Source organism: Hoplias malabaricus, chromosome 6 (assembly GCF_029633855.1).
Source record: "Hoplias malabaricus isolate fHopMal1 chromosome 6, fHopMal1.hap1, whole genome shotgun sequence".
Taxonomy (NCBI): Eukaryota; Metazoa; Chordata; class Actinopteri; order Characiformes; family Erythrinidae; genus Hoplias; species Hoplias malabaricus.
This window is the reverse complement of record NC_089805.1, coordinates 45,885,235-46,022,777: the sequence shown is the minus strand read 5'-3', so window position 1 is coordinate 46,022,777 and position 137,543 is coordinate 45,885,235. Positions and strand designations below refer to the sequence as shown.

The following is a 137,543-nucleotide window of genomic DNA, read 5'->3' as shown; positions in this document are numbered from 1 at the left end:
AACACACCACTGAGAAAAGACACAGTTACAGTTGCATCATTTTTGTTTTGACTATTTTTTAACATGTATTTTCCCTTGTATAATCCCGGTGTATTAGTGGGTGGTACATGGAGAGGAGAGGGGAGGGGCACACTTTATAGACTTTTGTATTCAGCTAAAATGTATTTATCATAATTAATAATACACCCCACACTAACACCATCCCACTCCTCACTGTAGTAATGATATAGTATAATAACCCTACAGTAACTGTATTAACACCAATCTAACACTACTGTAACAAGGTACTGATGTCGTAACAACATTACCACCACACTGCCTCTACACTAACACTATACACATTACAGTAACACAGTGTTAACAGCTGACTGAGACTATGTGTGTGTGTGTGTGTGTGTGTGTGTGTGTGTGTGTGTGTGTGTTAAACTCACTGAAGGCCATGGCAGGTTGCCAGTGCTGCCCAGGAACCAGGAGTTCCCCTCAATGCACCATGATAGTAACAGTGCTCTCCACCCTACACACACACACACACACACACACACACACAGATGCTGCCATCAGGGTAGTCCATGGTTATTTCAGTAGGACAGTGTCTTGTATCATGGCCTTGAGTGCCTGACCAGACGGCCTTTAGCACTTAGTCTCCTCAGTTCCCAAACATCTAAAGAGTACATTTAAAAGGAAATGTAATGGAACACATTGGTAAACTCGCCATTGTCCAACCTTTTGAAGTGTGTCAAATATAATCGTTTATATTTACAAAATAAAATCAAGCTGTTCATTGACAGATATTTATTACACAACACACACACACACACACACACAAAATCACACACACACACACACACACTCACACACACACACACACACACACACACAGCTCATTTATTAAATACTTTCATCTATTCCATCATTCATGTTTTCATTTATAATCATTTATTGATCTTAGTTAATTATTAGACTGTAAACAGGGTTATAAACCTGCAGCTCTGTTGCCATGGATACATGGTGTGTTCACAAAAGAACAAAAGTGTACAACAAACAAACACATATACATAAACACACACACACACACACACACACACATTACCGCTGTTTGTGATGGTTGTCCATCTTCATTAAAATGACGTTCCACATATTCAGAAGACAACAGCTCACTAAAAATAAACACAAAGAAACGGTCACTTTAATAATTAACATTTGTGTGTGGGCTTTTTAACAGTGTTATAAAAACACACACTGATCACAATTACTCAGGGTAAAGACCCTCTGAATTATAGACCCCATACTAGATGAAAAGACAGACTCAGAAATACAGAAAAAACTTTTCTGACATATGATAAACCTCCAGAATACGCATCCCCATATTACAGCCCTCCAATTCATTCATTCATTGAATCACCCGGAATCACGGCGCAATGCGGGAACACACCCTGGAGGGGGCGCCAATACTTCACAGGGCGACGCACACTCACACATTCACTCACACCTACAGACAATTTTGAGTCATCAATCCACCTACCAACGTGTGTTTTTGGGGCGTGGGAGGAAAGAAACCCTCACCACAGACTTCCACAGGCTCCTCAAGGGAACACCATCCCCTCTGTGGCATTGGAAATAAGCACTGTAACAGTTTAACTGTTTACTCACTGGTTTAACTGGAGATCTAAAATAAAAGTTTTCCCAAAAGCTTCAACTTGGAAACTGCTCTGGGCCAAATGCACTGACTGCAGCAAAGAAACAAAAAGAACAGATTCAGAGAAGAGAAATACAAGCAGAAAATTAAAGAACACAGAGAAAGAAGAAAAGAGAAACTGAACGATGAGGAATATCTCTAATCTATTAGGAGTACACATAAGCTTCAAGGTGTTGTGTGTAACGTATGATTGTAATTAAAAATTTAAACATTCTCCTTCTTTTGTCATTTAATGTTAATTCTTGTGTTACATTAAAAATTAGAAAGGATTGAATTAACTGATTGTCCTCTTTAATGATACACAGCTGTCACCAGAATTATGAATTACAATTATAGTTTACACAAAAAATAAACACATTACAATTTATTTGTAAAAGTAATGTCTCCTTCTCTCTCTCTCTCTCTCTCTCTCTCTCTCTAGTTCACACTTCCTGTGTTCACTCACTGTCTCTCGTCCACTGTCTTTCACTCTGGTGTCCAGTTTGCTGTGGAGAGTTTCCTCTGTGGTGTGTTTCTGCTGCAGAAGGCGTTTGGGGTTTGTGATGTGTTCAGACGTCCCCACATTGCTGCTGCCTAACAAACACAAACATACACACACACACACACACACACACACACACACACACACACACACATACATGCTATATCATTATCAGTACTGTACCTACTGTATCAGTTCAGTACGGTGTGTGCTGTATCAGTTCAGTACTGTGTATGCTGTATCAATTCAGTACTGTGTATGCTGTATTAGTTCAGTACTGTGTGTGCTGTATCAGTTCAGTACTGTGTGTGCTGTATCAGTCCAGTACTGTGTATACTGTATCAGTTCAGTACTGTGTATGCTGTAATAGTTCAGTACTGTGTGTGTTGTATCATTTCAGTACTGTGTGCTGTATCAGTTCAGTACTGTGTATGCTGTATCAGTTCAGTACTGTGTGTGCTGTATCCGTTCAGTACTGTGTATGCTGTATCAGTTCAGTACTGTGTGTGCTGTATCAGTTCAGTACTGTGTGTGCTGTATCAATTCAGTACTGTGTATGCTGTATCAGTTCAGTACTGTGTGCTGTATCAGTTCAGTACTGTGTGTGCTGTATCAGTTCAGTACTGTGTGTGCTGTATCAGTCCAGTACTGTGTATACTGTATCAGTTCAGTACTGTGCATGCTGTAATAGTTCAGTACTGTGTGTGTTGTATCATTTCAGTACTGTGTGTGCTGTATCAGTTCAGTACTGTGTATGCTGTATCAGTTGAGTACTGTGTGTGCTGTATCAGTTCAGTACTGTGTATGCTGTATCAGTTCAGTACTGTGTGTGCTGTATCAGTTCAGTACTGTGTGCTGTATCAGTTCAGTACTGTGTGTGCTGTGTCAGTTCAGTACTGTGTGTGCTGTATCAGTTCAGTACTGTGTGTGCTGTATCAGTTCAGTACTGTGTATGCTGTATCAGTTCAGTACTGTGTGTGCTGTATCAGTCCAGTACTGTGTATGCTGTAATAGTTCAGTACTGTGTGTGTTGTATCATTTCAGTACTGTGTGTGCTGTATCAGTTCAGTACTGTGTATACTGTATCAGTTCAGTACTGTGTGTGCTGTATCAGTTCAGTACTGTGTGTGTTGTATCAGTTCAGTACTGTGTATGCTGTATGAGTTCAGTATGTGTATGCTGTATCGGTTCAATACTGTGTGTGCTGTATCAGTTCAGTACTGTGTATGATTTATCGGTTCAATACTGTGTGTGCTGTATCAGTTCAGTAATGTGTGCTGTATCAGCTCAGTACTGTGTGTTGTATCAGTTCAGTACTGTGTGCTGTATCAGTTCAGTACTGTGTGTTGTATCAGTTCAGTACTGTGTGTTGTATCAGTTCAGTACTGTGTATACTGTATCACTTCAGTACTGTGTGTGCTGTATCAGTTCAGTACTGTGTGTGCTGTATCAGTTCAGTACTGTGTGTGCTGTATCAGTTCAGTACTGTGTATGCTGTATCAGTTCAGTTCTTTGTGTGCTGTATTAGTTCAGTACTGTGTATGTTGTATCAGTTCAGTACGGTGTGTGCTGTATCCGTTCAGTACTGTGTATGCTGTATCAGTTCAGTACTGTGTATGCTCTATCAGTTCAGTACTGTGTGCTGTATCAGTTCAGTACTGTGTGTGTTGTATCATTTCAGTACTGTGTGTGCTGTATCAGTTCAGTACTGTGTGCTGTATCAGTTCAGTACTGTGTGTGCTGTATCAGTTCAGTACTGTGTATGCTTTATCAGTTCAATACGGTGTGTGCTGTATCAGTTCAGTACTGTGTGCTGTATCAGCTCATTACTGTGTGCTGTATCAGTTCAGTACTGTGTGATGTATCAGTTCAGTACTGTGTGTTGTATCAGTTCAGTACTGTGTATGCTGTATCAATTCAGTACTGTGTATGCTTTATCAGTTCAATACGGCATGTGCTGTATCAGTTCAGTACTGTGTGCTGTATCAGCTCAGTACTGTGTGCTGTATCACTTCAGTACTGTGTGATGTATCAGTTCAGTACTTTGTGCTGTATCAGTTCAGTACTGTGTGTGCTGTATCAGTTCAGTACTGTATGCTGTATCACGTCAGTACTGTGTGTGTTGTATCAGTTCAGTACTGTATGTGCTCTATCTGTTCAGTACTGTGTATGCTGTATCAGTTCAGTACTGTGTATGCTGTATCAGTTCAGTACTGTGTATGCTGTATCAGTTCAGTACTGTGTGCTGTATTAGTTCAGTACTGTGTGTGTTGTATCATTTCAGTACTGTGTGTGCTGTATCAGTTCAGTACTGTGTGTGCTGTATCAGTTTAGTACTGTGTATGCTGTATCAATTCAATACTGTGTGCTGTATCAGTTCAGTACTGTGTGTGCTGTATCAGTTCAGTACTGTGTGCTGTATCAGTTCAGTACTGTGTATGCTGTATCAGTTCAGTACTGTGTATGCTTTATCAGTTCAATACAGTGTGTTCTGTATCAGTTCAGTACTGTGTGCTGTATCAGCTCAGTACTGTGTGCTGTATCAGTTCAGTACTGTGTTTACCGTATCAGTTCAGTACTCTGTGTGTTGTATCAGTTCAGTACTGTATATGCTTTATCAGTTCAGTACTGTGTGTGCTGTATCCATTCAGTACTGTGTATGCTGTATCAGTTCAGTACTGTGTGTGCTGTATCAGTTCAATACTGTGTATGATTTATCAGTTCAATACGGTGTGTGCTGTATCAGTTCAGTATTGTGTGCTGTATCAGTTCAGTACTGTGTGTTGTATCAATTCAGTACTGTGTGTGCTGTATCAGTTCACTACTGTGTATGCTGTATCACTACAGTACTGTGTGTGTTGTATCAGTTCAGTACTGTGTGTTGTATCAGTTCAGTACTGTGTATGCTGTATTAGTTCAGTACTGTGTATGCTGTATCAGTTCAGTACTCTGTGAGTTGTATTAGTTCAGTACTGTGTGTGCTGTATTAGTTTAGTACTGTGTATGCTTTATCAGTTCAGTACTGTGTGTGCTGTATCAGTTCAGTACTGTATGAGTTGTATTAGTTCAGTATTTTGTAAGTTGTATTAGTTCAGTACTGCATGCGCTGTATTAGTTCAGTACTGTGTATGCTGTATCAGTTCAGTACTGTATGAGATGTGTTAGTTCAGTACTGTGTGAGTTGTATTAGTTCAGTACTGTGTATGCTTTATCAGTTCAGTACTCTGTATGCTGTATCAGTTCAGTACTGTGTTAGTTGTATTAGTTCAGTACTGTGTATGCTGTATCAGTTCAGTACTGTGTATGCTGTATCAGTTCATTACTGTGTATGCTGAATCAGTACTGTAGGTATCCCAGCATTACCTGCCACTACAGCGAACAGCAGGCACTGCAGAGAGAGCATCCTCACGCTCATTCACTGCAGCTGTATCCAGGCTCTCCACTCCGTCACTGATCAGCAACATCCAGCTCCATCATCACAGTCTCTGTACCGCAGCGTTCAGCTCGACACTGCAGTCACTGCACAGTGCTGTTCATCTCCCCGACTGGAGTCAATGTTCACTTCAGTACTGTACTCACTGTTCAGTTTAGTACTGTGGGTGCTGTATCAGTTCCAGCAGTGCCCAGCTCCGTCAATGCACTGACTCTAGAACAGAATCCAGTCCCTTCGGCTGCAGTCAGAGTGCAGTGTAGTTACTGTATGGCCGGGTACAGCTCCATCACCGCGGCTCAGCTCCATCATTGCGGTCTCTGTACAGCGCGGCTCAGCTCCATCACTGCGGTGGCTGTTTAATAGCATCCAATTCAGTGACTGGATTCACTGTACAACAGGGTTCAGCTCCGTCACTGCAGCTCCATTATCTCCACCGCAGCCACACACACCAAAGAACACACACATACACTGAGGCACGCATGCAACCGATAAATATTCCACATTACAGTGTAGACACAGCAACAGAGGACACACACCCTGCTTTCTCAGAGAGTGCGGTTCAACGCACTGTGTGTGTGTGTGTGTGTGAGAGAGAGAGAGAGAGAGAGAGAGAGAGAAAGAGAGAGAGGATTTGAGTCTGTGTGTGTGTATGTGTGTGATGGGGGGGCTCTGCGGCAGAGCACGTGGGCTCCTCCCTGTTTCTGTGGAGTGTGAGGAGAGGAGAGGAGCTGCAGTGTGGACTGTGTCCTGCAGAGGCTGAGAACAGAGAACAAGAACAGCTCCGTGTTTAAATTCAGAAGGTGTTTCCTCATCATTCATCGTTCCATCTCATGTGTTTATGAAGCCTCAGTGTCTGTAAATGAATAAAAAAAACAAATCTGCTCAACCCAGTATGCTAGGCTCTCTCTCTCTCTCTCTCTCTCTCTCTCTCTCTCTCTCTCTCTCTCTCTCTCTCTCTCTCTTTCTCTCTCTCTCGAGGTGAGGATGTTACTCTTTTCCTGTTCCATAGGTGGTTAATGTTATTGCCTTATATTTGCTGTTTCAGATCACTTAAGGTGGATCACTTAAACCGAAAGTGCTACAAAAACTAAACAGTTCCAGTTTTAAATGAGTTTCTGTGGTAATTCACTGAAGACACAGAGAGAACACACCACACTCCTCACAGACAGTCACCCGGAGGAAACCCACACAGACACAGAGAGAACACACCACACTCCTCACAGACAGTCACCCGGAGGAAACCCACACAGACATAGGGAGAACACACCACACTCCTCACAGACAGTCACCCTGGAGGAAACCCTCACAGACATAGGGAGAACACAACACACTCCTCACAGACAGTCACCCGGAGGAACCCCACGCAGACACAGAGAGAACACACCACACTCCTCACAGACAGTCACCCGGAGGAAACCCACATAGACACAGGGAGAACACACCAGACTCCTCACAGACAGTCACCCGGAGGAAACCCACGCAGACACAGGGAGAACACAACACACTCCTCACAGACAAGTCACCCGGAGGAACCCCACGCAGACACAGAGAGAACACACCACACTCTTCACAGACAGTCACCCGGAGGAAACCCACACAGACACAGGGAGAACACAACACACTCCTCACAGACAATCACCCAGAGGAAACCCACGCAGACACAGGGAGAACACACCACACTCCTCACAGACAATCACCCAGAGGAAACCCACGCAGACACAGGGAGAACACAACACACTCCTCACAGACAATCACCCAGATGAAACCCATGCAGACACAGGGAGAACACACCACACTCCTCACAGACAGTCACCCTGGAGGAAACCCTCACAGACATAGGGAGAACACAACACACTCCTCACAGACAGTCACCCGGAGGAACCCCACGCAGACACAGAGAGAACACACCACACTCCTCACAGACAGTCACCCGGAGGAAACCCACATAGACACAGGGAGAACACACCAGACTCCTCACAGACAGTCACCCGGAGGAAACCCACGCAGACACAGGGAGAACACAACACACTCCTCACAGACAGTCACCCTGGAGGAAACCCTCACAGACATAGGGAGAACACAACACACTCCTCACAGACAGTCACCCGGAGGAACCCCACGCAGACACAGAGAGAACACACCACACTCCTCACAGACAGTCACCCGGAGGAAACCCACATAGACACAGGGAGAACACACCAGACTCCTCACAGACAGTCACCCGGAGGAAACCCACGCAGACACAGGGAGAACACAACACACTCCTCACAGACAGTCACCTGGAGGAAACCCACGCAGACACAGAGAGAACACACCACACTCCTCACAGACAGTCACCCGGAGGAAACCCACGCAGACACAGGGAGAACACACCACACTCCTCACAGACAATCACCCGGAGGAAACCCACGCAGACACAGGGAGAACACACCACACTCCTCACACACTTGGAGTTTCTGAATAAGTGAAAGTGAAACAACATGTGAACACAAACAGGTTAAAAGAGCAGCACTGCCACTGAAACTTTGATATTGTGTCGGGGGCTGCTCAACCCAGTATGCTAGGCTCTCTCTCTCTCTCTCTCTCTCTCTCTCTCTTTCTCTCTCTCTCGAGGTGAGGATGTTACTCTTTTCCTGTTCCATAGGTGGTTAATGTTATTGCCTTATATTTGCTGTTTCAGATCACTTAAGGTGGATCACTTAAACCGAAAGTGCTACAAAAACTAAACAGTTCCAGTTTCAAATGAGTTTCTGTGGTAATTCACTGAAGACACAGAGAGAACACACCACACTCCTCACAGACAGTCACCCGGAGGAAACCCACACAGACATAGGGAGAACACACCACACTCCTCACAGACAGTCACCCTGGAGGAAACCCTCACAGACATAGGGAGAACACAACACACTCCTCACAGACAGTCACCCGGAGGAACCCCACGCAGACACAGAGAGAACACACCACACTCCTCACAGACAGTCACCCGGAGGAACCCCACGCAGACACAGAGAGAACACACCACACTCCTCACAGACAGTCACCCGGAGGAACCCCACGCAGACACAGAGAGAACACACCACACTCCTCACAGACAGTCACCCGGAGGAAACCCACATAGACACAGGGAGAACACAACACACTCCTCACAGACAAGTCACCCTGGAGGAAACCCTCACAGACATAGGGAGAACACAACACACTCCTCACAGACAGTCACCCGGAGGAACCCCACGCAGACACAGAGAGAACACACCAGACTCCTCACAGACAGTCACCCGGAGGAAACCCACGCAGACACAGGGAGAACACAACACACTCCTCACAGACAAGTCACCCGGAGGAACCCCACGCAGACACAGAGAGAACACACCACACTCTTCACAGACAGTCACCCGGAGGAAACCCACACAGACACAGGGAAAACACAACACACTCCTCACAGACAATCACCCAGAGGAAACCCATGCAGACACAGGGAGAACACACCACACTCCTCACAGACAATCACCCAGAGGAAACCCATGCAGACACAGGGAGAACACAACACACTCCTCACAGACAATCACCCAGATGAAACCCATGCAGACACAGGGAGAACACACCACACTCCTCACAGACAGTCACCCTGGAGGAAACCCTCACAGACATAGGGAGAACACAACACACTCCTCACAGACAGTCACCCGGAGGAACCCCACGCAGACACAGAGAGAACACACCACACTCCTCACAGACAAGTCACCCGGAGGAAACCCACATAGACACAGGGAGAACACACCAGACTCCTCACAGACAGTCACCCGGAGGAAACCCACGCAGACACAGGGAGAACACAACACACTCCTCACAGACAAGTCACCCGGAGGAAACCCACGCAGACACAGAGAGAACACACCACACTCCTCACAGACAGTCACCCGGAGGAAACCCACGCAGACACAGAGAGAACACACCACACTCCTCACAGACAGTCACCCGGAGGAAACCCACGCAGACACAGGGAGAACACACCACACTCCTCACAGACAATCACCCGGAGGAAACCCACGCAGACACAGGGAGAACACACCACACTCCTCACACACTTGGAGTTTCTGAATAAGTGAAAGTGAAACAACATGTGAACACAAACAGGTTAAAAGAGCAGCACTGCCACTGAAACTTTGATATTGTGTCGGGGGCCCGTGAGTTTCTGTAGTGGGGGTCTGGCACAGATCTAGAGAATGATAACTTGTGTCATGAGGTGTTTGTTGTAATCTGGCGCTCCTGCAGATGAAGCTGATTCTGGATCGGTTTCAACATGAGTAAAAAAAAAAAAATGTTCAGGGTTGCCAAATCCATGTAATCCCCTCTAAAATGGAAATTTTGAAACTGTTGAAAATGTTTGCTGGGGAGTTTTGTGTCACCTCCTTGCAGCTGGGAAAGGAATCTGATTCCAGGCAGTAGAAAATTAAAAACAATCATTTGTGGGCCCTACCTCAGAGTGGATTTCAATCCCTAATTGGCAGCAAGGAGTAGGAAGGAGCATCCAGTGGCTGCTACTAATTGATCAGTAGATATTTGCTGATAACTGATTGGTGAGTTAGTATTATATACTAGTTAATGGCAGCCACAGGCGTCCACAGGTGTGAGTGTGTGTGACTGGGTGAGTGACTGAGTGACTGGGTGAGTGACTGAGTGTGTGAAACTGTCCACAGGTGTGTGTGTGTGTGATTGGGTGAGTGTGTGAAACTGTCCACAGGTGTGTGTATGAGTGACTGGGTGAGTGTGTGAAACTGTCCACAGGTGTGAGTGTGTGTGTGACTGGGTGAGTGTGTGAAACTGTCCACAGGTGTGAGTGTATGAGTGACTGGGTGAGTGTGTGAAACTGTCCACAGGTGTGTGTATGAGTGACTGGGTGAATGTGTGAGTGACTGGGTGAGTGTGTGAAACTGTCCACAGGTGTGAGTGTGTGAGTGACTGGTTGAGTGTGTGAAACTGTCCACAGGTGTGAGCGTGTGAGTGACTGGGTGAGTGTGTGAAACTGTTCACTGGTGTGAGTGACTGGGTGAGTGTGTGAGTGACTGGGTGAGTGTGTGAAACTGTCCACAGGTGTGAGTGTGTGAGTGACTGGGTGAGTGTGTGAGTGACTGGGTGAGTGTGTGAAACTGTCCACAGGTGTGAGTGTGTGAGTGACTGGGTGAGTGTGTGAGTGACTGGGTGAGTGTGTGCTGCTTTGTCCGGGTGTGTTCCTGCATTATGCCCTGTGATTTTGGGTGGATGGCTCCGGACTCACCACAGCCCTGAAGGCAAGGCAAGTTTCTTTATAGAGACTGCTTTATACACAAAGACAATTCAAACACTTTTACAGAATCAAAGGAAACAGTGAAAAGCAGTTTATTAAATTGCTGCACCAGCAGCAATTTAAGAAAACTTCAACTAGTTCAAAATGAAAATTGAAACATAAAAATTTGAACATATCAGCCCAGTTTTATCATCACTTCATTGGCTGCCTGTTAAATTCCGCATTGACTACAAAATTTTGTTATTAACATATAAAGCTCTACACGGGCTTGCTCCTGAATACCTTCAAGATACAGTTTCCTATTATGAGCCTCCACGTTCACTCAGATCACAGAATACTGGATTTTTAATTGTTCCCAGAATTCAGAAGGCCTCAGCTGGGGGAAGAGCCTTTTCTTATAAAGCCCCCAGACTCTGGAATGATCTTCCAGAAAATGTTCGAGACACAGTCGCAATCTTCAGATCTAGACTAAAAACTCATTTGTTTAGTTTATCATTTGGTAGCTAATGCTCCCCCATAGATAAAGGCGGCAGATCCGGGGGGTCCATGGACACAGGGAATTATAGTATAATGAGACGCTGGTGCTGTCGTCCCGCCGCTTCTCGCGATCACTCAGGTTTGTTGACGGTGGAGCGGAGGGATGCCAGTGTTTCAGGATGCTCCCGTGTCTGTGTGTCCTCCTGGTTCTCTCCTTTTAGTTAAAGCTGTCATAGTCAGATCTGCCGGAGTCATTAGCCACACTCTGGAAATTTTCATATTTTCTACTTTACAAACACAAAACAGTTCAAAACTAATTCCATCCCTTTACATCTTTCCGAGTAAACGACTGCCCACCTGTCTGTCTGGACACTGATGGATGACTGTCGAGATCCTCCTCCACGCTTCAGACCAGCTGCCCACGCTCCTGCAACCACCAAGTGCCTTGAAGCTGCCTCTACACTGAAGTTCTCACAGACTCCTAACTATCACCAGTAGATTGACCAGAGGAGGATGGGTCACCCCTTGTAAGCCTTGGTTCCTCCCAAGGTTTCTTCCTCAGCTGGGGGAGTTTTTCCTTGCCACTGTCGCCCCTGGCCTCGCTCACTTGAGGGTTTTACATTTGTTTTTACATTTCATGTCAAATCTTGTCTTACTGGAATTCTGTGAAGCTGCTTTGTGACAACATCAGTTGTGAAAAGCGCTATATAAATAAATTTTGATTTGATTTGATTTGATTCATAACGAGAATGAAATCATAAAAGGGATTTAGATTACATAGATCTGGCAATAAAAAATACATGGTCAAAAATTCAAACAGTTAAATTATGAAATAAAAAACGGAAAATAAACTAATTCATTCATTCATTCATTCATTCATTCATTCATTCATTGTCTGTAACTGCTTTTCCAGTTCAGGGTGGACAGCAAATTGCAAATTAAAATATTGAAGCTGAACTAGAAGAAGCTCGTATAAAAGAAAGATTGGGCGAATGAATGAGCGAATATATAATAAATAAATTAATATGTTAATTAATCGATCAATGAACGAACGAACGAATGAATGAATCTCTTATGCTTCAGGGAGGGTTTTTGTCTATTGTTCACAGTGGGTCTGGCAACCCTGCACTTGTTCCGCCCCCAACTCCCGCGAGATTGTGAGTCGGCGGTGACGGAGCTGAGTGAAAGAGTCGGACTGAGTTGTTGTTGTCAGTGAAAGAACAACACACTTCTTTATCTTCTCTGTTCGGGGTTATTATTATTATTTTGTGTTTTATTTTCTGGTTAAACCTCTGCGTGGACTTCCTCTCGGGGACATGGAGCCGCGCGGTGTTTAGAAGCTGAAAGCGGAAGCGGGTCTCACAATGATTTAGCTCAGTTGAGGTGAGTACAAATTAAACGTGTTGTACCTGTTCTAGAGGGAGATTTCGGGCGTTTATGAATGGAGCGGGAACTGCAGATATTGCACATGTGAACACAGCTGGTGCTTCATAAACAGAACGGTGTGCTTCAGCTTGTTTTGGTCGAGCTTTTAACGCAGAAACGCTGCTCTGTAAATCACGGCGTCAGCTGTGGTGACGTACATGAGGCATGAGGATGATTTGTAGATCAGCGAAAATCGAACGACTGCGTTTTCTAGAGCAACCTGTTCGTGTTGTTTTTCTCAGATATTCAGGAGATGATTCACTGGGTTGATGTTATTTTTTTTTATCTTAAATGACACATATAATGTTATAAAAATAAGTTTATTTCCTGTGAGAGGTTCAGTATCTGTTTAGAGGATATTGTGTTTTATTTTATTTTATAAGAGCGCTGTTATAGGTTATTAAAATAATTTATTTTGTATGAAGAACAAATAGTTCTACAATTGCACAAGTAGTCCATCTGTTGCTCTGCATACTTTAACCCCACTTTCCCCCCCGTTCACTGATGCTCAGGACCCCCACAGAGCAGGTGTGACGTGGTGGTGGATCATTCTCAGCGCTGCAGTGACACTGACGTGGTGGTGGTGTGTTAGTGTGTGTTGTGCTGGTACAGAGTGGATCAGACACAGCAGTGCTGCTGGAGTTTTTAAACCCCTCAGTGTCTGGACTGAGAACAGTCCACCGACCAAAAACATCCAGCCGACAGCGTCCTGTGTCACTGATGAAGGACTAGAGGACGAGCGACACACACTGTGCAGCGACAGATGAGCTACTGTCTCTGACCTTACTTCTACATGTCCATGAAAATGTGTGTATGGTGGAGGAGCGAGGAGCAGAAGCTCTGGTTTTTAGCTGTTCTCTTTCTTCTCCGTTCTCAGTGCTCTTATTTCTCTGCACTCGTTGTGTCTGTTTTGCTGCGTTTAACTTCGTCTTTGTGCTCTCACATAAACACTGTCCAGCCCTGTGATTGGACAGACTCAGATGAGAGGGCGGGGCTAAAGTCTCTGCACTTGACGTCAGAACCAGAGCACAATCAGAGCAACTCACTTTACAGATTCGGGCAGATCACAGAAAACAGACTGGGTGGGTCCTGTTTCTGGGTGATACCGCAGGTTTCAGGATTGTTCCTCGAGTTGTTGCTGATTCACTCCTTCTGAGAGAAAGGGAAGTAACACACACTCACAGTTCCACAATCACATGTGTGACCGGCAGTGTCTCCTTGTCCCAGTTCAGCTTAGGGACTGGCCTTTTTCACCCGTTCAGCAGCATGTTGGGTGTTTTTGTTTGTTGGGGATTTCCAGATGTGTTACGAGCAGTCACCAGACAAACAGCAGTGTGTCCAGAGATGACCCAGAATCACTTTTTATGAGGCAGACACACCTGTGGACACAACACCAGCTCGTCACACCACACTCCTCACAGACAGTCACCTGGAGGAAATCCACGCAGACACAGGGAGAACACACCACACTCCTCACAGACAGTCACCTGGAGGAAATCCACGCAGACACAGAGAGAACACACCACACTCCTCACAGACAGTCACCTGGAGGAAATCCACGCAGACACAGGGAGAACACACAACACTCCTCACAGACAGTCACCCGGTGGAAACCCATGCAGACACAGAGAGAACACACCACACTCCTCACAGACAGTCACCTGGAGGAAATCCACGCAGACACAGGGAGAACACACAACACTCCTCACAGACAGTCACCCGGAGGAAACCCACGCAGACACAGAGAGAACACACCACACTCCTCACAGACAGTCACCCGGAGGAAACCCATGCAGACACAGAGAGAACACACCACACTCCTCACAGACAGTCACCCGGAGGAAACCCACGCAGACACAGAGAGAACACACCACACTCCTCACAGACAGTCACCCGGAAGAAACCCACGCAGACACAATGAAACCTGGAGGAAATCCACACAGACACAGAGAGAACACACCACACTCCTCACAGACAGTCACCTGGAGGAAACCCACGCAGACACAGAGAGAACACACCACACTCCTCACAGAAAGTCACCCGGAGGAAACCCACACAGACACAGGGAGAACACACCACACTCCTCACAGACAGTCACCCGGAGGAAACCCACGCAGACACAGGGAGAACACACCACACTCCTCACAGACAGTCACCCGGAGGAAACCCACACAGACACAGGGAGAACACACCACACTCCTCACAGACAGTCACCCGGAGCGGGAATAGAACCCTCAAGATGCTAGGCCTGTCACAGTAGCCATTTTTGTGATCGATGTACTGTGGCAGGAATAATTGTGATAAGTAATATTATTGTCATTTTAAGACCATTTCATGCCACTGATAAAATGATGATATAAGATCACAATAATGTAGTTACACACTTTTTAAAGAAAATGAACTTTTAAGAAAAAAAGTATTTTCTTGTAATATTCAGACATTGGGTTTCTAACAAATCCACATCACGGGTCCAGAACCTGAGAGAGCAGAGAAAACCAGAGAACAGAGCAGAGCGAGCAGATAAAATGCTGGAGGTGTTTATTCTTCTGTAAACACACAGTAAACACAGCAGACAACACTAAGGTAATGTCCATACACTGAAGGGTAAGTCGTTATTGAAATTATTGTGACAGAGCTAATACATGCAGTAAATATTACTGTAAGAAAAAACAATGATGATACTACTACTACTACTAACTAATTTTAACTTTGGGGATTGAACCAAATCAAGTGAACAGACCCAGTATTTCTGGTCAGGATTGTTTAGATTTTTGTTGGAAACTGAGACTGATTTTCTTTATCCGGGTGGATACATCTGAGCTCAGTGTCCCAGGGATTCTCTGACTGAGAGTAACCTGTTTAGAGACAAAATTCTGGACGGTAACTTTTCTGAAACCTGTCAGTTTCTGTCTGCACAAAGTCGTGTTATCAGCTGACCTTCGAGACGGAAGCTGGTGAAACAACACACACACACACACACACACACAGGTCAGTTGTGTATTGACTGGATTGTAAATAAGGTGGAAGTGAATGGGAGGAAAGGCTGGGGTTTCCCTGAATGCTCTGGAACTGTAGAGAGTCACAGGACCTGTAAAGTGTGTTTAGTGTAAACTCGTTGCATAAAGAGTGAACTGCTGCTTATTTGTGGTCCATTTGCCATATTTTATTCTTTAATTTTTTTCTTGTATTCTATATTTAATATCACAGTTTTTCATGTTTTAATATGTGCAAACATTCCAGTATGTATTTTAATTCCAAAATTCAGGAGAATATTTTAAATGTGCGAGAGCCCTGTTCAAGAAGCCCTCAGTGTTTCATTGCTCTCCTGTAACATGAATATGTCCTGCCTCAGTTTAACACTCCTGTGACCGACAGCGAAGTGGTAAATGTGAGCGAGAGTGGCGCTTTAAATGTGAGCGAGAGAAGCAGCGTGGTAAAAGTGAGCGAGAGCGGCGTGGTAAAAGTGAGCGAGAGAGGCATGGTAAAAGTGAGCGAGAGAGGCATGGTAAAAGTGAGCGAGAGAGGCGTGGTAAAAGTGAGCGAGAGAGGCGTGGTAAAAGTGAGCGAGAGAGGCGTGGTAAAAGTGAGCGAGAGAGGCGTGGTAAAAGTGAGCGAGAGAGGCATGGTAAAAGTGAGCGAGAGCAGCGGGGCTGTAAAAGTAAGTGAGAGCGGCGCGGTAAAAGTGAGCGAGAGCGGCGCGGTGAAAGTGAGCGAGAGCGGCGTGGTAAAAGTGAGCGAGAGCGGCGTGGTAAAAGTGAGCGAGAGCGGCGTGGTAAAAGTGAGTGAGAGCGGCGCGGTAAAAGTGAGTGAGAGCGGCGCGGTAAAAGTGAGCGAGAGAGGCATGGTAAAAGTGAGCGAGAGCAGCGGGGCTGTAAAAATGAGTGAGAGCGGCGCGGTAAAAGTGAGCGAGAGAGGCGTGGTAAAAGTGAGTGAGAGCGGCGTGGTAAAAGTGAGTGAGAGCGGCGCGGTAAAAGTGAGCGAGAGAGGCATGGTAAAAGTGAGCGAGAGCAGCGGGGCTGTAAAAATGAGCGAGAGCGGCGTGGTAAAAGTGAGTGAGAGCGGCGTGGTAAAAGTGAGTGAGAGCGGCGCGGTAAAAGTGAGCGAGAGAGGCATGGTAAAAGTGAGCGAGAGCAGCGGGGCTGTAAAAATGAGTGAGAGCGGCGCGGTAAAAGTGAGCGAGAGAGGTGTGGTAAAAGTGAGCGAGAGCAGCGGGGCTGTAAAAGTGAGTGAGAGCGGCGCGGTAAAAGTGAGCGAGAGAGGCGTGGTAAAAGTGAGCGAGAGCAGCAGGGCTGTAAAAGTGAGTGAGAGCGGCGCGGTAAACTTGAGCGAGAGCGGCACTAACTGTGAGCAAGAGCGGCGCGGTAAACTTGAGCGAGAGCGGCACTAACTGTGAGCAAGAGTGGCGCGGTAAAAGTGAGCGAGAGAGGCGTGGTAAAAGTGAGCGAGAGCGGCGTGGTAAAAGTGAGCGAGAGAGGCGTGGTAAAAGTGAGCGAGAGAGGCATGGTAAAAGTGAGTGAGAGCGGCGTGGTAAAAGTGAGCGAGAGAGGCGTGGTAAAAGTGAGTGAGAGCGGCGTGGTAAAAGTGAGTGAGAGCGGCGCGGTAAAAGTGAGCGAGAGAGGCATGGTAAAAGTGAGTGAGAGCGGCGCGGTAAAAGTGAGCAAGAGAGGTGTGGTAAAAGTGAGCGAGAGCAGCGGGGCTGTAAAAGTGAGTGAGAGCGGCGCGGTAAAAGTGAGCGAGAGAGGCGTGGTAATAGTGAGCGAGAGCAGCAGGGCTGTAAAAGTGAGTGAGAGCGGCGCGGTAAACTTGAGCGAGAGCGGCACTAACTGTGAGCAAGAGCGGCGCGGTAAACTTGAGCGAGAGCGGCACTAACTGTGAGCAAGAGCGGCGCGGTAAACTTGAGCGAGAGCGGCACTAACTATGAGCAAGAGCTGCGCGGTAAACTTGAGCGAGAGCGGCACTAACTGTGAGCAAGAGCGGCGCGGTAAACTTGAGCAAGAGCGGCACTAACTGTGAGCAAGAGTGGCGCGGTAAACTTGAGCGAGAGCGGCACTAACTGTGAGCAAGAGCGGCGCGGTAAACTTGAGCGAGAGCGGCACTAACTATGAGCAAGAGCTGCGCGGTAAACTTGAGCAAGAGCGGCACTAACTGTGAGCAAGAGTGGCGCGGTAAACTTGAGCGAGTGCGGCACTAACTGTGAGCAAGAGCGGCGCGGTAAACTTGAGCAAGAGCGGCACTAACTGTGAGCAAGAGTGGCGCGGTAAACTTGAGCGAGAGCGGCACTAACTGTGAGCAAGAGCGGCGCGGTAAACTTGAGCGAGTGCGGCACTGTAACTGTGAGCGAGAGCGGCGCGGTAAAAGTGAGCGAGAGCAGCTAAATCCAGTCTAGAGCGGCTCAAGTCCAAGTGAGAGCAGTTTTCACATATAACTGTTTTAGTGTGTGATTTAATGTCAGTAAAAAGTCTTTGTAAACTATAAAGTTCTGCAGCTCTTTCCCGTCGTGTTTTGGCCAGTCGTCGCGGCCTGGAGTCAGTCCAGAGTCTGGGGCCGGGAGCCTCTGCCTGACGCCGCTCTCCATTTAAGAGCCGTTTAAAGACATTTGGACCTGGAGTGCGTGGGGATCAGCTGATGCTCTGTGAGCGTTTTGATTGGCTGGATCATGACACCTGTTTGGGGAGAGCTGAGTTTCATGCGACTGCAGAAGTGTGAGAGTTTCAGAGTGAACCCAGCTGTGTCTCTGAGCTGTGAAAACTTACTCCACTGAACTGAGTCGGAGAATCTTTATCTGTTTCCCACGCTCTTCCTCTGAGCCGCACTTCAGTCGTTTCACTTCTGCTTCTGAGGGGAGCGAGATTTACACTCCCTCTGTCTCTCTCTCTCTCTCTCTCTCTCTGGGCAGTGCTCTGTTGACTGTGATGCAGAGCTCGTCTCGGACCGTTAACCTGTGTGTTATTCCACTGTTTACTGACGTTATCTGGAGGTTATTTTCTCTGTGAGATGTTTCTGGACGTCAGTGTTGTTCTGTTTGTGTTAGTAACATCGGCCGAAATGACCAGAGGTGGGTGGAAATTATTTACATATTTTTAATTAAATTTTTGTAATATTTTAGTGCATCTACACAAGTGAGTACAGGAGGACTCTCTTTTCCCCTCAGCTCCTTCTCCTCCGTTCTCGTCAGTCTCTGATCCTCTCTCGTGTGTGTGTGTGTGTGTGTTGCTGTGTAATTGGGTCGCACCACGGACTCTGGAGCTTTAGTTTTCTTATTTCAGACCAGAATGATCCAGAAAGGGAAGAACAGAGTGCTCCACTTCATTAAAAGGGAGATATAATGAAGAAATCCCTCGTTTAGTGCATGTACACATAAGTGTGTGAATCTGGAGTCCACCAACCCACACACTGTGAGACAAGACCCACCCCCAGTCATTTTACTGTGTGCTGCCTGTGTGTTACTGTGTGAGTCTGAAAACACCGGATAAAACGAGTCGTTCTGATTCTGCTCCACTTCTGACGTCAAATGCAGAAACTTTATAATGGCCCCGCCTCCTCGATGGAATCTGTCCAATCACAGCGCTGGACCCGTGTTTATGTGAGAGCTCAAAGACGAGGTTAAACTCAGCAAAACAGACACAACGAGCGCGGAGAAATAAGTAAAAATGGAGAAGAAAGAGAACAGAGTGAAAACGGCTAAAAACCAGAGCTTCTGCTCCTCGCTCCTCACTGCTGTGCGCTCGGGGTCGGGGTGAACAGAGAGCGGCTCATTATCATTTAAAGGAACAGGTGCTGAAAGCGGGCGTTCTGAACAGGGCTGTTTACACAGGGGGAGAACCCTGCTGTGGGGTTTGGACCAAAGCAGGTCACAGACGATGCCAGGCTGACATTGTAAATAAGAAGTTGTTCTTAATGACTGCCTGGTGAAATAAAGGTTAAATAAAAATGATTCATTCAGAAACAGAACTGTGTTTCACTGTGGGGAAGAGGGGGAATTAAGTTCCTTTAAAATATGTAACTGCCAGAATTGAGCAATTACTCTGTGTTTCAAACTTTTACTGGAGTATGGGGTTCTGTATGTGACGTGCAGTTCTGTGGGGCTCCTTTGGGGGTCCTAACCATTAAAGAACAGGGTGAAAGGAGGCTAACAAAGTATGCAGAGCAACCGGCAGACTATGGTCTGTAACCGTAGAAAAACAAAGTGCTCCGGTGTGGTCAGTGGAGCTGACAGAGTGGACAGTGGGTGGAGGGTTTCCGCTCTTTCAGATGTTAATAAAGAACCCACCCCGTGTTTCTTTGTGCTCAGACAATGTCAGATTCGTGAGATTGTAGAAGTGTGTGGTGAATGTGTGATATTTTTAGAGATGTAGACGTTGCTCTGTTTCTCCTTTTCCACAGGTGGGGAACAGACACACATTTATTGCCGTTTCAGATGCAGTTAAGGTGGAACTGACTCAGAATTCAGGAGACTGTAGCTAATTCTGCATGAACATTTGTGCAACAAACATTTCGAATCTGACACCTGCCACACTCCCTGAAAGCTCCTGGAGCTGATTTGTGGAGTGGCTCACCCCTCTGTCCGTGTTATAAACTTATAGATGACACTAGTGCTGGCACACGCTGCTTGGTTTTATGATGTTAATGGGTTTGTTCTTTTGTTGAGTTGCGTCAGACTTCATTGCTGCTGGGAACAAAGATCATGCTTCATCTGAGAGGGAACAGAACAGAGAAGTGGACATGTGATCTCAGACTGGCCTCGACTCAGAGAGGCTTTTACAAACACAGTCACATCCAGAGACGTGGGAGTGGACGAGCCAGCGGTTTAACAAGGTCCCAAGGGCTCGGGATGGAAGTGAAAACAGAAAAAGTGACTTGTAAAAATAATTAATTCACCTTTTTTATAAACAAGATTAATACAAAATGATGTTCCTGTGTAGTGCAGGGGGTCTTCGGTTAGAGTTCACTGAGGCCCAGCGGCTGAATCCCCAGGGTCTGTGCTGTGTCTCGTAGCGGAGCTTCACGTTGCTGTTCTTGATAAACACCCAGCTTTAGGACCCTGTAAGACCCTCGGGCGACAGGAGGAATGACCACAGCCAGACCACGCCGTCCCTCTCGCTCTCTCTAGTGAACTGGTCTCACAGAGTCAACTCTGATTTGTCAAAGGGTCGAAGAGGTATTACCGTATTTACTGGATTAGTCTGTCGTCTGTCACTGCAACTGTCTAAATGAGTAAATGATGCTTTATTACTGTTGTTATGTATTTCTATTAGTTTATTACAAACTGGCCACAAATCAGGACAGAACCATCACTCTGTCCAGGTCCGGACAGAGGTCCCTCGTGTGCCGTACAGATACAGGACATGACATCAAGGTTTAGACACTCTGGACAAAGCTGTGTGTAAAGATCCAAGAGCAAAATACAAAATTGATTTGTTTGTTTGTGTCCTCAGCTCCTCTGACTGTTGTTTATTTGTTTGTTTGTGGGTCCTCGACCCCTCCCTCTGTTGTTTATTTATTTGTTTGTGTGTCCTCAGAGCCTCCCTCTGACTGTTGTTTGTTTGTGTGTCCTCAGCTCCTCCCTCTGACTGTTGTTTGTTTGTGTGTCCTCAGCGCCTTCCTCTGGTTGTGTGAGAGCTGCCCGGCCGAGCGATGCCCAGCGGAGTTGAGTACGGCGAGCTGGGGGAGAGTCTTCCTGCCATTTCCTCCTTAAACGCCTCGTATTCGCAGACGTCCATGTCCTCCTCCCGTCCTCAGTACGTGCCTCTGCCTCGCTCTGAGCGCAGGACCATCTCAGACGTGCGCCGGACCTTCTGCCTCTTCGTCACCTTTGACCTCCTCTTCATCTCACTGCTCTGGATCATCGAGCTCAACGTGAGTCTTACGATCACTCTGATTTACACAGGACTCAGCTGGGAGTCTTCAGGGTTTTAAAGGAGCAGTCTGTCATAATTCTCTCTCTCTGACGTCTCTGAGGTGGAGCTTAAAGGATCAGTAATCCCATGTACCCCCTAAAGTGCTGTAATTATGAACGTGATTAGTGTTTTTACAAAGTTACACACACATACAACTGCTTTGTAGCCCCACTTTCCACTGATTTTCCACTGTATGGTCCCTACCCTACTCGACTCCACTCTTTTTTTTTTCCTGATTCTGGAAGTGGGTTCTTGTTTAGTGTCTGTTCTCTCGTGGTTCAGAGCGAGTCGAGTAGGGACTAAATCGTGGCGTGTGAACCTTGCAGAGCGCTGATTGTCCAGAGAGAGTCGTCAGAATAGAATCTCTCAGACCTCCAGGCCACTAGGTGTCAGTAAAAGCACAGTAAAATCATCACTGGAGGAAATAAATGTGGTGCATCAGTCACTCCTCTTGTGTCATCCACTTTACTCCGCCCCTTCTCCCTCTAGCCACACCCCCTTCTCACGTTCCAACACCAGCGGTGTGTACTGAAAGATGGACTCTGAGCACAGCCTCTCTCTCTGTAGGGAGCGCTTCCCCTCCCTCTCCTCTCATCACAATCACAGTGTGGGCATCTGTTACACAGCGTACCTGATGTGGACAAGCAGTGTTCTCCTCCAAGCGTGTTGAGCTGTGTGTGTGTTTCTCACAGATAAACAAGAGCATATGGCTGAACCTGGAGAAGGAGGTGGTCCGGTATGATTTCAGGTCGTCGTTCTTCGACATCTTTGTGAGTGAATCAGACCCTGAGCTCTGCACTGTTCTTGAAGTCTGTTTGGTTTTTATTTAGTTTTGTTTTGATTGATTATGTACAATAGAAGTTTCATTTAGACATGAGGAAATAACCATTACAATTTCTCTATCTTTATGCTTCTCTTTCCTTGTTTATCTGTCTCTCTCTCTCTCTGTGTCTCTCTGTCTCTCTCTCTCCCCTGTCTCTCTGTCTGTCTCTCTGTGTCTCTCTCTCTTTCTCTCTCATCTCTCTGTGCTCCCCTCACAGCTGTTAGCTCTCTTTAGGTTCCTGTGTTTGCAGATTTCTTACGCTGCTTTCAAACTGAGGCACTGGTGGGTTATTGCGGTAAGACACACACACCCACACTCTCATATCACACACACACACACTCTCACATATCACACACAGCTCACAAACAGATCACACATCCAAACATGCCCCACATATTTGCTTTTATATCTAGTAGATTGTTGTTGTGTTTAATTGTGAAATCCCCTTCCTCTACCTTCTCTCTCTCTCTCTCTCTCTCTCTCTCTCTCTCTCTCTCTCTCTCTCTCTCTCCCTCTACCCCCCCCCCCCTTTCTCCTGTGTAGATTACTACCCTGGTGACCAGTGCCTTCCTTATTGCCAAAGTCATCATTTCTGATGTGAGTGTTACTGAAGTCTTTGAGATAAAGCTGTCTCTCCACAGTGGGGTGCTGCTGGATTTCTCTGTCACAGAAATGAATGGTGTTCATGAGGATCTCTGCTGTCGTGTTCTGGGCCGTAGCAGATCAGTTTACCACTGTTTGCTGTTTTAGAAAATCCAGGTCTGTCACAGAGGAATCCAGCGTAGAAGCCGAGCTCCTCGTGTCCTCGGTGGTGAACACTTCTGTGGACACTTGGCCAGACTCATGAAGTCTGCTGTAGCCTGGGCTTAACCCGAACCCGGGGCTGTTGGATTTATTTGTGGATGTTATTTGGTCGAATCCTGGCAGTGATGGAGTGTCTCTTGATTTTCTGCAGTTATTCACTGAGAATGCCTTCGGTTACGTGCTTCCCATCACCTCCTTCGTTGTGGCGTGGCTGGAGACGTGGTTCCTCGACTTTAAAGTCCTCACTCAGGAGGCCCAGGACGAACGAGGTGAGAGAGTGTGTGTGAGAGAGAGAGGGACGAGTGTGTTTTCCTCCTGTGTTTCAGTGCTGTTGTTAACATGCCCTCTGCCTGTGGGTGTGTGTTCAGTTTAAACCCCCCTTGCCCTCGGCTGGGATTTTAACATGTTTTCTTTGCCTTCTGTCTTTAAACTCTGATTTAAACCTGAGATGTGATGCATTGTTGTAGCCTTTAGCTTGCTAACAGGACAGCTAATGGAGCACAGAAACAAAGGAGACATCAATAGGCGAAAGGAAATGGCGTCTTAAATTTATATAGAAGTTGATCCGATCCCTCGCTCCTCCCTCAAACAAAACATGAGCACACACCTGCTGCAGTCTGGAATTCTCTGAGATGAAAGATTGTCTGCTTTCCTTCACCACAGAGGGTTAACTGGTAAACACAGTGGTTTTAAAATACACTTTAGGGTTTAACACACAGTAGGATTTCTCAGTTAGCCAGCTATATTAAGCCCAGGGTTGAGGGCTGTCCAGTAGGAGTCTGGGCTTTGTGGAATATACCCCTCTGGTTTGGGAATGTGTTGTTTACCACAGTCCTAGAGAATTCCAGATTAGACCCAGAGCTCCTTCCATGGGCTTGACAACTGTTGCCTAGCGGTGTGTGCACTAATGGATAGCAGTTTGGCGAGGGCATTTAATGCCAGTATTGAAACAGAGGCTCCGTCTAAACTCATTTTTGTCTAAACTATTTAAGCCATAAACTCCTCCCCGTCCCGTTCCTGCTTCCACGCGACTAAATCCCGGACTAACCCCTGTGTGCCGTGGCGCTTCTGAAGGTGTAATGGTGCAGTAATCCCACCGTGTGTTGGTTTTGTAAGGGATAGAGACGATATCTCAGGGAAGCTCGCGCTCCGGCAGAGACCAGAAGACCCCGAAGATGGACGGCCAGCTCAAGAGCTTTAATCCCAGGTCCGGCAGAAGCACTCGGACGACGGACGACGTCCTGGTCTGATCTAACCGTAACCAAGGCTTAAAGGCCTGCTGTAACGGTGGGCTCCACTAACATTGATGGACTGCACTCAGACTAACAGCACCTTGTCCCTGACCCCAGAGAAGACCCTCTCTGTGTAACACACCTCCTCCAGCCACGCTCACCACAGGAGATCAAACTCTGACCTGCGACAGAGCTGCAGTGACCCTCTGGATCTGCCGAGAGAGGAACCGAAGCTCCGGAGAGACCACAGGGATGCCACAGAAGAACCACGTTCCCCTTTCAGAGTGGAACCCACTTCCTCCCATGCACATTTTTCCCATGACATTGTCGGGACCCAGCATCGTACCAGGAGGCCAGGCGCTGAAAGATGACTTGTGTTTATATCTAAATGGCAGTTTTTAAACCTGTCTCAGGTGCGTCCAGACCTGTCACAGCTGGATAAATTAACACAAACCCTGGTGCGACTGCTCTGTTAGTGTGTTTTCACACCCAGGACCGATTCTGGACTCGGTCCGAACCGTGGATCGATCGCACAGTTCCATACGTCAGTGTGTAGTTTCTGTTTGCAGTTTCCCAGAACTGTGGGAAGCTTCTTTCCTTTGCTGCTGTTCATTATTTTCGTAGATACAAGCTCTCAGGCGGCGAGGTTGACGCAGGAGCCCCCTGCAAACACAGGGTCACAGAGGCCAGCGGGAGACGTGCTCTCAGTCCACGCTCCCACTCCTTAGAGCCGAGCTTATTACAGTCTCAGAGGAGATTGACAAACCCAAGCTATGAATGAATAAATAAATAAATGAACGGAGGAGAGGAGGAGGGAAACTTGTCCTGACAGTGAGGTTATTTATTACGGGTGAACAGCCCCTGAAATTAATTTATTAATTAAGGCTCTGGTTAAATAATGGACTTAAATAATAATAAATTTTTAATCAGCAATAAATACACTTTTATTTCTGTGTCTTACAGCCACACGTTTATTTGTGAAGTGTCACTTTAACTGAGTTTATAACTAAATAACAAACAGGGTCTGTGTTAAAGCTACGGTCGTTTACACACAGCCTCCTCTTTTGTATTATATTATAAATGTATAAAGTCTGTGAAATAAAGTCGTGTATTTGTTTTTGCAGTGAGTCTCTCTCTGGTTTTTTTTTTCTGGAACGTTGTAAACCACAAAGTCACCAGGAGCTCAGATGACACCAATGCTGTGGGAGTGTGTTTTCTGAGTAACTCTGTGGATATAGAAAGTGTTAAACATCTGGCAGATTACAGGGAACTAGTACATCAGATCAGTCAGACTTACACTGATCAGCCACATGATTAAAACCACCGCCCCCTGAGAGGAGTAAAGATCATGACCAGGTCGCAGCGCCCCCTGGCGAGGGTTGGGGGTGTATCAGGCAGTGAGTGAAGGGTCAGTTCTTGAAGTTGATGCGTGAAGCTGGAGACAAGGTCAGCTGTGATTGTAATGTTTTAAGCTCCGTGTCTCTGGTCACCTATCTTCTTTTAGTGACATTTATGATACTGACTACTGCACACCGGGAACTCCCCCGCAATTGATTGGCCACGGTGCTCAGAGGAATTAGTTCACATTGTGAGCACAGTTCCCTCACCACCAGACCACGGCTGCCCCCAAGACACTCCCCAAGAGTTTTAGAGACACTCCAAACGAAACATTATAACCATCACCAATGTGGCCTTCAGATCCTTACACTGACCATTTCCCCTGCCTCAGCATCATCTTCAAGAGCTTCCTGTCTGATCCAAACCCCTGCTTCCATTCCTAATTGGTGTGAAATGCCTGATTTAAAGCTCGGTTTGTTCTGGGTTAGTGTCACCACAGGAGGATTGTGTAACTGCCTCAGATTTAGCTCAGAGAGCCCAGAGCTCAGTGTTCAGGTTGTAAATAAACGACTCTAAACAAAGAACAAGCCTCCAGCTTAAAACACACTGATCATCAGGACATAAATCTCCCCGCCGGGGGCTGACCCTGAGGAGAAGTGGAACTTTGACAATCTCCGTGTCATCATTTAGCTCTGGGTTTGTGCGGATTAGACCCTAACGAAACACAAAGAACACATTTCCAACGTTGTCTGTGAACAGTTATCTCAAATCATCCCATTAGTCCGGGACTTTTATTGTGTAGTATTCACTGGCTGCAAAATAAACTGAAATAAACAGCAGCATGTGACGATAAGAGCTTCTCCTGTTTTCTGCTCATTCAAACAGAACACAGACCCCTGCCCCGGGGCTCTCTCTTCATCCAGGGGTCCATCAGCACTAGACATTAATGTTGACTTTTATTGTGAAAATAATTAAACAAGAATTTAAGAATTAGTGAAAGGTAATGAAAAGTCAGTGAGAAAATAGAAGCTGTTTTATTAGAGAGTGATTTTAATAAATTTGCCTAGCGCCGCCTTGCAGAGCCCCTTCTGTCCAGTTGGGGCCAAATACACACACACACACACACACACGAGAGTAGAAAACTCTATCTGTGTCAGTAGAACTGATGAGACTGGATCTGTGTTCGCTGATCGCTCAATAACATGAGCTCGAACTCAAGGCTGTGGCTCTGGAGGAGAGTCGGGGGCTCTTCTGTCTTAGGGAGTGTTGTGTGAATGATCCCCCTGAAGGAACGCTGTTTACAGCTCAGCTCCGGAGACGAGGAGTGATACTGCAGTCAGTGATGTAAGGTTTTAATGTGGGCTCGAGTCGAGAGGCTGGAGTCAAGACTCTGAGACAGAGGCAGCATTGAGGGTCTCTCCGGCAGCTGGACGCATATTTAAACAGAGGCAGGGCCCTGTGGGTGGCTCATGACCTTTGTGCTATTGTCTGAAACTGGAGCCCGTATTGAACGCACAGGTCTGTGAAGAGCTGAGACGAGAACACATAAAGGTAGGGGTCCCTCTGAGGGTTATTGTGTGTTACCTCCACTTTAATTAAGCAGAGAGCACGAACCGAGGCCTCCTACTCATCTCTTCTTCACCATTGTAGTCTTCACCATGGCTTTACCACCTCTGTGTTCTCTTTTACGAACTGCAGACTTCACCACACCTTTAAATCTGGGCTTAACAAGAATGTGGAGGAGTGTAATACAACTTTACAGAGATCCTTGTGGACTTCCATGGAGTTAGCCCACTTTAATAAAACCTTCCCCACACCGGAACACCGTTCTGTGACCTGCTTTGGTCCAAACCCCACAGCAGTGTTCTCCCCCTGTGTAAACAGCCCCTGTTCAGAACGCCCGCTTTCAGCACCTGTTCCTTTAAATGATAATGAGCCGCTCTCTGTTCACCCCGACCCCGAGCGCACAGCAGTGAGGAGCAAGGAGCAGAAGCTCTGGTTTTTAGCTGTTTTCACTCTGTTCTCTTTCTTCTCAGTTCTTGTTTTCTCAGTTTTTACTCTGTTCTCTTTTGTGTCTGTTTTGCTGAATTTAACATAAACACGGGGCCAGCGCTGTGATTGGACAGGCTCAGACGAGGTGGAGGAGCAGTGGAGCTCTGTTCTCTGGAGTGATGGAGCTCCAGTCAGGACTTTAGGGATGAGCTGAAGTGGGTGTTGTGATCCAGATCCTCCCTAGGTTCTGATGTGCCTGTGGTTTTGTTTCAGAATACTTGGCCGCTGTGAACGCAACGTGGGAAAGCGCTCAGGTCAATTACCCCAGAGCTGTATCAGACGGTCAGTTCTACTCTCCCCCAGAGTCCCTCGCAGGTAACACACACACACACACACACACACACTCAGACCTGTAAACCTTAACTTGTGCAGAGTTGTATGTTTGATGTTAAAGTGCGGTGGTTAAAGGCAGGTTAGTGATGAAACAAGAATAGCGCCAATCTGAGCTGTAAATTAAAGATGTAAATAAATATATTTATGGTGAAGACGTGTTTTGGGGGTGTTTGGAGGTAGCTATTGTTAGGGTATTGTTACACTTCTATATGTTTAATCAGGAGTTGTTGATGTTGCCCAGGGCTCCGCTGAAACAAAAAGGGGTTGTGCATTTGCAGTCTATGCTCCAAAGTCATGGAGCAGCCTGCCATCCTTTAAAACAAGTCTTAAACCATATCTCTGTGATTTTGCTTTCGATTGGTGAGCAGCTGTAGTATTAACAAATACGTCTGTCTTTTTTATTTTAATATCTTTTCTTGCAAATTTGAGATGTGTGAGGTTTAATGTACAGCACTTTGGTCAGTGTGAGTTACTTATTCACGTCACTAATTACTTACTGGAGTTAGTGTTTGGAAAAGTGTTAGGTTTATAGCAGCACTCTGTAAGATTTTGTGTTTTTGCTCCTGGGCTCCCCCTACGGTCTCAGCGTGTAATTGACTTTTAAAGTACGGTCATGAAATCAAGAGTGGGGTCTACTATCCATAGTTACATAGTGCAATTTCTGCAGTGCTGAGCTGTTCTCTCTCTCTCTGTTCTCTCTATTAAAGCTCAGTGGAGCATCACAGTAATTCTAAGGTCACAACATTTCCTAGTGTGACTTTAGGGGTTAGGGCAGGGATTAGTGTCAGTGTTAGGTTTAGGGAAGGTCTCTGCTAAATGAATGTCAAGGAATTGTTTATACTATTTATGGAAGAGGTGTGTGTGTGTGTGTTTTCAGGTTCAGAAGAAGACCTTGATGAAGAAGGTCTCGGGAGGAGAGCAGTAACGGCACAGGTGCTGATTTTCAGATTTATCTCCGTTACATTTCATTATTATCCAGTTCATAGCACGGATGTAGCTACCCCATGAGCGGTCTGTGGAGGATATCAGCCAATCAGAAATGATCAAACAGCCATAGGCTGTGACATCACAACCACTGCCCAAAATATGCAGGGTTTTATCCTGAGATCGTCCGGCCCCCGGTGTAACCCAGGAGAATGGAGCAGCTCTGTGTTGTCTGAATAACACTGAACAGTGTGTGTGTGTGTGTGTGTGTGTGTAGGAGAAGGAGTTTGTGCGGCAGGGCCGGGAGGCGATGGCTGTGGTGGAACAGATTCTCTCTCAGGAGGAAAACTGGAAGTTCGAGAAGAATAATGTAAGTTGTGTGTGTGTGAGAGAGTGAGAAAGAGGTGGAGGTTTCTATTAGAATTCCTCCTCACAGGGGTGGACAGACCATAATAGTGTCCATAACAGCACAAAAACAAAACGGCAAAACAAAAGTCCTCATTCAGAGCAGTGTTAAAGTGAGTCAGGGCCGTCTGAGTTAAAGCCCTGCTGAGAGCGGACGCGTGTCTCAGGGGGACGGTCAGTGATGACACTTTGTCCCTCTTGTATTTGGACGCCATTAAAATCACTGCAGGACGAGCCAGTCTCCAGTGGTTTGTCGTTAATTTACCAAACTGTATAATATCACACGGTCATGTGCTAATACTTGGTGCATGTTTTTGTGGTGCGATTTCTGTGGGACCTTTGTGCTGGGAGACTGCAAACGGCTAGTAGGAGTGGTCAGTGAGAGGTGCTGTGATCATTTTATCACCTCATGCTGACCACTCCTACAAGCCGTATGCAGTTCTCTAGCACAAAGCTCCCCCAGAGGCCCCTGTGTTCAGCCTGTTTTTCTCAGAGGAGGAGGGAGAGAAACACTGATACTACGGATCCAGACAGAATCCCTTCTCTTGTTTCGAGTATCCTGTCACTCCTTGGAGCTGAGATACAGGGTGCAGTGGCACTCTGCTCTCAGTCTGCAGTGATATCAGAGCTTCTGGACTATTAACAGTTAAATTTAGAGCGTCTTTCGCCTTCAAAAGCATTCCACAGGCTGAAGTCAGCAGCTTATTCTGTGGGTTTTTTTTCCCCAAATCATCCAGTTCCACCTTAAATACTGCAGTAGCCACAGGTGCTAGAATGTAAACATAGATTTCAGTGGATGAAACACTGATATCTGTGGCTTTCTTTGGTCACATGTGCCGCCATATTCCCTGTGATTCACAAAATATTCACAGCCCTTCATTTGAAGTGTGCTTTCCACAGCCCAGTTCTTGGGTCTTTTTACCCTTCCAGTAGACTGTTGGCATTGAGCGTGGTGAATGAGTGAATGTTCATGTTCAGCTGCTCCAGAGCAGTACATTTACATGCTCAGTGCTTTTCTGATTATACAGAGGGAGCCCATTAAAGGAGCTGAACTCGGTCATTAGGAGAGATGTCTGGATACGTTTGGACATAGGATGTGTGTGTGTGTGTGTTTGTGAGTGTGTGTTTAGCTGCAGGAGACGCTCTGTTGAACAGGTGCTGTGCAGTGATGGAGCTGAGGACTTTTATTATACGTTAAATATTGATGTATTTCAGTGTTATAAATATTTATCTCTATGTTACTAAAGGTGGTGTGTGTGTGTGTGTGTGTGTGTGTGTGTGTGTGTGTGTGTGTAGGAAATAGGAGACTTTGTGTACACCCTGGAGATTCCTTTTCATGGAAAAACATTCATCCTAAAGGTATGCACCTTTATTTTTTGTATCTGAGAATTTCAGCTTGATACCATCGTGTCATATCACTGTGTAAAAGATGCAGGATGATTTCCTCATTGTTGGGATGAATGGTATTATTGTTTGAAGCTGTTTTTCTTGTTTGTTTGCTGTCTTTGTGACTCTGTGCACTCATTAATGGTGCAGTTCAGATCAGAAATTAGTACTAATAATGAATTACTTCAATGTGTGTGCATGTGTGTGTGTGTGTGTGTGTGTAGGCTTTACTGCAGTGTGCGGCTGAGCTGGTGTATCAGGAGGTGATTCTACAGCCAGAGAAAATGGTGCAGTGGAACAGAACAGTGTCAGTATGTCAGGTACAAACACACACACACACACACACACACACACACGTTGGAACTGATTTGGATCATGATTTCACAGTGTTTTTCACAGTAAATAAGATTTTGTATTTATAAAAATGTTTAATGGAGGTCACAGGAAACATCCTCACAGTACAACAACGTTTGAGATATTCCTCGCCTTGTGAGGGTTATCAGATCCTCACAAATATATAAAAACATGCTCTCTCTCACACACACGTCATCTGTATTAATTCTGTATTCATTAATGTTTCAGAAGCGAAATTAAAGCTAGGGTTAATGAATATCAGGGAACTGATAGAGAGAGCTGTGTTGATCTCAGTAGTTCAGGGTTATAACAGAGAGAGTGTCTACCCTTACTCTGGTTTTTGTCACATGATGTGTTTTGGAGAGATTATTGGTGAGTTTGTTGCTAAGCGATGGAGCAGGTCCTGTGTTTATAAAGAAATAAGATACTGTGTGACTCATGTAGACTCTGGCTTTCCCATTATCACATTAATATGGTGCCGTAAAGATGTGGAATGTTGACAAAATCAGATAATCTCTCTCTCTCTCTCTCTCTCTCTCTCTCTCTCTCTCTCTCTATCTATCTATCTATCTTTCTATCTCTAGATTTTACAGAGAGTGGATGATAACACACTGGTGTCATATGATGTCTCTGCTGGAGCAGCAGGGGGAGTCGTTTCTCCCAGGTATACACAGACTACACACACGCATTATTACGACATTATTAAAGAGTTGATACTGATTCATCAGTACTGGTGAATTCAGGTGATATTTCTAGTCCTTCCTCAGTGTGAGTCGTTTACACTGGATAGAATGTTGTTCTCACTCTTCTCTCCCGTATAGGACTGGGTGAGGGTGGGAGTGACTGGGTGAGGGTGTATGTGACTGGGTGAGGGTGTGAGGGCGTATAGGACTGAGTGTGAGTGACTGGGTGAGGGTGTGAGTGACTGGGTGAGTGTGTGAAAATTATAAGTTTCATAAATATGTCATTTTTAAAAAGAGAAAATATTACTAAACACGTTAGATCATTCTCTTGGTGGGTTGTAATATTTGGGGGGTGAAGGATTTGGGATTTGCTCCAACATTTGATTAGTTTCTAAAGTAATTTGCATCAACAAAATGCACTGGAAGCAAAGGTTGTATTTTGTTTAGTCAGAGAGTTAGTTGCACAAGCAGGAATAAATATGCAGGAAGTGCAGCCCTCAAAACAGTGAAGGAAAAAATTAGCATGATATTAAACTCACAAGGCTGGTAAAACCTCTTCATGAACAAAAATGGCGACAGAATAATTGAGGGACATCTGTGTCTGTAGCAGAAGAGAGGGGTGTGTACGGTGTGTGGAATATGGATTTTGCAGCATTAGATTCAGACTTGTTTTTGTTTTGCGAGGGGAGGCTGTGACCCCAGCTGCCAGGGAGTGAATTCATTTAAACCTGATGAAGCAGTTTCTCTTGTGGCCAGTAGGGGGTGCAGTTAAAGACAAGTCATATGAGGTTTTAAAACAGAAAAATTGCAGAAAACAACCTTACACTCAACAGAGAGATGGACATGAATTATAGCAACAGCAGAGGAGAAGTAATCTGCCCCTGAGATCATCACCAACCCCAGGGGGCGATGGGCAGCTATTTATAGAAAATAAACAAGATGCAAACCTTCATCTGCTGGTTTTATGAGGAAAACAAGATGTTCTCAAATGGATCTCCCTCTCTCTCTCTCTCTCTCTCTCTCTCTCTCTCTCTCTCTCTCAGGGACTTTGTGAATGTTCGTCGAGTGGAGAGAAAAAGAGATCGGTATATTTCTGCAGGAATGTCGACCAATCACAGCTCAAAGCCTGCGCACGCTCGCTACGTCCGGTACGTCCCTCAATGTGTCCGCACCGTATTAAAATCACTCTGGAATTATTACTGATGATCCATATGGACTCATTGTTCCGTGATTATATAACAGACTGGTGCATCATTTCTAATCGGTTATAATTCCTTTGTGTGTCCTGCAGTGGTGAGAATGGTCCTGGTGGGTTTGTGGTCATTAAATCCAGCAGTAACCCTTCAGTCTGCACCTTCATCTGGATCCTCAACACTGACCTCAAGGTAAAACCTCTTATCTCCCACCTATCAGCCTTTATTTATTTATTTATACTTTACAATGTTTTATTGATGTCCTGAAAACATTCAGCAAACTGTACCCTCTAAGAGTCTGTCTGTAGATGCTGCAGTCACCCACACACACACACACACACACACACACACACACACACACACAAACTACATCACAATGCATTAGTTTACCAGTACATACTGAATAATGCACTGTAGATACTGAGTAATGTCTGAATAATTTATAGTACATACTGGATAATTAATAGTAGGTACTGGATACTTCATAGAACATACTGGATAATTCGTAGTACGTACTGGATAATTCATAGTACGTACTTGATAATTCATAGTACGTACTGGATAATTTATAGTAGGTACTGGGTACTTCATAGTATGTACTGGATACTTCGTAGTAGATACTGGATAATTTATAGTACGTACTGGATACTTCATAGTAGATACTGGATAATTTATAGTAGGTACTGGATTCTTCATAGTACGTACTGGATAATTCATAGTACGTACTGGATACTTCATAGTAGATACTGGATAATTTATAGTAGGTACTGGATAATTCATAGTACGTACTGGATACTTCATAGTAGATACTGGATAATTTATAGTAGGTACTGGATAATTCATAGTAGGTACTGGATAATTCATAGTACGTACTGGATACTTCAAAGTAGATACTGGATAATTTATAGTAGGTACTGGATAATTCATAGTACGTACTGGATACTTCATAGTAGATACTGGATAATTTATAGTAGGTACTGGATAATTTATAGTAGGTACTGGGTACTTCATAGTACGTACTGGATACTTCATAGTACGTACTGGATACGTCATAGTAGATACTGGATAATTTATAGTAGATACTGGATACTTCATAGTACATACTGGATAATTAAGTACGTACTACGTAAGTTATAGATACTCAACTGATAGTAGGTACTGAGTGATTGTGTGTCTCTCTCTCTCTCTCTCTCAGGGTCGTCTTCCTCGTTATTTGATCCATCAGTCTTTAGCAGCGACTATGTTTGAGTTCATGGCGCACCTCCGTCATCGTATCTTGGAGGTTAGAGCATCGCTACGGTAACAGAGGTGGTCCATGTGTCGCTGCGGTAACCTAGGAACATCTACACGTTGCGACAGTAATCAAGGTGGTCCACATGTCTCTCCTGTAACTGGAAAAGTCCCCAGGTCGCTATGGTAACAGACGAGCTCCACAGGTCACTATGGTAATGGAAGAGATCTGCACGTTGCTATAGTAACCCGGAAGATCTGTGCATCGCGTCACATATGTTTACTCTTAACACAGGGTCGTAGTTAAGCCACAGGTTACTGTGTTTTGATCTTTTAATTCTTTTTAAATAGCAGTATTTTTAATAGTTGCCAGGTGGAGATTCACTGCCCCCTCTGGTCTGAAGGGGGAACTGCACTGACATTTTAAAAAACGGCTGAAACTCATCTGAGCTGGACTTCTGAAGGAATTACTGATAAAACCCTGTGAATGCTGCTGATGGTGGACATTAGATCTCAACAGTTTTCTTCTTTCTTTTTATTTTATTAATGTATCCTCATTGTTCCTAATCTTTATTATAGAGCTCATTTCCATAGTTTAAAACTGAGACATGAAATGATTGTTTGCTTGATGTATAACTGAGGTTATAAATCTCTCTTTCTTATGGACTGGGGGTTCCTGGGGCTTTATTTCCTGGTCCTGGGTTAGGGCTATTTTGTTGTGAGCAGATGTATGGGACAAATGAATTTCCACATGTTATTTGGCACTACCTCTCCCATGTTGCACAGATCACGGGTGGTAGGGATCATTGGTGTCTGTCATTGCCTTTTCTACACTATGCCCATCATTTTGTAGGCGGCTCTTGTAATTAGTGAAGTTTGTTACTTGCTTGACATCCATCACTGGGCTGTGGGGCAGTGGAACTGTGTTCTCTGGAGCGATGGAACTCCATCTCAAGTCTCTGGGATGATTCGGTTGCGTTTGTGATTCACAGCTTGTCCTCCAACATCCGACATCAGGTCTTCAGAACTGTGTTAATAACAGGTGTAAAGTCTTCACAGACGAGGAGAGGCTGTTCCTGCAGCGAAGAGGGAAACACTCCTCATTAATGCCCTTCAGTTCAGAAGAAATGTGGGATGAGTAGGTGTCCCCAGACTTCTGACCAGTCCGTGTATAGTGACACTGTCCCCTTCTGATGTCATGTCTTATGGTGGGGAGTAAGGGTGGGCAACAAGGGTGACATTGTTATTGTTACGAATCAAGCCACAGGCGGTGCATCATCAGAAGGGGTTTCCCTCCTCCTCCGAGTGCCCCCTTTACACCTCAGCTCTGTACCCAAAGGGCAAGTTCATCTTTTTTCACATTTAAGTCTTTCTACACCCGTATAGGGCAGGGTGAGGGCGTGAAATCAGTTTCATAAACGCATCATTTTTCAAAAATTTCATTTTGTTTGTTTAGAGACTTGTTCGCAAAGAGAGGAATACATCTGCAGAAAGCGCTGATGCAAAAATGAGTTTTAGCTTTAGCCTCCGCAAATGCCTCTTCATGAACAGTAATGGCTGCAAAGTAATGACGAGGAGCATGTGTCTGCAGCAGCTGAGAGGGGCGTGTCCTGTACAGTGTGTGGAGTATGGATTTTGCAGCAGAATTGGGGGGTTGTGTTAGTTTTTTTTTTTTTCAAAAATGTAAACAATTTATATAAAAACGGTGAGGTGGCTATAAATCATCTTTTACAGGTGTAGAAAGACTCCTGTGAAAAAGGTGAATAGTGAATCGCACTCATTCTGATTCTCTGTGGAAGACTCAGTCACTTCGCCCCAAGCTCTGAATGTTGTGGTTTACACAGTTTCAGGGTTGTTTTTGTTTCTGCTTCAGATTCTGTATTTATTCCTTTTTTTCCTCTTTAGATCAAACTCATCTTTTTTCCTGATCAGATTTGGAGTTGTTTTTACTTTCTTTCTCTGTGAAGAACAGTTTTGTGGAGTCAGTTCTAATTATAACGATGTTCCTCCCAGTGATTCTGTAGCGTATGATGTTTATTTGCCCAAACTCTTACCCTCACAGAAAAGAGTGCTATTATTATAATACAACAGGAAGTGAATATATCACCTTTGTGGCCTAATGGAGTGAGTGAGAGGCTGATGGTTGGTGATGGACTGAGTGTGATTATGAGAACGAGGGATATATTGTAGTGAGAACGGGACCGGGGCCGGGATCTTAACTCACTCACGCACTCGCTCATGTTTCACAATGTCCTCCAATAGGGGGCTGTCATTCAGAGCTTTAAACATTAAACATCAGAACATTAAAATGTGATGGTATTTCATGTAAAGTCTGGAGAGTGAGATCCTCGCTGTCTGATTAAACCTCACACCTCTACAGTGGGAGAAGGCAGGACGTACTGATTGTAAAGTAACTGTGGATCATTTCCATCGGTCCATTCACATGACACGAAAAAATATTAGATACAGAGTTTAGTCCCAACAGCAGCGGTGTATTTGTTTTGAACAGTGAAGGCCCCTTTTCTCTGTCAGGGAGATGAAGATGAGCTGATCTCAACATGCACAGGAGTGTTCAGCCCTGTGCTCCCACCTCTGTGTCTTATCTGACCCGTGTAACCTCTGGAAAAGAGGCTGAGTCCTTGTTTTTAACGTGAAGATGTGTAGTGTGTGTGTGTGTGTAGGAGGAGTGTGTGAGGGACTGTTAGCAGCAGCTGATTCAGAGTAAAACAAAGAGTCTTTATATAAATCTGGACACAGTGAGCACATGACGCGGTCCAGGGCCTCGCTCGTTCTGAGACACTCACAGAAACTTCATAAACACGATCATCATAAAGCCATAAACCAGCATTAATCATAATAAAATTAAAGGTGCGGTCAGTGGAAACACAGACTGATTTGTGGAAGTGAACGGACCTTATGTGGGGAAAATTAAAAATAAACATCATGTTATTTTGAGAAGTTAAGTCATATTTATGTCCTGTTTTTCTTACAAGCCGTCTAGTCAGGACTTGTGTGATATAAACATCTGATGGTAACAATCATCTTTTAGGACTCCCAGTGCTCAACAACAGTCCCCTTGTGATGCTGCAGCCACAACAACACTGGGAGTCCAAGGCAGAACAACTGTCCTCACACTCTGGGTGGGTAAAAAGGCCCTGCCTCTCCCACTCCTCTGTGGATGTGACAGATCTGGGCAGTTTACATTCCCCTCTGAAGTTGTTCGTAGGCTGTTTGAAAAGAAGCAGGAGGTCTGCCTCACGTGTCGCAGCAGGTGCTTGTGCTCCTGAGGTTGGGGTCAATGTCAGAGATATGGGGAGACTCACTGATGTAACTATATAATAATTACGAGAAAGCATCTAGTTATTACGGGAAATGATGTCATAAAAATGAGATTTGTTCTATTTGTTTCATAATAATGAGAGAGAGAGTGTTTTTGACGGGTATTTTCTCAGAACTGAGACCTGTTCCTGTGTCTCTTAGTTATTTAAAAAAAATCCCTGACACTAAAATACAACAAAGCGTTAAATATATGTTTTTATCACATTCACAGGACCTGGACTTCGCACAAAGCTCATATCTCCCACAGAGCCCTCTGTGCTCTTTTTCCTGATGATATTTTTGTTGTTGTTCACTGTGTGCCTTCAGCACTGAGATTAGCGGCTTCAGAAACGCAGACCTAGTTTGGTTTGTTTGTTGTTTTCTTTTGTAGTTTTTTACTGTTGTAGTCCTCCAGCCTTCTGACTGTTTTTAAGTGTATTTTATTGATAACTGTGACCCGTTTGATGATGTTTGAGCTGTGGGTGAACAGAGCTGATGCTGACAGAAGTGTAGTGTTGAAGACAGTCTGATTATTTTGTATTTTAACAGACAAAGGTCCTACTGCATCATATCAACAATAAAGTTGAAACTAATACAGAACCAGACTGACGCTCCGGCTCCAGTTCTCCTCATTTTCTCTTTCTTTAGTCTCACACTTTTACGTGAGAACGTTTAATAACTGGATAAATGCTGTAAATAGGAGGAAAATTACTCAGTGGCTCTAAAACAAATGCTATAAACAAAAATAAAGGCAATAAATTAAAGTAACAACTAACAGATTATTGAAATGCTCCTAAAATGAGCAGCAAATAAAGAAATCACAGTAAAGTTAATGTGGTAGTTACTAAAGTCTGATGAAAATCACTGTAATAAAGTAACACTCAGTGGATTACAGAGCTGTGGTTTGGAGGCCTTCTGCAGCTGAAACAATGTGGTGTGTAAATGTCGAATGTTTTTTCATGGTTTTATTTCTCTGGTGTAAAAAATATCTGCTCATTTTTATAGTCACTGCTCAACTCCAGCTCCTCCTCGACACTCATGAACCTTTCTTTGCTCACGCTCAAATTTTCAGTCACTCACACACTCACCCAGTCACTCACACACTCACACCTGTGGACAGTGTTACACACTCACCCAGTCACTCACACACTCACACCTGTGGACAGTTTCACACACTCACCCAGTCACTCACACACACACACTTGTGGACAATGTCACACACTCACCCAGTCACTCACACACACTTGTGGACAGTTTCACACACTCACCCAGTCACACACACTCACACCTGTGGACAGTTTCACACACTCACCCAGTCACTCACACACACCTGTGGACAGTGTCACACACTCACACCTGTGGACAGTTTCACACACTCACCCAGTCACACACACTCACACCTGTGGACAGTTTCACACACTCACCCAGTCACTCACACACTCACACCTGTGGACAGTTTCACACACTCATCCAGTCACACACACACACACACCTGTGGACAGTTTCACACACTCACCCAGTCACTCACACACACTCACCCAGTCACTCACACTTGTGGACAGTTTCACACACTCACCCAGTCACTCACACACTCACCCAGTCACTCACACACTCACATCTGTGGACAATGTCACACACTCACCCAGTCACTCACACCTGTGGACAGTGTCACACACTCACCCAGTCACTCACACCTGTGGACAGTGTCACACACTCACCCAGTCACTCACACACTCACACCTGTGGACAGTTTCACACACTCACCCAGTCACACACACTCACCCAGTCACACACACTCACACCTGTGGACAGTTTCATACACTCACCCAGTCACTCACACACTCACACCTGTGGACAGTTTCACACACTCACCCAGTCACTCTCACTCTCTCTCTCTCTCACACACTTACACCTGTTTGGCATGTCTTGTTTACTCACTACTATGTGAATGAGGTTGTGGGAGAAACCTGGACTGGAAATGCAAAACTGTTCGTAGGAGTGAGTGACTGGGTGAGTGTGTGAGTGACTGGATGAGTGTGTGAGTGACTGGATGAGTGTGTGAATGACTAGGTGAGTGTGAGAAAATATACATTTCTGAGAAGGGCTTGGTGATGGGCCTACCTCAGGTGTTTTAGGACCACCACAGAGAGCTTTGAGACCCCCGCGTTGGCCCCTCTTTAAACCCCCTGACCTCAGTGATCCTCTCCAGAGTAGAGAGTGGTGTGTAAGGAGTGTGACTGGTGTGATTGTGTGTGGTTGTGTCCTCAGGGGTTTGGGGGGGATCTCAGCCTCCACATGACTGGGCTGTGACTGTGTCCTGGGCTCGGCGCTGGGGCAGCGTTTGTTTGTTCTCTTCATTTGGCCCCGGAGATGTGGGAAGATGCCGCTGTTCTGAAGAGATACAGGACCGGCTTCTGGAGGAACGTCCAACTCCCAACACCGCTGAGGGAGTAGAAGAGAGGACCAGGCCCGGTCAGATGCCCCACACTGAACCGCTGATGCCCGCAGCCCTCTCTGCTCTCCATCTGCTCTCCATTCCTCCCTCGCTTTTCTGAAAGGATGGGTGCAGCCTTCAGGACGTTCTGCAGCTGCTGCTGCTGCTGCTACGGCGATGAGGACGATGAAGACGAGAAGACGCCTCTGCTCGGGTATTTATTACTTCATAAATCAGCACACCATACATTTGTGTATTTACGGTAACGGCCATTAAAAAGGAAACAGTGTCATTTACTAAATCTAAAAATAAAGGGTACATTAAAGGGTTAAATTGTTGGGTTTTCTGTGAAGTTCTGGAGACACCTCAGCCCTGATCAACGTGGACAGTGGTCGTCCTCTAAATAGTCCACACTGAATATTATTACAGTAAATGTTTATGAACAAACTGTGGATTTTCTTCATCATCATTGTTCCATATGAAGCTCCTGACTGTTGCTGATGGTGGAGACAGAATAAAATGGATCTATGTTGCAGGCACATCTTTGGTAATCCCTTTTAAGTCTTAAGGAGCCGCTCACTGGTCACCCCGACCCCGAGCGCACAGCAGTGTTCTCCCCCTGTGTAAACAGCCCCTGTTCAGAACGCCCGCTTTCAGCACCTGTTCCTTTAAATGATAATGAGCCGCTCTCTGTTCACCCCGACCCCGAGCGCACAGCAGTGAGGAGCGAGGAGCAGAAGCTCTGGTTTTTAGCCGTTTTCACTTGATCCACTCACTTCTCAATCCTTTTCACATCACTCTGTGCTACACAACCTGAGCCCAGCAGAGGGCACTAATAAAGACGATATATTAATTATTTAATTTTCTGTAAACTCCTCAGTTGGCTCAGGGTTGCCGTGGGTCCAGTGCCTAACTGGAGTCCATTCAGCAGCAGTCCATCACAGGACATCTCTCTCTCACACACACACACACCTGTGGACACATTCACACCCTCACCCTGTCACTCAGTTTGTATATTCTTCATTAGCACAGTTCTTCGTGGGTGGGACGTTTCTGATACAGTGGCCAGTGAATGGAGGCAGAAGGGGGAGGAGTCAGAGTAGGTTTTGGAGGGGATGTGGCCAGTGAGTGGAAGTGCTGTTAATATGTGTGTGTGTGTGTTACAGTAACGAGACGTTAGAGTATTTTGATCGTGAGGCTAAAAAGAGGCGGGATCAAGAGACTAATCTGTGGAGTGAACCCGGAGACCCCTCCCACTCGGAGAGAGATGACGACCGAATCCTGTATAACCTCCTGCAGACCAGAGCTCAGACACGCATGGGCTCTCATGTACAGTACACACACACACACACACACACACAGTTCATTTAGCGCTTAAAGGGGTAATAATTCACATTCTCCACTTACTTTTCTTCACACAATGAAACAGCTGTTATACTGACCCCTAGTGGCCTGTGTTAACATGGTGGAGCCCATGTGAGGGACTCACTCTATGGAGCATAAACTTGTTCATTCAGGGAAAACAACATAATCTGATTTCTTATGTCATGAACTGGGTTTAATACTAAACACTCACATAGCCACTGTGTACTGTCTGTTGGTGCTGAAGTGACTGACCCCACCTTTAAATATTTCTGAACCTGCTGGTTGGACCCTGCAGGGCTACAGGAGACTGAGTGTGGACATTGAGGCCATGAGGGAGGTCAGGAGAGAGGTGCGGGACAAATGGAAAATTATCCTTGAGAATCTGGGTGAGTGTGTGTGTGTGTGTTTGTGAGAGAGAGAGAAAGACCTCGGGTCCAGTCATTCATAAACAAGTGAAAACATCTCCTCTCTATCTGGTCTTTCTCTCTCTGGTCTCTCATTCTCTCTGGATGCTCTGGTCTCGATCTCTCTCTGGTCTTTCTCTCTCTCTCTCTGGTCGCTCTCTCTCTCTTTGGTCTCTCTCTCTGGTCACTCTGGTCCCGGTCTCTCTCTCTCTGGACTTTCTCTCTCTCTCTCTCTCTTTGGTCGCTCTGGTCCCGGTCTCTCTCTCTCTCTCTCTCTCTCTCTCTCTCTCTCTCTTTGGTCTCTCTCTCTCTCTCTCTCTCTCTTTGGTCTCTCTGGTCCCGGTCTCTCTCTCTCTCTCTCTCTCTCTCTCTCTCTCTCTCTCTCTCTGGTCTCTCTCTCTCTCTCTCTCTCTCTCTCTCTCTCTCTCTCTCTCTCTCTCTCTCTCTCTGGTCTCTCTCTCTCTCTCTCTCTGGTCTCTCTCTCTCTCTCTCTCTCTCTCTCTCTCTCTCTCTCTCTCTCTCTCTCTCTCTCTCTCTCTCCCTCTCTGGTCTCTCTCTCGCTCCAGTCTCTCTGGTCTCTCTCTCTCTGGTCTCTCTCTCGCTCCAGTCTCTCTGGTCTCTCTCTCTCTCTCTCTCTCTCTCTCTCTCTCTCTCTCTCTCTGGTCTCTCTCTCGCTCCAGGCTCTCTGGTCTCTCTCTCTGGTCTCTCTCTCTCTGGTCTCTCTCTCGCTCCAGTCTCTCTGGTCTCTCTCTCTCTCTCTCTGGTCTCTCTCTCTCTCTCTCTCTCTGGTCTCTCTCTCTCTCTCTCTCTCTCTGGTCTCTCTCTCTCTCTCTCTCTCTCTCTGTCTCTGGTATCACTCTCTTTGTTTATTCTCTTGTGTTTGTATTTTAAAGAGTGAGTGAAGGTAGCGGGTGACATCACGTGTCCCATGATGCCCTGGTGTGGTGTGTTGCTGTCTCTGCAGGTTTCATGGCTGAAGCTGAGTCGTTGCTGAATGTCTCTGCGAGTGCTTCGTACGATCGGATGAAGAACGCAGCGGTGGCTCGGAGCCTCCTCCATACTCTGCACTCGGAGACGTCCATCTTCAACAGCAATGAGCCTCCGCCCGAGAGATACCTCTTCATCCTGGTGAGAGACGAGGGACACGTTTATCTGGTTTGCTCTTTTATAAAAGTGATGCAGCAAACTTAACACTCCCAGTCAGAATAAAAAACTGAAAGAAGACAGAGCTCACAACAGACAGTGGTCTTCCTGCAGTTTGAAATGAAGCCGATGTTAAGCTGCTTTCTCTGATTTTCTGCTCCATCTTAAATGGTGCAGCATCTCCATTCTGGCGCTAGTCCACCTTCCATGGTGCAGCAGCTGTAGAAGTGTGAGCAGGACATTCTTCTTGCTTCTCTTTAATTGTGGCATTTTCATGGAGCAAGATGTGAGGTTGTTAAGGTGGACAGTTTAAGGTGGTATTAAAGCTGTGGTACTAAATATCTTGGTCACTGTTTCTGTTGGTTCTACACACGTTCAGAGATCATGGCCAAATAAATTCCTTATGTTCACACACAGTGCTACAGGAGCTAATCCATACAAAACAGTCTTTATAATCAGTCACTCATTCATTCATTCATTCATTCATTCTTCTGTAACCACTTCTAACTTTTCGGGGCTTGCCTACAAGCATTGGGTGTATAGCAGGAACACACTCACACCTGTGGACAATTTCACACAGTCACTCACACACTCACCCTGTCACTCACAGATTCACACCTGTGGACAATTTCACACAGTCACTCACACACTCACCCTGTCACTCACAGACTCACACCTGTGGACAATTTCACACAGTCACTCACACACTCACCCTGTCACTCACAGACTCACACCTGTGGAAAATTTCACACAGTCACTCACACACTCACCCTGTCACTCACAGACTCACACCTGTGGACAATTTCACCCATTCACACAGTCACTCACACACTCACACTGTCACTCACAAACTCACACCTGTGGACAATTTCACACAGTCACTCACACACTCACCCTGTCACTCACAGACTCAAACTTGTGGACAATTTCACCCATTCACACAGTCACTCACACACTCACATTGTCACTCACACACTCATGCTGTCACTCACAAACTCACACCTGTGCACAATTTCACAAAGTCACTCACACACTCATCCAGTCATTCACAGACTCACACCTGTGCACAATTTCACACAGTCACACACTCATCCAGTCACTCACAGACTCACACCTATGCACAATTTCACAGTCACTCACACACTCACCCTGTCACTCACAAACTCACACCTGTGGACAATTTCACACAGTCACTCACACACTCACCCTGTCACTCACAGACTCACACCTGTGCACAATTTCACACAGTCACACACTCATCCAGTCACTCACAGACTCACACCTATGCACAATTTCACAGTCACTCACACACTCACAAACTCACACCTGTGGACAATTTCACACAGTCACTCACACACTCACCCTGTCACTCACAGACTCACAACTGGGACAATTTCACCCATTCACACAGTCACTCACACACTCACACTGTCACTCACACACTCATGCTGTCACTCACAAACTCACACCTGTGCACAATTTCACAAAGTCACTCACACACTCATCCAGTCACTCACAAACTCACACCTGTGGACAATTTCACACAGTCACTCACACACTCACCCTGTCACTCACAGACTCACAACTGGGACAATTTCACCCATTCACACAGTCACTCACACACTCACACTGTCACTCACACACTCATGCTGTCACTCACAAACTCACACCTGTGCACAATTTCACAAAGTCACTCACACACTCATCCAGTCACTCACAGACTCACACCTGTGCACAATTTCACACAGTCACACACTCATCCAGTCACTCACAGACTCACACCTGTGCACAATTTCACACAGTCACTCACACACTCATCCAGTCACTCACAGACTCACACCTATGCACAATTTCACAGTCACTCACACACTCACACTGTCACTTACAAACTCACACCTGTGGACAATTTCACACAGTCACTCACACACTCACCCTGTCACTCACAGACTCACAACTGGGACAATTTCACCCATTCACACAGTCACTCACACACTCACACTGTCACTCACACACTCATGCTGTCACTCACAAACTCACACCTGTTCACAATTTCACAAAGTCACTCACACACTCATCCAGTCATTCACAGACTCACACCTATGCACAATTTCACAGTCACTCACACACTCATGCTGTCACTCACTGACTCACACCTGTGGACAATTTCACCCATTCACACATTCACTCACACACTCACCTGTCACTCACAGACTGACACCTGTGGACAATTTCACACAGTCACTCACACACTCACCCTGTCACTCACAGACTCACACCTGTGGACAATTTCACCCATTCACACAGTCACTCACACACTCACACTGTCACTCTCACACACTCATGCTGTCACTCACAAACTCACACCTGTGCACAATTTCACAAAGTCACTCACACACTCATACAGTCATTCACAGACTCACACCTGTGCACAATTTCACACAGTCACACACTCATCCAGTCACTCACAGACTCACACCTATGCACAATTTCACAGTCACTCACACACTCATGCTGTCACTCACTGACTCACACCTGTGGACAATTTCACCCATTCACACAGTCACTCACACACTCACCTGTCACTCACAGACTCACACCTGTGCACAATTTCACACAGTCACTCACACACTCACCCTATCACTCACAGACTCACACCTGTGGACAATTTCACACATTCACCCTGTCACAGACTGTGGAAGATTTCATACACTTACCCAGTCACTCACACATTCACACGTGGACAGTTTCATACATTCACCCACCCATCTCTCCTCCAGGACCGTCTGATTTATCTGGACGCTGCAGAGGACTTTGTAGCAAAGGCTCGTCGGTTCTACCCCCCTAAAGACGACGACGACGACGAGGAAGAAGCGAGTCCCATGATCAACCTCCCGCTTCTGCTCGCCCGGATGAACCAGAACATCTCTGGACCAGAGGAGGATGATGATGAAGAAGATGATGGAGAAACCAGTGGACAGGACTAATCCCTTCACTGAGCTCATCTGTAGTCACTCAGCACTGAACATATGCCAGAACACTAGGGTTGTGTCCAAAACTGCATATTACCTTCTAAATACTGCACAGTGCCCAGTACACCACTGTTAGAGGTCTATTCATTATGCACTGTTTATACAGCACTATACTATTCATAACTACACTAACTAATGGACTTCTAATGATGATGTAGCATTCCCAGTGTGCATTTACATTTACAGCATTGAGCAGAGGCTCTTATCCCAGGCGACTTACAGCAGTGTGCCTCTATACTACATCAACAAAGAGAAGTCATATCACTAGTGTGTATAGTACAGATGTATGCAGATTGGGACACAGCCTTGGCTAATAGAGTCAGGATTTATGTCAATGTTTGAAAGGAAGGGTAAGTTTTAGGTTTAATGCTAAAGCTAGTTTTTAAAAACTAGCGTTTAGTGTTAATCTAGGTTTAAAGCAAAGGCTAGTTTTTATGAGTTATTTAAAATAACACTAGGTTGTATTTTACCTTAAAATGATAGCGTCAGAATCATTGTGATGCTCCACTGAGCTGTAACAGGTAGAACAGGACCTCTGTCATTACTCTTGGCACTTCAGAAACTGCACTATGTAACAGCAAAAGTCCCAAACCTAACCTAGTGTTTCTTTAAAGTGATGAGCTAAGATTTAATAATCCTAATTCTTGTTAATCCTAGTTCTAATGTTTTAAATCTAGTTTTAATAAACAAGAAGAATTAAAAATTAAAGCTAGTTCATTTTTGGTTTGTTTGTAAGGCTAGTTCAGTATTTGGTTGCTTTTAAAACTAGAGTTAAATATTAAGCTAAGGATTGTGGCTAAGTTTTAAAAACTACTTTTAAATATTAAGCTAAGGTTTACAGCTAAGGTCAGTTTTTAAAACTAGTTTTACGTGTTAAGCTAATGCTAGTTTTTGACTAGCTTGTTGTCAGGATAAACTTTCGGGTCAAATGTAAAAGTGGTAACTAAGTTTTAAAGCCTAAGGCAGAGGCTAAATTAAGTGTTAAAGTGGTTTTAATGTTTAGGCTGAGGCTATAGTTGTCAAAGGCTAGTCTTAAAATTAATGTGTAGTATGTAATTCATTAATTTATTACTTTTGAAGACTGTGCCAGAACGAACCTGAATAAATATGAAATAAAAGCTGATTTAAAGGTGTTTGAGTGAATAAAGTTAAGGAGTTGTATCTTCCCTCTCTAGTGTTGCTGTGTCTCTTGTGTTCTTAATAGTGTCCAAAATATTAGGTACAAATGAACTGTTTTAATATAGTTCCATTTATCAGAAACAACTACCACAGATGTAGCCTTTACCAGTTGGTTCTTCAAAATTAAATTAATTTTATGATTTTAATCATATGTTTAAAATAAACACCACCACGGCTCCTTCAACAAACCTGTGGAACTGCACAGCAGGTAATGTCATTGTCACACAGCTCCCGGGTCTCGGGTCACTGTCTGTGAGGAGTGTGCAGTGTTCTCTCTGTGTCTGTGTGGGTTTCCTCCAGGTGATCTGCTTTCCTCCCACAGTACACACACACACATGTTGGCTGTGTGACATTGTTCACAGGTGTGAGTGTGTGACACTGTCCACAGGTGTGTGTGAGTGACTGGGTGAGTGTGTGACAATGTCCACAGGTGTGTGTGAGTGACTGGGTGAGTGTGTGACATTGTTCACAGGTGTGAGTGTGTGAGTGACTGGGTGAGTGTGTGACATTGTTCACAGGTGTGTGTGAGTGACTGGGTGAGTGTGTGACAATGTCCACAGGTGTGTGTGAGTGACTGGGTGAGTGTGTGACACTGTCCACAGGTGTGTGAGAGTGACTGGGTGAGTGTGTGACAATGTCCACAGGTGTGTGTGAGTGACTGGGTGAGTGTGTGACATTGTTCACAGGTGTGTGTGAGTGACTGGGTGAGTGTGTGACAATGTCCACAGGTCTGTGTGAGTGACTGGGTGAGTGTGTGACATTGTTTACAGGTGTGTGTGAGTGACTGGGTGAGTGTGTGACAATGTCCACAGGTGTGTGTGAGTGACTGGGTGAGTGTGTGACATTGTTCACAGGTGTGTGTGAGTGACTGGGTGAGTGTGTGACAATGTCCACAGGTCTGTGTGAGTGACTGGGTGAGTGTGTGACATTGTTTACAGGTGAGTGTGTGAGTGACTGGGTGAGTGTGTGTGTGAGTGAATGGGTGAGTGTGTGAAACTGTCCACAGGTGTGAGTGTGTGAGTGACTGGGTGAGTGTGTGTGTGAGTGAATGGGTGAGTGTGTGAAACTGTCCACAGGTGTGAGTGTGTGCGTGACTGGGTGAGTGTGTGACATTGTCCACAGGTGTGAGTGTGTGAGTGAATGGGTGAGTGTGTGAGTGACTGGGTGAGTGTGTGAAACTGTCCACAGGTGTGAGTGTGTGAGTGACTGGGTGAGTGTGTGTGAGTGACTGGGTGAGTGTCTGACATTATCCACAGGTGTGAGTGTGTGACATTGTCCACAGGTGTGAGTGTGTGAGTGACTGGGTAAGTGTGTGAAACTGTCCACAGGTGTGAGTGACTGGGTGAGTGTGTGAGTGACTGGGTGAGTGTGTGTGAGTGACTGGGTGAGTGTGTGAAACTGTCCACAGGTGTGAGTGTGTGTGAGTGACTGGGTGAGTGTGTGTGAGTGACTGGGTGAGTGTGTGAAACTGTCCACAGGTGTGAGTGTGTGTGAGTGACTGGGTGAGTGTGTGTGAGTGACTGGGTGAGTGTCTGACATTATCCACAGGTGTGAGTGTGTGACATTGTCCACAGGTGTGAGTGACTGGGTGAGTGTGTGACATTGTCCACAAGTGTGTAGGTGTGTGAGAAAGAAATTGTGCATGAAATTGTCCACAGGTGTGTGGTGGGTGTGTGATGGCTCCCTGTTAAGGGTGGGATCCTGCTTTATACCCAATAACTCCAGACAGGCACCAGACCCACTGTGACACAGTTACAGAAGCTGTAGGAACGACTAAATGAATGAGTTGATGAATAAAGCGTGGCTGTTTTACACTAAAGCATCATTACATTGTTAGAGTAAGGCCTGCCCCAGAAAAACCTCATGAGGCTGAAATCATGAAGCGTAAAGCCATGAGTGAGCTGCGGGTATAAGGGTACCATTATTAGGCACTGGACAGAGGAACAGAGCTGGAACTGTGCTTATGATCCAGAACTAATCACCCCACACAAGCATCTTAATAAAGTTTGTGTTGTTAAAAGTCAGTAAATCCTCACAGCAATGTTCTACTATATAAAGTGTATAAATCATGTCAGAAGAGTAGAGGCTGTTACTGCACTGAAGAGGAACACACTCCAGATTAACGCCCTTCAGTTCTGGGGAAATGTCCACAAACATTTGTCCATGTACTCCGGAGCAGGGCTTTTATTTTGAAAATGGTGGCCGTGGCGGTGGAGCAGAAGTAGAGTCGCAGGGTTCTGTTGACAGTGGGTGTAAGTGTAGTTTTGCTGTTGTGAGTTGTTAGGTTTGAGTGCTTTGTGTTGGTTTGTGTTTGCAGTTTGAGTCCGGAGAAAGTAAACACCCAAGAACTAACCTAAAGTTAAAGAGATTCACACATGAACCTGGGATTTTTGGGATGTTTATAAGGTGGAATTTCCCGTTCCACCTTAAATTGTGCAGCAGAGATTTTAAAAGCAGTCATTAACTTACTGTAGAAGCCTGGTATCAAACATTTATGTTGTAATTGACCATTTTTTTACTTTATCTCTCTAATTTTCTCAGTATCTCTGTATATTGCTCTGTATTTCTCTCTTTATATCTGTTTTATACTCATGTTTCTCTTTTTACCTGTCTGTATATCTCTATAAATACAGAAACACCTCTGTATTTCTGCCTGTGTCTCTCTGTTTATCTTGTATTTCTGTATTTCTCTCTGATATATGGCAGTGTAACTGAAGTTAATGTGGAACAAACTCCAGATTAATGTCCTGCTTCTAAACAAACAGAGCACAGCAGGCTTTTCTGTGTTTCTTTGTATAAAACTGTAAAGAGACATGATTAAAAGTGCAGTTATCAATGTGCTGACAGATGAAACAAGTTTGTGCTCATTGCATTTAACAACATTTTAATCCTGAAGCTATTGGCAGTTTGAAGAGAACATTAACAGGTGTCAGCATCAAAATCCAGTCCGATTAGACGATTAGAAAGTGTGTGTGACATTTTAAAGGAGCACAGTACAGCTCCAGGGTCTGTGTTGTCCCTGTGTCTGCATGGGTTTCCTCCAAGTGCTTCATAATAAGGAGATGAATCAGTGAAGGAAGTGACTGACAGCTGCTTTAAATCCTCTGTTTCTGCTGTTGTTTCAGGAGCCGCGAGGAGGTGAATGTTGGGGTTGAGAGCTCTGTTTGGTCTCGGACTCCTCGTCACGTCTCGAGGAGTGTGTGTTCTCGCTCACAGAAGAGTGTACGCACCTGTGTGTGAACACTCATACACACTGTCCTCTGCCAGAAAAACCTGCACCATGGCAAACTCCATCAAATATTTGGGGTACGTAGAAATAAACAGGACCAGTGTTGAACATACAGCTTTAAGAGTGTAGTTCAGTTTCACATCACATTTCTACATGTACCTCTTAACTCACGCAGGGCAGATCAGCAAGATACAGACGTGATTCTGTTCCTGACTCTGTATGATGTACACACACGTTACTCTGGATCTGAGCCGTTTCTAGGTGTTGGTTTTGATATAGATTTTTCCCTGGTGGTACTTTACCATCAAAGGGTTTATTTTCACCCCCAGCCCTGCTCTGTGCTGGCGGAGTCTCTGAGTGATTTCAGAAAGGTCCAGATACGTGTGCTTAATAATTCATAGTTCCATCACTGCGTCATCCATCACACTCTTTACTGCAAAGTCATCGCTTCTGCTCTTCATTTTCTTCTTTTTAATCTCAGCTAAAAGCCTACAGCTTCTCTCAGTTCTTCTGCACTCCTCCGCTGTCCTTTCTCTTTTCCCTCCTGTGTAAAGCAAACATGAGCATTGGAAATGCACTATACACATGCAACTTAGTCTAATTATTATTATTATTATTATTATTATTCGTAATATGACACACTGCAGCATCATGCCAAGAAAACAGGTGCTGTTTCACACTCTGGGACTTAGGTTTTTAAGTTTCTGATCTACACAGCCATGCCATAGACTTTAACTGAAACGTCTCAGTCTTACTCAGCTCTCATTTCCCCAGCCTCTCTTCCTTTCAGCTGAATAAACACACGCAGCACCCACTCAGTAACAATCCGTGTAAAACTGATTCCCGGTGAAACACAGAGAACACACAACAACCCCAAACGAATCCATGAATCCCGAGTCACAGCAGCACAAGGCTCTGAATTCAAGTGAAGTTTGGTTAAGAGAAGAATATATCACTGGAAAAGACATCAAAACTGATTACATTCAGATGGGAATCCATTATGTTGCTGTTCAGAAAATAGATCTCTTTTTCAGAATGATTGGAACCTCAGCTTCGTGTGGAACTTGGACGAGTGGAAATTATTCCAAACTGCTGCTTGGAATAAATGTTTTTTGCTTAAAAGAATAGTTTTACTTTCTATGACGTTGTTATTGTGGACGTAAAGAGCTGTGGACGTTGACATTAAATGAGGTTTGGGATGATTTTAGTTAGGAGTTTATTACCATGAGAAGTGGGGAGGTACCGGGCAGCTGTCCCAGAACACTTGAATGTGTGTGTGTGTGTTTCTAGGCAGGAAGAAGCCCAGCGTATCGATGAGGAGCTGTTCTCTGAGTACAGTTTCAGTGTGGATCAGTTGATGGAGCTCGCTGGACTCAGCTGTGCCACAGCAGTCACAAAGGTAAACACACCTCCAGCGTTTTCAGCAAAAGAGTTAAACCCAGAGTTGTTACGGCAGAGAAAAGAGTGTGATTAAACAGTGTGTGGAGACAGATGCTCACACACTGCACTGATATAGATCAGGTTTCATTATTATCATTACTATACGCTCTGATCTGTCCAAACTCTTTCCTCCACCTGGGGGCAGTGTAGAGCCTGCATCTAAAGATTGAGTCAGAGGTTTGTGCAGTAGCCTGATGATACTTCCACACATTTATTTTTCCCTTTTTAGTGTTTGTATTAATACATTTCTGGATTAGTGTGCACCTCTGAAAGGGGCATATAATTTACCAAGAGCCCTGTAAACATGAGCAGAACCTCTCTGTGCAGCGGAGCGCAGCAGTGTTTACACATTCTCTTTGCCTCTGTCTCTCAGGGCTACCCCCTGTCGTCTCTGGTTAAGAGACCCCCCAGGGTTTTGGTGATCTGTGGTCCGGGTAATAACGGAGGAGATGGACTGGTGTGCGCTCGACATCTCAAACTCTTTGTGAGTTGTAATTCTCCTTCTGCTGGTGTGTGTATTTTATATTTCCTTTAAAGTAACAATGATGGAAAAAAAGTGTATATATATTTTCTAGCCTCTGTTTGTTTTATAGAATATTTTTGCCCCCTGTAAGTAATCTACAATGGTTTGGATTGTTAAAGTAAGTGTATGTGTGTGTGTGTGTGTGTGTGTGTGTGTAAAAACCCGCAGGGATATGAGCCGGCTGTTCTGTACCCGAAGCGTCCAAACAAACAGCTGTTCCAGAATCTGACCACTCAGTGTGAGAAGATGGAGATTAACTTTCTGTCCGAGATGCCAGAGGTACTTTAATATGTTTTAGGTTTATATAAATGGTGTGTGTGTGTGTGTATGTACACAAAGCAGCTGGCTGGGGTAATGTAGAGCTGTTGTATAAAACAGTATTACAATCAGGAATTCAGGTTTGCTGTGTTTAAAAAAAAAAAAAAAACCACACATATAATCATACAGAAGGTGTAAAATATCCTGTGCCAATCCATTAGAGCTTCACATAGGGCCCACCCCACTCTCTTCCCACCTGCAGCCACTAAATTCCTGTGGAATCTTACACTTCAACACCCCTCGTCTGTGTTTCGCTGAATTAAGCCCACAACACCTCCAGAATGCTCCACAGTGAAGTCTGGCGTCCCAGACCCACCCCCCTCCAATCTAGATTTAGTCATTCCTTACCCTTTACCATCAACAACCTTAAATCCCAACTGGCCTATGACTAAAGCTGTACCTAGCCCCACTGGCACCGTTAATGCACGCCCAGTGCCACCAGATCTTCACGTGCTACATCACCAACCACCACAACAGCACCTCTACAGAGCATTTCCCCAAGTAATCTGTGCTCTCCTGATCCACAACCACTGACTAGACCTTTCTGATAATTCCCTCACAGCTGACCTTGGTTTCCGGCCCCTGATGCTGAACTGCACAAGCAGGGATGTGGCTGACCTGGCTACACTGTGCCTCCTCCTCCTCCTCCTGCGCCCTAATAAAACTAGTCATCATTTGCCTTCTCTCTGGGGATGTGGCCTCACTAACAGCTTTCCATGAATCACCTAACCCAAGACTTGCTTGTTCTTGGCCAATCACGTCCCTTAATTCTAATGAGCTCCTGGCCACCTGCACGGCCACTTTCTGATTGTACCTCCTTCCTGTTTTAATAATCACCGGAGGTTGCACTGTTGCCTAATATAAGCACAGCTGCACTGACTCTCAGTAACAGCGCCACCTCCAGTGTGATTATTGCTAATGGTTTCTCAAGGTTTGTTTCAATACTGAACTCCAGACGCAGTTTCTTACTTATTCCTAAGTTATTTATTTAGGAAACGAGTAAATATTTGATGCCCTGCTGTTGTGTGACCTCAGCAAAACTTAGTTTCCTAAAAGGTACCTACAGAACATGAGGAACTCGCATCTTAACTTCTCATTCGTCCTCCAGGCTGAAGAGATCGATGAAGTTTATAACGTGGTGATCGACGCAGTCTTCGGCTTCAGCTTTAAAGGTGCGGTACGGGAACCTTTCGGTGATGTGTTGTCCACGCTGAAGAAGGTCACCGTCCCCATCGCTAGTGTGGACATCCCCTCGGGTCAGTCCTGTGATAACACTCAGTAAAAACCCTTTTAATATTTAAAAACTGAAGTTTGTAGAGTGTCCAGACCCCATCCTCCAGCAAAAGAGTTTATATTTGAGCTAAAGTTTAAAGTACAGTCACAGACGAGTTTCCCTGATGTAACGCTCTGAATCTGTGTTTAATTGTGCTCTCCACGGTTGTGTTTGAACTCTGTTTGTCTGTGAAGGTTGGGATGTGGAGCAGGGTTCTCCAGACGGGATTCAGCCGGACATGCTGATCTCCCTCACCGCCCCGAAGAGGGCTGCGCAGCACTTTAAGGGACGGTATCATTTCCTGGGAGGGAGGTTTGTTCCTCCAGCGCTGGAGAAGAAGTACGACCTGAAACTGCCGCAGTATCCCGGCACCGAGTGTGTGTTCCAGCTCCACTGAGGGTGAAGACGAGGCACTAATGAGCACTTCAACTTTGAGTGTGTTTACATCCCCACTGTAATCTGGTCAGAGTTCACAGCGCTGTGTTACTGTGATGATGAGGAAGTCACTGATAAACTCCCATAGCGCATCACAAAAACAGTCAGGCTTCCTTATTAACACAGAGCACCTTCTCTGGAAATCTTTATTCAGGAGTTAATACGACTCTGGGACCACTGCTCTCCACGTGACGGTGGCTGTGTTCTAATAAGTGTTTAGGGTTTTGAACTTTGGAAACACATCTTTATCTGCCTCTGTGTTCACGGTTGCAGACATCAGGGGGAAGGTAGATATACACCCCATTAATACCCCACAGTCCTCTCTTATCTGATAAGTGCTGAAGTCTGGTGATGATCAGAGTACTGGTGTGGACGTAAATGCACTCATTAACATAATCTGTGTGATTGGACGTCCTCCGCACCTTTTCAATAGAAATATGTGGGACACAATCAAACTGCTGGATGTTAAATTTGCTTCAGAATAAATTTTGTCATTAAATATCTGAACAGTAACTGTTTGTTTGTGTGTTTGATTTTATATGTGTTCCATGTTTATCATTTTATCTCAGTACTCTCTCCAATCATCACCAGTTCCCCACTTCTCCCAAAGAAATATTGATTGAGAACATTGAGAAGCCATGATTGGGTCCAGTACATCAAGCACCTCGGGCCAGTTCCTTACTCAAGTTCAGGGCGATGATGGGTCCGGGGCCTACCTGGAATCACTGGGCACAAGGCAGGAACACACCCTGGAGGGGGCACCAGTCGTTCACAGTGGGACACACATTCACTCACTCACACATATCTATGGACGCACTGACACAGGGAGAACACACCACACTCTTCACAGACAGTCACCCGGAGGAAACCCACACAGACACAGAGAGAACACACCACACTCCTCACAGACAGTCACCCGGAGGAAACCCACACAGACACAGGGAGAACACACCACACTCCTCACAGACAGTCACCTGGAGGAACCCCACGCAGACACAGAGAGAACACACCACACTCCTCACAGACAGTCACCCGGAGGAAACCCACGCAGACACAGAGAGAATACACCACACTCCTCACAGACAGTCACCTGGAGGAAACCCACACAGACACAGAGAGAACACTCCACACTCCTCACAGACAGTCACCCGGAAGAAACCCACGCAGACACAGAGAGAACACACCACACTCCTCACAGACAGTCACCTGGAGGACACCCACACAGACACAGAGAGAACACACCACACTCCTCACAGACAGTCACCCGGAGGAAACCCACACAGTCACAGGGAGAACACACCACACTCGTCACAGACAGTCACCCGGAGGAAACCCACGCAGACACAGGGAGAACACACCACACTCCTCACAGACAGTCACCCGGAGGAAACCCATGCAGACACAGAGAGAACACACCACACTTCTCACAGACAGTCACCCGGAGGAAACCCACGCAGACACAGGGAGAACACACCACACTCCTCACAGACAGTCACCCGGAGGAAACCCACACAGACACAGGGAGAACACACCACACTCCTCACAGACAGTCACCCGGAGGAAACCCATGCAGACGCAGGGAGAACACACCACACTCCTCACAGACAGTCACCCGGAGGAAACCCACACAGACACAGAGAGAACACACCACACTCCTCACAGACAGTCACCCGGAGGAAACCCACACAGACACAGGGAGAACACACCACACTCCTCACAGACACACACCCGGAGGAAACCCACACAGACACAGGGAGAACACACCACACTCCTCACAGACAGTCACCCGGAGGAAACCCACACAGACACAGGGAGAACACACCACACTCCTCACAGACAGACACCCGGAGGAAACCCACACAGACACAGGGAGAACACACCACACTCCTCACAGACAGACACCCGGAGGAAACCCACACAGACACAGGGAGAACACACCACACTCCTCACAGACAGTCACCCGGAGTGGGACTCGAACCCACAACCTCCAGGTCCCTGGAGCTGTGTGACTGACACTAAGTTAAGCGGTGTTTACTCATGGTGTATTGACATGTTGTTGTTGTTGTTGTTTGGGACTGAACACAGCTCCGTCATCAGTTCAGACAGATCAGTAGAGTTTGTTCCTTCCTTGTTGCAGCGTCCAGCTCTCGCTGGATTCTTTCGTCGGCCACCTATCCAAGGAGCGTTTGAACCTCTTCAAAAGACCACGGCGTAATTTTACGAGCTGACGTCGTGAGTCGGATAAAAACAAACGTGATCTCTGCTGCAGCTGGAGATTTTACAGATGGAGAGTTGGTGCTGGTCGTCTGCGTTGCGTGGCGTAGAGTGACGACTCTCTCTGGACGATCAGCGCTCTGCAAGGTATACACGCCACGGTTTAGTCCCTACTCGACTCGCTCTGAACCACGAGAGAACAGCCACTAAACAAGAACCCGCTTCCAGAACCAGGACCTGATTTAATAGGAAAGCAAAGGAGCAGAGTCGAGCAGAGACAGAGGAAAGGTCACTGGACTCTTACCTCTGATACCACCACTGCTTCTGTTACAACAACAACTACTGCTGCCACTAATATTACTGTCACTGCTATAACTACAGGTGCAGCTAATAATAATAATGACAAGAAAGTATCATTAGAGAAGCATTAGTGAAGTCCTCAGCAGAAGCCAAATGAATTGTGGTGATAATGAATAAAGGAAAAGACCTGCTGCTGGTTAATGGTCACAGACTTATGAAAAAAACACTGAATAAAAACATTTTTTTTATTTTTAGAAAACTTGGTGTCTTTGTTGTTTCTATTTTAAAAATCCTCTTGTTTAATTCATTGTGAAACCAAATATAAAAAAACAAATTTGCTTTTAACATTTCTACTGACCTCAGTTTACTGTATCGTCTCAAATATACATTTTTATATAAACACTACAAATTCAAGCATAAAATCTGGAATAAGTTGAAAGTGGGGCTGAGGCTCAGTAAAATGCTTTAAACCTACGGCAAATAAATGCATTTTTAAAATAGTGTCACAGTCAAATGCAAAAGTCCCAGCACCCCTGTTCAAAAAAGACTTTGTCGTTTCCGAGTGAAAATAAGTACATTCTCCACATTTATAAGACACCTGCACATTTCCTATTGCTCAAGGTGATGGAATCTATAACTAAAATTAATAAAGAGAAAATGTAAAATTAAAAATGTGTTTAGAAATGCTGTATCTCTCAACACACACATTAAGCAGCACCCTCTGGCCTCTGTGCAGGTACAGCTGGTTGTTTGGTGACCTGACTTGTGTTAAAAAGCAAACAGCCTTTAGGCACAGAGCTGATGTTTTTTAAAAAATAAATGACAGCAACAAGGGCGGCACGGTGGTGCAGCAGGTAGTGTCGCAGTCACACAGCTCCAGGGACCTGGAGGTTGTGGGTGACTGTCTGTGAGGAGTTGGTGTGTTCTCCCCGTGTCTGCGTGGGTTTCCTCCGGGTGCTCCGGTTTCCTCCCACAGTCCAAAAACACACGTTGGTAGGTGGACTGGCGACTCGAAAGTGTCCGTAGGTGTGTCTGTGTTGCCCTGTGAAGGACTGGTGCCCCCTCCAGGGTGTATTCCCGCCTTGCGCCCAATGATTCCAGGTAGGCTCTGGACCCAACGCGACCCTAAATTGGATAATCGGTTACAGATAATGAATGGATGGATGACAGCAACAAACAAAAGAGAACATTCAACAGAGAAAGAAAGAAAATACATCCCACCGTCAGACGTTTCATTTTCCCCACAGCCCCACCCTTACGTCTCAGCTCTGTGTCAGTGTCCACATGGCACTGGTCAGTGCTTTAAGTGTGTTCATGTCATTAAAGAGCCAGTGCAGTGGGAGCCAGTGCCATCATAGAGTTACACACATTATAGAATTAGAACTGGAATCACTTTATTGGCCACTGCACTTGTACACAATGGGAAGAAATTAGTTCACTGCATTTAACCCAGTCTGTGAAGTGAAACACACATTCACACACACCAGTGAACACTAGGGGGCAGTGGGCCATGGAAAGGGCCCTGGGAGCAGTTGGGGGTTAGATGCCTTGCTCAAGGGCACTTCAGTCATGACCTGTCGGCTCTGGGGATCGAACCAGCAACCTTCCGGTTACAGCCCAGTTCCCTCAGCGCCAGGACACGGCTGCCCCCTGTACTCAAACATCAATAGAAAATGTGCATCAAAAATAGCGTATTCATGTATGAACATATTTTCACTCATAAAATCAATAAAGCGTGTGACTTAACCAGGGGTGTTCTCACTTCTGCACAGGACTGCAGTCGTAAACAAGTCATAACACTCCACAGTCATGGTGCCTCCGCTCTCAGAAACACCGTCACTGTTACACTCTTAATGCTGCTGGTGGTGTTTGTGGCTGAGTTGGGAGTTTGCTGGCTCTGTGTCACTGGCTTTTACAGCAGGGTTTTCGGGTCGCCTCTGGCTCGCTGATTGGAATTGACTGAGTCAGGGTCACAGCGCTGATGGAGCCCCGGGTCACTTCTCTACTCGCCACCTTCTTATGGATCGCTGAGAAAAACCAAAGCAACAGAAAAAGAATCTCGTCACACGTTAAAGACAAACGGGATCTAAATGGATCAGGATATGACTCCACTGAGTAACCAGATGAACCAGCATCGGACCTGCATTAACCCCTCTGTATTTCATGCTGGTGTCAGCTGATATTTTGTTGCCTGTGGTCAAACAGAATTAGCTAAATCCATCTGAGAGTGTGCACACAAACATGGTGACGGGTGACTGTCTGTGAGGAGTGTGGTGTGTTCTCCCTGTGTCTGCGTGGGTTTCCTCCAGGTGACTGTCTGTGAGGAGTGTGGTGTGTTCTTTCTGTGTCTGTGTGGGTTTCCTCCAGGTGCCTGTCTGTGAGGAGTGTGTTATGTTCTTTCTGTGTCTGTGTGGGTTTCCTCCGGGTGACTGTCTGTGAGGAGTGTGGTGTGTTCTCTCTGTGTCTGCGTGGGTTTCCTCCGGGTGCCTGTCTGTGAGGAGTGTGGTGTGTTCTCCCTGTGTCTGCGTGGGTTTCCTCCGGGTGACTGTCTGTGAGGAGTGTGGTGTGTTCTCCCTGTGACTGTGTGGGTTTCCTCCGGGTGACTGTCTGTGAGGAGTGTGGTGTGTTCTCTCTGCACTCTAAAAAGAACCAACTTAATTGAATTGCTTCAATTGGTAACAAGTAATGCAATTAAGCTTATCCAACTTAATTTTTTAAGTTTTTGAAGGTTGAACTTAAAAAATTAAGTTGGATAAACTTAATTGAATTACTTGTTACCAATTGAAGCAATTCAATTAAGTTGGATCAACTCTTCTCTTTTTAGAGTGTGTGTCTGCGTGGGTTTCCTCTGGGTGCCTGTCTGTGAGGAGTGTGGTGTGTTCTCCCTGTGTCTGCGTGGGTTTCCTCTGGGTGACTGTCTGTGAGGAGTGTGGTGTGTTCTCTCTGTGTCTGCGTGGGTTTCCTCCGGGTGACTGTCTGTGAGGAGTGTGTTATGTTCTTTCTGTGTCTGTGTGGGTTTCCTCCGGGTGACTGTCTGTGAGGAGTGTGGTGTGTTCTCTCTGTGTCTGCGTGGGTTTCCTCCGGGTGCCTGTCTGTGAGGAGTGTGGTGTGTTCTCTCTGTGTCTGCGTGGGTTTCCTCCGGGTGCCTGTCTGTGAGGAGTGTGGTGTGTTCTCCCTGTGTCTGCGTGGGTTTCCTCCGGGTGCCTGTCTGTGAGGAGTGTGGTGTGTTCTCTCTGTGTCTGCGTGGGTTTCCTCCGGGTGCCTGTCTGTGAGGAGCGTGGTGTGTTCTCCCTGTGTCTGCGTGGGTTTCCTCCGAGTGACTGTCTGTGAGGAGTGTGGTGTGTTCTCTCTGTGTCTGCATGGGTTTCCTCCAGGTGACTGTCTGAGGAGTGTCGTGTGTTCTCCCTGTGTCTGTGTGGGTTTCCTCCAGGTGCCTGTCTGTGAGTTGGTGTGTTCTCCCTGTGTTCGCGTGGGTTTCCTCCGGGTGCTCCGGTTTCCTCCCACAGTCCAAAAACACGGTGGTAGGTTGATTGGTGACTCAAAAGTGTCCGTAGGTGTGAGTGAATGTGTGTGTGTGTGTGTCTGTGTTGCCCTGTGAAGGACTGGCGCCCCCTCCAGGGTGTGTTCCCGCCTTGCGCCCAATGATTCCAGGTAGGTTCTGGACCCACTGCGACCCTGAACTGGATAAGGGTTACAGACAATAGATGAACATTTCTCAACTAAAAGTAATGAAAATTTTGGCTGAGACGTCACCAGTGATTAAGGTCGTTATCTCCCTATGACAGGACCAATGCTTACACCACTGGACCATTCAGAAGCCCTGGTTTTGTTCAATGTAAAAAACAACTGCAGACAGTGTAAAGTTTAAAAAATAAAGTATTCATTCATTATCTGTAACCCTTATCCAATTCAGGGGCACGGTGGGTCCAGAGCCTACCTGGAATCATTGGGCGCAAGGCAGGAATACACCCTGGAGGGGGTGCCAGTCCTTCACAGGGCAACACAGACACACACACATTCACTCACACACTCACACCTACGGACACTTTTGAGTCGCCAATCCACCTATCAACGTGTGTTTTTGGACTGTGGGAGGAAACCAGAGCACCCGGAGGAAACCCACGCAGACACAGGGAGAACACACCAACTCCTCACAGACAGTCACCCGTAGGAAACCCACGCAGACACAGGGAGAACACACCACACTCCTCACAGACAGTCACCCAGAGCGGGAATCGAACCCACAACCTCCAGATCCCTGGAGCTGTGTGACTGCGACACTACCTTCCTCCACTCTACACTAATGATTACACTCACCGGTAAGAACCTGGAGGAAGGCACTTTCCACATTAGTCGAGTCCAGAGCCGACGTCTCCATGAAGAGCAGATCTTTACTCTCTGTATGAAGAGAAATGACCGCAGTTAATCAAAGGTATCAAACATAGTCTTGACTCGGATAACAATCCTCAGCCTTTAAACCAGCACAGAAGATGAGTTTTATCCACATACAAATATGTTCACTCAGTTTCTGATCCAAATTTTCATTTATTTATTCCCCAGTTTGTCAGTGATAACTCATCACTTAAATCAGCTCAACACACTCAGAGGAGATCACTACCTGCTGATAGTGATACAGCAGTTCAGTACATTTAGAGGAGAATGTGGCTGACCTGCATAGCTTTGGGCCTCCTGTGTTGGGACGGTGCGCTGAGCTGTGAGGTCACTCTTGTTGCCCACAAGCATCACGACCATATGAGGATCTGCATGGTCATACAGCTCCTTCAGCCACCTCTCCACATTCTCATAGGTCAGATGTCTGGTGATGTCATACACCAGGAGAGCACCTACCGCCCCTCTGTAATAACTACACAAACCAGAGCATTCACAGTCAATCAGTGCGACTAGCATCTGTTCCAATAATGAGGATCTAGTGTAAGATTACTGAGGATCTAGTGTATGATTACTAAGGATGTATCGGTAGATTATTGAGGAACTGACGTATGATTAGTAAGGGTCTTGTGTATGATTACTAAGGATGTAGTGTATGATTACTACGGATCTAACTGTAGATAACTGAGGATTTAGCATATGATTACTGAGGATCCAGTGTATGATTACTATGGATCTAACAGTAGATAACTGAGGAGCTACAATAAGAATACTGAGGAACTGGCATATGATTAGTAAGTGTCTTGTGTAAGATTACTAAGGATCTAGTGTATGATTACTGAGGATCTAGTGTACGATTACTGAGGATCTAGTGTATGATTACTGAGAATTTACTGTATGATTACTACGGATCTAGTGTATGATTACTGAGGATCTAGTATATAATTACTGAGAATTTAGTGTATGATTACTGAGGATTAATTGTATGATTACTACAGATCTAACGGTAGATAACTGAGGATTTAGTGTATGATTACTGAGGATTTAGTGTATGATTACTACGGCTCTAACGGTAGATAACTGAGGAGCTACAATAAGAATACTGAGAAACTGGCATATGATTAGTAAGTGTCTTGTGTAAGATTACTAAGGATCTAGTGTATGATTACTGAGGATCTAGTGTACGATTACTGAGGATCTAGTGTATGATTACTGAGAATTTACTGTATGATTACTACGGATCTAGTGTATGATTACTGAGGATCTAGTGTATGATTACTGAGGATCTAGTGTACGATTACTGAGGATCTAGTGTATGATTACTGAGAATTTACTGTATGATTACTACGGATCTAGTGTATGATTACTGAGGATCTAGTATATAATTACTGAGAATTTAGTGTATGATTACTGAGGATTAATTGTATGATTACTACAGATCTAACGGTAGATAACTGAGGATTTAGTGTATGATTACTGAGGATTTAGTGTATGATTACTACGGCTCTAACGGTAGATAACTGAGGAGCTACAATAAGAATACTGAGAAACTGGCATATGATTAGTAAGTGTCTTGTGTAAGATTACTAAGGATCTAGTGTATGATTACTGAGGATCTAGTGTACGATTACTGAGGATCTAGTGTATGATTACTGAGAATTTAGTGTATGATTACTACGGATCTAACAGTAGATAACTGAGGATTTAGTGTATGATTACTGAGGATCTAGTGTATGATTACTGAGGATTTAGGGTATGATTACTACGGATCTAACGGTAGATAACTGAGGAGCTAGAATAAGATTACTGAGGAACTGGCATATGATTAGTAATTGTCTTGTGTAAGATTACTAAGGATCTAGTGTATGATTACTGAGGATCTAGTGTAAGATTTTTGAGGATTTAGTGTACGATTACTGAGGATCTAGTGTATGATTACTGAGGATCTAGTGTATGATTACTACGGATCTAACGGTAGATAACTGAGGATTTAGTGTATGATTACTCAGGATTTAGTGTATAATTACTACAGATCTAACAGTAGATAACTGAGGAGCTACAATAAGAATACTGAGGAACTGGCATATGATTAGTAAGTGTCTTCTGTAAGATTACTAAGGATCTAGTGTATGATTACTGAGGATCTAGTGTATGATTATTGCGGATGTAGTGTAAGATTACTAAGATTACTATCTAACCTTAGATAACTGAGGAACTAACATGGTAGTAAGATTAGCGAGGATACAATTATTTGCTCTCTCATAGGTTTCTTTGTTCAGTCATAATTATTTAGACTTTCTCCTGACTCTTCACTATGTTCTGTGCCGGAGAGTTATAATTTTAACTGGTCTCTGGCCTGGTTCTGGTCAGTGTGTAGACTCACGCTGAGGTGATGGCCCGGTACCGCTCCAGTCCGGCTGTGTCCCAGATCTGAGCTTTGATAGTCACTGTGTCCAGCTGAATGCTCCTGGTGCTGAACTCCACTCCAATAGTGGTTCGACTGTCGTGATTAAACTCATTCTTTGTAAATCTGGACAAAAGATTACTCTTCCCTACACCAGACTCTCCGATTAACACCACTGCAGAGAGAGAGAGAGAGAGAGAGAGAGAGAGAGAGAGAGAGACGGGGGGAAAGGAAACAGGAAGAAGAGATATCAGCTCCTGTGACTGAAAGATGCTGGATTTTCTGGGAAGCTCCACTGACCAAATATTCTCCACATTCTCTCACTCACTCAGTACAGAAGGAGCTTAAAGAGCTCAGACCTTCTGAACTGAAACTCAGGCTACTTTTAATTTCACTGCAGTCAGCATTTTCCTCAGCAGAGTAATAGGACTAATTTCAGTCTCAGTTTAGGACTGACTTCACACCTCTGATTAAAGGTCATTAAAAACCTGACAAATGAACAAAGTACACATGCGCTCTTTAAAGCAAACAAATAACGAAATTAAATAACAAAACAGGACAATCCCATTAACCACTGAAGAAATGCAGTGTAGATTTGAGCTGGAAATATCAGATCCACCTCAGAAATAGCTGCCTTACCTTTAAAAACAAAGTTGTAGCTTAAATCTGTCGACATATTCTCCTTTTACTGTAGAAACCAGATGCTGACAGGGTCTCTACCAGCTGTGTCCGTGTCCTGATCTAGGACTAAAGATGTGGAGGAAGCTCTTACGGAGTGACAGCCCAGTTTTTTTGGTCAGAGTCTAGATTCCATGCTGCAGACGGAGGGCCTGTGGAGCCTGAGGAACAGGTTTAACCACCGCGCACAATGTGAGGGAGGGACATGTTCACATCAATTCAATCTCAGTCAGACTCCCTTTAACAAGCGTGTCTCTAGTCCACATCATCACAGACTGAACACTTGATTCATTACCACACAAACACAGCTTTGTGAACATCCACAGTTGTGGATAGACACCCAAGGAAAAGGAATGAAATCTACTTCTTTTGAGGGTGCTGCTGGAGCTCAACACGCTTGGAGGAGAACACAAACTGCCCTGTGTATATTAGCTAAGAGACATACAGTTTGGCCAGAGCATCATGTTTTGTGACGGAACAGGAACGGTCATCCCACACACTGACCAACCAAACATCATAGTGACACCCACAGAGGTCGAACAAACACGCTCACACACACTCACACACACACACACACACACACACACACACACACACACACACATAACACACACACTCAGAGCAGGAGCAACTGGGAGTTAGAAGCCTTCCTTAAGGGCAACTCAGCGATGTGAACTGAGGAAAGAGACTATGCTGTTTCTGTATCAGATAAATGTAGACAGACCGGTAACTCTTCACAAGAAAAAGTTTAGATGTTAATTTGTGTAATTCCACTGAATTTAAGATCATAAAAAAGATGTAGTAATAGTGCATTAATATAAAATTAATAGTTAATTTCATCTCATTGATCTCATATGTCAGCAGCAAAGCATTTAATGGAACAATATATTTTTACCTTGCGATTTTAGCTTCAAAATCATTGAAATCTTAAAACACCAAACTTACACCGTGTTTCTTTAAGTTAAAGCTGGAATAGGTGTTTTTGTAGAAACCAGTTTTTTTTATCTTAAATATTCAATCAAAATTGTCCCACCACTTACTTTCTCCCTCCTTCTAAAGACACTCACCTAAACCCCAGGAACAGCAATAAACTAGGGCTGAATCTCAAATGTCGTACTCTACCATAAGTAGTGCACAGTCAATGTCATAAAATATTGTTTTCTGCACTCAAAAACTGTGTTGTATGTTGTTTAAAAAACGTATTTATTATCTAACAATTAATACACTGCCCGTGTGCGGTGTAAAGTGCACTATGTAGTGAGCAGGCTGTCACTTGACAGAGTTTATTGTACATAACTCACCAGTCAGGAAAGTAATAAATACAAAGTTGTGATTTTACACAGTGCTGACTGAGACAGCAGGGGGATGTGTTGCCAAAATATTTTTAAAAATGCTCATTTAGCCAAACGTCATTCAACAGGTCTCATCCACTTCTGGCCAAGATGGCTGCCCTAGTTGTGGCCTTGTGGATGTGAGTCAAAAGTAGTGACCTCTCATTTGTGGCCCCTCAAGTGGGATATGAAAGTAAGATTAATAATTGTGCTATCTGGAGAAATTTAACTATTTATTATTTGTTCACATTTGTTTATTATTATTATTATTATTCAAAAGTACTTTAAATATTTAATGTATGTTATCTCCAGTGCACGGCTGAGATGACCTAACAGGAAGATGCAGTGTGTTTACTGCCCCTATTCACTAGTGTGTGTGTGTGTGGGTGTGTGTGTGTGTGTGTGAGAGAGAGAGAGAGAGAGAGAGAGAGAGAGAGAGAGAGAGAGAGAGAGAGAGAGAGAGAGAGAGAGAGAGAGTATTTACACACACACATTATGGTGACCTGCTTTTGTGGTCCTAACCATACAGTCTTCATATTGCAAAGCTGATTAATCTTTACATCAGAAGCTGGTTAGGGTTAAGTTAGTAGTACTTGTGGAAAATTATGTGTGTGTGTGTGTTTGTGTTCACTGATACAGATGGGTTAAATGCAGATGTCAGTTTTAATTGCAGTGTTATACAATAACAATAAACCACGATTTTTTCTGTAAGTTTATTTGCTTTATTTGTCTATTTTAATGTACTGTTTGGTCTAGTTTGTTTATCGTTATTTTGTCTTTTATTTTTATTTTGGGGCTTTTATTTTGAGGGGACTTTTATGTGAGAAGTCTGCAGGAGCCGCTCGGAGTTCGCAGGGCACGCATCATGGCGGCGGGTCCGATCTCGGAGCGAAATCAGGGTAAAAACCTTCAATAAAAGTCTCACACTTTAGTTTAAATTTTCTTTCCATTAAATAGAAATGTAAATCAGAACACATTAAATATAACGAAGAAACGGCTTTATATTCAACACTGCGTTTAACTTTTTAATAACGCTGTTTATCATCGTTAGTGCTTGTGCTTCAATGAATGGAGCTCTGTGCTGAGGCTCTAACGTTTTCTCAACGTTTTTACGGAGAAAGTCATTAAAGTATAGAGAGAATAATATCCACAGCTCAATACACCTCTTTACTTATTTAATCAGTCCGCTCTGTTCGTTTTAAACGATATTTTCCCAGCTTTGCATGTAGAATTTTCAGTTCCACCTTAAATGGTGCGTGTAACTGCCTTATTTAAGGTGGAACGGGTGATTTCTGTAAGAAACAGACTTTAGCCTCGTCAAAACTCCTGTTTTTTTTCGTTAACGCAGTTTACTGCTGTGCTTTTGTTTCTAGACAGAACTTTAATCCGTTCAATACATTTCTGAATACGGTCTGAACATTTTAGTTCAATGTCTCTGTTTCTTTGAATTTATGAGAAACAAATGAACGTTTTCAAGTACTGTTTTTTGTTAATTGTTTGTTCCACGTTAATTAGCACAGAGTGTGTTGCTGCACGTCTAAAGAATATCTGTACAATATAATTATCGCGTAAAACTAATCAGAACAAGTCTGTTTTTGCAGTTGAATGGGTCTAAATGCCATGTTCTTGTGTTTTTTATCGTCTCAGATGCCACGGTGTACGTGGGAGGTTTGGATGAGAAGGTTTCAGAGCCACTGCTGTGGGAGCTGTTCCTCCAGGCGGGACCAGTGGTCAACACACACATGCCCAAAGACAGAGTCACGGGACAACACCAGGGTCAGTGCTGATTTACAGGGGTTTAAAAGAACAACAGGTTTCACTTGATCACGGTTGAAAAACTTTTACCCTTCACTGAGGTCCAGTTGCTCAGATGTCCTCACAGCAAAGGTCTCACAAAGCCCTTTTCCACCAAAAGAACCCTGGTTCTTCAACCTGTTCTGTTCAGGATTCTTGGAACGATGCTGCTTTCCAGTGAACCAGCACCTCATGTTTTGGGGGTGGGAACCAAGGATATGTCGTCAGAGGGAGGGCAGGTGTTTCCACCGTTTACAGTGGGTTTAGATCAGAGTGAAGTATGATACACGTGAAGAAAAACAGACAATTTTCATATTTATATTTGCTTTTATTTATTTTTTAATATTACACACTGTAAGTGACATGTCTAGCTCCGCTGTGACTCTTTATTTGAGGCTCTGTGCTCTTTCTGGAGCTTCTTTAGCGTGACTGGCCATAGACAGCGTCACGGTTCCTGCTGAGGAACCCACTCTTCTTTGGTTCTCTGAGCAAACTAATGTGGTTTGAGAACCAATTTAAGTCGGTGGAAAAGCTGTGAATGTTTTTAAATTAAATGAGAACTGGGTTTATGTTTGATGGTGATGTCATTTTTAGGTGCCTTTTATATTGTTCGTATAGATATGGTAATTATATTGTATTGAGCAAAATGAAGAAACATATCATGATATAAATTTGAACCATATCGTCCAGCCCTAGACTCATTCAGGGTGACCTCACAGAAGAGAAATCCCCCTCTGAGTTCAGACTCTGTGAGACCCACTGGTTCAGAACCAGCCGCAGGAGAAATGACCACAACCCGCTCCCTCTGTCCATCTTTATGCACTTGATTTCTGCTTCTTACACGACGTTGTACTGAACCCCTGCGCGCTTGTCTCTACAGGTTACGGCTTTGTGGAGTTCCTGAGTGAAGAAGATGCCGATTACGCCATAAAGATCATGAACATGATCAAACTGTACGGGAAACCCATTCGAGTAAACAAAGCCTCGGCGCACAACAAGAACCTGGACGTAGGCGCCAACATCTTCATCGGGAACCTGGACCCGGAGATCGACGAGAAGCTGCTGTACGACACTTTCAGTGCGTTCGGCGTCATCCTCCAGACGCCCAAGATCATGAGGGACCCGGACACGGGGAACTCGAAGGGCTACGCCTTCATTAACTTCGCCAGCTTTGACGCGTCTGACGCCACGATCGAGGCCATGAACGGGCAGTACCTCTGTAACCGGCCCATCACGGTGTCCTACGCCTTCAAGAAGGACTCGAAGGGCGAGAGGCACGGCTCGGCGGCAGAGCGGCTGCTCGCGGCTCAGAACCCGCTCTCTCAGGCTGATCGACCTCACCAGCTCTTCGCCGACGCTCCTCCTCCCCCCACTGCCCCCACTCCTATAATGACCACACTCGGAGCGGGCATCCCCATTCCAGGTCAGTGCTGCCCTGCTCCGCTTACAGCTCAGTCTGAGAAATGAAGAACTGAAACACTCGTGAATGTGTGACTGAGTGAAACTGGTCACAGGGGAGTGTGTGTGTGTGTGTGTTTGTTTGTGAAACTGGCCACGGTGTGTGTGTGTGTGAGAAACACTGTCCACATTTGTGAGTGAGTGTGTGTGAGAGAGAGAAACACTGTCCACATTTGTGAGTGACTGTGTGTGTGTGTGTGTGTGTGAGAGAGAAACACTGTCCACATTTGTGAGTGACCGGGGTGTGTGTGTGTGTGTGTGTGTGTGATTTAGAACTGATGTAGTGCAGTTACGGCCCTGACCTCTTTATTTAATGTGTGTGTTTACTCTGTTTCAGGAATGCCTCCCCCTGGTGCATTCCCTCCAGTGCCTCCGCCTGGCTCTATGCCCCCTGTGATGCCCCCGGGGATGCCTATGCCCCCAGGATCAGGTGGCCCCCAGTCCGGTGGAGTTCCCCCTCCAGGACCACCTCCCTTCCCCCCTGCAGGCATGCACCCTCCAGGTCAGAGCACACCTCCACCTGACTTTACAGATCTGCACTTCATCATCATCACACACACATTTAACAGTGTAATATCTGATGTGTGGTGAGTGTACTGCTGCCACTGCTCCCCTGTGATCTGAGTGTGTTAACCCTGTGATTTCCGCAGGAATGCCCCCGATGCCGATGCCCCCAACCGGACCCCCAGGGATGGTCCCTCCTCCCCCTGGACCGCCGGGTACCTCTGGTGCTCCACCGCCCCCGGGCATGCCTCCACCTCCACAGATGGGAATGCCCCCCAGAGGACCGTTTGGACCACCGATGGGTATGTGCTCATGTCACGTCCAATCGCATGATTTTAATTTTCATCAGCGGAGAGAGGCAGGGGTCCAGCTACTGGTTCTTCACTGGTCAGGGTTGAGCACTAAACCTGATCCAGGAACAGAGCTCAGCGCTGTGTGTAGAGATGATGGAGGGTGAAACGAGATGTTTACAGATAATTAGAAGAGGTCTGGCACAGTGGCCATGATGTGTGGTCAGTAGATTGTCTCAGTATCAATGGCATAAATGAAATTTACGTCCACACTGTGCTTGGGGGTGCGGGAGAGTGGGGGGTAATGCATTACTCTGGGCCTGTTATACTGTGTTCTGTGTCCTAACTGTTTTCCTCTTTCTTGCAGGACCCCCGATGCACCCCGGTATGAGGGGTCCTCCCCCAATGCCCCCTCCAGGTTATGGTGCCGGACCACCAAGGCCTCCTCCCTTCGGCATGCAGAGAGCTCCACCAATGCCCCCCAGACCCCCAGTTCCACCCAGAGGACCAGTCAGAGCTCCCCCACCCCCTTAAAACACACCTCTGCGATCAAGACCCCCGGCTTCCCCTGTAGCTTCTCCGCCCCGTTACGTTATTCCTACGCCCTCGTTTCCATTTTATCAGTTTGTTGATGGACAAAGGTTTTGTTTTCTGTTCATTTTTAGGATAAGAATCAGGAATAAACATTTTATACAAAACACTGTCGTCTGTAAATATTTCGGTGAACACGTCTGACGTTGTTGAATGTAAGAAAAAAAAATGTAAATGTGGGTCCAGCGCTGTGATTGGACAGACTCAGATGAGGGGGCGGGGCTTTTGACAGTTGACATCACAAAATAAATCAGTTAAATTACAACTCAATCAGGAATCGTTTAGTGTTTAATGATTCAGTTTGTTAAATGATTCCTTCAGTATATTATATCTACCCCTTCATTTACTACTTCAGCTCCAGAGAAACTTAGGGCTTCAACAGCAGTGAAAAGCCTTTGTAGTTTTCTCACTGGGACTTTTATTTTGTAAATCCAGGTTATGGATGGGTTAGAGACATTGAGCTGAGAACAGTTCCTGTGGGTAGTTTTTATTCATTATACACCACACTACAACAGCATTTACAGATGACAAAGAAAAATAAATATGTGGCTGAACAAAACATGGATCAGGGCACCGTCGGAAAACTTCACAGAAACAGAAGGTTGTAAGGAGGAATGTCAAAAGTTGTAGCCCCTGTTGATTCACACAGATTTGTAAAATTTAATAAAGCTCTGAACCTCAGTGTTTTTCCCTCCGAAATCACACAAACATTTCATTATCAAACCCGTTACAAAATAAGAGCACGCTTCTTTCAGACTTTAACCAGAGGCCTTCATTTAGCCCCACGAAAAAATTCACATGAAAAACAAAGCAAACCTAAGGCCACCTTTACAAAGAAAAGGCACTCAGCGAATCATTAAAGAGGAATTTCACTTATTTTACATCATGTCCAGCGATTTTAAAGGGTTAATGTGTGAAGACAGTGGTAGAGATTGGGCTGGTGCTCAGTGAGATCAAAGGAACCAGACGTTGTCCTCTAAAGTGAGGACAGTATACGGTGGGGGGGACACACGGCTTTGGTCTGACCATAGTTTGGAGGAGGTGGAGGTGTTTAAACCCAGACCTGGTGGAGGTGGATGTACAGGACTGTCGGTGTTAACAGCTCACACAAGGGACAATGAGGGAGTTTAAGAATAGCTCAGTGTCTCCAGTCTGATCTACGTCTGCAGCATCTGTGTCTTTAAATCCGACTGTGACAGACTGTGCTCTTTGAGCAACTGCTGAAGTACAGCACACTTCAGATGGAGACAAAGCTGGAAAACACTGAAGTGTCCCTTTAATTCCTTAAAGACAATTGTGGCCAATAGGAGCAGAGCAGGAACATTCCTATTGGCCAATGGCTTTCAAAGGCATTAAAGAATGAGATTAGACTGAGAAACTCGAAGGAACCTTTAAAGCAGCCCTTGATCAGAAAGAAATGCTTGGATTTAACATTCACCCAATCACTGGTCGTCTCCAGATCCCCGTTAGCCTTTAGCTGAACTCCCCCCAACACTGGGAGGGTGAGGACAAGCACGTGCTTCCTCTGAGACAAGATGTCCACCACCACTTCTTTTCACACGGCCACAAACGCAATCATTGGATACCTCGACGCACCGGAGGAGAGCACTCCCTGCCCTGACCGTGCCGTGTGACGAGGGGCGGGGCCTGACCGTGCCAGCGACCCAGAGAGCACAAGGCCAACTGACTGAGTTCTCTAGGACCCCGGGCTTTGGCGGCTGAGGCATCGAATCGAACGCTCCGACCACTGCTCCACTCGGGAGAACTGAAGGACATAGTTTTTTTTTTTTTAAATTAAGGAAATAAGAGTTTAGAATAAAAACAGGCTTTAAACGGTGGAGAGAAAAAACAAAGCACAATATCAATGAAAAATCTACAAACTGAACCAAAACTACAACATGAAAATTCACTGAAAATGATCGTAATAAAAGTATAAACATGTGGAGAGCGGCGAGTCCTGAGTCCACGGTTCTGAGGGAAAAAAAAATAACAAAAATTTATATCACAGATGTTTGCTTTATTTACGGACTGGACACTGAACTAATATAAAAACACAGGCCTCCACACGGCGCTCCAGACTCAACTCTGAATGTGTTTTAATGGTCTGTAAATGAGAGGTTTGTTTATTGAATCGGCTTCACTTTCTGTAACTTTCTTTATCAGCGGAGCGCCTGTAAATGTTAAAGGTTCTTATAAGGGTTCTAGAAAATACCCCTTTAACGTCACATTCAAAAGTTTGGATACACATTTCACAGCTGTGGGAGTCACAAAAAGCCACAATAAACGTATGCAATGTTCCAAATAAAACAGCCCTGATTAAGGATCTACAACTAATGAGCAGTTTATTTGAATTAATGATGTCTTACTAAATTCATTCATTATCTGTAACCCTTATCCAGTTCAGGGTCACGGTGGGTCCAGAGCCTACCTGGAATCATTGGGCGCAAGGTGGGAATACACCCTGGAGGGGGCGCCAGTCCTTCAGAGGGCAACACACACACACTCACACCTACGGACACTTCTGAGTCTCCAATCCACCTACCAACGTGTGTTTTTTTGACTGTGGGAGAAAACCGGAGCACCCGGAGGAAACCCACGCAGACACAGGGAGAACACACCACACTCCTCACAGACAGTCACCCGGAGGAAACCCACGCAGACACAGAGAGAACACACCACACTCCTCACAGACAGTCACCCGGAGGAAACCCACGCAGACACAGGGAGAACACACCACACTCCTCACAGACAGTCACCTGGAAGAAACCCACGCGGACACAGGGAGAACACACCACACTCCTCACAGACAGTCACCCGGAGGAAACCCACGCAGACACAGGGAGAACACACCACACTCCTCACAGACAGTCACCCGGAGGAAACCCACGCAGACACAGGGAAAACACACCACACTCCTCACAGACAGACTCCTCCTCACTTAGAAAATACAATGAATGACAGGTTTTGAGGAACACTCCAAAAGGAAGTTCACCTTTTCCACATCTGAGCCTTGTAGTGTGATTTATAGGGACCTCAGACAGGTTTTATATTGACTGTTTTAATCAGGTGGTAAAGCTATTACAACAAAGCACCCCTCACACTCCCATTGCACTCCATTAACCTTCCGTATTACTCCGTATACTCTACACACACTCCCCCCGCCCCAAGCTGCAGACACAGACAATACTCATTTTAATGCCCTTCCTCTCTCTCATTGTTCATGAAGAGGCCTTCACTGAGGCTAAAGCAGCTGGTTGTTTTAACTGTCTCTGCTCCAATCATAATCTAGGTCTATGTTCTTTTAAATTGGATAAACAACATAGTTTTTAAAAAGTGATGCCATCTGTTTAGTAATCACAATCACAGTCAGAAAGTCCTCTGATTATCATCTGTTTAAGAAAACAATCGATTGTGGAGAAACAACAAGAAAACCTTAAAATTAAATAAAAATATAAATCACGCTTTACGAGTTCAGAAAGAGTCAGATGTTGGTAACAGTGACCTCCTGCTCTAAACCTTTACACAAGCCCTGTATCAGGTCAAAAATCAACATGTAAATTAGACTCACGCTGGGTAAGAAAATTTCCCCTGACACCTACAGCATCACAGAAGGAGCCTTTGTTCCTGAAACACCACCCTACGGCAAAACACCCTCTAAATTACTGTGGGTGAAATGACCATTAGCACAGAAAGTGATTCCAAACTTTTGAACAGAACGCTCTGTAAACAAAACAAAACCAAATCAAAAAGGTATTTCATATCTTTGTCTCATTTGTAACTTACAGAACCTATTTTTGGGACTGAGCCTGCGTCAGACGTCACTGTTATGAAGCCGGTTCTTTTTGGGGAAAAAAAAAATAAAGAAAATAAACAAGAAAAAAATAAACCAACGCTAAAGAGATGAATAAAAAAGGAAAATTCAGGCAAAAACTCATCCAGCTAAAAACCAACAAATAGGAAATAGACCCCTGAGGCCGTGTCATCATTCTGCAGTTGGGGGAAGGTCATGCCCATATAAGGAGTTCCAGGTCTAAGCTGGATTTCTCTATGACAGAAACCAATGGGATCTTTGTAAATCATCGACCATCGCACGCTGTGTTCAGGAAAATGATCCTGGACTGGATTTGTTTTTGCCATAAATTCAGAGTGTGGCCGAATCCCCCAAGTTACGAGCTCATTAAGGAGTCAATATTTATATTTCGCTAACACAGAACTGACTTCATGCGACTGGAAACCACCTAAACGTCCCCTTCACACACACTCACAGACACACACACACACACCAGCAGGCTGTGTCCAGTGTGGCGGTGCGAGCTGTGGACTCCAGTTTGAGGAGCTGAGGTTGGTTCCTAATAGTGTTGAGGTTTGAGTCTAGTGTAGTGTTGAAGTTATTTTAATAAGAGGGATATATGTATTTTGAGCCCTTAATGTCCTCGTAACTCAGAGGGTCCAGCAGCACTCGGAGGGGAACAGCTCTCCCCCGGGGGTCCAGCTTGGACCTGGAGTGCCTCACGTGAGCAGGACGTCAGAATGCGGACACGGCTCCAGCGCTCTACGATGTGATTTCCAGCACCTGAGCGCTCGGTCAGTCCTGAGTGTGTGTCGCTACGAGATGAGCTTGGTGTGGATGGTGATGCTGTGGTCCTCCGTGGAGTCGATCTCCTCCGTGTTGAGCACCACGTCTCCGTCGGAGAGCAGCAGCACCTCCTCCTCGCCCTCCATCTGAGCCGAGTCCACGCACACCTCCTCCTGGATGATGAGGGTCTGGGCGGCCAGGCCGGCCGAGTTGGCGCTCTGTCCGTTAGCCATGGCCTCCAGCTGGCGGCGGTACGTCTCCGCTTCCTTCTCTTTCTGCAGGAGCTGCTGGTGATACGCCGCCGCGGCACGGTTTGCCTCCTGCAGCTGCCTCTGCAAGTGCTCCTGCGGGACATCAGGGACGGATATTAAAACAATGACATATCTGCAGCTTATCCCACACAAAGCAGGGAATAAAAAACATATAGTGTGGGTGTTTCCCCCCTGGTGACACTAGAGGGTCATTCTCTAACTGAATCACATCTTCACAAACTTCTCTAAATACTATCTTTATTAAAGTATCCTTCCACACGTCACCACACACTGAAGGTAGAGGTACGCTCTGGTGGGGGGGAGGGGTTCAGCTCTTTGTGAAAGACTGGTAAAATCAATTAAATAATTCAAGAACAATGTTCCTCAACATAAAAAAGTAAAGAACCTGGTTGTTTCATTTCATTAAAAGGTGCATAAAATATTTAAAAGACTCAGGGAAAATAAAATTAAATAAATATCACTAAATGCTAGAGACAAGACACAAAGTGGAAATCATTGCTTGGGTCAGAGACACCTCACCTTTTATCACCGCATCCACAAACACCGGTTTAAACTCATAAATGCAAAGAAGAAGCCAGATATAAACAGGATCAGTGATTATCTGAACCCTTATGGATTGAACTGACCGTATCACTGGGCTGTGGAGGACTGGACTCTATCTTTCTCCTCCGCACTGGAGGCTCCATCTCTTCCTCCACGGCCTCCTCCTTAATCTGAGTCGCTGGAACAGCCAACACTGGAGAGAAGTCAAACAGAGTAAACAACACCACCACCACCACCAATAATAATAATAATAATAATAATAATGGCAGTAGGTTTTACCTTGTCGTCCGTTCTGCATGGTCACAAACAGAGGCTGTCCCAGTCGTGTCTGGAGGTGGCCCTGCTCATCTGTCAGGATGGTGATCACCCTCTGACCGGATTCATTCACCACCTGCTGGATCCCAGATTCCAGTGAACTGACTGCTATCGCTTCCTCTGTGTCCACTGTACAACACACAATCAGCTCAACCACAGGCAGAAAACACTTTTACAGAATCCCACCCTCATTTCCCCGAAATAATGTTCACTACAGAGTGCACCATCACACGGAAAAAGACCCCCACCAACCCACACACTGTGAAACAAGACCCCACCCAGTCATTTCTCTGTGTGCTGCCTGAGTCAGAAACACTGGATAAAACGAGTCGTTCTGATTCTGCGCCGCTTCTGACGTCAAGTGCAGAGACTTTAGAATGGCCCCGCCCCCTCGTCTGATTCTGTCCAATCACAGCGCTGGAGCCGTGTTTATGTGAGAGCGCAAAGACGAGGTTAAACTCAGCAAAACAGACACAACGAGCGCGGAGAAATAAGAGCACTGAGTAAAAACGGAGAAGAAAGAGAACAGAGTGAAAACGCTTCTGCTCCTCACTGCTGTGCGCTCGGGGTCGGGGTGAACAGAGAGCGGCTCATTATCATTTAAAGGAACAGGTGCTGAAAGCGGGCGTTCTGAACAGGGGCTGTTTACACAGGGGGAGAACACTGCTGTGGGGTTTGGACCAGAGCAGGTCACAGACGTTTCATTAAGAAACAGAACTGTGTACCACTGTGGAGATGAGGGGGAATATCTCTTTAATTGATTAGTCGTCATCGTCGTTGTTAAAAGCCTGAAGGGCTGTTTTTTTACCTGCACTGGGTTTGATGAGGTCTGCGATGTTGATGACGCCCCCCTGGATGTTGGGGACGCCCTGGATGATGAACTGTGGGGTCACGTTTCCGTTTATGATGGAGGCTTCTGCGTTTCTGTTAGCCTGCTTCCGCATCCCCTCCTGAGGAACACACAAAACATCTGTCTGAACATCTGGATAAACAAACATCTGCATTCTGCTCTTTTTCTCCCAGCACTCAATGCCAGGCCCCAGCACGGGCACCTGCTACCTGAGGGAACAGCATTAACAGGTAGTGTTCTCTGTAAAAATAACAAAACATCCAATTCCTTAACTGAACAGTTCTACCTCAAACACTACAACATTAAAATCCGTTCTACAGAAGCACCTTTGCTAGCCGCCGCGCTGACCGTGCAGTCTCAGGGTGAACAGCAGCTGGTGAACTCACCTGGAGTAAACTGACGAGTCCAGCATGCTGGATGTCCATCGCGATGTCAAAGGGGGATTTGTCGAACTTGCTGAGGGCGTGGACGTCTGCTCCGTGTTTGATTAACAGCTGTGCGACTTTGTGGTGTCCGTGCTGAGTGGCCCAGTGCAGAGCCGTCATCTTCAACATGTCTTTAGCGTTAATGTCCGCGCCGCTCTGAAATAATAATAATAATAATAATAATACATTTTATTTAATAGCGCCTTTCTGACACTCAAGGACACTTTACAATTACAACAGCAAGAAATAAAAATAAATAAATTTATACATAAAATACAAGTAAAAGAAACGATTAAAATATGACACAGTTAAAAACATGGATCAGTTAAACATTAAAAGCAATTTTGTACAGGTGAGTTTTTATTGAGGATTTGAACTGTAGAAGTGAGTTTATGTTCTTTATGTCAGGTGGCAGCGAATTCCAAAGCCGGGGAGCAGAGCGACTGAAAGCTCTACTCCCCATGGTGGTAAGACGGGCGCAGGGGACAGTCAGGTGAATAGAGGAGGAAGATCTGAGAGTGCGAGATGGAGTAGTGACAGTGAGAATATCAGAGAGATAGGGTGGGCCGAGGTTATGGATAGCTTTGAAAGTGAGTAGAAGGATTTTATAGTCTATACGGAACTTGATTGGGAGCCAGTGGAGTTGAGACAATACAGGAGTGATGTGGTGGAATGAAGGGGTTTTTGTGATGATACGGGCAGCTGAGTTTTGAACCAATTGAAGCTTGTGGAGAGATTTGTGTGGAAGACCAAAAAGCAGAGAATTGCAATAGTCAAGGCGGGAAGTCACGAGGCTGTGCACGAGGATGGCAGAGGTATGTGGTGTGAGGGCAGGACGAAGGCGACTGATATTACGTAGATGAAAGTAGGCGGACTGGGTAATTTTATTGATATGTGATTTAAATGATAAAGAATTGTCGAGGATGACACCCAGGCTTTTTATCTGAGAGGAAGGGAAAACAGATGTGTTATCAATGTCAATTAAGGGACTGTTAGTTTTTGAGAGTATTGATTTAGTGCCAACAAGTAGAACCTTGGTTTTATCACTGTTTAGTTTTAATAGATTTGCAGTGAACCAGGATTTTATTTCTGTCAAACAATCAGTAAGGGTGGAGAGTGGGATGTGGAGAGTGGGTTTACAGGAGAAATAGAGCTGGGTGTCATCTGCATAACAGTGGAAGCTAATGTTGTGTTTTCGAAAGATATGGCCAAGGGGAAGGAGATAGATGATGAAAAGAAGGGGCCCCAAAACAGAGCCCTGGGGCACACCTGAAATAACAGGGAAAGATTGAGAAGTAAATGATTTGATATGAACGAACTGAGTGCGGCAAGAGAGATATGATTTAAACCAGTTTAGGGGAGTTTGAGTGATTCCAATGGAGGAAAGTCTGTTTAGGAGGGTGGTGTGGCAGATGGTGTCGAATGCTGCACTTAAGTCAAGGAGGATAAGGATGGAGAGTAGTCCTGAATCGGCCGCCATAAGGAGGTAATTTGTGACTTTTATAAGGGCGGTTTCCGTGCTGTGTAGTGGGCGGAATCCAGATTGGAACTGTTCATAGAGGTTATTATTTTTTAAGTGATTGTGGAGTTGCGAAGCTACTACCTTTTCTAGAATTTTTGATATGAAGGGAAGATTAGAGATGGGCCGTAGGTTATTAAAATCAGTGGGGTCTGAGCCAGTTTTTCAGGACAGAGGGCAATCCGTCACCGCTCAAATCTCTCAATTACACAATAAATATCATCTTCGTTCTTAGTTACTCATTTTCATGGCTCTGAGAGACAAACGTAACAAACAAGACAAGAAACACGAAAACAAACACAACATACAGAGGACGAGTAAAAATACACAAACGAGAAAAAAATACAATAATTTCAATAATAATTAGATACAAATAATACACACATAATACAAAAGGACATTTATAATTAACATTGCTGCAAATAAGTAACAAAATATCAACAATTAACCCTTAACCCTTATCCAGTTCAGGGCGGCAGTGGGTCCGGAGACTACCCAGAATCACTGGTGAACACACGCTGGAGGGGCACCAGTCCTTCACAGGGTGACACACACCCACACCTATAGACACTTGAGTCGCCAATCCACCTACCAACGTGTGTTTTTGGACTGTGGGAGGAAACTGGAGCACCCGGAGGAAACCCACGCAGACACAGGGAGAACACACCACACTCCTCACAGACAGTCACCCGGAGGAAACCCACACAGACACAGGGAGAACACACCACACTCCTCACAGACAGTCACCCGGAGGAAACCCACACAGACACAGGGAGAACACACCACACTCCTCACAGACAGTCACCCGGAGGAAACCCACGCAGACACAGGGAGAACACATCACACTCCTCACTGACAGTCACCCGGAGGAAACCCACACTGACACAACGACTGATTGAGAGTATATAAGCATGTGAGCGACTGAGTGAGTGAGTATTTATGTAGACGAGTGAGACCCAAGCAGGTTCTTTAAGGTTCTATGGGGCTAAAAGAAAGCAGTACCATGTTCTGAAATGATATCTACGCAATGAAGAAGCAGAAATCCAGCACATGTTTAAGGTGTTCTCTCTAATACTCCATTAAAAATATGTTTAAAGCTAGATCCACAGAAGCAGCCTGCTTTGGCTCTGGGTGTGAAGAGTGTTATAAACTCACTCTGATCAATAAATCCACAATGAGTTCGTGTCCCTCTGTAGCCGCCACGTGCAGCGGGGTCCTGTCCACTTTGGTTCGGGCGTCTTTGCTGACCCCAGCTCTGAGCAGCACCTCGGCTGTGGAGCAGTGACCGAACTGAGCGGCTAAATGCAGTGGAGACGTCCCCAACTGGACAAACACACAAACAACATTTAACATAAAGATAAACAACCTCACACTCTTCAAACTTAGACGTAAACAATGTTGTACTATTGAAACAAATACAGCAGACTGTGATAAATAAAGTTCAGAGACAGAACAGTCAGTTTGGTGTCTTTTAAACACACCATTTTGTGTGTGTTTTTTACCCAGTCTGTGGTGAAAGGAGCTCCATTTGCCATCAACGTCCGAACTTCTTCATCCTCACCGTTCCTCGCAGCTTCTAAGAGCCGCTTCCCCAAATCCACCAGGGACATCTAACACACACACACACACAACATTACTGCCAGCTCTCTAGTCACATAAAAGGAACTGGGCAATTTTAGCAGTTTTCAGTGCAGGGTGCCTACTCTACTCTGATTCACTTCTCCATCAGGTAAATCATCAGGTCCTGGTTCTGGAAGCGGGTTCTTGTTTAGTGGCTGTTCTCTCGTGGTTCAGAGCGAGTCGAGTAGGGACTAAACCGTGGGGTGTAAACCTTGCAGAGTGCTGATTGTCCAGAGAGAGTCGTCACTCTACGCCACGCAACGCAGACGACCAGCACCAACTCTCCATCTGTACAATCTCCAGCTGCAGCAGAGATCACGTTTGTTTTTATCCGACTCACGACGGCAGCTCGTAAAATTACGCCGTGGTCTTTTGAAGAGGTTCAAACGCTCCTTGGATCGGTGGCGGACGAAAGAATCCAGCGAGAGCTGGACGCTGCAACAAGGAAGGAACAAACTCTACTGATCTGTCTGAACTGATGACGGAGCTGTGTTCAGTCCCAAACAACAACAACACGTCACTACACCATGAGTAAACAGCCTCAACTGTTCCCGTTAGAGACAGGGGTTTGGAACAACAACAGATACATTTTGTGGGGGGAGCTGGGGGAGTGGAAAACCAACCAGGGAACAAACAGAGAGTAGAGTCCAGCAGAGTCTGTACCATGCAGTGGAAGAGCACCATTAGTGTCCTCCTCCAAGTGTGTTGCGCCACAGTGTTGTTGTGTTAGCAGGTGTTTGCCAAGAAGCAGTGCCTGACTCCAGAAGATATCTCAAGACTCCCACTGCCCCAAACATTTTTCCCAGGTTGTTAATGAGGATTTTGCTCTTGTTCACAGCAGTAACAGCCTCTACTCTTCTTAGAAACCTTTACACTAGGTACTGGAACATTTCTGTGAGGATTTGATGACTAATTCAGCCATGTATACATAAGTGTGGTCCAGTATCGAGGCTGGATTTTTAGTTCTGGATCCGAACCTCCACTCCAGCTCATCCCAGAGGATCACTCACTCCAGAGAACACAGTTCCACTGCTCCACAGCCCAAATATGAAGGACTTTACACTTCTGCTGGCCCTTGACTAGCTTTATTATATTCATAAACTTTAACATGAGTATTTGCCTATAATTAACTGACTTATTTACACCCTACTTACCACCTCTAGTAGCATACTGCCCTGAAATTACACTCAGTAACAAAAATATATATAAAATTACGTTTAGAAACTAAATATATAGATTATACTTTAATACATCAGACATAAACGGCCCGTTAAAAAGAAATAAAAGCTGCATTTCAAACAATAACTTGAGTTATGAACTCTTAGAGGAATACTAAGGTATGAAGTACCCCCCCTAAAGCCCACACAAAGTTTATAAGCTGTGTATGAAGTTAATAAAAGCTGTATTATGAATATGCTAATGTATGTAAATGAGCGGCTGTGTTTGATGTGTGCCCCGCCGCTGAAACTCTCCAGCCCGCTGCGGCCTGGAGAGAGCCGCCGGAGCCAGGAGCGCTGCAGCGGGGGTGTGGGAGTCCCCTCACCGTCTCTGCGCCGGAGATCGCTCGCCTTAAGGCCGTAAATTTACCGCTGTTTGTTTTCGGAGTTTTACAAACTCCCCACCGAAACTCCTTCTGCTCTTCTTCAGCGCCTTCTCACTCTCACTCAGGGCGCCGCCTCACCGCCCCCTGCAGGACAGGAGGACCCCCCTGCAGTGTTTATTCAACTCACCGCCCAACGGTCAGGACCCCCACAGAGCAGGTGTGATGTGGTGGTGGATCATTCTCAGCGCTGCAGTGACACTGACGTGGTGGTGGTGTGTTAGTGTGTGTTGTGCTGGTGTAGAGTGGATCAGACACAGCAGTGCTGCTGGAGTTTTTAAACCCTGTGTCCACTCTCTGTCCACTCTGTGAGACACTCCTCCCTCGTTGGTCCACCTTGTAGATGTAGAGTCAGAGACAGTAGCTCATCTGTCGCTGCACAGTGTGTGTCGCTCGTCCTCTAGTCCTTCATCAGTGACACAGGACGCTGTCGGCTGGATGTTTTTGGTCGGTGGACTGTTCTCAGTTCAGACGCTGAGGGGTTTAAAAACTCCAGCAGCACTGCTGTGTCTGATCCACTCTACACCAGCACAACACACACTAACACACCACCACCACGTCAGTGTCACTGCAGCGCTGAGAATGATCCACCACCACGTCACACCTGCTCTGTGGGGGTCCTGAGCGCTGAAGAACAGGGGGAGAGGGGGGGGGGGGGTGAATAACGTATGCAGAGCAACAGATGGACTACAGTCTGCAGTTGTAGAACTACAGTGCGTGGTCATTGGAGCTGCGAGGCTTTGCCTACTTGTTTTATGCAATGCTGGGGGGGGGTTCATACCCCACTGGTGGACTATTGGCATTGAGCAGTGTGAACTGAGGCATCTAATATTGTTTCCTTACAAATGAGGCACCATTTAAAAGGGAAATTAACAGTCTTTCCAACAGTAAAAGATTTATTGCCGAGACGCATTGTTACAACAAAGAAATAATCTACAAACACACATTGCCTTACTTTTTGTGCTGTTTACAAAGATGTCTACTGTGTGTGAACCTTAAAGTAGCAGTGTGTACCTTTGGTTTCAGTTTGATTAGACGGAAATACATCTGAGAGACAAAAGAGGGGCACGTTTGAGGTGATGTAAAGCTGTTTATTCGTTAAAGCAAAAGGAATAATACAAGAATCGCAAAAAAATACAGATGAAAATGTTCCATTTCCAACAAAACAGTCCGTATTCTTGCCTTTCCTCATTCATAGTGGTTTATTGTGATTATTGTAACAGTGTAGATGTGTGCAGAAGCCTTTATACTGATCTGGATCTCAACACCTTTCTCTTTACTTCACCTTTAAAGTGATTTTACACTGCATTTTACAGCACGTCAACAGCACAATTGCTGTTTTTTCCCTCTGAGTTTCACACACTCAGCGCAAATGTTATGGCACATTTCATATGTTTATACCTTCCTTTCCCCAATGTGTTAAAGGTGCAATAAGTCATTTTCTCCACTGATTCTTCTCCACATTACGAAGCAGCAATTTTACTGGATGTGTCAGAGATACCGTCCTAAACTGGCTTTAAACATGGACGCCCCCATGTGGGAGACCCACTCTATGGAGCACAAACGGGTTCCTTCAGGGACAACAAAGCAGTTCACTACTTAACCTCATGGGAGTCATGTTCTGAGGGTGAAAATGACTGAACACTCCTTTAATGTCGGCAGATAAGCAGAAATTGACTAAATCAATGTAACCTGACCAGGGGTGTCCACACTTTTTCATGTGGAAGAGATGCATTCATTTAAATTCAGTGCAGTGCTATTACATATTTTATTAGTATTTGTCACCAACACATACTTTTCCTTCTTTTCTGAGCAGGCACTGTATCACAGGAGAGAGTGTGTGTGTGAGTTCTGAGTGGTTATGAAGCATGGGAACAGACAGAGGACACAAAGGCAGTGGGTTTAGAGGGTGTGCAGTCGTCAGATGAGATGAGACTCTGTGCGTTTTTCTCACAGAAGCAGGTTAAAGTCCAGGGAGTCGATGCTGGCGATCGGCTCTTTCCAGAAGTTGAAGGTGGAGAACTCAGACAGCTCCGGGTCCTCGTCCTCATCCAGGATGGGAGACTTGACCGAGCCTTTCTTGGCTTTTACGCCCTGTCCGCTCTTGGGTTTGGGGTCTGAAAGGCCCAGGTCCTCCAGCTCTGAGAGGTCCAGAGAGGGAATGGGCTGCCTCCAGAACAGAAAGGAGTCAAACTGAGTGCTCATCACCTCCAGCATGATGACTCTGCAGAAAACACACCGCGACAGAGCGAGTTAAAGGTGCAGTCAGTCCATCACAAATGAAATGAAAAATAAACTGATTTGTAGTTTCAGAATAGATAAGTTTATGCTCCATAGAGGGGTCCCCCAAAGAAGAGCAGCCATGTTTACTACAGAATCTCTGGCACATCCAAGCCACTAAATGTCAGTACGACAGATTCAGTACAACTGTTTTTTTTTTTTAATATATACATTAAATGTATACATAAGGAGCATCTATATAAAATGTATATAACACATATGTAAAATATTTTATTTTATATAGTTTAAGATTATTTTATTGGTTCTGTGTTTAATTTGTAAGCCTTTGCCTTATAGATTACGTTATATTTTCATGATATTCTAATTTTAAAGCTTGTAGATGTTCAAATGAGCCCTCGACAAATAAAGACGATTTTTAAATAAAAATCTATACGCGTTTAAACCTTTTAAAAGAATTCACAAACCCAGCTTAATGCGGCAGAAACGGCTTTTTAATTACCGCTCGTATTGAGGCAGCTCTTGCACGTGATTGGCCAATTGGCCTTACCATACATGTGTACTAACCAATCACAGTCGAGAATGTGAATTTCAAGAGCCAATCACAGCGAAGCAAGGGCGTGCCTTTCCTGTAAACGGGTAGAATAAAAAATCTCTTTCAAACGACTTGACGAGCCTAACGGTTTAATCCCCTTTCCTCCTAGAAATAGAACGAATATCTGTTTTTAACAGCGTCATACTGCTTTTAATCGACTATATCCGACATATCTATCGCTAAAACATAAAGATATGGCATTTAAACCAGGCAAATTAAGATCATTGGCCATATTTGGGTCTGACGGGGGCTAATTATAACCGAAGAGTCAGCGAGGCTGATTTTAGCGTTGAGCTAAAAAAACATAACCCCCGTCTATTAAAAGAGACTCTTACGCAACTAAACAGGTTCAGAGAGAAGAAAATGAACAATAAATCACAGAAACAGCCCGTTTTCAGATAAAGACATATGTCCACGACTCAGATGTTAACAGTTCGGGTCTCTGTTTAATATGGGATTAATTAATATAGAATTAAATTAAATAAAATCGTGAAAAAATACCCATATTCTGTAAGGAAGGCCCTTAATAGACACACAGATATAAATCCGTGTTTAAAGACTTTCCTGAAGGATGCTCAGGGACCTACAGCATCATAAAGAGCATCCTATAACACAGGTGATAAAAAAGCACTGCAGTGAGAGAAAAGAGCGGGTGGATTCATGTGGGTAATGTCCTCTACCTGCTTGTAGTCTCTTGGTAAAATGCAGCTGTCCGAGAAAGAAAGCCGTGTGTAGTCTTTGTGATGGAGCTCTTGGCGGTGTTACCACACCCTGATAATGTAGAGAACCGTCTATTCTCCTCTGCTCTGACAGGTGCACCACACCGTCTAGACTGCAGGGGGCGCCCTGTCGCCTCTGACATGGCACAACGCCCTGGTTCCTGCTTAAAGGGCCCTTATCTTCTATTTTATAACCCCGAGGTCCACTGTTAATGTGTGTGCCGTTTTATTTCTACCAAAAAAAATAATTCCTACACATTCTGCAGCTTCTAAAAGCCACACAGGATCGTACGGGTTTGTGACGTTAAAGCAGATATATGTAAACTAAGCTAATTCAGGCTGAAACACCCTATTATCATTTCAGTTTGAAGGGGCGGGGCTTAACTACTGTAGGCCAAATACTACAGCTAATAGATAAATATAAACGAAACACCCACAAACATGGAGATACGGGTTTTTCTTGGCACACAGAGACGATATGTAAATATGACGTCACAAAACCAATAGTTACTTACAGACAGTGCGTAGACAACAGGCAGATATTTTCCACAGTGCTGGATTTCTCCAGTACCCAGATAACTGAAGCTGAAACTCACGCTTAACTGAGACACAGAGAGGAGTAGGGTGCTCCTGAGTGGTCAGTGGTTGAAATGTTCACGGATTCAACTCCCAGTGATGCCTCAGCTGTCAGAGGCTGGGAGTCATAAACTGTTTTCACAAATGAACTCCAGAGAACATCCAGAAAATCAGGCACATGTAGTGTACAGCTGCAGATTTCCTGCGTAGTTAAAGACACACAATTCTCTGGAATATTCCTGGCTCTAGAGAGCACAGTAGGCCTCACTCTCTGCTCACTGTGCTAGCTAGCACAGGTGTTTATCTGCTGATGTGATAGGTCTGGGCAGTGTGTGTTCTCTGATGCGTTAAGCTGGTCAGTGTTGAGTTAGATCGAGTTCAAAAAGAAGAGGTGGATCGGCCTCACTTTTCTCAGAGGAAGCATTGTGTGAGACTGGGACGCGATTAATCATTTTCACCACAAACCTGGAGATTTTCTTACTGGAAAACCCTACTTGGGCTTAACTGACACGACTTGTGGAAAAGCCCCGGATTAAAACTGCTCTTACAGAAACTGCTGCATATTTACAGAAAAATAAAATGATAAACAGGGGCTGAAGGTAGTTTCGCAACAGATGGACTCACTTTGTTTTCCTGCTTTCACCCTGTTCTTCAGTGGTCAGGACCCCAACAGAGCAGGTATGATTGTTTTGAGGGTTTTTTAAGGGGTTTTAAAACTCCAGCAGCACTGCTGTGTCTGATCCACTCACACCAGCACAACACACACTAACACAGCACCACAGAGTCAGTGTCACTGCTGCACTGGGAACAGTCCACCGACCAAAAAACATCCAGCCGACAGCGTCCTGTGTCACTGATGAAGGACTAGAGGACGACCGACACACACTGTGCAGCGACTTTACATCTACAAGGTGGACCACCGAGGGAGGAGTGTCTGATCCACTGCTGTGTCTGATCCACTCGTACCAGTGCATCACTAACATACCACCACCAAAGCATATCCTACCTGCTCTGTGGTGGTCCCGTGGTGGACCAATGAAATAACGGATGGGGCTAACAGATGGGCTGGTGAATTTATGGTGGGTGTAATGAGGGTGGATGTCCACTAGGCGTCGCCCCAGGCGGATATTATTGAGGAGAATAGAGATGTGGTTGTTGTAAACTCTTATCTGTTCGGGTCAGTGATGAAATATGTTTTAGTGAGCCCTCTGGTTCTGGACGTTTCTCTCTGAGACGTGACGTGGCTGTTTACGTTCAGTTTGGGATTGCGTCATTGTTTACAAACAGCCTCTGCCGGAAATGAGACAAACAACAACAAGCCGGAGAGTGTGGCGTCACGGCTGGGCGCTAGCCTGCTCCCAGGACGGGTTTTTCTGAGGTGACCACCGGCTTAAAGTGTCTCTAGCGGAACTGGACCCCCTCCCCCGGGCAGAAGACACTTGTATCTCGTAGGGGCTTCGTGCTGCGGGTAAGTTTTCATCGTTAAAGCCGTCTAAAGTCTACAATTACCAGGTCTTACGTTACCTGAGCTAGCTTAGCCGAGCCCAGCGCACAGGGAGTTGGGAGTAAGTTGAAGAGTCATGTTTATCGTTATTTATTCGTTTGAATTGCTTATTTTAAGAAGGAAATAAAACAGCGACGTTAAACAGTGTCGTGTAGCTGTGTTTAAACCCTGCTCCGTTTAACGCTTACAGTTAAACTCAGCTTAAAGCGCAGTTCCACCTTGTTTTTAAACTTTCTCCTTATTTCTGTGGCCGAGGCGTGAACACGGAGGTGGAGAGTGGGGCCGGGGTTGGTTTTGTTTGAAACGCTCAGTTCTGGAGAAACTTCCAGAATCGTAATTGTTTACAGTGGCGCTGAACGGAACGAGACGTCGTCCTCTGCGCCTCAAAGCTCCGCCCAGAAATGTAACTAGCAATGTTTTAAAGTTTAAAGTAGCACTAGGTAGTATTTTTACAGCTTCGAAATCATTGTGATGCTCCACTGAGCTGTAACAGGGAGAATAGAGTGTCTGTTGTTGCTGTTTCAGTCTCAGCACTGTTTCTCAGAAACATGGATTTAGACATACGTGGTTTATGACATCACACATCTAGTTAACAAACACTGGGTGGGGCTTTCCCGTTGCAGGCGAGCGGCAGAGGGGTGGCTGTTCTTCAGTGCCTTGTATCCTCATGTTTTCCTAGATGTCATCTACCATTGCCTCAGTTTCAGTCCAGTATTCAACAACACAAAACGTTTCCTACCCTCCTCCAAAAGTGACATAGTGCTGTTTCTGCAGAGCAGAGCCTAGAGTAGCAGTGACAGACTCTCTGTTGTCCCTGTTACACTTCAGTGGAACATCATATTGATTTTGAAGCTGTAATTTTAAGGTACAAAAATGACCTATTGTTGCTTTAAAAGAAAGATGTAGGCCTGAATCTTAAACATGAACAATGTAATTACAGTTCAAACCCAAATGCTTCTTAAACAGAAATTACTCTGTTCTTATTTCCTTCTTTTTTAACATGAAAAGCCCTTACTCATGCTGGTTATTTTCTTCCCACAACTACAAGTGACGACCCGAGTTTCCCGAGTCCTGTATCTCAGCAGAACAGGTTTCCTCTGAGTGCTTTAAACTCTGTTTTAGACCCAAGGCTCCTCAAAACTAAAATTAAACTATAAACAGGCGGTGTATTCAAGTCGACCATGTCGTGTGGACCTTTCAGAGCAGGATGTCTGGTTCCATTCACCACCATTGGCCACTTCCCTCACTTGGCTAGTTTCTTTAGAATGGAGCATGTCACATCAACAGAAACGGAGCGCTCCTTTAAGCGAGTGTTTTCAGTAAATGTGGGGAAGTGGAGCTCAGAGTGAAAACCTGTCCTGTGGGAATGTGCCTCACGTTTCCTGCTGTTGGGCAGCGCTGAGGTTAAATGATCTGACTGACGCTGTTAAACTCGGGTAAACGCTGAAGCTGTTGAGTAATTGTTTTTATTTCCTCTCTTTCAGGCGCCGACACGCGGTGGAGAGTCTTTTCAGACCCTGCTTCGGTCTCACCCCGCTGGGCCATGCTGCTGCTGCCACCCCCGTCTGTGCTCTCTGTGTCCAAATAAGCCAAATACCTTTGCTCCGTGGATCTGTGGATCTTTGTTTTTTCAGTAATGCCAATGTTTTTGATTGTGTAACAGTAAGTAATCCCCACCCTGAGCCCTCAGCCTTTGTGTCTTTAGACAAGGCTTTTTAAGGCGTCCGCTTTTAAAAGGCAGAAGTGCTAATATCATAACAAGGCCAAGTGTCCGTGCGCTCCTCTCGGACTCATCATGACTCATCTCATCTGTGGAAAGCGGCTCTGAATCCGCACAGCGACCTGCCGTCCTCCTCCTCCTCCTCCACTATAAGGCCACGTAACCTCGTGTGATGCTGATGTCATCCGTAGTGTTCAGCCTCTGAAAGTGTTCATGTGAGGAAAGAAATACTGCCAGATCCTTTATCACTGCACACCATCTGAGGACGGAAGGTGACATTGCAGCAGATTAAAAGTTGCAGCAGCTCTTCTAATGATTGTTTATGCTCACGGCAAGCCACAACACTAGCTTCAAGACTCAGGAATGTGAAGGAAACCTTATACACACACACACTGCCAGACACAGCTCAGCAGCTCCAAGGGCTTTCTCTTCATTTTAAAAACCTCAGACTGTAATTTCCGTTAAACGTGTACATATTACTGCCTTACTGTTGTTCGTTGAAGTATTAGATCATGTCGGGTCTGTGTTCAGAGGCTGTCTGCGAAGGAGAGCAGACTAAAGTGTCCAAAGTGGATGACTCCACAGAGAGCAGCCAAAGAGAAGCAGAGATGGAGGCCACTAAACTGAAGGAGAACCAAACCCAGTCCATCCAGAACGCCCCGGATCACAGTGAGGCCGGCTCCGCTCAGATCTGTTCCGAACGAGAGGACTCGGAGGTGACCCACAGCCAGTCGTCTATTAACAGTTTCCTGGAGGAGACCGCCTCCCTCTCCACCACCACCGTGAATGTCTCTGAGGAGAACGGTCTCTCTCTGGACGAGTCCCTGGCCTCCTCCTCCAGGTCCGACCAGGCGCTGTCTCTGAGCGACGATGTCCAGAGCGTGGAGATGGCAGAAGCGGCGGTGCCCTCGCTGAGCGGTGACCCTGGTTCCATGGAAATGGCTCAGGCCGCGGCTCCGGGGCCCTCTGTGACAATGCAGGCGTATTACCTGGTGAAGTGGATCAACTGGAAGGAGAAGAAGACCCCCATCATCACGCAGAGCGAGAACGGACCCTGCCCCCTGCTGGCCATCATGAATATCCTCTTCCTGCGGTGGAAGGTGAGCTGTGTAAAGCTCTGTGTCAAAGGAAACGGAGAGTCACCTTTAGTCTAGTTAAATTTGTGCAGTGTTTACTTGGTTTATTTGTTCAGCGGAGACAGTAAACATTTATAAATACCTCTTTATTTCAGGAAACTGTTCACAGTAATAGTCAATGGAACCAGACATCCTCCTCTGCCTTTAAAAGTTCATTAAAGCTGCCTTAAAGCCCCCTCCAGTGTAAATACAGTGTTGGGGTGTGTGGTGTGTTTATACGCTAGAAGGTGGATAATGAGTGGAATAAGTTATAACCGCATTGGCTGAATATTTCAGACTGCCTGGGTTTCCTACCTCACACACCCAAAGAACCAATCCCGTCGCCGGGAGGGGGCCAGGGCCTAATGGAGTGTTCATAGATCTGCATAATATGATGTGAATGAAGGTGTATTAGAGGACTTTTATTTTGGAAATATTAACTCTGAACAGATTTAGTGGAGTTAAATATTGTTATGACTTTTAATACAGGTTTAAGGCGAATTATTTTGGCCTAAAATATTAGTCAGAGGATCAGAGACTGGACACACAGCTGATGAATATCGTGTGTGGTTTTCTCCTCAGGCCAAGCTTCCCCCTCAGACGGAGGTCATTACCATAGAGGACCTGATGGCTCATCTCGGTAAAGATATTTCACCCCCCTTCATCTACTGTCCACTGTGTTTTACACTAATGAATAATTCTGCTCACCGTTCGTGATTGTTATGAACTGTACCAGGGATTAAAGCAACACTAGGTCATATTCTACCTTAAAATTACAGTTTCAAAATCACTGTGATGCTCCACTGAGCTGTAACCGGGAGAACAGCGCCTCTGTTGTTGCTACTCCCAGCTCAGCACTGCAGAAACTGCGCTATGTAACTCTGAAAGTGGGGTAGGAAACCAGCCCCACTTTCTTCCGCTGCCCCTTGAATTCAGGAGAGTGCTGTAAAAGTGAATGGCACCTGCTGTAGGAGGCCGAGGAGGAGCTTACCTAGTGTTGCTTTAATGTAGCCTGAGTTTTGAAACCCTTTAAACGTCTTCAGCATTGACCTTATCTCTGTGTCTGTTGCTGTAGGCGAGTGTGTGTTGTCCATTAAACCCAGAGAGAAAGCGGAAGGCATGGAGCTCAATTTTCAGCAGGTAATGACTGAATACAGAGGGGTCTGTGCCCCGGGGAGCAGTCGGGGGTTAGGTGCCAGGTCCATGGCTGTATTGTCCTTAAATGCCCTGAATACCTGTGTATATCTGTGTGTGTTTGCGCTCCCTCTCTCTCCTCAGAACATGAGCGACGCGATGGCCGTGCTCCCGAAGCTCTCCACAGGTCTGGACGTAAACGTTCGCTTCACGGGAGTCTCGGACTTCGAGTACACGCCCGAGTGCATCGTCTTCGACCTTCTGGACATTCCCCTGTACCACGGCTGGCTCGTAGACCCTCAGGTCAGGGTCCAAACCTCTCTGTAATGTTTAAAACAACACTCACACCAGCAGCTTTTAAAACCCCTCTCGACTGCCCGATGGAAACAGGAATAAAGATTAGAGCGTGGTCAGATGTGCAGCCGGTGTCTGTGTCTGTGTACAAACATCACTGAAACACAGCTGCGCCGCTTTGTAGCTTTGGGTGTTACAGTTAGTGCTGGAGTGTTTTAGTTCTGGGAGATTGACGTTATTAATCATTGTTTATTGTGTTTAGAGAGAGACTGCACACGCCTCGGTGTAAATCAGAGGGAGGTGATTTTAACGAAGCATTTCTGCTGCTGATGGCTCAGTGTTAGATACAGACTCAGTTCTGACGGTGAAAATACGCTTCAGATCGTTAGTAAAGCTGTAAAACAAATGAATATTGTTGCTGTCCGATGAAAAACAGGTCTCTGAGCATTTGAGCACATCAGCTGTCGTTCACACTGTGAGATCATGTCATGAGAAACAGACCAATAGAAATGCTCCAGATTTACTCTGAATAAAATCTGTTTACATTGTCTTCCACTGAAGGTTAGGGGTTGTTCCTTCACCTGGAAAAGTACTGTTTTTGGGGATGCGTGTTTCTCTTTGGTGTGTGTGTGTTACACTGTGGCAGGTGTGTCCCTGCCTTGTGCCCAGTGATTCAGGGTAGGCTCTGAACTGGATAAGGGTTACAGACAATCAATGAATGAATGACAGACTGCTGCAGTAAAGACTCTGTGTGCTGTGTTCCTCTAGAGTCCAGAAGCGGTGTCTGCTGTGGGGAAACTGAGCTATAACCAGCTGGTGGAGAAGATCATCGAGTACAAACACTCGTCAGACAGCAGCCGGGTCAGTGAAGGTGAGAGACAGTGAAAACTATGACATAACACGGTTTTAATCAGAAACGTAACTCGGAGCAGTGTGAGCACATCGAGAAGGAACTGCAGAGCAGATGGAGAGAGATGTGTGTGTGTGGTAGGTCTGTGGTTATAGACGGTTATTTCAGTTCACAGGAGTTTACTAACCACCTCCACTTCAGTGAGGTCAGGGGGCGGGGACGGGGGATTAGTTCTGGATCGGGAACACCACTCCAGCTCATCCCACGGGAACTGGGCGGAGCTCCATCACTCCAGAGAACACAGTTCCACTGCTCCACAGCTCGGGGTTTACACCCCTCTCTTCCACAGTTGGCATTGAGCACAGTGTCCTTCACTGAGCAGTAAAGAGTGAGGAGTAGGGCTCTGTGTCTGACGCTGAAACATGATCTTTAATGTTTTCTTTCCCATCCTTGTTTTTCTCTACTCTCTCTCTCTCACATTCTCTCTCTCTCTCATATTCCTCTCTCGCTCGCTTGCTCTCTCTCAGGTTTGATAGCAGAGCAGTTTTTGGAGTCCACAGCCACTCAGCTGTCGTATCACGGTCTGTGTGAACTCAACACCACGGCCAAGGAGGGAGAGCTCTCCGTTTTCTTCAGAAACAACCACTTCAGCACCATGATAAAGCACAAGGTGATTATGGGCTGTTCTGTGGGAGGAAATCAAACGCTGCCATTTCACGTGAAAACTCAAGTCCCATTACAGTTCCATGTGAAAAACGCAGGAAAACAAACCCACCGCGGTTATTTCACGCCACGTCTCATGAGGATTACATTTAATAAAAGTCATAATGCTGTGTTTCTGATAGAAATGAGTGTGTAAAAGGTCTAACGGGGGGTGAGACACTGAGTTTCCACCAGAAACATACCTTCACTGAGCCACGCTGTGTCCACATCAGAATAAAACATGACTGTGAGAGATGAAGGGCAGCAGTGAGGACTCAGTTTATTACCATCTACAGAACTAGGGGTCTAACGGCACCTGTGTTGTGTGTGTGTGTGTTTCAGGGTCACCTGTATCTGCTGGTGACGGACCAGGGCTTCCTTCATGAGGATGGACTGGTGTGGGAGAGCTTACACAACGTCGAAGGAGACGGAAACTTCTGCGACTCAGATTTCAGACTTTGCCACCCGTCACAGAAAACATCCACAAACACCCAGAACACACCAGAGCAGCAGCAGTTGCAGATCGACCAGGTCAGACCCCCAACTTATAAGTTCTATAAGTAATAATAAGTAATAATTCTTGGTTACAGAAAGCCATTGAGGCTTAAACAATAAAAAATAAAGGTAGCTCGCCTGTGATAGCCTTGTTGAGCTAACCTCTTGCTAGCCTTGTTGAGCTAACCTCTTGCTAGCCTTGTTGAGCTAACCTCTTGCTAGCCTTGTTGAGCTAACCTCTTGCTAGCCTTGTTGAGCTAACCTCTTGCTAGCCTTGTTGAGCTAACCTCTTGCTAGCCTTGTTGAGCTAACCTCTTGCTAGCCTTGGTGAGCTAACCTCTTGCTAGCCTGCTAGCCTTGGTAAACTAGTCTCTTAAATGAAATTGCTCATGAAGCTTTTTTGATTTTGCAGATAGCAAACAACTGTGAGACTTCACTTTGATTCAATAGCTACTTAAATGTTTCAGTGCTTTTACTGTCAATAAAACATTGAACCTCGTCAAAACATACCTGACTTTAGGGAGTGCTTTGGTCCAAATGTGTGCTTTCAGTAGGTGAGTGTCAGGTTTCTAGAAATCATCTGGACTTACGCTGTAGCTGTGATGGAGGAGTGAACCGTGCAGGGGTGTGGTCTCAGTGGCCCTTCAGGGGCCTGGAACTGAGGAGCAGCTTTGCTATTCAACAGTTTTTGTATCCTATCTAATTATTTTAGCCAAGATTTTGCTTCAGTATGTTTTTTTTACCAACTATAAGTACATTTTACATCTCACATTTATCTTTGAATAATACCATTTTATTCACATTAATTCCCATAAATTCCTGTTAATTCCCTTGGTAAACTTCCCAACTTTGAAAATTCCTGGAATTTTGCCATCCTAGTAGGGACCATGCAGTGGACAGGTGTCACTACACGCAGTATCCTCAGTTATGACATGCATAAACGTGCTATAGGTGTTGTATCCTCCTGGGGGATTATTACTGGACTGTACTTGTTTGTTCATCTGCAGTGAAGAGAACTTCAGACCCCACACTTCTCTTCACCACTGACTAAGTCTCTTTAAAAGAATAATCACCTTAAAATGCTGTGTGTGTTTCTTCAGGACTATCTGGTGGCCATGTCTTTGCAGAGGGAGCAGGGAGAGGCTCCTGGGCCTTTGAGTGACCTGGAGTTGGCCAGACAGCTGCAGCAGGAGGAATACCAACAGCCTCAGCAGCAGCCACAACAGCAGCCACAACAACCACAACATCCACAGGGCTCTGAACAGGTAACAACCAGTGCACGTGTAGAGATTCACTCTTCAGAATCTGTAACCCCACCCCCAGTGACAATGTGAGAGCACACGGGGTGTGGGTGTGAACACAGGATCAATACGAGAGCTCAGGTTTAATCCTGAATGATAAGTGATACACGGATTTTACCGGGGTGTGTTGTTTTCTCCTACTCACCGGCACACAGTGACCTCACAACTTTAGAGGACCAGTCAGAGGTAGAGAAACTGTAACTACTTCCTGTTGGAAAACAGATGGTTAGACACTAACCAGGGTTTTTTCTTGATTTCATGCTGATGAGCACCAGAGTGTCAGAACCTGTAGGTCCACTGAAGATCGGCAGGTCTGGGTCAGAGCATGTGAAACGGCCTCCTCCTCCTCCCCCCCAGGAAAGCTTGGATGGTGCTGGGGCCAACAGGGGGCGATGTCTCCGTGGTCTGTGTGGATCCCAATGCTGTGGGTGCAGTCACAGGGACACACTACTGAATAAACAGTACTGTGAAACTGAGGTCCTCTCTGAGAATAGAAACCCCCAGGGGCAGTTGTCCCCGTGTCCCCAGTGTCTAAATCTGGTCCCTTCTCGTCCCCATCCTCAATAATCAGACTCGGTCACTCCCTCTCGTCGCTCTCTACCTCAGAGCTGGGTTGTGGTGAGGGGACTGCAGCAGATCGACTGAGGGAGCGCCTTCCACGTGGACGCTGCGCATTGGTGAAGGTGGAGGCGACACCCCAATGTCCCAAAGAGTGTGAAGTTTTTTGAGAGTGTAGAAAAGGACTGTAGAAACGGAACTATCACTCATTCATTCATCCATCCATCCATAAAGAGCAGAAGGGTGCAAATGAAACGGTGCAGTGCAGAAGAGTCGATGTCTGGTTCTTGTTTCCATTCGGAGCGAAGCTCTCGGTTGTTTATGTTCTGATGTAAATAACGATTGTTATTGTGATATATTTTTTTGTTGACTATTTTTCTGCAGATGCGAAATCCATCCGTGTCTCACAGCGGCCGGAGACGAGGAGAGAAGAAGGATGACACGGATTGTTCCATTTTATAAATCAGGGCCTTCAAACACCAAATCTAGTCCATCTCTCTCTCTCTCTCTCTCCCTCCCTCTCTCTCTCTGACTTATCTAACATCCCCTGAACACAAGACCCTATTCAAACTCAAGCCTGCCTTTACCCACAATGCACCCTGCTTTCCCTTCACCTCACAACACTGCTCCCCATTATCTGACCCCCTCCACTTAAGAGGCTTTGTCCTGTAGCCAAAACAAAGGTTTAAAGGAGATTTCCACGTGTTTTTAAGAGCTTGTGTATAATTCGGTGCTGGAGATTTAAACAGAGACGCTCGGAGTCTTTGAACGGAGGCGGTTCATCGTAGAGACTCAGTTCTCGTTACAGTGGGGGTAAATGTGTCCCATGTCTAAACAGCTTTTAGAGGAGGACCCCTGGTTCCATTCACCCTCACTGTCATCGGTCCTGACTCTCAACTCTGTTCCAGAGGAGACCTCTCAGTCGCTCTGTTTACATCTGAACTGTTTAATTATAGGGAAATTCCTAAAGATCAGTGGACTTCCTCTTGTAAGACTCCTGTAATGATATATATCCAATGTTTCAGAGAGCTGGCATTACACAAAGCGACCTGTAATTTAAACCATATATAATAACGCTATATAACGAAATATACCTTCATAATTAATGAAAACTGTACCTGGACGTTTCACACGCTGCGGACTGGTTTACGCTGTGTGTTTAGCTCGTTAGAGTCAGATTATAATGTTTTTATAAAAGGCCAGTTAAACTTTATTAGAGTGTCACACACGTGTTTGAGCAGCTGCTGAGTATAGTGGGTTCTTCTATGGAAAAATGTAGCAGAACCAAATCTCCCTTTAATTTTTGATCGTTGAAGAGCCCATACCAGGCATTTCCCTTAAAGGAACACTCTGTAATATTTTAACCTTAACATTCCAGCTTCGTAATCGTCGTGGTGCTCCACTGAGCTGTGACACGGAGAACTGAGCCTCTGTTGTTGCTACTCTGGGCTCAGAACTGCAGAAACTGCTCTGTGTCATTTATGGGAAAGGGTAGGACACCCCCCCTCCAACTCTGCAACTGTAGGGGGAGCCCAGAAACAAAAATACCAAATCTTACCTAGTGTTCCTTTAATTTTAAAAGTTTATAAAAAATAGTAATACATTTTAAATCATTTAAATTATTTAAAAATAATTTTAAATGACATTCCCTTCTCAATATGTGACAACCGCAGCCTGTTCTGAGTCGTTTTGTGATGTCACAAAACCAACACATTTACGTTCACCCCTCAGCAGGTGACAGATGACGGCTGTCCGTCCGTTCACACTGAGGTTATGAAGTTATAAGGTGTGAGGAGTGTTCTGGGAATGAGGCCAGTGCAAGTTTGAAAATTCGTCTGAAGTGCATCAAAAATAAGATGTTAAATGTACATAGTTTTATCCAGTGTTATAAACTGTATACTGATTGTGCTCTAAATTTAATTCACATAGGAAATTAACACCGTCCTGTCGCCCGGTCCATTTCAGGACCATGGTGGCGACCGTGTGAGTAAAGAACCGGGCGTCTCTGTCCCCGCAGGGTCCTCTAGCTCCGCGGCGTTCCCAGACCTTTGAGATATAACCCCTCCACTGGGACTGTCCAAAGTGACTGGAGCAAAAACTGTCTGTCTGATTGTGAGGGATAAAGAGAAGTTGTAGAAGGCCCTTTAACAACATCTACATCACCTCTACCACTCTGACAGACGTCCTGATAAAGCTGTCACTGCGTGAATGTAGCGCTTACTGCTCTTTTAGGATGTCAAAACGTAGGCGTTCATCGATGAGCCAAAACTTTAAGACCACTGGAATAATGGTGAACATCAAAACCCAGGGTTGTTTCTAGCCACTGTGTCATAACTGTCTGGAAATCTCAATCACAGTTTGATCCCTGGAGGTACCTCAGCCATCTGGGTCCTGGAGTCCTAAAGGTCAAATCTGACCACCCTCTCCCCAGCCCCTCTGCTACGGTGCAGGCTAGCGTGGGCATCCACTCCGGATGTGACAGATCTGGGAAGTTTGCATACTCCTCCTGTGTTTAAGCCGCATTAGCCCCAGTTCGAAAAGAAGCAGTGGGTTGGCCTCCTGCGTCAACCATACAATGCATGTTCACTTGTTAGACTCTCAGGAATCACATGACTACCCTGCAGGGGGCGCTGCACTGTGTGATGGGACACATTCCTCCTGTAAACATCATTAACACTTTCAGGGTCCCATGGTGCAGCTTTCAAAGTGTTGTCCACATCATCAGGAAAGTTGAGTCTCTTCAGTGTCAGGAAGAGTCCCAGGGGCTGCAGTTATCACTCAGCACAGGGTGAGATGGTGAATTCACTCTCATGACGCTGCGATAGCTCATCCAACACGTGATGAGTGTGAGTGGTTTCAATATTGGTTCAGAGTTCCTGACTCATTCTGTCCTAAAACGAACGCTCAGAAGAACCCAGTCCACCTTAAACCCCTGCCCGAGTGCACAGCATGAGACATTTTAATTTGTGCTAGTAGCAGTGTGGCTAATGTTTTGTAAAAATTGAACATAATCAGATGTACAAGGTGTTATTGTGAAGTATAGCCTCTGTTTATTACAGTAATCGGACCCTTCTCTGGTCAGGAGCGTTGTGTAGTGCCAGCCAGGACCGCCGCAGCTAAAGAACCCCCGAGTCATTCTGCAGATGTGTTTGTTCGTAAATAAAAACTGATTGGGGTCAGTGTTCAGATCTCGGCTCATTCAGCGGAGAGGCACTGATCTGTAGATCGTTTAAAGTGATTTGGGTTTGGGTTTTTCTTTAAAGCACAGACAGAATCTCGGGAACATTTTCTGTGACCAAAAATTTGTGGACACTTGCAGTACAACAACATGTGACCATCGTATTTAACCCCTCTGTGGCAGTGAACACACCCAGAGCAGTCGGCAGCCATCACGGCACCTGAGGAGCAGTTGGGGGATCAGGGCCTCGCTCAGTGGCTCCTAGTGGCTCCACCTTCTGGTCCCAGGTCTTATGTCTTGGCCATGACTGGTCAAATACGAGATACTACGGCATTGCTGTGAGGATTTGATGGCCTTCATCCACATGGGGTCGGTTTCAGATGTTGGAGGATTAGTTCAGCTCCAAAAACACCACTCCAACTCGTCCCCTGTGGTGACCTTAGGCTCATGTGCAGCTGCTCCAGTGTCCCGTTCTGTCTCATGGTTGTTTTCCATAGAGTTTATAAGCTCTGGGTCCACGATGAGGGAGCCTTAATAGAGCAGGAGTCACAGACGATAAAGGATGTCCACAGTTTACGTTCTGAACGGTCGAGACGTGACCAAACAACAATGAAGACGTGTTAATAACAGTCTGTAGTGAATACTCAGTGTCCGAAGGTGGAGGTGTCAGCCTCAAATCCCCCGCATTTTTAACCAGTTCAAAGGTGTTTAAACCAGATTAAACTTTAATCAAATTTAACCTGGTAAAAGAAAGATAATAATTTGAATTTAAACCAGTTAAAGCTGGTTAAAAGCAGCTTAAACCAGTTTAGACGTGTGTGAAGCAGTTTAAATCCGTCTTAAACTGTTGTGAATCAGTGTGAACCCGGTTTAAAGTGGATTAACCTGCTGTAAACCTGTTAAACCCTGGTATAAAACAGTTTAAACCCGTGCGAAATCTCTTTAGTTCTAGTGAAGGGCTTTTTCTGACGATTGATTCACATCTTAATCTTGTTCTGCTTTGTATTTAATTTGTCACAAATGTCTTAGTAAAGGATACTGAAATGTTCAGGATGTGTTACTGATGTGTGTGTTACTGCTGTTATAGACCTCTCTAATCCTGACACTGTGGTTAGAAACTCACTGTTCTGTAACGAGCGGCGCCACTGTTTCCTGAATATCTGTGTTAACTAAAGGGTGACGATGTAAATGTCTCCTTCTGGAGGAACTTACTGAATCAGAACGGGGGACAGTGGTGGTGATTGGACTCAGACGTTTGCTTCTGTTACTATTCGCAGTAAACACTTGGTGTGGGGAGGTTTTAAAGGAGGCCAGACTTCTCTGAGGGTCTTTAAAACACTGCATCGACAAAACGTTTTAATAAAACAGCTCCTGGAGCTACAGTAAGTGGTAGTCACTAAAGGAGCAAACTGTGTAAATGTCCCTTTAAAGGTACAGCAGTGGTGTTAGAGTCCAGTTGTGTTCCTTAAAGCTTCACTACACTCTCTTCTCCAGAAGGAGAGGGGGATCTCTGTAACCTTTCATTATTCAACTGTGTTAAATATAAAAGCATAATAAAAGTCCCGGAGATGCAATGGAGCGAATTAAACCAAGGTTTTTAAATCTACAAATATTGTAGAATAAGGGACAGTTACGTTCACTGTTTTCTAAAAGTGTGCAACATTCTTGGAAAACTCTCCGAAATCTGATTAACCCTTCGAGGTCCGAGTCCATTATTTAAACAAAATAAACTCATTCATTATTTCGGCTCTGTCCTCTTCTCCAGGTGCAGTGGTCAGGAGCCTATCACGAGGCCAAAGGCAGGAACACACTCTCCTGAAATCAATTGAGGCTGGTTTCCTACCCTCCTCCAAACGTTACATAGTGCAGTTTCTGCAGTGCTGAGGCTGGAGTAGTGCAGACAGGCTCTGTTCTCCCTGTTACAGCATCACAATGATCCTGAAGCTGTAACAACAAAAGTCTGGAGACAAACAAGTCAGGACACGGTGGTAGTGAAGAAATGGACATTTATTAGTGGCAATTTATGAAAATATTTCTCACATTATTGAGATGCGGTTATGTTCTGATTCTGTAGAAGAGGGTTCAGATCTGCAGAGCTGTATGAGATATAAAAAAAACAGGCTTCAATCGCTGTAAAAATACAAAACATAAGGTGCTGCACGGAGTCAAACCATGGTGTTTAAAACGGGAACTTCCAGTCCACACACTCCATTAGAACACTAGGGGGAGCAAGACTTAACTCGCACATCGACGCGGGACCGAAGCCCACTGTTTGAAGCGGAGTCCAAACACAAAACAAGCACAGAACAGAAAAACAACCAGGATTTTCAGCTTAAAAACGGCACCGAACGTGACATCAGCCAACGCCGCGCACTGACGTCTCAGCGAATTAACACAGAGTCGCTGTCGGGACAAAACCTTGCATCTCCATTTTGGTTTTATTGTTACATTCTTTTCATTTTGACCATTAATTAACGCCCTCTGTCATTTACATTGTGCACAACGAAGGGAACCAAAGAAGTTCTACGTCGAAACTGATCACTTTTTAACTCCAGGTGATGCCACAGCCGTCCGTAAGTAGGAGTCCAACAGAACCTGGTTAGTTCCTCCAGGGTTTAGCGTAGCGCTGTGGAGCAGTGGAACTGTGTTGGAGCTTGTTTCATCGCCTTCGTGAAAAGATGGCACAGAGTTTGTGATCCAGAACTCATCATCCATCAGCACCTGACCTCACTGACGCTAAAGTGGCAGAACGTGTCAAGCCTTCACAGAAGAGTAGACACTGTTACTGCAGTAAAGAGAGGAACACACTCCTGATTTACACTCTTCACTTCAAAGAAACGTTGGGAGAGCAGGTTCCGACAAAGCTGTTGGGATACAGTGTAGCAGGTTAGGGTTCTCCTGCAAGCGTGTTGAGCACCAATGATGTTCAGTGGACGTTTAAACAGACGGGGTGGAGCTTCACAGGTCTCGTGAAGGAGATTGGTAGCACTGTGTGATTGGCATTTAAAATAAAGGCGAATATTTAACAGAGTTACAAACAGAGTCAAGGTTTTGTTCAGACGACGACAGCTGATGAAAATAAAACTCAAATACATGGGGTCCGTTATCACAGAAGCAAAGCATATCAGGACCAAACAGAGCAGGAGTTTGGGGTTTTCATCTCAGAGATCTTCTCTGGTAACACACAGTTGGAGGAACAGTGCTGGTCGGTCGGCAGTGGAGCGGTTCTGATGTCTGTGCTGTAGGTCGTTGTTCATAAGGCGTCCTGACACCTGCAGGAGCCTCTCCTGGCCCTCACAGACCTACAATAACATCTGTAAAACCACCCAGTGTCAGGCGTCGTAAGACTTTCTGTGGTCAAACTGATCACAGCAGCAAGGGTGTCCTTAACCCGGCTACAGAACATCTACGTAAACTTTAATACGCTCTGCTTTAGTCGCGATGTTTCTCAGTGAGTGTCTGAGGGTGCACCAGTGATTCTCCACAGAGAACCATTTGAAATTCTCATCTCGCAACTGAGAAACAGCCCGTGTTTCACCCTAGAAAGCGTCGACACCCAACACCTGTTGGACTTGAGCGGTTAAAGATGTTAATGTAGGTTAGCGTCAGCTCGGATGGCAGTGAATGTTTGGCCCAAATGTGGCACATCCTCAGTTCTCTCATGACCCACATGTGGCCTTGAATGTCAGGGGTGACTCAACTCAGCCACAGCTCCATCTCATAAAGGGCCAAACCTGCCCAGTGCCATACGCGAGCAGTCAGAGCCAACGGTGGCTCAGATTTAGCTCAAATGTGTCTGAGATCTGAGAGGAATCAAAGGGTTTATGCAAATCCCATGTAGCTTTATGAACACTGACCTACAGCAGGGTGTAAGACCTCATTATCATTATATTCCACAGGGTGAGAGCACGGCGGCGTGAGGCACGATACTGTGACTAAATTTAGCTCTGTCATTAAACCAACCCCTAAATCTAGTCGTCGTTAATGAAGATACAGTAAGTGTTTTACTGAGTATTTTAATGAGTATCAGTTTATGCAGCAATTCTGGGAACTGAGAGTCAATATCTGACACTTTTTACTGTCATTTGTTAAAAACATGTTTTCATTTGCTCCCTAATGTGTTACATGCTGTAAATGTATTACTCACGTTATGGTTATTTAAGTCTCAACACGTCATGTGACCAGGAGCTTCCAGGTTTTGACCTGAATGTGTTTATCAACAGATCACTGAAGTGTTGCAGAAAATACAGTTCATTTCTGTAATTTTACAAATCCAAATTTCAGACAATTCTGATTTATTTCCACGTTTCCTCATCTCTCTATCAAACCCCGCCTCCATCACTAATCCCTCGCTCTTCACCATCGAACAAGACTTTCTCCCTGAACGTAGCCCACATTAAGGCTCAGACCCCTGGCCTCACCTTGAAGACTGACCTCTGACCAGCTTTCACTTGGTGTAATCTGACTTTCGGCCCGTTCCAGAGTCCACTCTCACACTTTCACATCTCACTTCGCCAAGTTTCACTGCGGTGACGTCCTAAAGTGCTGCGTCTGAAACGTTTGAGAGAATCAGAGTCTCGCAGCTCGCTGAGGCACAACCACAGCAGCAGAACCAACTCCACACAACTCAGTACAAAAGGTTGGAATCTGGTCTTTTTCCTGTGACGCCCCTTAGCTTCAGCTCCACGTCTGATTCAACTTCAAAACTGTCCTCTGACACAGAGAGGAGAATCAGGGCGTGGGGAAAAGGGTGGGAACACTGAGGGGGGCTTTTGTATTAAGAATTTCTTTGGTTATGGTGTAGACACTAAAAGGTATTTAATATTGTTGTGTTTCACATTTGGAGTGTCCTGATTTTCCTGATTATTTTATACACATTGCTCTGCAGCAGTATTTTTCTTTATTTATATTTTATACGTAAAGCAGGATTTCTAAAGTTAAGGACTGTCCCTCAGCTGTGTTCATACTGGCTTTGGGCTCTAGTTCTTGGACTAAACTGTTAGCTGAACACTCCCTGATAAACATGATGCTACCAACACAGACAGAGTGGGGACAAGCACCTCCTTCCTCTGAGACACTATTTTTAGCTCTGCTGTTAGCGCAGCGTCACTGGACAACCGCAGAGGACAGTGCTGAGCGTCCAGGTCTGTCACCCAGAGAGAGAGAGAGACACAGAGAGAGACAGAAAGAGACACAGAGAGACAGAAAGAGAAAGAGAGAGAGAGAAAGAGACGGAGACACAGAGAGAGACAGAAAGAGACACAGAGAGACAGAAAGAGAAAGAGAGAGAGAAAGAGACGGAGACACAGAGAGAGACAGAAAGAGAAAGAGACAGAGACACAGAGAGACAAAGAGAAAGAGAGAGAGACAGAAAGAGACAGAGACACAGAGAGAGACAAAGAGACAGAGACACAGAAGGAGACAGAAAGAGACAGAGACACAGAAGGAGACAGAGAGAGAGAGAGATAGACAGAAAGAGACAGAGACACAGAGAGAGACAGAAAGTGACAGAGACAGAAGGAGACAGAGAGAGACAGAAGGAGACAGACAGAGAGAAAGAGACAGAGACACAGAGAGAGACAGAGACACAGAGAGAGAGAGAGAGAGAGAGACAGAGACACAGAGAGACAGAGACAACAGCTCTCCTCTGTGTGTGTGGCTCTCCTCTGTGTGTGTGTCTCTCTCTGTCTCTCTCTAAGACTCCAGGCTTGAGAAGGCGGAGGATGGTATTGGTCCAGGTTTGCTGATATAACTGAAAGCCATAATTACAGACTTTTGAGAGAGTAACACATGGACAGACTTACAGACTTTGGGACTGTCACCAACACCCTCCAGGGTTTCAGCAGGAGCTCAGTGTTAGATGAGGTTACACTTCTGAAATCCTCTGTCTCTACTTTCCTTAGTCTTTTCTGCCTTCACTCAGACATTTCAGAGAAAAAACATAGCTCCATTTCACAGCATTTCTGCATAAACACAATCAAAACCTTAGTAAACTCACTGACAGCGAGAGGGTCCGGTTTGAAACGCTGCTGTAGAGAAACTCAGTGTCAGAGTTCACTGTGGTGATGAATGGAACCAGACGTCCTCCTCCACGAGCTCCTCACAGAACACTATTCCATTAATAAGTGAAGGATATATATTAAAGGTGAGATTTCAGGTTTTCCACCATCTTTATCATCATCATCCCACGTGAAGGTCTTCAGACAAGTGGAGGTCACTGCTGCTGATGGAGAGTGAATAAAACATTGGGTTTGTGTGGAGAGACAGAGGTTTGGTTCCATTCACCAATGAGTCGACGGGTTTCTCTGAAATCAACCACTTCACACAAACACACTCCGCTTCAGCGCTCATCTCTCACGCACAGAACCATGGGGGGACTTTGGAAAAGGGCTGACATTCCCTTTAGAACATTTCCCATAAAGCTGTGTCCGTACGACGTGCTGTGAGCTTCTTAAACTGCTACACGATACGAGGGGCTATAAAAACACAGGCGCGATCACTGCTACTCTGCAGACGTGTGGAACACCTAGAGGAGGTGATGGAGAATTAGCACCGTGGAGAGGGAGACGGCGACAATGCAGCTGACCGGGTTCGAGACACACTACAATCACGTCCTTTAGTAATTAAACCCGTTTTCCTTTTCTACTTTTCTTTAAAAGCACCATAAATCAACAGTGGGACTGCAATAAAAGTTTACAATCAGCCAGAGTCTCGGCTTGTCCCTAAATATTCTGTAAACATTACAGTGTCAGTAACTCGCTCCGTAACTGGTGCTTAATATTATCACTTCGTTTAAATATGATTTAATATTTTCTCATAAACTTCAAACTCCGTCAAACTTCTTCCAAAATACGCTTCGCCAAAATCGTAAATGACTTCGGCTCTGACCCAGTGTTGTTTCCCCGGACCTTTAAAGTGATGGATACGATCACCACGTCACTTTCATAAATACCCCCCCCCCCCACGTCACACGTTTAATATCGAAGGAAAATAATCTCTCAAAATTACAAAGTCACGTTGGTGCTCCACACAATATTCGGATCTCAGAAGTCTCACTGCACGAACTCGCAGCCCCTTCAGGCATCGAGGGCAGCCATTTACAATTTTACATTAAAACTCAAATCCATTTACAACGCCTTGAATGGACACGGCCCTCGGGGTCAACTGCAACTGACTCAGCGATCTTTCACCAATGATTAGACCTCAGTCAGAGGCACAGCTCCAATCACAACTGCAGTGAACGCTTGAAAGTGCACAGCTTCCATTTTATATTCAACTACACACATCAGGACGAGTGACACAATGTGTATTCACAATGAATCTTTTTTAAAAATAAAAAACATACTCCTGAGATAAATATTTTTTTAAAGCTCATTTTCTCAGGTGCAGAAAACTATAGCACAGTAAAGTATTTAAAGTGGATGGTTAATTAGATGCTGCTTTGGGATTGTGGTGTCCCAGGTGGTTGCTATTGCATTTTAAAACACTGTTTAGACTGTTCTAAGTTGTTACTCAGATTTTCACTGTGTTTCATAATTGCTAAGGTGGTGCAAAATGATTCCAGTCATTTCTATGGGTTAAGGCATGGCTAATTGTTAGCTGTTGTATCTTTTGTTGGTTTCTGAGTTGTAGCTATTTCGCTAGACCTGTGCCCTAACTGAGGGCAGAGGATTAGGATTCAGGGTGTGCTAGTTTCTTTGTAAAAATGCACCTCCTTGCTTGTCCAGGAAACTAGATAGCAATTCAACAGTGCTAGCACAAGAAACTAAACATCTCTTAGTCCTAATCTGCCCTTTGAGTTCACTGCAGTTGTGTTTGTCCAGCTACAAAACAAACTGTTTTCTGCTGTGTTTTGTTGCAGATGAGTTTCCGAGGTGAACTATTTACACAGTAAGTGCTAATGTCTGTGGACGACTCTTCACACGTCTCCATCCAAACAAATTATTACAAGGAACAAATCCTAACACGCTAATTTGGCTAACGATAAAAGAAAACAGGTAGCCACCAATCAGCATGATGCTACGTGGTGTTAATCAGTGGCTGGTAATGTTCGTTTAACGTTAGCAATGTTAGCAATGCCTGGTTCTAAGGGCCTACCTTTTTGGTAGTTTTTGCAATTGTCAACAAAACAGAGCTGGAAAACCTTATCCAGCCACAGAAAGGAGAAGGGAAGAGGGGAGGGACTCTCTATAAACCCTGAATTACAAACCCGTAATACCACTTGTAGACCACTGAAGATGGTGCATCAATCTGTAGTGGTTGTCATGCCCATATAAGTAGTTGTGGGTCTGAGCTGGATGCCCATATAAACAGTGGATTTCTCTGTCATAGAAATGAGTAGAGTTGTGAAAACACTACCATTATGCCCTGTGGGGAACAACAGGATCCAGGAACAGGAACCACCACCTCCTTCTGGTTTCTGTGTTTATTTCTCCACTGAACGCCACTCTCTGAATGACCAGCGCATTAATGTGTTCTGTATCAATAATGCGACATGCTATAAGCTAGTGAACACTGAAATGAACACAGCTTGGGGACTTTGGGAAGTTTCCAGTTGCATGATGTCACCTCAGAGAAGCATTAGCTTGTTAGCATTCACTGAAGTCTGTATTTGAATATTTTAATGACTCGTAAATCAATAGGTTCTGTCATAGAGAAACCCAGCTTAGCCCTGGTATACCTTATATGGGCATGACACGCATCACAATATGACGCCACAAACTCTGTGGTCTGTATTTAGTCTAAACATCTAGGAAAACACTCAGCAGCCCCCAAATTTACCATTTCATCACAAAGACAAACATGCAAAGACGGTTTATGGCAACACAAAGCCAGGCGTCCTCCTGGAGACGTGGCATCCGTGTCTGGGTCATGGTTTCTTCACTTGAATGGAGGTGATTTATTTTCAGATTCCTTCCATACCGCAGAATTAAACTGAACTGGAGCCGGCTGGGTAACTCTCCGTGAGTCCACTGCTGAAGTTTAAGGTTAGGACTTTACTTTCCATTCAAGAGTAATTACTACTCCCCTTCATTTCCTCTTCACCTGGGTCCTGTGCAGTATTGTGCCATGGCCTTTTACTGTGTAAAAAAAACCTCTCAGTGTGTAACCGGGTGTCCTTAAAGTGACCGCTCAAAGAAAGCTGGTTTAGATCTAGCCTTGTACACACTGTTTTCACTCTGTTCTTTTTTGCTTCAGTCTGTTTGAAAGCATCTAGGCGTAAGGAAATTCAGAGGATCTGTCCTTTGTTGTTCGCTCTAGGGCGGCACAATCTATCGTACGTTAATCCGTATCGCAATACCGACCTCACAGAAGCTGTGATATGAAAATGAGCTCCCTAACCAATCACAGTGTTTGTTTACTGTGTGCTCCGCACAGGCTGACCAATCAGAGCGGTCTGAAGAATTTGAGTATGCACTTTTGCATATTAATCATTGCACATTATATTGTTACTGTTGTATATCACTGCTTTTCACAACGGCAGTAAAATATAAATATATTGTTTATTAATGTTTAGACAAATATTTTGCCTGTTCTCAGGATTCAGAGGCCTCTTATATTTCTTTATTTGAAAGAAAATGTTCTAAATCATGGGCTTGAATACGTGGTTCTAGGAAGAACATTAAACTAATACCAAACTTATTTAAATTACAGCGAGCCTCTTTAAACTTTACGCAAACCCAATATTTTTTATTTAAGAACCACACACTGGAAGGTATTTTAGCCCTCCTGGTTCTTTTCTAAGAGTTGCAGGACAGATATCTGATGGAGAAAAGCTGCCAGACTGAAACAACGCCAAACAGCTGAAAACTCCTGGCTGTATAAGGCTAACTCTAACGTAGCACAGAGACACAACCGCAGTCCAAACTGAGCCGTTAAACAGCGGCAGAGTTTGACATGCTGTCGGCCAGGTCACTTGAGGGACACCGAAAAGGCAACGTACATCGAGGTGAAGCTCACGGGGCTCAGAGACGGCGGAGGAACGAGGCGCTGTGTGCGCTGCTGTAGCTAAGGAGCCTTCGGGTCCGGCAGCGTCTCCTCACCCGAGGCTGTTTTGTCAGAAATGGGCAGAGCTTTGACGGGGGCGTCTCCGTCTTCTCTTCTGTTCTCGTCTGAGGTGGAGGTCTGAGTCTGAGTCACAGGTTGCGATGTGGGCGCTCTCTGGATGACCATAGCTCGACTCATCTCAGAACCAGGTGGATTCTGACCGTGATGCGTCAGGATGGGCGGGGCTTCGGGCTCCTCCTCATTCTTCACCTGCAACGCTCCTCCTCTCTGCTCAGAACCTCGCACCTCCTGGATCCCCATGAGGCCCGGCGGGTCCTGGACCACGATCCTCATCACCTGCGAGGACTGGGAGGATGTGGAAGATGAAAAAGCTTTTTGGATGACTCCTCCAGTGGCCAGCGCTTGGTTTGGGTTAAGGCTCGGTGCTGCTGCTGTCTGTGGAGTCATCTCTCCTGGCCTTGGCTTCCTCGGGCGTCCTCTTTTCCGCTTCAGAGGAACACCGCCAGGGCCAGCGACTACGAATGTGTAACATAATATGTTAATAATAAAAATAATAATAATAATAACTATAAAAATAAAAAAGTTAATCTCATACAGTCATAAAAACTCACTATTACACAAATTATCTACTGTTTTTTAACAGAAAACCTTAAAAATAATATATTACAGGTGACACACAATGAAGAAATCCCTTGTTCAGTGGATGGTAACAAAGTGTGAATTGGAGCCCACCAACCCACACACTGTGAAGCAAGACCCCACAGTCAGTTTTCTGTGTGCTGCCTAAGTCTGAAAACATGGGATAAAACGAGCTGTTCTGCAGACTCTGTTCCACCTCTGATGTCAAATACAGAGACTTTAGAATGGCCCCGCCCCCTTGTCTGAGTCTGTCCAATCACAGCGCTGGACCCGCGTTTATGTGAGAGCGCAAAGACGAGGTTAAATTAAGCAAAACAGACACAACGAGCGCGGAGAAATAAGAGCACTGAGTAAAAACGGAGAAGAAAGAGAACAGAGTGAAAACGGCTAAAAACCAGAGCTTCTGCTCCTCACTCCTCACTGCTGTGCGCTCGGGGTCGGGGTGAACAGAGAGCGGCTCATTATCATTTAAAGGAACAGGTGCTGAAAGCGGGCGTTCTGAACAGGGGCTGTTTACACAGGGGGAGAACACTGCTGTGGGGTTTTGAGAAAGTTACTAAACTAAACTAAATGAAATAACAGATTCTGAATATATGATTTTGTGGTGGTCTCCCACCCTTACCTGGGACAGCGGAGATGGGATCGGGCCCCCGTTTTGGGGCGGTTGCTCTGGGTCTCTGGACTGCTGGTGTTGGGGCAGCAGAGGTGGAGACTGTGACGGTGGTGCTCTTCTCCTGCTCGGGGTAAGAGAGACTGACCCCTGAAGGGAGGATCACCACAGGGAGCCCCTGCTGGTGCGGGAGCGTAGTCACTGTGATGGGAAGGGTCACTTTAACGCTGCTGGAATCGTTGGCCGTGAACGCCGGAGGGGAAGCGTGAACAGAGAGCTGGGATTTGTCTGGGATCGAACCCCTCGGCAGAATCTGAGGAAACTTCTTCATCTTCATCAGGGCCTCCATCTGCAGGTCCCGCCCCCCCGAGCGAGATGACTCCGATCCTTTGGCTGATTTCTCACCCAGCTGCTGCTTACCAGACGACACCGGCTCCGCTCCCTCTTTGTCCTTCTGTTTTAAAGACAGTGCAGTGATGATGAGCACTGTTAGAGACTGAGTCACTTCCCAAAATAAACAGGATCACTTTTACCACCACATGTCAACAAACAATATTCATGGCAGTGATTGTTTTTTATTCTTATCGTTGCCACTATTGTTATTTAAAGTGTATCCCTATTTTCTCCACAGTTTTTAGTTGCCACCAACACCATCTCAATATCTCAGTGTGTCACCAGCCTGGGAGGGGGAGGGCAAGCACATGCTTCATTTGAGACACGGGAACCCAGCCCCTGCCTTCTTTTCAAACTGCTGCTAATACACACAAAAAAAAAAGCGCCTGCGCTTGGCTACAGCTGTGCTGGTGTTTTAGAGGGAGAGGGAAAGCCACCCTATGGACGTCCAGAGCAAAGTTTAAACAAGTTTAAAGAGCCCCATAAAAGTACCCTGCAGTCTTGTCCACTGCTGTCCTCCTCGGCTCCACCGCCTCTGAACGTGGCTGGGACTTTTCTCGTCACTTTGTGAGGTTTTGAAGGGCCTCCTGTGAGGAAGACACCACAGCAGAGGTTACGTTTACTCTCGTTTTCACCGTAAACCAAACCCAGTGTTACAGCTCTGTAGGTTGTGTGTGTGAGTTACCAGCCAGAGTGGCGGAGGTGACCAGCTCGGCCTGGCTACAGCGCGGGTTTACGATGTGCTCCTGGACGAGGAACCGCGCAATCTCCACCACGGTGTCGAAGGAGCGTTTGAGGATCTTCTGCGCCCAATCACAGATCAGCTCGCACGCCGCCTCCGTCACCTCCTGCTTATACGTCTGCACCAGCTCCGTCAGCTCTGACTGCAGGAGACACAGTTACAGACAACAACACAGCTGTTAAAGATACTGCCACCACATTCTCATGGTATTCTCATATTTTAGGATGTTACTAGATGGTTGCTAGGGCATATCCCATGATTGCAATGGTGCTGCTAAATGGTTGCTATGGCAAATCCTGGCTGATAGGGTGTTGCTATGTAACCAATGTGTGTTTTAGGTGGTTACTATGATATTTCTCATGAAATGCCTGAATGTTAAAAGGTGGTTGTTATGGTATCCAATGTGGTTGCTAAGGTGTTGCTAAGTGGCTACTCAGGCAGATCTCATGGTTGCAAGTAATCGAGTTTTTGCCAGGTTATAGCTAGTTGTTAGGGTGTTCTTGAGTAGTTGCTAGGGAATATATAAATAGATGCTGGTTGCTAGGCTGTTGGTAGGGTATATATCATGGTTGCTAGGGCATTGTTAATGAGTTCCTATGATGCATCTCATGGTTGTTAGGGTACTGCTAGATGGTCGCTATGGCATATCTCATGAATTCGAAGTTGGTACAAGGTAGTTGCCATGGTATCCAATATCGTTGCTAGAATGCTCCTAGGTGGTTACTATGGCTTATCTCATGGTTGCTTTGGAGTTGCAAAGCAGTAACTACTATATGTCTCATGGTGGATAGGATACTGTTAGGTGGTTGCTAAGGTGTTTCTAGGCGGTTACTGAGTTGGTATGTGGTTGCTAGGTGGTATGTGAGGAAACAAGAGGGTGCTGTACCGGGTCGTTCTTCAGGTCCAGGTTGGGTAATAAGGGCATGTTGAGCACGGTCTTCCTGCGGATCCCACTGTAACAGTACGTGTGCAGGTCAAGGACAAACTCTTCAAAAAGGAAACCTGTCTCTCTAAGGACTGTCCACTCTGGCCCAGTGTCTAATGCAGAGCAGGACAAAGAGTTTCCCAGTGTTTAGACACCCGTGCATCACACTATTAAATTCACATACTTCCTCTAAAAAGATGCACTAACATCAAAAGCTTGTCACTATGTGGAGGCTACACTGTCAGAAAAACTGTCACTGTGGTGGTACCTTTTGCTGTCACTGCAGTGTTACCCTCAAGGATATATTTTCAGTACCTTTACATTAGGGAACATAACTGTACAATTTTCTATAATTTTGGTAGAGTTTAAATTTGTGTGGGTTTCATTCCCGGGGACTTTTATTATGTTATTTTATTTTACACAGTTCCAGCAGGAGTGCTGGTTGGTGTTGTTAGAATATGCTTATATAGTTGCTATGTGGTTCCTATGGTGTCTATGGTAGGCAGTGTATTCCAGGCAGTTGCTATGGTGTTGTATGTTAATCCTGGTGATCGCTAGGGGGCTGCTATGATGTAAAGACTTTGCACATAAACAAGTCTTGTAAGAACTCTTGTTTAGTGAGTTGTGTACGCAGTGATAATCAAAAGATAATGAAGGATATTTGGACTGTCCCCTTCCTCCCAGTCTCCGTGCCTTGATGTTGGGGAAGATATCTCTGATGATCTTCCCAAAGTTTGCCGCGCTGAGAGGCCGCTGCTGCAGGTTTTCACAGTGTTTCCTGAACGGGTGAAGAACAAAATGAATACCCGCAACAATTAATGAGACTGGACACACAGTTCTCAAGTACACTTCTGTCTATCCCCTTACTCCAACACACCTGGAAATGCTAACATCTGAAGTCTGATGCACTGAATATATATCTAACAATACAGATCATCTGAGTAACAGGAGCTGTAACAAAGGATTACTTAAAATATTATCAGAAATTACTTATTTATTGCACAAAGGCCAAACAATAACAAGAGTTTAGGAAAATCAATATTTCACATGAAACAAAGATAAAAAGGGAAAAAAAAGGAAAATGCAAATGGTGCAGTTTTAGCGTGTCCCCGGTACTGATGTAATATTGCTAGATCTTCGCAATGACACTCCAGGTGGTAGCCAGTGTCCATGGTTGCTAGGGAAGTTGCCATGATATTTTAGGTCGTTGCTATGGTATTCCTATGCAGTTACTATGGTACTCCGGGTGTTTTTTAGGGCACTACTATTTGGTGGCTATGGTAACTCTGGTGGTTGTTAGGTGGTTGTTCTGGTGTTAATATGTGGTTGCCGTGGCATATTTTAGTTAGAAGCTGGTCAGATCTTATGGCACTTAAGGTGTTTTCTATGGTGTTACTAGCTGGTTGCTATGGTATTTCTAATGATTGCTATGTCGTTGCTATACCATTCCATGTAGTGGCTCTGTTGTTAATTTGTGACTGCTCTGGCACTCCAACTGTTTGCTAGATTTTCAGTTGCAGTTGTTTTTTGCAGTTAGTATGGTCCTCCTGGTGTTTTCTAGGGTGTTACGAGTTGCTTGCTATGGTATATCTGGTGGTTGCTAGGGTATTCCATGTAATTGCTAGGGTATTCCATGTTGTGTGGTAGGGGTTATATGTTTTCAACTGCTAGGGTGGTGCTAAATAACTAATATGGTATTCCTGATAGGAAATATTTATTGTGTTGCTATGTAGACACTGTCAAATGATTGTTATGGTTCTTGAACTGATGCTTAGTTTATTGTGAGGTGGTTGCTATGGTACTGGAGGCGATGCTTAGATTACTGTTTGGTGAATGCTATGGTATTACTCCTGGCTGCCTGGCTGTAGACAAGTGGTTGCTATGGTAACCTACACATCTGCTATAACTGTGGATAAACTGCTGAATCCATATCTCACCGATAAGCCTCGTAAACATCTTGCTTGGGAAGGCAGGTGTCCGCATGTTCCTCCAGGTGACTTCGAATCCAGTTGCATGTGTGGAGCTGGTCAGCAGTGTTCACCAGATTGGAGTCACTACTATAAAACACCAAAAACACGTGGATAAATTATTATTAATCTTTTAGACAACCTTTTCCTTATCCACGGTGATGTACAACATTACTCTTTTTACAGATGTAGGTACAAAGTTATGCCCAAGGACTCCTATTAGTGTAGTGAGGTGTTCCTTCCTGAGCAGGGTATTGAATCCCAGCCTTCTGCATAACTGTCAGTGGTTCTCAAACTGTGGTACACAAAGCATCCTGACATGGTACACCAGATAACATCAAGGAACAATTTGTAGATCTGAAGCCATGCTCTTCCACAATAAAGAATACTGCTGCCCCAGTTCCCAAATCCCAAGGAACCTCTTACCATCCTCGCTTGTGCACTGCAAAAGCAGGTGAGCAATTCAAAGCAAGTAGTGACGAACTTTGTTGTGATATCAGCAAGTACTGTAACAAAATGGATGCTGAGCCATTTCTGCATTTAAACCTCACTGATCTAGTCTCTTCCACTGCACGGCCAGAAGCAGCCCTTTCACTAAAATGGTAAGCGGTAAAGGCACATATTTATCTAGTGTACAAGTTTTGTGTGTTTCTGTGATATGACTTGCAGGATGGAACTTGGAGGTTTTGGTGTGTCAATGAGTGGTATTTGGTCTACATACTTTGAGAACCACTGCACTATGCTACACCATCAGTGATAAGAATAATGTATAGTTGGACTCATGTTCCCGTGAGGGCCTGGCGCCCCCTCCAGGACGTGTTCCTGCCTTGTGCCCTGTGATTCCAGGTAGGTTCCGGACCCACCGCAACCCTGAACTGGATAAGGGTTACAGAAAATGAATGAATGAATTCAATGTTTCAATTGTTTCAAAGGTATGGCTTGCTGGTTTCTGGAGTGCTACTAGTTTGCTGGAGATGATTACTAGGGTTTTGTTTGTCGGTTGCTAGGGTCTTGGTTGTTGCCATGGTGTTCCAGGTAGTTGCTAATATGCTGGTTTGCACTTGCTCTATTATGACAGGTGGCTGCTAGGGTGTTGCTAGGTGGCTGTTAATGTGCTGAAAGTGACTGCTTTGGTATTTAATGTAGCCAACCTTTCGCTGCTATGTGGCACAGGTACTGCAATATGGTAACTTTTATAATCTTTCGTATTTCTTTCTTTTTTTGTGCTAAAACCATGGAGCTTAGAGCCGCAAACCTCTTTGTGGTTGTGGTGACCTCTGGCTGTGGTGGAGGACAAGGAGAATTCCGATGCTTCTTCCGTCGAGGGCTCTTCCACACAGCAGCTGTTCTTCTCCTTTTCCGCAGCTGCCGTTGAGACAGCGCGTGTAAAACGTTAGCGCTCAGATCCTCGAGCTTGTTGGTTGTTGTGGTGACCTCTGGTTGTGGGACTGTGTAATGAGGAGAAGGACGACGTTGTTGTCGTCGAGGTTGCTCTGAGTCTGAAGAGTCTGGAGCAGGTGTTAAGTTCACTTCAGCCACTCGGGCCAGCAGCCTTTTTCGCCAGGAACCGGGAGCGGTGCCCTGCGAGGTGGACGTGATCGCAGTTTCTGCGGTTCCGCTGCCTTTCAGCTTGCGTATTTGGAGCTCGGGGCTCAGTCCTGGAGAACAGGCTGCTCCAGACGAGTGGGGAACCTGCCGAGTCTTTTCCAGAGTCACCTTCTTCACATTCAGACGAGTCTGAAGCTTCAGAAGCTCCTCTATACTATGCTCGACTCTCTGCAGCTCGGCTAAGACTGAGCACAACTCGGCCTGCGTCTCGCCCGCACTGCTTCGTTCCATTATAATAAAACTAACTTAATGAAATAACTAGTAAATAAATATTAACTGAAATGGTATGTGTGCTTTAAAAAGGCAGTATACTAAAAAATGAAAAGCAAAAATTGTTTCCAACAATGATTTTTTTGCTACAGAAACGTTTGTACACCGCAGACTGCACTACTGGCTGAACAGTCTAGTTTCTTCTAAGGCCTCCCCTTGACCCTGATTGGTCCAAATCACGTTTTAATCACTGTATATATTTCTCTGAGTCCTTCTACAGATTGTAATTACTCCACTAAAGAAAACCAGTGCAGAGTCATTAACCTAGCTCTTGTTAATCATAATATAAAAACAGCAGTTTTGTGTGTAGTCGGACTATGACTATTTTAAAGTACACAGACAGCTTTAATTAACAGGTGACCTTTAAGGCTGTGTTTTTGCAAGTAGCTAATAACAGCTTTATTTGAACAAATACACTCACAAATCCTATTTTAAAAATACACTGCACTAGCAACAGGGCATGAGTCTGCTGCTATTAATTAATCACTGCCACCAACTGGATCTTTTCTAATCTACAGTCCTGCACAGTTAATGAAATTTGATTTTTAAGAATAACAAGAAGTGTATTTTATACCTTATTACTGTTTATCTCTACCAAATTCAATCCTATAGTGAGTGGATTGCCTTTCAATCACAACTCGCAGCACTCGCTCACACTTTCCAAATGTTTCTGAATCCAGAAAGTGACCGGATCTCCTTCCTCCACGCAATGTTTACATTGTGTACGTGGAGAAGGTATGGTCTCTGGAGGCTGTTGTGGATTAATGCTTAATGAAAGGGCACGCAGCCGTGATGCAGAGCCAACAGGAAGACCTTGAGAAAGAAAAGCAGTGAAGAGACAAGAGAAGCTCAGTTGTGTTCGTGTTGCTTAGCAGCAAGGTGAAGCACAGGCGAAGGTGGACTGACGGCACAGGCAGGAAAAGCTGTGCACTCTGCTGCAAAGTTATAGTTTAAGTCCTGTGAAATATTTTGATGTATTTGTAGTTGGTTAATATATATTTGCTGTAACCAGGAAGATGGACAAAATCACAGAGAAATAGATAATAAACTCTTGATTCAATCTTCAACTGGAACAAGCAGCAGGCAGTGGACCCTGTGTCAGTTTAGCAGTGTTTACACTCTTCTCTGAAGCTGGAGCTCTCAGGAGGAGACAGTAGAGGGTCCTGTGTAGTTTACTCGGCTCACCATTAATGATAATCAGTCTTTAACTCTCGCCCTGCTCCTCTCTTTAACTCGTGATGACAATAACAAAGACAGACCTCGTCGAGTGAAGAGGAGACTCCCCTGGTTGTCTGAAGGCAGAGAGGTTCTGACCGGAGCTGACCCCTACCTGCGCTGTAAGACACCCTCACGCCTTTCTCTTACTCCCCGACGAGAAAAATAATCAATCCAGCCACAACAGCCCTCAACATCCACTACACAGTTTCTCCCGAGCGCCACGGCTCGCTCCATCTGCTAAATATACACCGAAGTGCACGGCGAGTCCCTTGTTGCTAGGCAATAGCGGAGCGGTGGTTGTGATTCACGACTCGGTTGCTCCGGAGTCGACCCTAAATCTCGATTGATTTAAGGACCGAACAAACAGAATCGACTCCTCGATTCCAATACTTTTCGATCAAAAAACTGTCGTTAAAACTCAGCACCGCTGCGATCAGACTCTCTCCTTCTTCCGTGTCTGTGTCGGGCTTTCCCCAGCTCTGGAGAACGGTGGTCTCACTGCAGCTTTATATCAGACACGGCACAAAGGTCTTCACAAAGTTTTAATAAATAACATAACATTGACACAGCTCCAGGGGCCTGGAGGTTGTGGGTTCGATTCCCGACTGGTGACTGGTGACTGTCTGTGAGGAGTTGGTGTGTTCTCCCCGTGTCCGCGTGGGTTTCCTCCGGGTGCTCCGGTTTCCTCCCACAGTCCAAAAACATACGTTGCAGGTGGATTGGCGACTCAAAAGTGTCCGTAGGTGTGAGTGTGTGAGTGAATATGTGTGTGTCTGTGTTGCCCTGTGAAGGACTGGCGTCCCCTCCAGGGTGTATTTCCGCCTTGCGCCCGATGATTCCAGGTAGGCTCTGGACCCCCCGCGACCCTAAATTGGATAAGCGGTTACAGATAATGGATGGATGGATGGATGGAATATAACATTGACAATACACAATACATAACCTGCAACATTCATTCATTGTCTGTAACCCTTATCCAGTTCAGGGTCGCGGTGGGTCTAATAGGAGCATCATAATTAAACACCTAGCAGCACAGCACCAAATTACCCACCTAGCAACACCATATTAACAGCCTAGCAACACTTATCCGCACCAATCAAATAACCATGCCACAGCAACTGGTCAGAAACATTAGGATTACCAACTACCAACTACCCAGCTAACATTCGGAATACCACAGTGACCCCTAGAGATGGAACACCATAGACCACAACACTACAGCAAATGGTAGGAAAGACCTGGTATAACATAATAACGGTCTAGGAACACACTAGCAACCACAAGAGATAACACAGCATACACCTAGCGATCACCAAGGGAACTATAGCAAGCACTTAGCAACCACTAAAATACCATAGCAACACCCTATTCACCACAATGGATATCATAGCAAACACCTAAAAACACCCTAGCAGCAACATAATAATACATTAGCGACAGAGTATTAACTTTCAAAACCATAGCAACCAGTCAGTAACTATTAATTGACCACTAGTCACAGTATAGCAACCAGGTAGCAACACAATAGCAAATGCCTAAAACACTTTTATCAACCACCTATGCGCCACCATGGATTAACATAGCAACCATGTACTAACAACCTAGCAGCCACTTAGAATCTCACAGCAAGTATTTAGCAACACCCTAGCAACTACACAGCAACAACCTAGTAACCACTAGGAAACTCATAGCAACCACACAGTAACACTTTAGCAACCACCATGTATACCATAGCAACAACATCCAAGCAACTATCTGGATACCATAGGAACATCTTTTTTCCTGCAAGTAATACACATATCTAGTTAATACAAATTGTTATCATCTGTGTATAACTGTGTAACCACATTAGAATCCACTTTACAGGATCACCCACTTCTTTGAAAGGTGTTTTTAAATTAACGTATACTACACCATAGAACATATGCTAAAGAACACACTGCTGCTGGTGATGTACTATTTCGGGCACACTGCATAATATGGCAGTGCGGACGCAGCTAAAAGCAATCTGTAAAATCTTGCAGTGAGGAGGTTTTAGAGGAAGGCGTCTGGTTCCAGTCTCCTACATTTTCAACAATCAGTATATTTCTCCACAATGGAGCATTTCATTCCAAAAGACTCTCAAACACTTTCTTTACATCTTCAACATTTAAATTCTCTTTTAAATATATTTATTTTTATTTCTATAGCTGTTAGAGATCATATTGATATATTTTTACACACATTCTGTCAAACAGATGTAAAGATGGACAAATAAATACACAAACAAACTGAGCAAAAAACAGCACCACAGCACGCACACACACACACACACACACACACACACACACACTTTAAAAATAGTAAAAGGGCAAATCCTTATAAGTTTAATAGTAAAACAACACAATGGCTATTAAACAAACTTCATAATGAAACTTAAGGGGCAGCAGAGCCAAAGGCACTTCCATCAATTCTCTGTTGTTGCTTAGAAACAGGGGGCAATGCATGTCTGTCGTTACTAAGCAACAGACAGAGGGACTAGCCAACAGCTTTAAAGGGCCCATACCATGGAAAGTGACTTCATGTGTTGGCACCAATCTGGCATAAACTATAAGGACCCCCTTTATAAATCACAGCACTGCTGGGGGAACTGAGAGCGCTGATGTTACAGAGAAGGGAAGAGTTCGCTTCACACTTGATTATTAGTGTTTAAGACAGAAGCTGTGTCCCAAATGCACACGTAATTCTAACTAGTGTTTGAATATGCAGTGTGTAGTACAGTTAAAGTGTCAAAACTGAGCACACCACAGAATCCGAGAGTCCCCTAAAATGTTAGACAATGGGACATGAAGCTTACTTCAGATATAAATGGTTTTGCTATTATACATAAAATGCACTATTTTAGTGCAGAAACCTTTATTTTAATGACATACACTGTGCACTATGTAGAGTGGAGGGAACCTTGGGAAAAGTTGCAGACAGTGTTGCAACTGCAACTTGGTACATGCATTTATTAGATTCAACTTTGTCATTGTGCAGAGTACAGGTACAAGCCAATGAAACGCAGTTAGCATCTAAGGAGAAGTGCAAAATATAGTATACTTACATAAAATGCAGAATGAAAAATATAAAATGTATGTATACATAGAATGAAGGGATACTGGGGTGGTATTTTTTATACATAAAGAGAACGTATGTAAATATCTATACGTATATGCAAGTATAGAGAATGGATTGAAAGTGCACAGCAGCACGTGTTGGAATATAATACAATAAACATGTCCAGTGGTATTGTAAACAGTATGTGCAACATGCAAATATATTAAAGGACTGTGCGATTATGAGTAGTGCAGATTAGTACATAGTATATACTGTGTACACAAAGTGTGTTGTACATAACTGGGACACGGTCATAGGTTCACAATGAACTGAAAATGCTGTGGTCTGATAGTCAGCCATCTGAGAACGTAAGTCCTAAGAGTCTTGCTCTCTGGGTGGATATGATAGAAACCCCAGCTCTCTGTTGGCTGAAGTGACAGATCTGGGCAGTTTACATTCTCCTCCAGTGTGTTAAGTTGTTCAGTGGCATTGTGTCAGAGTCAGTTCAAAGAACCAGTGGAATGGACTCATGCTTCTTGAAGGACGCACATAGGCACTCCTGAGGCAGGGGGCACTGTGTACAGGAGGACTCATTGTCATGGGCATAAACCCTGGGTTAAATCAAACTAAATACATTTATTTAGCCTGTTTTGGAATACCCACTATTTTCACATTATCAACCTTTCATTATAAATGACTCAAAGGACTGATGGAGGTCACTGCTGCTGGTGGAGAGGGAATACAATGCTGGATGTTTGTTGTAGAATGGAGACACCTGGTTCCATTCACCAGCACTGGAAAGAAATCGACTCCAATTTCTCTACAATCAACCACTTCACACCAGATCACTCTTTGTCACACACACAACATTACTCTAGATAATACCATGAAGATGAGGATTTACGGATTTAAAGAGAGAGGTGTTATCTTTGTGACACAGTTTAGAGTTAAACTCCTGGTAAAATCTGATACTGTGTGATAATGCAGGATCTTTGAGTGGATATGAAGTGTTTCTATCGGTCCTTTCCTCAGAAGACATTCACACACAGCTTTTATGGGTGTAATGGTACAAAAAAACCTCAGTTTGGCTTTGTTTTGAAGACCAGACCACAGTTACCACAGCAATGCTCATAAACACCTACAGCTACCACAGTACCATGCAAGAAGCTGGGAATCAAATGAGCTTCTTTACAGTTTCCTAGTTTTGTTACCTTTATGCCACGGGGGCCTTGTCCCACAAATCCTTGCTTGTTTTTCAAGTATGGGATGTTATAAGACGTTTTGATCACATGCTCTGCAAGACCAACTTCGAGATTAACATGACAGGAGACACCAAAAGCAACTCTGAAAACCAGCTGCATACATTTATGCTCTTACTGCCTAGGGCTGTGTGGTATAACTATAAAACTGTGTACTGCGGTATTTAAAAATGTGGACGGTACCTCAGAATGAGGGCTGTATTTATGACGTGTGCCGTGTCAAATTTTTGCTCTGCGTCTTTAAGAACACGGCCAAACATTTTTGTGCATTTAAGAGAGCCACAGGGAGGGGGCGCTGTGGGAGCTCACTGACTGGAGATGTGACAGTCGGAAACGGGTGGAGAAACAAGCCCAGTAGCCCACAGCGGTTATGGGTTTAGCGCTGGGGTTGGGTTAAGAGAGAGAGGAAGAAGGCTGAAAACAAATAAAATACTCAGAAGACCCTTCACTCGACTGTGTGAGGCTTTATCCTCCAATTATGTGTGTTTTGAGCCTCAGTTCGCTGGAAAATTATCTGCTGTGGTGTGTTAAACCAAGTGCCTGTTAGCGCCAGCTGTGCTTCTAAACCGTGTAGAACCGTCTTAGTTTTCTCCTCCTCAAAAAACAGTCGCTGAGATTTACTCGGGGAATTCACTGATAAACAATACTTTGCACGTTTACGCACATTTGATATCCACTGTAGAAATTCTGCCTCTGTTCCACCAACATCAGATACATAGACTTGCTCCGGCTCGGGCAGTGACACACTACAGCACTTCATTTCTGCTGAAGAAGCATGAGGAAACACTACAGATCACACTACAGGCTTCCCAGACCACTTCTGAAGGTACTCTTACTGTTCATCTACACCTCTGATCCCATCACCCAGAGCACATGCTAGTGACAGGTATGAACAGGGTCTGACTCCACTCACCTCTTCTCTCCTGCACTGGGACCTGAGGGGAGTTGTAAATACAAATAGAGCTTGTCGTTGTCTGAGAAGAGCTGCACGTCCCTCTGTAGGAGAGAAGAGAACATGAGAGATTTACAGTAATGCAGATCCGGAGATGAGTTCTTGGTTACTCAGGGTTACAGGAGAAATCAGAAACTCACCAGAATAATGTCCACTTTGTTCTGTACCGTCTTACTGTAAAAACAAAAACAAAAAACTGAAATTAAAGCAGAAACGTGAAACTTAAGGACAAATATCTGTAGATACAGTGGAGGATACGGAGTAGCCTTTAACTACTGACCAAATTAAAACATCCTCCACACAGTGAAGTGTTAACGCTCTCAGCCAAGGAGCTTGTGTTTACTCTAGATAAGGTCAGCGAGGTTGGAAACTCAGAAAACAAGGCCTAACTCTCCTCCAATTGTGCGTTCACACCAGCAACCTCACAATGCTCATTGACATTCAGCTTTTCTGAACTCAAGCCGACTCCAATACCAAAACACACAATAATAAAAGGCATAGGGTGAAAATGAACACAATCTTTACACAAGCAAGGGTAAAAAACGTTATTTAAAAAGCCCTTATACTGACATCTAGTGGCTTGGCTATGTCAGAAATTCTGTACTAGTTTTAAAAATACCTGCCACTATACAAGGCACCCACTCTGTGGAGTATAAACTGGTTTATTCAAAAGCTACTAAGCAGTGTGAAATATCTCATGTGAGCTGCATTTAAAATAATCATTTAAAAAATAAATAATTTAAAGAGCATATGTAAAACATAATGGTTATAGAATGGGACACTGGAGCAGCTGCACATGAGCCAAAGGTTGCCATGCTCAATGGGAAGTATAAGCTAGACGTGTGAAGCCCTTAGGAGTCTTGGTATGTTTTGGCCATTTTCTTACACTTCTGATTTTGCCACATTAAACATGTTTACTATGCATGTACTTTGTAGCTTTTTTCCCCATCTCTCTCTCTCTCTCTGAGCAGTTTAGCCCCTACACCACTCCCTTACTGTATTCAGAGTTTTCAGGTGTATTTTCTGGAGCCAGTCACAAGATTTGATCAATTGGACTTTGAGGAACCATGTTCTCTAGAGTCTCAGACCTTTGGAATGAGTTGGAGAGGTGTTTGTGGTCAGCACATGATCTGCCTGATATGCTTGTGTCAGAATACCATCGAAATTCTCACAGAAATTATGCAAAAGTCTCCCAAAATGTAGAGTAAACTTACGAAATGTTGGTCTTGAGCTTCTGCAGAAGCATACTGGGCTCTGTGTCGCCCTCCGCAGACGAAGAGTCTGTCTTTATTTGGTCTTCCATCATGGGTTAACCACAGTGGAGTCACAAAATACATTCAGAACCCTCTGGACTTCAAGCTGTAGGTTTAAAATATAAAAGTTACATTTTCATCCATTCAATTCTACTTCTGTATTTATTCGTCCTGATCCGTATCTGTGGTTCCAGAGAGTACCCATAATCATTGGCTACAAGGCAGGAACACACCCTGGACAGAGCACCAGTCCAACACACAATCACCCAATCACTCACACACTAAACCCTGTGGACAATTTCACACCCTCCCAAACTAGTGATTAGGAGCTGTGAAAACACACACCCACACATAGAGCAGTTTGGGGTAAGTGCCTTGCTGAAGGACATGCAAACTATGGTTAAGGGAGGAGAAAGCTCTGTCCCTTCACTCCCCACCCTGTGATTTTCCTGGTGGCCCAGGGGAACAGTCCAGGAGAGTTCATGGGGGTCTAATTATGACATTTTCACAAGAACACACAGACACATGGAGCTGCTGGAGAGCAATAAGGCCAGGCCACTACTGAGCCAAAGGGCTGGAGAAGGCAAGGGATGCTCTCAGCAAAACACATGCACTCACCCTTGGAGATCTCACACTCACACTCACAGACACAGACACACACACACACACACACACACTGACAGCAATGGTCAAGGGGGTCAAACGAGAATGAACAAAGTATAGCACAAGTAACAGACAAGCGCAGTCCAAATATTGAAGCAGATATTTATCCAAAAACAGGTAATAAAATCCATATTTAATACACAGACCTAACGTAACAAACACCAAACCAAGCAGACGACCTCCTAGTTCAAATATCACTCATCTGCAAAGCGTTCAGCGTGATTATTATTCACTTACGCTCTTGATTTTATTTAAAAAGCATGAAATATGCACCTGGCTGTGTCCAAGCGCCAATTATAACTCAAACCGCTTTCTATTTCGGTTGCTTCTTTTAAGAATTTTCCAGTCCACCTTAAACGCCATAGTAATTGCAGTGTCACTTAAGGTGGAACGGAACATTCGCGAAAAAGGGGCTAACTGCAGCTCAGTGGAGGCGCCAGGACAACAGCACAAATAATACCCTTCTCTTCAGAGCCTGAATAAAGTTAATATCACGCCCTGTTTGGATTCTGTGTGCTGTATTTATGTCGTTTACAACGATTCTAGCACAGTTGCTAACGACACCCAGCTAAGCTAGGCTAAGAAACCCCCCAAAACAGCAGTTTGTCCCCCTTAATAGACCCCTAACCCTCGCGTTTATTCAAATTTACGTCCTATATTTTATCCCCGGGACGCAAAATAATCCTCACAATTTATTTTTATTTAAAAAACACAAAAAAGTACCTGAGTCAAATAAACAGCAAAAATATTCCCGCTCGCCTTATTTTGTGATTGGCCGCGCAGCCTTATGTCTGCCTAACTACAAAGCAAAGCGCTCGCTGATTGGCTGGCCGCGCTGATCTCGCTTGGATACAGAATGTACGTCGAGGCTTATTGGCGGATTTATTTATTTTCGTTCTGTTTCAAAGGTGGTTTCGTTTCTCGCCGCTGTTACATGAACACGACGAAAGCACAAACGCCTACAACTTAATTAATTAAGTTCTTCGTAATCTTATGATTTTTCTCTTCGCGTTGTTTGCAACGTTTCTCGTCTCACACTTTTAGTGGTTAAACCACGAAATTTGTCAGGATCCGTAGGACCTATAACCAATTATGCTGCGTATGCGTTTTTTGGAGCGATCCAACTTACGGATTTTGGATAACAATCTTTCGTAATTCTTCCCATAGGAGTTGACAAGAGCAATTTAACATACATTAATGTAGATATAAAGGTGAGAGAGGTCAAATAATAAAGAACTGGGTGTGAGATAGTGAAGAGAGAACTGACAGGAGAGAGAAATGGAAGGCCCTGAAATGTAGGCCCCGTCCCGTCCACGTGGATCATATTTTGAAAACTCAGATTTTCCGCCATTTTTGTAAATTATGCAGCAGGAAAGAAAAAAACGTGACGAGTATAAACTCTGTACGCACGGTTTGGCCGTCCGTACTCTCGGTTTATAAAGTTTAAAACTACCATTGGATTTGTAAATTTACCCTTGATTTAGCAAACCATACCCTCAGATTTGTTAGGTTTGTTTGTGTTTTGACGTGTTGTTTTTTTTGGGCCTAAAATGGCGCCACACCCCAGTTCTCACAGATCGGTTTTCCTTGTTGCACGTTCGGTTTTTGCTGGAGATTTTTGTCGGCCACCGACCAAAGGAGCGTTCCCTTCTGTCACTTTTTGGCATTTTGGATCTTGAATTTTATAATAAATTATAATAATTTTATTGATTTATTTATAGTTACACTTATATAGCGCATTTCTAGACACTCAAGGACTCTTTCCAATTCACACACACACATGTGAGAAACAGAAGCCAAACATGCACAGCGCCCTCTTAATCAGGAACAAATGTCTACCTGGAGGACCGCATCGGGCACCAGGGATTCACCCAGGATAGAACGCCACTCCATATCTGGGTACACACTCATTCACTCATTCACTCACACACACATTCACCCCAAGACAGTTTAGAGTCAGTAATTCACCTAAACTCCATGTGTTATGACTGTGGGAGGAAAGCGTGACCCCGGAGGAAACCCACTCAGGACAGAGCCAGAGACAACAATGTTTTAAACATTGTTTACAGCAGGTTCAGATCATAGTTAGATCATCATACACTACACTAGATGATACCAAGTTCTCTCTGTTTATGTTAAAAGTGAGTACTGTGGAGTATCGCTCCTGACCTGAGCTGGTGAATGAGTGCAGCAGAGAAAAAACAAACCACCTCGACTCGAGATGAACACAACAGTAGAAGATGTATTTTGAGTAATTAGCTTTTTTTTACCTCAGAAAAAAAATAAACAGTAATATGTAACTAAGAATAACAACATACACACAAAAATATGTAGCTGAGATGATCTTTTATAAAAACATTAGAAATCACAATTAGAATGCAACAAAATAAATACCTAAAATTACAATAAATAAAAAGATGAATGCTTTCCTCAATTATACACTATATTGTAATTATTCATTCATTCATTGTCTGTAACCCTGTAAATATTCATTACATGATTAACCAGTTATGTTCAACAGTGCAGTAATAAACAGTCAACAAACTAAATACATAAATGTTAAATAATTTATAAAATTAAAGCTAAAGCTCACTTCACTCAGGAACATTTATGACCATGTTCAACAATGTTAACCATTTAATGTGATGGACAGTTTCAGTTTCTCCAGTTGCTACTTTGTGGTGAATGTTTTCTTAACCTAGTAATAATTAACTTGAGAATTTTTTCTAAATAAAAGTTACCTCAGCTCAAACTACACTGATGACCATAAACTTGTTCAGTCTCTTGGTAAAATATAAAAATGTTTTTTATGGTGTTTTGTACATTAGATGTTAAGTATTTCCTTACAAATATTAATCTTGTAGATTGTTCTTTTTACTCACTTATAAACAGTCTGCTCCTGCGTGTCTGCCAATTACTCCTCGGTGCTCTGCTCCAGGTGAATTATGGGATATATCAGGCTCAGATAGTGTTTTAGCAAATGCCTTAGCCAATCACTTTACAATTTCAGAACTAAATGTGGTATACTTGACATTAACCGTTTTCATTTCTATCATGTCTCATTCTTTGTCTCAGTCTTTTCCCTCATTTACAGGTAAATAATCAAATCTCAGATTATCACAGTTTTTATCTGAGTTGTGTGTTTGAGTGGCAAGTAGGTCCCCAATATGGTATTGTGACGTCGGCTGCAACCCATGGATATGGGTAAGTGGTTCTGCATCTGTGGGACCCGGGGTGGGTTTATGGGGCTTAAGCCCAGGATGTCCATTATGCCTTGCACTCTATATCTTTGCACTTGTCTTTTATTTTTTAATTGTATTTTTATTATTTTGTGTGTGTTTTGTGTGTTTACAGGCAGCTGTGTTCTAACAGGTTTGAGAGAAACAGGTTTGGGACTAAAAGGTTACAAGTTCCATTCCCGTGATTTGTAGGAAAACTGGGGCCAGTGGGAGTTAAGGAACAGTTCTGTCTTCCTCTCTCAATACATGTCTCGTCTAAAGTGCCCTTGAGCAAAGCATCTAACTCACCACTGCTCCCCTGCTGCCCACCTTTCTGGGTGTGTGTGTGTTCACTGCCCTTAGTTCAGTAGTGTCTATGTGTTTTTTACTGCCACGGATGGGTTAAACGCGCAAGACACATATTGTTGTACATTGTACAATGACCAGATATTGCACAATTAATTTCATATATAGTGATAGAGAGGGATACTATAATACCTGTTTGTAATGTGCCTGTCTGGTCTGTTTCGTATGTTACATGTGTGCACTAACAAAGACAAACAAGAACGGAGAAGAAAGAGAACAGAGGTAAAACAGCTAAAAACCAGAGCTTCTGCTCCTCGCTCCTCACTGCTGTGCGCTCGGGGTCGGGGTGAACAGCGAGCGGCTCATTATCATTTAAAGGAACAGGTGCTGAAAGCGGGCGTTCTGAACAGGGGCTGTTTACACAGGGGGAGAACACTGCTGTGGGGTTTAGACCAAAGCAGGTCACAGACGTTTCATTAAGAAACAGAACTGAGCTCCACTGTGGGGGAGAGGGTGTTTTTTTCAGGAAACAGAACACCTGAATTAAATTTGTTTTTATAATTTGACATTTTAAAAATGATTTTTAATAAATATACCACATACGTACTAATAAAGAAAATATAATTTTATTATTAATATTATATTAATATTATTAATACATCCAGATTTCAGCAAAACTGACAATGAATAAAACAGTAAAAGTATTACAGTGTGAATGTGTTCTCCTATGGATTACCAGAGTTGTAAAATATATTAATTACTGTTAATATATTAGAAATGATAACAAATAATAACTTTAAGTAACAACAAATAATTAACAGTCGAATAGGAATGAGATACACTTGTTTAAACACCAAGTAAAGTTTAATTAACAACTGTCAGTTTCACAGGAACCTACAGGAAGTTGTACGATAGATATACGATAGAAGCAGAGTCATTGTGATGCCCTCCACCACTGGAATATTTGGATATTGTGTTAAGTTACAACCCTGTATTAAGCTAATAGTTTATCTAACAAAGTAGCACACGCTTTCAATGACTTAGCATTGGTTTAGTCTTCAATCTGAGACCAAACATGGCTATGTTTCATACATTTCACTTATATAATGATATATAAAATATATTATTCATAACAATATAATTATACCTTCATTAACATGTTCACACAGTAACACAATGATTTAATTAATGTCGTTTAAGTTTAATTACTATAGCATATAAAAGAAATATAATTCTTGTCAAATTGTTTCTCATTGTAATATTTGTGTGTGTGTGGGTTTCAAAACTGTTCCTCCGTCAGCACGCAAGGTTATTATACTATCTTGTGCTGGAAGGAAAGCAGGGGTCCACACCCTCCAAATGATGTATGTTCACCAGGGTTATCAGTCCTCAAATACAATTCATTCTGCTTATGGCCTGGAGCCATCTCTTAGAATACAGGAGCATAGATAGACCTACTACTAGTGCTTAGAAAATACTCTGGGAACATGCTAACCTTAGGTCTGATGATTATACACTATGTACAAAATCACACGTCTTTGACAAAATAGGGGGGTGGTCATTACACTAATGGCAGCACGTTCCATCAATATTTATGCTTTTCACTTTTGTCACTGTCCTTTGTAATATTTTTCGATAAATTCGATAATGGGATTACAGAAGGTCCTGGAGGGAGAACACACCACACTCCTCACAGTCACCCGGAGGAAACACACACAGACACAGGGAGAACACACCACACTCCTCACAGACAGTCACCTGGAGAAAACCCACGCAGAGACAGGGAGAACACACCACACTCCTCACAGTCACCCGGAGGAAACCCACGCAGACACAGGGAGAGCACACCACACTCCTCACAGACAGTCACCTGGAGAAAACCCACACAGACACAGAGAGAACACACCACACTCCTCACAGACAGTCACCCAGAGGAAACCCACACAGACACAGGGAGAACACACCACACTCCTCACAGACAGTCACCCAGAGGAAACCCACACAGACACAGGGAGAACACACCACACTCCTCACAGACAGTCACCCGGAGCGGGATTCATACCCACAACCTCCAGGACCCTGGAACTGTGTGATAGTGACATATTTCATATTTTATCATTTTTTATATTTTTGAGTTTTTAACAATTTCTGTAAACATTTTGAGACGAAATTTCATATGAAAGGTGCTTTATAAATAGTGATAATTATAGTAATAATCTTTATTTGTGTAGCACCTCCCACACAGAGTTTTCTACACCTCAAGTGCTGTTATCATTGCTTTGTGTTTTGGAAATATTCTTCTGCATTGTAGCCAGTCAGCATTATGTTTGTCATGTGTGAAGATTAAAATTGTTACCTAATGTAACTTGTATAAAGTGTGAAATATGTTAAACAGGGCCAGCCTTTTCCTCTCTGTTTGTCTGCTGCTTAAACTGTTTGAAAATAAACTGTTTTCATTTTAATTAAAACTATTTGTTTAGTTTTAGGTTTTGACCCACAATTATGGACAGCTCTTTTCTGCCAAAGTTATTTGTTTCATCCTAAGTGTGTGTACAGTAGAATCAGTGCCATGCCAAGTAATGTGAATAATTACCCTTTATAAGTCTCTGAACATCTTTGTCAACAGTCCAGCAAAGGAAAACCTTTCCTCTAGAGAGATAATGGTGTCCAGTCCCAGTGAAATGAGATTTAATAATTCTGTTTTCATTTCTAGTGCACATATTTGTGCATATATTTGTAACAAGGGATGAGAGACTTGCATCAGAAATGCCACACTTTTTTCAGTTACACGCACATCTCCTCGCCTGCTGTCTGCTATCCGCAGTGTCTTCAAAGCTTCATTAATATTAAACTTGAGTATCTCCTGTGTCAAGTACTTGCCTTTAAACTGTTCACTAAAATAGCTATTGTGCACATTAGGAGCCTTGCTGGAGGATATAACAAATTTAAAAGTAAGATCTAACTCTTTCAAGTATGCATCTACATGCTTCTCAGCTTTTTTCAGGTCTGCCAGTGCCTGCTTAATATAACCTGTGTCTCTTTTTCTTAGGATGGATAGTGCACGATTGTACAGAGCAATGCCCACCCAGCAAGGATCTTCAGCAGCTCTCGTGTACATCTCAATGCTCTCCACGAGCTTGCCTTGATGTCGAAGTCTGTTGCCAGACCGTATGTAATGGTAGACCATAGACGAGGGGGACTCTTTAGACTGCAGTTTTTTCAATGCACTTTCCAAGTCTTTCTTTAACGTCTGCTGTAGTGTCTCAGTAGGTTCGTCATCTCTGAATTTCATCAGGAGCCACATACCCCAGCATTCATGCAGTGAGGATACTATGTCTTCATGGTTGGTGGGAGACCGTCTCTGTTTATAAGTGTTGTCTAACGTGTCAAGATAGAGAGAGAAAAGTTTCTCCTTTTTGAGTATTTTTGGGATGTCCTTTTCAAGAAAACGTGAAAGCCTGATTTGCACCATTGTATCCCGAGCCTTTTTGGCCACATCGAGTATGGTAGGACCTTTTGGTTGTTGAATAACAAGAAATTCCTTCAGGGCACTTGCCATTGCCTCACAGTTCTGGGTGTTAGGATCTTTCTTGTAAGCTTCAAAAGCAAACGTAATCTTATTTTTGATTAATTCTGATGCAAGAGCTGTGGATGTGACACTCAGAAAGCAGGTGAGCAAGAAAGACAGAAAAGGAGTTTGAATGGCCATTACATGTTTGAGTAAATCAGAGAAGTGAGAGGAACACACGATGAGCTGAGACGATCCTGGATTACCTTGCCGTGCTGTTCGACCAAAAGCTTGGTTCTCGACACGTATGTTTACGGGCAGGAAGGTTTGTATCACAAAGAGGCCGCCTGCCTTGTTTACTTCTCCACAGACCTTGAGGTCTGTCCCACGTCCGGCCAGGTTAGTTGCAATAATGACATCGCCTGCATTGACGTCTTTGTCCATTACCCTAGAGTTGTCCATGTTGTTGTTGGTATATACTTTCAAGTTTGCTGTTGAAATGGATCTTCTGAGGGCTCTGTGGATAGTTTCTGCTCGATTAATAGTTTCACAGATGACCAGTGCTGCTCTAGGACCCCGGTAGACTGCAGGGCTCACTTGGGTCTTGACTACAGTACAAATCTTTTGTACCCATTCATCTTCAACATTGATGACCATGCCATCCTCCTCATAAATCTTTCTTGGTTTGAATGAGGGGATTGTGCAGGTCTTAATGCCTGGATACAGTTTCTGTAGCATGTCAAGTTCTGTTGTGTTCCCCAAGGTTCCTGTCACCCCATAAATGTGTTTATAACTCTGGAATAAACTGACGTTGGACTTGAAGTTTGTTATAATGGACATATCTGTCAGTCTGGTTAGATGCTTCATCTCAAGAAACTGGTGAAGTCCATCTCCCCATTCCATGTCGTTCTGCACAACACCTGTAGAGTCATAATCTACAGGAGACACACAATCTTCATGTAGAATGTATTCGTGTCCCAGTGTCATTTCCTTTGCATGAATAGCATTTTCAATCCATGTTTGTAGTTTACCATTGATGTGTTCTAGAAAATCAGGAATGCAGCACTCACCCTGTTTTGACTGTATACCAGATATCAAACCTGTTTTAATTCTCTGTGCTAATGATCTGTGCAGCGCTCGCTCGTCCAGAAACACTAATCGGCATAACCCTGACTGCAGAACAAGAATGTGTAGTTCTTGTTTTTTTATAGCATCTGTACCTCCAGTATCATTGAATTCCTGTAGTTTCCCATCGTCCTTCTGGTAGTAGAGTTTAAATTTGTACTGAGGGTAAATCTCCTCAAACTTCCTGAAAAATAAAACCACCTCTAACTGCTGTAACAGCTTGTGGGATTCTTCTCTGATGTTTCGTGTGGATCCTGTGGGTGTTAACCCTGAATCTTCTGCCAATTGCAATATACTGCGTTCATCGAGACCTGTGTCTGACCTCAAGTTTTCAGACAAGAGCTGAGAAAATGGTTGAACAAGACCCAAAGTCTTCCCTGTATCCAGATGTTCAAGTTGGTTGACAACAAACCAAATCTCTGCCAGGATGACATTTAGAGCTTTCATGATTGGCATTTCACTGTTCAAATAGACAACCTCCAGACCTTTGTCCAGCACGAGTGAGTCTACCTCATCTACTATAGCACGCTGAAACGTTCTCTTAGGTCTCACATTTCTTCTGTGAAACCTCTGTCTTAACCAGTCTCCAGCGAAACTCTGAGTTGTGCCATAGACGACCTGACAATCATAACACTTTTTTAAGTCTTGGTCTCTTTGTTTATTTGTGTTCACATCTACTGTAATCTTCAGATCTTTATAAAAGCTTTTCCACTCTTCAGCATCTCTTTCAGCAAGCACAGGGGAACTTGAGATTATGTCCACACTTTCTCCAATCATGGCACAGTAAGCGGCAAACATGGCCACTATGCATGATTTCCCCTCTCCAGTACCAACCTGGACTAGTCGGCTACATCGGGATAGAACCAGGATGCTCCAGGTCACCATCTGCGTCCGTTTGGGAAACCAGTTTTTGGTCTTTTTTACTGCCATACAAAGTTTAAACAGCATCTCTTTCTTGTCTTTAGGTTGTATCAAAGCTGAATTCAGTTGTGGGACTGCAGGTGGTTTGTCACTGCACCATGAGTGCACACATGATACAATATCTTTCACATCCGCTAAAATGTTCTCATCAACATCTTGTTTACAAATTTCCTCAATAATTTCTTTTAGTTCTTTCTCCTTTGTATTTTCGGCAATTTCCTGCACTGCTTTTTCAATGTCTCTTTTATCATTCAGGTCTGACTTGTTGATTTTGTGAAATTCGATTTGATAAAGTGTTTTTGACATCTGTAAGATGTCATACCCCGTCAAAGTTTTATATTTCTTTGTCAGAGTGATGAACAAATTGACCACATCCGTTGGAACCCACTTTCCATACTTGACCACAGCAAGTAGTCTTGTTAATAGCAGATCCATCGATGCCATTCTGTGTGAGATGTGTCAAGGTCAGAGGCAGGTTTTCAATGATATTCAGCGTTTATCCATTAAGACTTCCTCAGAAGCTCTGTGATGGAAAAATCGTATGAATTTCATTATATAAAAGTTACTGTTATAAAACAGTAAATCTGTGTGCCAGCCCAAACACTTTTGTGTTGATAATGTGCTGTTGTATTTACATGACGTTTATAATTTACCTTGAGAACATCTAAAATAAAGTAGTAAAATCTGTGTTGTAATATTTTGGTAACGTAAACACTTTCATTAAATTACTTCATTCCACCCAGAGAGCAGTGAACATTTGGTCCATGTTTGCTGTAAATGGAACATTAATAGTCCTTTTATGGCCTACATTTTATTCCACTGTTTAAAATGGCCTGTTGAAAATGGAGCCCTGGATGAGTCGAGGCAGTTAAACTCACCCTGAATCAATGCCGTCATTGTGGGTCGTGAGAGAACAGCATTCGGGCCACGTTTGGCCCAAACCTTCATTGCTCTTTGAGCAACTACAGTGGTATTAAAGTGGTCTGTTTTCTCCTGTTTATTCCCCTCTCAGTGCAGTGTAACACTCACCTTTGGTGAACTGGGGTCCTCAAGTAGGATCGTATTTTAGGTTTCTGACCTAGACCACAGCACACTGTGGAAGAAATTGAAACACACATGAAACACCATTTTGTTGTACTTTCAATCATATGTTTAAGATTACGTACTGATCATATGTTTAAGATTCAAGATTCTAGAGGCTTTATTGTCATCTCAACTATATACAGAATACACAGTGACACAGTACACAATGAGACAAAGCAATGTTCCTCCAGGACCATGGTGCAAAACAAAACACGAGTGCAGACAGAAGCACAAGTGCAACACAGTACAAGTGCATTATATATGCATACAGACAGTACAACACAATACAGACAGACAAACAGACAAGCAAACAAACAAATAAATAAATAAATGTTACATAATAATATATATGTTGTGTTAATATGTCTAGATATTTTCTGTTTTATTTCATTAGGTATTTTATTTCCTACTATTTCTAATAATAATCTTTTTCTTTCTTGGCTGCTTTCATTAGGGGTTGCCACAGCGGATCAGTCACCTCCAACTTGCCCTGTCCTGAACGTCCTCCTCACACTCATCTCCTAAATGTCTTCGCTCGCTTCCACAATCCTCCTCTTTGGACTTCTCTAACTTTGTCTGCAAAAGAGCAAGAATCACAGCATCTTCATCTCTGCCTCTTCTAGCTCCCTCTCCTGTCTTTTTGTCAGTGCAAATACCTCATTCAACATAGCAGGCCTCACTACCGTCCCATAAACTTTCCTTTTTCTCTGGCAGATACCCTTCTATCAGGAATCACTCCTGCCACCCACTCCACAATGTCTGCAGTTATTTACTTTACCTCTCTACCACAGTCGCCGTTACTTTGCACACTTGTTCCCAAGTATTTAAACTTCCACCAGCTCAACTCCCTGCGACTGCACCTTTCCACTGCTCTCCCACTCATTCACACAAATGCGCTATGTTCTGCTTCTGCTAACTTTCATTTTTCTTCTCTCCAAATCATACCTCCATCTCTCCAGACTCTCCTCTCTACTCTCACTACACATCTGCAACCATTATAGTCCATGGAGATTAAGAGCTGATCCTTGGTGCAGTTCCACCTCCAATTTAATCCTGTCCATCATTCCTACTGCACATCTCATGTCTTGCACCACCCTCACATACTTCTACTCCTGACTTCCTCATACAATGCCACAGGTCTTGGGACCTTTTAAAACGCTTTTTATAGATCAGGACACACACAGTGTAACTCCTTCTGGCCTTCACAATATTTCACTATCAACACTATCAAAGGAATCATTCCATCTGTGGTGCACATTGGTGGATTGAAACCATACCACATCATCATTATTATTAAAAATCAGTAACGTTATGCTTCTTCTCCACTTATCAAACTCTCAGTAAAAAGGTACAGTAGAGGTACACTTTTGTCACTAAAGCTACAAACAGTGTAATGTACCTTTAAAGGTACAGCAGTGGTGTTAGAGTCCAGTTGTGTTCCTTAAAGCTTCATGACACTCTCTTCATTACACCAGAAGGAGAGGGGGATATCTGTGATCTTTTGTTATACAACTGTGGAGAATAAAAGAAAACAATAAAATCCTGGAGATGAAACGGGGCGAATTAAATCAGCGCAACTTTAAAATCTACAATTATAATAGAATAAGGTTGTCACGCCTTTGTCCTGTCGTGTCTGTTTTGCCCCCTTTTTGTGCTCACTTAGCACATGGCTCTGTTTGTTGTTGTTCATGTCTCTGCCTTAGTCCTGCCTTTGTTCCTCCTCCTCATCAGTGTCTTGCTTGTAATCCTGCCCTCTCGTTATCTGTCTCAGGTGTCTCTTGTCTATGTAGTGTATTTAAGTTCCCTTGTCTCACTTCTTCTTGTTGGTCATTCATTTCCCATGTTATGTTGCTCAGGCCTGCCCTGTTGTTGTTTCACTCCCTGGTCTGTCTGTTTGTCTTGTCTGTCCCTTGCTTTGGTTTGCTCTCTCCTTGTTTCCTGTCATTCATTTCTCTGACATCGTGTTGCCCAGTCTAGTCTGCCTGTCACTGCTATTACTCGTTTTGTTTCCTATGTTATGTTGTGACCAAGTCTGTCTGTCTCCGGTGTTTCCTCTGTCATTGTGTTTCCCAGTTTAGTCTGTCTATCTCTGCTGATCTTTGTTTAGGTTTGTTCTCTGTTCAGTTCTCTGTTTAGATCTCTCTTTTTAAGATTCTATTTAGCTCTCTGTCCAGTGTTAGTCTGTTTAGCTCTTTAGTCTCTGTCCAGTTTGCCCTGTTTAGTGCTCCGTGTTTAGGTTTTGTCTGTGTAGCTCTCCATGTTCTGGTTTAGTCAGTTTAGCGCTCCGTGTATATTTGATGGTATCACCACTGTGACAAAATACATTAGGGCTGGACAATAATTCAATATATACCACAATATGAAAGGTTGCAATAACAATGAAATTTTCAATATTTTAATCAACGGTATCAAAAGCATTTGTCACTGACAAATGTCCATTAAAGTACCCTGCCATTGATTTATTGCTGTCCATTTTAAATCAAGTTTAAAAATATTAATATTGACAAAGACATGTTTTATGTTTCACTGTGATGTCACATTTCATGCTTTGCTTTGACAGTTTTCTGTGATTATTATTATTCTTATTTTTATAATAATAATAATA

At 44.6% G+C, this 137,543-nt stretch overlaps 10 protein-coding genes across 13 annotated transcripts in view; 5 read left to right on the top strand and 5 right to left on the bottom strand.

Annotated features, from left to right (window-relative positions):
• The window catches only part of LOC136699509 (disintegrin and metalloproteinase domain-containing protein 11-like), a 31,623-nt gene extending 25,373 nt beyond the window's left edge, over window positions 1-6,250 (bottom strand). The window contains exons 1-6 of the mRNA XM_066674276.1: window positions 5,541-6,250; window positions 2,142-2,269; window positions 1,651-1,727; window positions 1,091-1,157; window positions 432-514; window positions 1-9 (exon numbers count right to left, since the gene is read on the bottom strand). The exon at window positions 1-9 is cut by the window's left edge and continues 55 nt beyond it. Of these exons, the coding sequence (XP_066530373.1) occupies window positions 1-9; window positions 432-514; window positions 1,091-1,157; window positions 1,651-1,727; window positions 2,142-2,269; window positions 5,541-5,592 (416 nt within the window). The 5' untranslated portion in view covers window positions 5,593-6,250. The remainder of the gene's footprint in view (window positions 10-431; window positions 515-1,090; window positions 1,158-1,650; window positions 1,728-2,141; window positions 2,270-5,540) is intronic.
• Window positions 6,251-12,508: 6,258 nt separating this feature from the next.
• stard3 (StAR related lipid transfer domain containing 3) lies at window positions 12,509-38,367 on the top strand. Of its 3 annotated transcripts, XM_066674134.1 has the most exons (16): window positions 12,509-12,754; window positions 20,180-20,954; window positions 21,392-21,652; window positions 22,386-22,463; window positions 22,734-22,811; window positions 23,060-23,113; window positions 23,472-23,589; window positions 28,156-28,257; window positions 29,153-29,208; window positions 29,477-29,569; window positions 30,901-30,963; window positions 31,215-31,310; window positions 31,929-32,008; window positions 33,071-33,175; window positions 33,319-33,412; window positions 34,416-38,367. In XM_066674134.1, the coding sequence occupies exons 3-16, from the start codon at window positions 21,431-21,433 to the stop codon at window positions 34,521-34,523; spliced, it is 1,347 nt and encodes a 448-aa protein (XP_066530231.1). In that variant the 5' UTR covers window positions 12,509-12,754; window positions 20,180-20,954; window positions 21,392-21,430; the 3' UTR covers window positions 34,524-38,367. The 3 variants fall into 3 exon arrangements, with proteins under 3 accessions (XP_066530231.1, XP_066530229.1, XP_066530230.1); XM_066674132.1 differs by lacking the exon at window positions 20,180-20,954; XM_066674133.1 differs by lacking the exons at window positions 12,509-12,754; window positions 20,180-20,954 and adding an exon at window positions 18,524-18,851.
• Window positions 38,368-40,327: 1,960 nt separating this feature from the next.
• mreg (melanoregulin) lies at window positions 40,328-46,098 on the top strand. Its single transcript, XM_066673594.1, has 5 exons — window positions 40,328-40,416; window positions 41,369-41,531; window positions 41,863-41,953; window positions 42,936-43,099; window positions 45,892-46,098. The coding sequence occupies exons 1-5, from the start codon at window positions 40,328-40,330 to the stop codon at window positions 46,096-46,098; spliced, it is 714 nt and encodes a 237-aa protein (XP_066529691.1).
• Window positions 46,099-49,466: 3,368 nt separating this feature from the next.
• naxe (NAD(P)HX epimerase) lies at window positions 49,467-55,044 on the top strand. Its single transcript, XM_066674779.1, has 7 exons — window positions 49,467-49,574; window positions 50,448-50,628; window positions 51,842-51,950; window positions 52,365-52,475; window positions 52,683-52,793; window positions 53,941-54,088; window positions 54,300-55,044. Exons 2-7 carry the CDS (start codon window positions 50,465-50,467, stop codon window positions 54,500-54,502), a joined length of 846 nt encoding a protein of 281 aa, XP_066530876.1. The 5' UTR covers window positions 49,467-49,574; window positions 50,448-50,464; the 3' UTR covers window positions 54,503-55,044.
• Window positions 55,045-57,236: 2,192 nt separating this feature from the next.
• Window positions 57,237-64,617, bottom strand: rab25a (RAB25, member RAS oncogene family a). The gene is made up of 5 exons (XM_066673602.1): window positions 64,487-64,617; window positions 63,827-64,022; window positions 61,725-61,918; window positions 61,372-61,452; window positions 57,237-59,081 (listed from the first exon to the last, which is right to left on the bottom strand). The coding sequence occupies exons 1-5, from the start codon at window positions 64,521-64,523 to the stop codon at window positions 58,957-58,959; spliced, it is 633 nt and encodes a 210-aa protein (XP_066529699.1). The 5' UTR covers window positions 64,524-64,617; the 3' UTR covers window positions 57,237-58,956.
• Window positions 64,618-66,650: 2,033 nt separating this feature from the next.
• Window positions 66,651-70,594, top strand: sf3b4 (splicing factor 3b, subunit 4). Its single transcript, XM_066673601.1, has 6 exons — window positions 66,651-66,755; window positions 67,504-67,632; window positions 68,531-69,073; window positions 69,446-69,610; window positions 69,759-69,914; window positions 70,270-70,594. The coding sequence occupies exons 1-6, from the start codon at window positions 66,722-66,724 to the stop codon at window positions 70,434-70,436; spliced, it is 1,194 nt and encodes a 397-aa protein (XP_066529698.1). The 5' UTR covers window positions 66,651-66,721; the 3' UTR covers window positions 70,437-70,594.
• A 253-nt stretch (window positions 70,595-70,847) lies between these two features.
• On the bottom strand, window positions 70,848-82,294 carry gabpb2a (GA binding protein transcription factor subunit beta 2a). 2 transcript variants are annotated; one of them, XM_066673599.1, is made up of 8 exons: window positions 82,157-82,294; window positions 80,496-80,603; window positions 80,149-80,316; window positions 77,436-77,630; window positions 77,008-77,149; window positions 76,164-76,328; window positions 75,968-76,077; window positions 70,848-75,413 (listed from the first exon to the last, which is right to left on the bottom strand). In XM_066673599.1, exons 2-8 carry the CDS (start codon window positions 80,601-80,603, stop codon window positions 75,099-75,101), a joined length of 1,203 nt encoding a protein of 400 aa, XP_066529696.1. In that variant the 5' UTR covers window positions 82,157-82,294; the 3' UTR covers window positions 70,848-75,098. The 2 variants fall into 2 exon arrangements, with proteins under 2 accessions (XP_066529696.1, XP_066529697.1); XM_066673600.1 differs by lacking the exon at window positions 82,157-82,294 and adding an exon at window positions 80,697-80,799.
• Window positions 82,295-83,250: 956 nt separating this feature from the next.
• Window positions 83,251-85,885, bottom strand: mllt11 (MLLT11 transcription factor 7 cofactor). The gene is made up of 2 exons (XM_066675560.1): window positions 85,727-85,885; window positions 83,251-84,437 (listed from the first exon to the last, which is right to left on the bottom strand). The coding sequence occupies exon 2, from the start codon at window positions 84,428-84,430 to the stop codon at window positions 84,164-84,166; it is 267 nt and encodes an 88-aa protein (XP_066531657.1). The 5' UTR covers window positions 84,431-84,437; window positions 85,727-85,885; the 3' UTR covers window positions 83,251-84,163.
• A 1,568-nt stretch (window positions 85,886-87,453) lies between these two features.
• Window positions 87,454-100,777, top strand: mindy1 (MINDY lysine 48 deubiquitinase 1). The gene is made up of 10 exons (XM_066673617.1): window positions 87,454-87,809; window positions 89,330-90,665; window positions 91,263-91,320; window positions 91,756-91,820; window positions 91,959-92,117; window positions 92,877-92,979; window positions 93,486-93,628; window positions 94,003-94,191; window positions 95,256-95,420; window positions 96,399-100,777. Exons 2-10 carry the CDS (start codon window positions 90,078-90,080, stop codon window positions 96,474-96,476), a joined length of 1,548 nt encoding a protein of 515 aa, XP_066529714.1. The 5' UTR covers window positions 87,454-87,809; window positions 89,330-90,077; the 3' UTR covers window positions 96,477-100,777.
• A 3,946-nt stretch (window positions 100,778-104,723) lies between these two features.
• rfx5 (regulatory factor X, 5) lies at window positions 104,724-125,547 on the bottom strand. The gene is made up of 11 exons (XM_066674603.1): window positions 125,501-125,547; window positions 124,076-124,220; window positions 123,002-123,035; window positions 122,823-122,905; window positions 114,447-114,566; window positions 113,171-113,287; window positions 112,471-112,549; window positions 111,528-111,726; window positions 111,352-111,429; window positions 110,462-110,935; window positions 104,724-109,715 (listed from the first exon to the last, which is right to left on the bottom strand). The coding sequence occupies exons 2-11, from the start codon at window positions 124,165-124,167 to the stop codon at window positions 109,201-109,203; spliced, it is 1,791 nt and encodes a 596-aa protein (XP_066530700.1). The 5' UTR covers window positions 124,168-124,220; window positions 125,501-125,547; the 3' UTR covers window positions 104,724-109,200.
• Window positions 125,548-137,543: the final 11,996 nt, after the last annotated feature.

Bases quoted from the DNA above. Each gene is read 5' to 3' on its own strand.
- stard3 (XM_066674132.1), top strand. From the start codon at position 21,431: ATGCCCAGCGGAGTTGAGTACGGCGAGCTGGGGGAGAGTCTTCCTGCC. The intron at 23,114-23,471 runs GTGAGTGTTACT...GATTTTCTGCAG, and splicing joins CCAAAGTCATCATTTCTGAT to TTATTCACTGAGAATGCCTT. The intron at 32,009-33,070 runs GTATACACAGAC...TCTCTCTCTCAG, and splicing joins GGGGGAGTCGTTTCTCCCAG to GGACTTTGTGAATGTTCGTC.
- mreg (XM_066673594.1), top strand. From the start codon at position 40,328: ATGGGTGCAGCCTTCAGGACGTTCTGCAGCTGCTGCTGCTGCTGCTAC. The intron at 40,417-41,368 runs GTATTTATTACT...TGTGTGTTACAG, and splicing joins GAGAAGACGCCTCTGCTCGG to TAACGAGACGTTAGAGTATT. The intron at 41,954-42,935 runs GTGAGTGTGTGT...CTGTCTCTGCAG, and splicing joins AATTATCCTTGAGAATCTGG to GTTTCATGGCTGAAGCTGAG.
- naxe (XM_066674779.1), top strand. From the start codon at position 50,465: ATGTTGGGGTTGAGAGCTCTGTTTGGTCTCGGACTCCTCGTCACGTCT. The intron at 50,629-51,841 runs GTACGTAGAAAT...GTGTGTTTCTAG, and splicing joins AACTCCATCAAATATTTGGG to GCAGGAAGAAGCCCAGCGTA. The intron at 51,951-52,364 runs GTAAACACACCT...TCTGTCTCTCAG, and splicing joins GTGCCACAGCAGTCACAAAG to GGCTACCCCCTGTCGTCTCT.
- rab25a (XM_066673602.1), bottom strand. From the start codon at position 64,523: ATGTCGACAGATTTAAGCTACAACTTTGTTTTTAAAG. The intron at 64,023-64,486 runs GTAAGGCAGCTA...CTCTCTCTGCAG, and splicing joins CTACAACTTTGTTTTTAAAG to TGGTGTTAATCGGAGAGTCT. The intron at 61,453-61,724 runs GTCAGCCACATT...CTCTTCATACAG, and splicing joins GGAGGCCCAAAGCTATGCAG to AGAGTAAAGATCTGCTCTTC.
- sf3b4 (XM_066673601.1), top strand. From the start codon at position 66,722: ATGGCGGCGGGTCCGATCTCGGAGCGAAATCAGG. The intron at 66,756-67,503 runs GTAAAAACCTTC...TTATCGTCTCAG, and splicing joins GATCTCGGAGCGAAATCAGG to ATGCCACGGTGTACGTGGGA. The intron at 67,633-68,530 runs GTCAGTGCTGAT...TTGTCTCTACAG, and splicing joins AGTCACGGGACAACACCAGG to GTTACGGCTTTGTGGAGTTC.
- gabpb2a (XM_066673599.1), bottom strand. From the start codon at position 80,603: ATGTCCCTGGTGGATTTGGGGAAGCGGCTCTTAGAAGCTGCGAGGAAC. The intron at 77,631-80,148 runs GTGAGTTTATAA...TTATTATTTCAG, and splicing joins TTGTGGATTTATTGATCAGA to AGCGGCGCGGACATTAACGC. The intron at 76,078-76,163 runs GTAAAACCTACT...ACTTCTCTCCAG, and splicing joins CATGCAGAACGGACGACAAG to TGTTGGCTGTTCCAGCGACT.
- mllt11 (XM_066675560.1), bottom strand. From the start codon at position 84,430: ATGCTGGAGGTGATGAGCACTCAGTTTGACTCCTTTCTGTTCTGGAGG.
- mindy1 (XM_066673617.1), top strand. From the start codon at position 90,078: ATGTCGGGTCTGTGTTCAGAGGCTGTCTGCGAAGGAGAGCAGACTAAA. The intron at 91,321-91,755 runs GTAAAGATATTT...CTGTTGCTGTAG, and splicing joins GGACCTGATGGCTCATCTCG to GCGAGTGTGTGTTGTCCATT. The intron at 95,421-96,398 runs GTAACAACCAGT...ATTTTTCTGCAG, and splicing joins ATCCACAGGGCTCTGAACAG to ATGCGAAATCCATCCGTGTC.
- rfx5 (XM_066674603.1), bottom strand. From the start codon at position 124,167: ATGATGGAAGACCAAATAAAGACAGACTCTTCGTCTGCGGAGGGCGAC. The intron at 122,906-123,001 runs GTGAGTTTCTGA...TCTCTCCTACAG, and splicing joins ACAAAGTGGACATTATTCTG to AGGGACGTGCAGCTCTTCTC. The intron at 112,550-113,170 runs ATATCCTTCATT...TGACCTGCACAC, and splicing joins GGAGGAAGGGGACAGTCCAA to GTACTGTTACAGTGGGATCC.